The sequence below is a fragment of the Rhodamnia argentea genome, chromosome 6 (assembly GCF_020921035.1).
Source record: "Rhodamnia argentea isolate NSW1041297 chromosome 6, ASM2092103v1, whole genome shotgun sequence".
NCBI lineage: Eukaryota > Viridiplantae > Streptophyta > Magnoliopsida > Myrtales > Myrtaceae > Rhodamnia > Rhodamnia argentea.
Genome location: NC_063155.1, coordinates 17619970 through 17745856, shown reverse-complemented (window position 1 = coordinate 17745856; position 125887 = coordinate 17619970). Strand labels below are relative to the sequence as shown.

Genomic DNA, 125887 nt, shown 5'->3' with positions numbered 1-125887 from the left:
GTATGGTCGCGAGATCTGTCCTTAGAGAGAGTAGTCGGTGAGGGGGAGTATTGAAGATATCACCGCCTACTCTAGAATTCAATAGCGTGACTCTTCGATAGATTTTTTGGTTTCCGATGGACATCTATCAACGCGCTTGTTTAGTGTCATTATTGTTTTGTAGTTCTTTAAGAGTCATTATTTGTTGTGTGTCTCGAGAGTCTTTTAGTATTCCGATGTGTAATTATTGCTATGTATCTAGTCGGGTCTTTTCATGTACCTAGGGCATGTCGGGAGTCATGTTGTACGCCTATATATAGGCGAGTCTTGTAATCGTTTCGATAAGGTGAAAGTAAGGTGAATATAGAAAATCGTAGAGTCCATCTCCTCCCTTGAACACTTCTCTCGTGTGAAGAGAACCTTTCACCTTCGATAGTCTTCGATCATCTTGAGGATCGAGACGTGCTTCCCAACTCTGAGTTTCAACAGTCCCCGATAGACTTTTAGGATGGCGAAGGGAGCAAGAATGAACCGAACTGTCTACCGAACAGGAGGTGAGCGATATATATATAGCTCATAGAGGCTTCTTTTGACGTATCGGCAACGATTAGCTTTGGAACTCCAAAGTTAAGCGTGCTCAGGTGGGAGCACCGATAGGATGGGTAACCTCTTGGGAAAGACCATGAGGCTCAATATGAGATAGGCCAACGTGGACAATATCTCAATGAGTTAAATCCAGGGCGTCCCAAATGCCACCTTCTTTTATCTTCTGCTTCATTTCCTTCTTCCTTGGTCATCACCAATGGCTTCTATAGCGAAAAGTTGCTGTTCAGCCAGAAAGTGAGATAGGACTACAGAATTTCAGGAGCAAAGACTTTTGAACTACTTTATCAAACACGACCAGAAAGTTGTAAAGACTGGTCACAAAAAGATGGCACAGAGTGCTTCTCCTCTTCTTCTTCTCCCTCTTCCAGCTTTTATCGTTCCTTCGAGGCTAAGTCATGCTGAAGTTTTGAACAGCGTCATCAAATGTAAACCTTCGATTTGGGTCTCACACTCAATGGCTTTTCCAATTAGCTGATGTCACATGAGATTTTGAAAGTAACTAATAATTCTACTAGCAACATACGTACTTAGTAATAGATTCAGGAAAAGAATGTACGGTAAATGCAGGTCTTTTAATGGTATTTCATCAAAAGTTAGGACCACTAGCAAATTCAACCTTATGAGACTTGCAACTAATCTTCGCCCGAGCACTAGTTAAAAGATGGTCAGAAAATGAGATAGGCACGGCTGCATTGATCCTTAGTTTTGTCTAGTTTTAGATTTATTTGGTATGAAAAGTCCAAACTCTGCTGAAAATTGTAAGCATAGACTTTGAGAGTCCATACAATATAAACAAGATTCTGGTGATCTATGAGTCTCCTCTTCATTGAAACTCAGGTATCAACACCACAATCACTGGGGACACTATTTTGCCCCGCATTCCAGGTGTCTCTGATTAGTTCGCAGCTGGATAGCAACTGACAGAGACTTCATTACCAGCCAATGAAAAAGAAAACGACAGACTTAGGAGAAGAGAAGTAAGCAATTCGCACCACCTTCCTTGTTTGTGCTTAGGAACAGAACTGATGCGGAAAAGGCCAAGTGGCCAAACTACAGAACAGAAAGATGTACTTGTTACTTGGTTATTTTGAATCAGCAATACAGGATTGTTTTCTAGGAGGCTATTTTTAACTTTAGGAATTCATGGCCGCATACATGAGATCTAAGCTCGTCATACCAGAGACCTATATCACAACATTCGAAGGATATTATAAACTGACAGAAAAGAGGAGATTGTCATCACGCATCCTAGTCTACGGATTTTCCAGTGAAATTCCACAGCTCATATAGTGTAAGCACACAAGTTACTCTATCATAGTTGTGGTTTAACCAGCAGTGCATACCTCCCTCTGCAGAGCCTCATTGATATTTGAACGAGACCGCATCGAGCTCTGCATGGGGGTAAAATGCAGAAAAATCAGCAGGTACTTATTCGGTTAAGTATAAGCATTCAGTAAGCACATTCTATTGAGTGTAAGCACACAAGTTACTCTTTCATAGTTATGATACGACTGGCAGTGCATACCTCTATCTGCAGAGACTGACTGAGTTCAGGACTGATATCATTAGAATTGCAACCGCATCAAAGAACTCTGCATCGTAGCGTGCAGAAAAATCATCAGTTACATATTTGATTAATAGAGGTAGAATCTAATGAGCATCCAAAGAGCAGATTCAATTGAAAAATAGTACATTTGCAATCATTCAGTTACATGCTGTTGAGACCAGATCGAGTGCTTTGATCTTCACGGGCATCACAAACTTCCTCAGGACGCTCCAGTTAGCCCGTGAGCCTCTTCAAGGTCGGCAATAAAGCTAGCCCTCATCTGTTGCTGATGATTCCTCGGCCAAATCCCTCTTCTTCATTTTGATCGGTTTCTGATGTGGAATTTGAATTTCCTCATCCAAGTTGGCCAGACCCGGTTCAATCATGTGATGAACTGATTCCACAACAACAACAGGATCAATCGGCATGCAAACTACTTAGCAAAATCTTATGCTCCTCGCCCAGCTCATTTTACAGAACAGGCAAATGAATAATCCCAAATATGCAAAAGGTCATCGGTACAGCTCTTTGAATCGAAGTCCAAAAGTAAGCCTTGATCATTAAATAGACCAGCCAGACTTGTCCCAAAAGCAGCAATGGTTTTACCTCGCTTGATAATTCTTCATAACGGCAGTCTAACCATTGGTTATAGTATGAAACAGGAGGCTAAGCCAAAACTACTTTTCATTTTTATGATTACCCACCAGAAAAACTTGAATCCAGATTTTTATTTTAGCTCAGTTTCTCTTCCTTGCTTGGAATTGACCCTCGAGCGAACAAGGAGAACCTTGAGAGGCTTTCCTTCATCACGAAAAACTGAGGTGTTTGTTCTAAACAGGATATCTACCATCAGACAAATTTGACAAGTAAAAGAACTCACAAAAGGAGTTCAAAATGGCCAAGGACGTTTTATAGGAAAAATACTAGCTTGGGACAGAGAGAAAATATGGATCTGGGCGCAGTTTACAATATTGAATAGCAGAAGATCATCAGCCTCTAGGTGGGAAAGTTTCAAATCTTAGGTTCACAGAGAGGCAAACTATAAATCACTAGTGTCGAGCAAGTAATTCTTAAAAAACATATCCCTGAGAAAAGTATTACTCTAATGTACGAAGAATCTTACCAGATGAGCAACGCCTTCTAATGTACGAAGAACCACATGTGGATTTACATTTTGAAAGGGATCTACATATGGTTGGAGCGTCTGACAATTCACAATAATATTCTTTTGGCAGCCTAGTTCTGAGTGGTTGTGCCAAATAAGTTTTGCTTTTGAATGGGAAGGTTTCATCAGATATATATTTCAAGTTGTCGAGTGTAACAGGCAATCCCCAGCGAGACACTCCCAACAGAACAGTAGCTACTGATCGAAGACCATGAGAGAAAATGACTCAAGGACAAGTCAAACATGAGCATTAGTACATTAACTGGGTCATTGCCGGAGTTGAATCACTCTACACAAAATGGTGCGAACTTACAAATCCATGAAGTTCTGAATTAGAAACCATCACATGGCCCCAGTCTTCATTTTTTCTTCTGAGAAGAGATAAAGAAAGGCAGAACCTAAAGAGCATGCAGTAAACAGTTTCAATTGAAAAACCTACATTTACAATCATTCACGTATGTGCTGTTGAGAGCGGATCAAGCGTTTGAATCTTCACAAACATCAGAACTTCCTCAGGACACTCCAGTTGGCCCACGAGCATCTTCAAGGTTGGCACACAAAATGCCTCTAAGCTGTTGCAGAGGCTTCGCTCATGCTGGCCGTTGAATGATCAAGAATCTTATTTGAGACCAATGCCTACTATTGTAGGTAGACCCACATTTAGGTAGCTTCTACGACCAATCCCCCACTCCTTCGACTATGTAAGACTAGGAATTTAGGAAAGTACAGAACTCTGTCAAGGAAAACCTTCTTGTCAAAAGAAGATAGTCGTGAATCTCAGAAGGAAAAATGATAGTTTACTGCTATTTACCTCTGTTAAGGAAACATGACTCATTTGACTGTTGTAATATGGGTATAAGATTCATCGCGACATTATCACTGCAATACAATATATGCAACATAACCTTCATGTTGCCCACTTTCGTAGTTTCTAACGACACGTGTTCCAGGTAATTCAGGTATCGTTTCCATCGAGTAGCACCCAAAAATATCCAAATAATTTAAAGCCAACTTTTCAAGTCCCTGAAGCTGAGTAAGTTTCTTGCAATCTCGGACAACCAGAGATTTTAACTTCTCACATCCCGACAAATCTGGCAAAGTCTCCAATGATTCACATCCTCTGATATCCATGCGTGTTAAAGATCTCGATTCCCCAACCCCAGGAATCTCCGTAAGACGAAGTGAACTCCTTATTGTGAAATTCTCCAATTTCTCAAATTTCGACAGGTTTGGTAGTTTTTCTAGGGATTCGCACCCGGATATGTATATGCTTCGGCAAGACAAGAATCTCTCGAGGCTCTCAACACAACGTAGATTGCGACAGTCATTGATAAACAACTTTTTCAAGGTCGCCAAGCATGATAGGTCAGGTAATTTTTCAATGGACCCACAATAAGAGATATCCAATGCCTCTAAAAACTCCGCCCTATCAAGAGCTTGAATTTCAACTAGATTGTCACAAAAGCTGGCCTCTAATCGTTTGAGACAATTTAATCTTGAAATATCCAATCTTTCAATGGACTTACAGTGTTTTATTGACAACTCTTCCAAGTACCTGGATTCCTCAAGCTTATGCAACATCAGCGTACGACAGGATTCAAAATGAAGTTTCAAGAGTCTTGACGGAAGCTCCGTGATGCATTCATCTTGCAGATCGCACCCATGAATACTAAGTTCTTCTATGTGGATTAGGGAAGAAAGCTGTGGCAACCTGAGACTTTGACAAGAGATGGCCAAGTACGTTAAGCCGGAAGGAAGCTCTGGCAACGATTGGAGCTCAAAACAGCCCATTAAGTCAAGGCGTTTGAGAGAAGAAAGATTTCGAATGCTTTCTGGCAGGCTAGATATTGGCGCGAAAGTGATTTCAAGATTCTCAAGTGAACACAAGCTGCCAATTTCACTTGGAATTTCCCCTTTTAGACTAGTGCAACATGTGAGAATTAGCCTCTGCAGTTTTTTCAACCTTCCAATTGCAGTGGGCAACTTTTCAATGACAGACCGACTAATGTCCAAATGTTGCAAACTTTGTAAATCCCCAATTGAGCTAGGGACTTCGCTCAATGAGAAACAATAGTGTAGGTCAAGATGTTGGAGAGAAGAAAGATTCCCAATTGAGTTGGGGATTTTTCTCAATGAACGACAATTGCTGGCACTCAGTTTCTCCAACTTCTTCAGAGAACCGATGGACGAAGGAATGTTTCTAATACCAGCATCGTCTAAAACAAGTTCTTTTAGTTGTTCTAATTCGCCCACTTCTTCCGGTAGATCCCAGAGACCGACACAATAACGCAAGTCCAAAGAAACGAGGCTCCTGACTTTGCCAATAGAAGGGTGGACTTGCTTCAGTTCGCGGCACTCATACAAGATGAGACACTCCAATTCTACGAAAGCCGAGAGATCAGGAGTACATCTTAGATGCATGCTATGTGAAAGGTCGAGAACTTTCAGCCGTTTTGCTGCCTGTAAAAAGGAGAATAACCTGTCAAAAAATGAGTCAACCGCCGAAACAAAACAGACCAAAGTTCAAGGAGGATGTCCTTTTTTTCCTTCTTACCTCGATTGAATTCCATCCTTCCCAAGACGCTGTGAACTGGTTGTGTGACAACTCCAGCACCACTAATTCAGGAAGATGCAAATTGATTGCCGAAAAAGACACCATGGGATGAGCGTAAAACCACTGAAGCCATCTTAATTCAGAAAACAACCCGTTGAAGTCTCCCCTTAAAGCCGCCTGGCTTAATTGAAGGAACCTTGAGGTCGGTAAGTTCTTAAACTGATCACTTGTGCGTGTCTGGAGATTATGGGGCCAGTAATTCCATGTTTCCCAGTCAATGTAAATGAACGATGTAGCTATCTCCATGGTATACCTGTGCTGCATATCGAACGAGTGTTAAAATTGACTCTTAACTTTTTAATTCTTTCTTTTCTAATTCCGGGACTCGCACAATATGTCATCTTACCCTCGCCGTATACAAATGTTGATAGGTAAAACAATGTTTAATATTTTCACATGAAAATAGAAAGATGAGGGCTTTCTTGCTTTCAAAAAACTAAGACAAGCACACCTCAAAGTTTTACCTTTTGCTTATTTGGAACTCTGCGGTACACACCTCAAATTAAATGATGTAACTTTTTCATCTTTGGGATACTTATAAACCATAGCTGTCAAAATTCACCTACAATGGGCATGAATGGATGTTTAAAGATATTAATGCGGGTTTTTTTCCAATTTAATTTTTTTTAAAATATTTACAAAAATATTTTTTAAAAATAAATATTTACGGATTTGGGCCTCGCTCGGCGGCCCAAGCGCCGAGCAAGCCGATGTCTTTTTTTTTTTAATTTTCATTTTTTAAGTGTTTTAATTATTTATATTTGTAATATTTTCGTATTTCTTAACGTGTTTATATTTATTTTATTTATAATTTTTTTTTTAGCGAAGCTTATCTTTATAACATAATTAGTAATAATTAATACAAAAAATTATTAAGATCTATAATTCATAAATAATGTTGTAATTATGTAATTAATTGAAAATATTCACATAAGGAAAATCTTCAATACCAAACGAAAAGAAACCCTAGCCGCAGTATAAAAAATAGAGCCCAAAAAAAATTTTCTCGGGGGCGTTGCCCTTGAACGCCCACGCAGATCTGTTCGCACCGCAAAGGAGATTTGTTCGCTTGCTCCGAGTTGGAACTATCGGCCCAACTCTCCGCGTCACAAACTAAATCTCAAATTTTCCTCCACTTTTTGGGCTACATAAAAATATGTCGGGTTGGGTGATAAACCGAACTGGGTACATAAAATTCAACACATATTTAACAATATATGAAATTAATTGAAAATATTCATAATATAAAATTGGTAAAATATTCATATAAATAATGTTGTAATTATGCAATTCGGTCGGCTACAAAAATTGAAAGAGGAGGAAAGAGGGAAAGGAGGGTTCATTTAATATCGAGAAGTAACATCGAAGGGAAAAAAAATGCAAAATTGACAAGGAAAACGGCGTTTTTTTGGGAAAAAGCCGGGCTTTTCTTTTTGTGTGGGAAAACAGTCGTTTTCCTTGTCAATTTTGCATTTTTTTCCCTTCGATGTTACTTCTCAATATTAAATGAACCCTCATTTCCCTCTTTCCTCCTCTTTCAATCTTTTTAGCCGACCGAATTGCATAATTACAACATTATTTATATGAATATTTTATCAATTTTTTATTATGAATATTTTCAATTAATTTCATATATTGTTAAATATGTATTGAATTTTATGTACCCGGTCTGGTTTATCACCCGACCCGACATATTTTTGTGCGGCCCAAAAAGTAGAGGAAAAATTGAGATTTAGCTCGTGACGCAGAGAGTTGGGCCGATAGGCCCAACTCGGAGCAAGCGAACAAATCTCCTTTGCGATGCGAACAGATCTGCGCGGGGGTTCGGAGGCAACGCCCCCGAGAAAAATTTTTTTGGACTCTATTTTTTATACTGTGGCTAAGGTTTCTTTTCGTTTGGTATTGAGGATTTTCCTTATGTGAATATTTTCAATTAATTACATAATTACAACATTATTTATGAATTATAGATCTTAATAATTTTTTGTATTAATTATTACTAATTATGTTATAAAGATAAGCTTCGCAAAAAAAATTATAAATAAAATAAATATAAACATGTTAAAAAATACGAAAATATTATAAATATAAATAATTAAAACACTTAAAAATGAAAATTAAAAAAAAAAAAGACATAGGCTTGCTCGGCAGCCCAACCGCCAAGTGAGGCCCAAATCCGTAAATATTTATTTTTAAAAAATATTTTTATAAATATTTTTTTAAAAAAAATTAAATTGGAAAAAAACCCTATTAATGCAGGAGCATCTGCTCATACTGAATTAAAAGTTATCATAGGTCAGATTAGATATATGAAATTATGAGGTAGAGAAAGAGAGAGAAAGGAGTGTGATGTGTTACCATTTCATTGAATTGTTCTCTGAAGGCTTCTTCATCGTTCCATGGTCTCATACATCTCTCGGGCGGTTGTCCTCGGCAAAAAATACTCCTTCCAAGATCTTTCAGTTGATCATGCATCCTAAAATGACCATCATCTCCAAATTTTATTAAGCACCTTAACTTCAATTCTTCTATTCCTTGACTTGGATAAATCCTACAGTCCTCCCACATGTACATGGCAAATTTGATCTTTTTCCCCATAACGAAACAAGCAATATCGAGAAAAATCTGCTTATGTCCATCTTCTAATGCATCATAACTTATCTTCAATATCTCTTAGACATCTCTATGTGGTTGTTGCTTTAATTGCTTCAACACATCTTTCCATACATTTCGATTTGTTTTTCTAAACAAGTATGAACCAACAACCTCAAGAGCCAAGGGTAGACCACCCATGGTAGATATGATTTCACGAGAGATATCATCAAAGTCTGTTGGAGAATGGTCCATACGAAATGCATGTCTCTTAAACAAAAGCAAAGAATGCGTCTCATCCATTTCATTCAATTCATATGCGTAGTCTACCTCGAATTCAGGTTGATCAAGAATAGCTTTGTTTCTAGTTGTAACAATGATAATACTTCCTGTCATAAACCAATTACGCTCTCCAGCCAAAGCATCTAGTTGAATTTTGTGGTCTACATCATCCAGAATAATGAGAACCTTATTCAATTGTAATCTAGATCTGATCAAACTGATTCCACGATCAACTGTACGAATTTCACGTTCATTTGGCAATATTTCCTTAATTACTTGGTTTTGTAGATAAGGAATACCATCGCGGTGAGCTCTTTCTCGAATATTTGAAACGAAGCAACGATGCTTAAAGTCATTCGATAGCTTGTTGTAGACTACCTTGGCAAGAGTCGTTTTACCGATTCCGCCCATGCCATAGATTCCAATTATTCTAGCATCACGGGCAGGCGTGTCTACCCAATTCTTAATTTTGTTCACATGGTCATCAATTCCAACTAAGCGCTTAGTGACATCAAGCTGAAAATCATTTCCCAACTTGCTCGGAACAGTTTTGATAACTTCTTTAACTAATTCTCCTTCATGCCTGTCAAATGATAAAACTTGTGATAACTTCGTGGTTATGCTTAATATAATCAAAAGACATCCACATACATGTGAAGGATGGATGAGGCCAATTAACATGCAAAATGTTTTGGTATTACAAGTAACAATGGGAAAATTATGTATATAAAAAAAAGTCCTATATCAATTGCAATTGTGTCTATTCACAGTCCTAAACTTTTTTCCACTCGGGTCATAAATATTTTGCATTTGTACAAATTCAGTCCATTTAGCCAGCCGGCTCTAACGTGGATAAATTTTAATATTCTTTTCCTTTCCCCTTCCTTTCCAACAACAGATAAATCTTGTTGAAATAAAATAAGGTGCTGTACCTGGAGTATAATGTTTGTATTAAGGCTTTAGGGGTTGCCGCTAGTCGAACCATAGCAAGTCGATTTATTTATTTTTTTAACAAAAGGTTGTGGAGGAGGGGAGAAGGCCAGGACAACCTACAGGCTTAGATTGAGGACTTCTAGTTGACTTTCCAAACGCCCGCCAATGGGGGGATACTAGTACCAGGAATCGAATCTAGACATAATCAAATCGAAACGCCGGAGGTCAATTTGATCTGGTGGTGATCATGCTTTGGAAGACTGAGCATTGGAGTTATTTGTGAGAATGCTGTTTAGTGGTTGATACTATTGGCCGGAGGGGTTGTCGTTTCCTTGTGTTTTTAGCTCTGTGCCGGCGAGACTTGTAAAATTCTTGGGCAAAATTTGGGATAGTTTGGCTTTAGTTGTTGCTGGTTTAACTTTCGGGAGACATCTTAGGGAGTACTAGTGTTTGTTGTCTCTGGGGCATTACGAACGATCGTTGAGACATCTTGGAGATGTTTTTGTGAACTTGTAGTGGAAGTAATTCATCTACATCTCATGGGTTTTGCGTGAATTAGAAATCATAGTAATCAATAACAATAGTTCACAAAAAACAAAAAAAGTTAAGTGGAAGAGAAGTACCCGTTAGCAAATATCTCAGATTCCCATCCACTTAACTCGCTCACTTCTCTAAGCGCTCGTTGCCCTTCCTCGGTGTCCTTCCCCTCAAAACACTTCTTACTCAAATGGAAGGTGTTACGCCCCGATCCTCGAGCGCGCGACATCCCTGTCATCTCGTCCCTCGGGTTAAAAAGGATAGCGCCCCAGGCACGCTATCAACCCATGAGATTAACTATGCATGCGGAAACGTATAATATTCCCGGACAAAAATATAAAATACGGATAGGCAAGTAGGAAAACGCATTAATTCAAAAACATCATTTTATTGACAAACTTGTCTTATCCAATCAAGACAACACACCATTTAGCTCCATACTTCGAAGTGGGTAGGGTCAACTCACATCTACTCCGGGTAGAGGACTATATCAACATAGCCCTCAGCATCAATTCCAACAGAACCCTAAATTCCATTATTTCGGACTCGAAAAAGGTTAACTACAATAGGGTGAGAAATAAATCCCGGTGAGTCAACGCCTAAGCCCGGCTAAGGCGTTGATTCGTTCAGAGAGTCCTAACAATCAATCACATATAATATATATTTATTCCAATCACATGCAGCTCACTGCTTGGAAATCACGCATTATGCAATATTAGACATAATATACCACACATATCAATCATGATTGTCACGTCAATCACACACGTAGACACCACACGTGGTCCGATTATTAACGGACATCCGGCCCAATTGCACACGACCGGTGTGACTTTACACTACGACCGGCGGTGTCTACGGGCGGGACCAGGCTTCGTCCCTTACTTCCGGCGACGGCATCCGATAGCCCGTGTGACTCGTACGGCCGGCACGACACGGCACTATCGGGAATCCCTATAGGGGCTTCGGTCCGTCACAAGCTGCAACCGGCATCGGTCAATCCGTGTGATCCGTACGATCGGCACGGCACGAATTGACGTGCATCTGACAAGTCGTATGGTTCCGTACGACCGGCACGGTACGAACTTGATAGGAATAATCCATCGTGTGACCACTCAAGCATACTTAGCAAATAGCCAATTTATAATCCGCATTTAGTCAAATGCTCACACGATATGCTCACACAAAAAAACTCTTGAGTAATCACACAAATGCATATGTTGTCCATGTGACCTCGCATTCATAAATCGAGTGATCGAACTCCAACCAATCAATCAATTTGACTAGCCATTCGTTAAGGCATTTCATCAATTAGTCCATATAAATTATAATCGAACGTAGATCAATAATTCAATGACAACATTCAATCCAATCGCACGTAATTAAATCCAAATCATCAATCAGTCATATGCTCATTCTTGACCTATTATTCGATCACGATCAAGCAATGTCAATCAATTAATCACTCATTCTGTCCAAACTAGCCCCAATCGAATTAATCCAATTAATTAGGGCCATTTAACCTAAACCGAGTCTCCGGCCTAAACCGGCCCTAATTAATCTACCAAAAATACCCTAATAATCTAATTAAACTAATCCAAACGTAATTAACGACTTAGCCAAGGATTAGAGGTCGACTCACCATCGATTAGACGCGGCGGCGATCCTTGAAGATCTTCAAGCACAAACTTGGGACATGGCTCGAGCAATCGGCCTAATCCTCTCGGCCCATAAGCCAAAATTCTCGGCCAAATTGGCCCACGGAGCCGGCACATGGCCCAGGCCCTCGGCCAACTTGGCCGGCCACTCGGCCTAGAATCTCGGCCACGGCCCAGGTCGGTGGCCCACAAAACAGGGCACACCCGAGAGACGGGACAGGCGAGTAGGAGCTGTTTCGCGGCTGTGGGGATTGGATGGAAGCGGTGCAAGGCTGAGCGGTGGAGGTCAATGGTTGGGCAACGTCTGGGAATGGATATGGTGGTCGGACGTCGGCTGAGCTGGCCGGAAGGCGGCTGAACAGTAGGCGAACAGAAACTAGAACAGGGCAGGAAAAACAGGGGAACCGGGACTATGCAGGGCTGTTCGTGGCTGTTCCGGCATGCTATGGCGGCGGCTTAACTTGGTGATGGCTGGAAAACATCAAGGAAGGTCTGAGGATGGTCGGAGGTGGTTCGCGGTGGCCGGTGGGAGCTTGGGCAGCAGCGAACAGAAGCTGCAGCAAGCCAAAACAGGGGACTTGGTGCAGGGCAAGCTGATTGGGGCTGTTCTGGGGCTCCAGCAGTGGTGCAGCTTCGCGGGACTGATAGAGGAGGTCTTTGGGGGTGTGGGGGAGCATATGGTGGCCGCTGGTAGTGGAGGAAGGTGGCGGAAGGCGCTGCTCCACAGCAGAACAGAACCGGCATCAAAATAGGGGAAACATGGCAGGTTGGGGTTTACCGGCTGTTCGGGGTTCTTTGGCGGTTTCGTGGAAGCTGCAAGAGGAGGATCAGCATCAGAGGAGGTCAGAGTAGAGGTGTGGTGGTGGTTGAAGCGGTGCTGGTGGTTGGAAGCCGTTGCAGCTGCAGAAACCCAAGCAGGGCAGCAGCGAAAGATGTAGAACAGGGGAGGAAGCAGAGTAGCTTCAGGGCTGCTGTTCGGGCTTGCTTGCGGTATCAATAGCATACGGTTGTGGCTGGAGGTGGTCTACGGTGGTGGTGGTGTTCTGGTGGTGTTGCTTTTCCAAAGAAAACGAAAGAAAAGGAAGAAGAAAGGAGAAGAGAGAAGCGGTAAAAATAAGGGGGAAAGAATGGCGGTGGAAGGAGAAAGAGAGAGAGAGGAAGAGAATATCTAGTCCAAATTTTTGACTTGGAGGACTTAAGTGATAAAAGAGGGCCCACCTTAATTATTTCCCTTATCTAGTAGTTGACAAATCCTCGGGTGTCACAATAACAGACCCATATTTGTGGAATGAATGAGTCTTCGCAAGCTATATCAAGTTGATTTGTCTTTCAGATTTACTTATTTTATTTGATTTCCATCTTTATCTTAAAGTTATGTACTTCTCTCTCAACTGAAATGAAAATATTCCTACCAATAAAAAGAAGAAGAAGAAGAAGACAAAACTAGGGGAGCCAAACATCCCAAAAGCTGTCTAGATGAATAAACTTCAAGAAGGAAGAATTTCGTTGATGATGATTCGGCGTTCCAGATTAGCTCTCAATTGAAGTTGCACTGCTTCTATATTACGTTGCGTAGAGAAAAGAAGTTGTTTTCATCTCTGCCTTCTAGATCTGAATGTCCTCCATTGGTCCTAGAGAAAATAAGTTGCGGTACGGTCGGGCACCCACAATTGGGTCTATTATGTTTATGGTTGTCGCACTAAAATTATTATGTCTCAACAAGAAAGTTTGGTGTTAGAATTGGACCCGATCACTTGCATCAATCTTCTTCATTTCTTAAAATTAAAGAAACACAAGTAATCACAATGTCTTCTTCTTCTTCTTCTTGGCATATTCGGGTTTTTGGGATGTTGAAGGAATCCATATTTTTGCATTGTCATTCTTTCTATACATGGGTTGGGATAATTCTCAAATCAGCTGCACTAGTTGGCCAAGTGCGATTTTTAGTTGTTTTTTTCATTCGATGGTGCTATCGATATCTCTTCTGTTTAGTGGAAGAATCTATCTACGCTCCAACGTTCTTTCGTTAGTCCGGTAAATGATAGACCGTTTACGTTTGGAGCACCTGACAATTCACAATAATGTTCTCACGGCAGCCCAAGTGGTTGTATCAAAAAAGATTAAATTTTGAGAGGGGGCGTTTCTTGAGATATATTTTTCAAGTTGTCTCATTAAACAGGCAATCCCTAGTGAAACACTTCCAACATAATGCTAGCTGATCGAAGATCATAAGAGCAAAATGACACAAGGACCAGTCAAAATTGAGCATTAGTACATTAACGGGTCCATCGCCAAAGTGGAATGACTACTCTACGCAAAATGGTTCGAACTTACAAATCCATCAAGTTCTTGAATTAGAAACCATCCTCCATGGCCCAACTCTTCATCATTTTTTCTGAGAAAACTGAAATTAACTCCTGAAGTCTCTTGCAATTCCTAAAGTCCATGGAAATGAGGCTCTTCCTGTTTCCGATAAAAAGGAGAATCTGCTCTGGTCGATACAATCCTTAAGGATGAGAATCTCCAAGCTTCTGAAAGCTAAGAGGTCGGGTGCATGTGTCATTGGCTCAAAGATTCCTTGGCCGCGGAACAACCCGTGGGGTGCCTAGCGTGTCGCGGAAGACCAGGCCAGCCCTTTTTCTATAGTTATTCATGGAACACTCAGACGAATATCTCTCTCGTATCGGGTCATACCATGCCCAGCTTATCTTAGGCTTCCTTTGTATCGAGCGATAAAATACTACGTTAGGCACAACAATTGGTTTCGACCTGCCATGGCCTCGTCGGGAGAACGGCATCAGCTCCCGACCAGTTTGTACACGAGAGGCCAAACCCGCCTTTAGAGCTCCTAAGGAATGTATTCTATTTGATCCTAGAACTCTTAGCACAAACCGATCTAACACCACTCCTCCAGACCTAGTTGATTCTTACCTTTTGCATCTCTCATGAGTTATGTTTGACACCAACAAGCATCACTTCAAGGTTTTCGAGTGTGGGAGGACTCAACGGCACCAATCGTTTGATCCCCCGCATCGTTCGAGGGACACAAACTCCCGGCCCGTGTCACGTGTATATAACGCGCATTCCTCACTCTAAGCAACCTTTAGCTTGGTACATTTTCAAATTGTTCATTTGTCTATGTCTGCTCCTCTTTGTCAAGTCTTTCATATGAGCCTTTGTCGAGACAAATGCCCGAAGTAAGAGGGAAACAATAATCATAAGAATTTACTTCAGATCAACTATTGACTTTCCTCTCGGAAACAATTCACCAGTAGTTTTATTTTGCGTTAAGAGTAATTTCAAATGAGAAACTACTGTCTTCTTGGAAACCTTTTCATTAAGCTCTTGGCTGCAATTGACAGATTATTTGCTGATTCCCCGACATTCGGTTTTTCCACGAAAATAGTTTCTCTTCCAGTTGCAAAATTGGAGCTTGAAGTGCACATGTTAACGGTAATCTTGTTAACAAATTGGATTTGATACTTAAACTTCACGTACAAAGAGCACCTGCACATGCGGTCTTCCTGCGATCACGATGTCATATGATGAGCATTAACAACCGGGAGCACATGATAAGCGCCAATAGCGAAGAACCTTGGAACGCCTTTCCATAATGTCTCAAGACCTGCCTGCATCTCCGTCCTATGGTTTTTGGGGACTTTCTCCGAATTTCATGAAATGCAGGTTAAACCTACACAAGAAGGAGAGGTTTTACTAATCATCAAAACATCATTTGCACCAACACAAAAATCTGGGGACATATCTCGCCTCACATTCCACGTGTTTCTGATTAGTTCGCAGTTGGACCGCGATTAACAGAGACTTCATTCGCTGGCCGATGAAAAGGAAAACAACAGGCTTGGGTAAGCAATTAGCAACACTCTCCTCGTTTGTGCTTTGGAACCGAACTGGCGTTAATAAGGTTACGCTGAAAAGGCGATGTGCGTAAACTACAGAACAGAAAGATGTGCTTGTTACTTGGTTTGTTTCCCAATATCCAATCAGCAAAATCAGCAATACGGGATAGTTTGCTAGGAAGCAAATTTGGACTTTACAAATTCAAGACCGCATACACGAGGACTGAGCATTTCAGTCAGAAACGTATCTGATAATGTTCAAAGGATATTATCAAACCAATAAACTGATAGAAAGTGGAGGAGATTGTCATCATACCTCCTTGTATGCCGGTTTTCAGGTGACATTCCACAGCTCATAAGTAATAAGCATACATGAGGAATACTAGTTTTCTTGGAGTGTCCAGGACGAGCATCAACGGAACCAATCCACCTCGCCTAGCGTAAATTTCCAATGCTTCAGGGATCATAATGAAAGATTGGGGGGCAAAATTAGGTTCATAAACACTCTTTTCCAAAATTCCCCACTATTGATCGAGCTTTGCACCTCGGACTATTTGGAAGAATTGACGCTAAGAGCAACGATTGAACCTCCTCGCTTGGTTTGGTTCCGGCCTCAACGGGTACAGAGTCACGAGCATTGCCCGGGGAAGCTGTTCAATGCCCTGCCACTTCTATTACTATCTCCAATCGATGGCATGATTGTTTATATCCTCTTCACAGAGCAAGCACCCTAAGTTCTTTTCTTTCTTTTTTTGGTAAGGTGAGCAAGCACCCTAAGTTTGTCCCTCCAGAAAGCCAAGTTTGTCTTCAACTTTCTAACAACTTCGCCAGTTGTGTTACGAACATTACGTTGAAGTCATCTACTTTTCTAGCTAGCCATTCATAATTCGCACGTGTCTAGATCCAAACGGCCTTGTCTTTCCATTGGAACATCGAAGTTGATTCAATTGTACATTGGACGAAAACTAAAGAAACAGATGGAATCCCAGTGTTTTTTCTTCTTCTTCTACTAGGGCATATTCGGAATTTCGGGAGGTTAAAGTAGTCAATATCTTCACGTTGTCTCTCTTTCTTTGCATGGGTCGGCATAATTCTCAAACCAGATTGGCCAGATATGATTTCTATTTGCTTTTTCATTCGATGGTGCTGTTGAGACTCAAGAGTTGTTGCCATTCAATTTCATGTATATTGGACCTATCTCATCTGTTAAGCAAAAAAAAAAAAAAAAAAGTCAAATTTACGCTCGAACGTTATGTCGTGAGTTCGATATATAATAGACCTTTTACATTTTGAGCATCTAATAATTCACAGTATCTTCTCGTGGCGGTCTAGTTCTTGAGTGGTTCTGCCAAATATAGATTCGTTTTTGAAAGAAGGCATTTCATGAGATAGATTTTCAAGTCGCCTCGTTACACAGGCAATAATTCACAATATCTCAATTCAGATAACAGCTTCGAAAAATCTCCAATAAAATCCGCATTCCTCGCTCTAAGGAACCTTAGGCTTGTTGCATTTTGAGTTTCCTCATTTGTGTACGTCTGCTTCTCTTTGTCAAGTCTTTCATCTGAGCCTCTGCCAAGACGAATGCCCGAATCTTCGCAGATATCTGTTAAGAGGGGGAAAAAAAATAGTCATAAGAATCATTTAAGATCAACCATGAGCTACTATTAATATCATCTTGCAAAATGATGCACCAATGGTTCTATTTTGCATTAGAAAATCAGAAACTACTGTCTTCTTGGAAACCTTTCATTGGAAATCTGAGCTGCAATTGGCAGATTATTTGCTGATTCCACGACATTCGCTTTTTCCACGAAAAGAGTTTCTCTTCCGGTCATCAAGCTGTAGCTTGAGGTGGACATCTTAACCGCGATCTTGCTTCAACGTGCGGTCTTCCTGCAATTGCTTTGAGAATCGGCCTTCGCTAAAGAATGGCACGATGTCAAAGCTTGCAAAGGAGTACTACAACGCATGAGACGAGGTCGCTTTATATCAAGAATCCCATGAAGATTATTAGCAACCCCAGAGCGCATGATAAGCGCCAATAGGGAAGAACTTTGTAACGCCTTTCCAAAATGGCTCATGCCCTGCCTGCATCTCCATCCTGTGGCACTTGGGGACTTTCACCGGATTTCATGAAAATGCGGCTCAAATCTAAACAAGAAGGATAGGTTTAATTAATCATCAATGAATGAAGATGCTTGAGATCGTAGCATATCAGTTTACCCCATGAAAGATGAGGTGCAAATGCATAAATATCACTTACACCAACACCAATATCTGGGGACATATCTTTGCCATACATTCCAGGTGTCTCTCATTAGTGCTCGGTTGGACCGCAATCAGCGGAGGCTTAATTTAGCTGGCCGAGGAAAAAGAGAACACCAGATTTGAGAGAAGTAATTTGCAACACTTTCCTGATTTGTGCTTAGGAACAGAACCGATGTTAACGAGATAGTGCTAAAAAGGTGGAATGCCTAAACTACAGAACAGAAGGATGTACTTGGTTATGTCAAATATCCAGTTAGCAAAAACCAGCAATACTTGATAGATTGCTAGGAGGCCATCAACTTTAAAAGTTCAAAGCCACATACATGAGAGCTGAGCTTATCAAATCAGAAGCCTATATACATCGTTCGAAGGATATCACCAGACTAATGAACTGATGGAAAATGAAGGAGATAGTACGACTAGCGATGCATACCTCCCTCTGCAGAGCCTCATCAAGTTCTGGAGTGATATGATTAGAACACAACCGCGTCAAACAACTCTGGATCAAGGCAACATGCAGAAAAAGGAGTAGGTACATATTTGGTCAACAGAAAGGTAGAACTTAATGAGCATACAGTAAACAGTTTCAATTGAAAAATCTACATTCACAATCGTTCATGTATGTGCTGTTAAGACCAGATGAAGTGCTTAGATCTTCACAAGCATCAGAACTTCCTCAGGACACTCTAGTTGGCCCACAAGCGTCTTCGAAGTTGGCACACAACATGGCCCTCAGCTGTTGCAGATGCTTCCTCTGCAGAATCCCTCTTCTTCATCTTGATAGGTCTCTGCTATGGAATTTGAAGTTCCTCAGCCAAATTATTCAAAGCCAAATCATCATCTGATAAATTGATTCCATGACAACAATAGGATCAAACATGATGCAAACTAATTCGCAAATTCTTGAGCTCTTTGCTGCAGCTTTTTTTCACAGAACGGGCAAAATTTTGTCCCAATTATGCCACAAGTCATCGATACAGCTCATTGAATCGAAATCCAATGTAAGCTCGATCATTATATAGACCAACCAGACCTGTCGCAGAAGCAGCTCCAGTTTATCTAGCTTTCCAAAACAACAATTTGAATATTGGTTCTAAAAAGCTGGTCTCCAATCACAAATGACAGACTAGCCAAAACCACTTGTCATTTTTTTTTTTTTATCACCAACCAGGAAACTTGAAATTGTGATTTTTATTTTAGCTCAGTTTCTCATACTAGCTGGGAATTCATGCTTGTCTTGGAGAATTCAGGAGGAACATCAAGGGAACAATAAGAAACTTGACAGGGATTGATCACCACAGAAAATCGAAAGGTGTTTGTTCTAATCAGGTCATCTGCCATTAGTCAAATTTGACATACAAAAGAACTCACAAAGAAATTCAAAATGGCCAAGGCTTTATCCCAGCCAAAAAAAAAAAAAAAATTAGTTTGCGAACAGAGCCAAAAATGAATTACAGGCGAGGATTATAGTAGTGAGTAGTAGAACATCATCAGCCTCTAGATAAAAAAAAAATTAAATCCTGGGGTTTACTTAGAGGGGAAGTTTGAATCACTAAGCAATTCTTGTATGCCGTTGTTGATATTTTCCTTCGTTGCCTCGGAAGCCGCTAATCCCTTTGCAATCTACAGCAAGTATACGTAGGCAAATCCAGAGCTTCCAAATTCCATCATATAGAAACCCAGTGTGGAGCAAACCGTTCTTCCAAAAGACAGCCTCAAGAAAAGTATTACTCTATTCGCTTATGCTGGCCGTCGACAGATGAAGAATCTTATTAGATGACCGATGCCCTTCTATTGTACGTAGCCCACATTTGGGCAGCTTCTACGACCAATCCCCCACTCCTTCAATTAAGTAAGCCTAGGAATTTAGTAAAGTACAGAACTCTGTCCAGGAAAAATTTCTCGTCAAAAGAAGATAGTAAGGAAAGGTTGATCATGAATATCAGAAGAAAAACGATAGTTTACCGCTTATTTACCTCTGTTAAGGAAACATGATTCGGCTCACTGTTGTAATATGGGTATACATTGTCACTGCAATACAACATATGGATTCCAAACTTCATAAGGACTCTCATATTTCCTAAAGACGCCTGTTCCAGGTAATTCTGGTGTCCTTTCCAATGAGTCGCACCCAGAAATATCCAAATAATTTAAAGCCAACTTTTCCAATCCTTGAAGCCGAGTAAGTTTCTTGCGGTCTTGTACCACCAGAGATTTTAACTCCTCACATCCCGACAAATCTGGCAACGTCTCCATTGATTCACATCCTCTGATATCCATGTGTGTTAAAGATCTTGATTCCCCAACCCCAAGAATCTCCGTAAGACAAAGTGAACTTGTGATTGTGAATTTCTCCAAATTCTCAAATTTCGACAGGTTTGGCAGTTTTTCTAGGGATTCGCACCCCGATAAGTTTATGCATCGGCAAAACAAGAATCTCTCGATGCTCTCAACATCACGTAGACTACGACAGCCATCAACGTCCAACTTTCTCGGGGTCGGGAAGCATGATAGGTTAGGTAATTTTTCGACGGACCCACATTCATAGATCAATGCCTCGAATGACTCGGCCTTATCAATATCTTGAATTTCGACTAGATTGTCGCAAAAGTGAGCCGTTAATTGCTTCAGGCACTGTAAATCCGAAAGGATCAGCCTCCTAAAGGACTAGCAGTAAGATATAGATATCTCCTCCAAGAACTCCAAATTATCATGGCCCAGAATTTCAACTAGCTTATTGCAATGTCCAACGCCTAATTCTTTCAGATGATTTAATTGTCAAAGGTCCAATCTTTCAATTGAAACTTGTAGTTGCCTTGTCTTCAGTTCCTTCTAGTAGTTATAAGGATTGACAAATTGACGAAAGAATGTTATAAGATGCTTTTCTGCAGTTCCTTCTAGTAGTTGCCTTGCCTTCTTTATGACCACATCCTCTAGTCAAGTGAAACTTGTTGGCCCACTCGAGAACAACCTATACGTTCAGATTGCGCTGGGCATGAGTGACGGTGCGGTTCATGTGGTCGAGCCATCTGAAGTCGAAGCGCACTGGAATAGGGGAGGTACCTCGTCGCAGGGCAGTGAATCGCTTCCCTCGAATTCATCGAACCATTCACTTATTGCAGCCAACCATGGGGATTCCTTCGAGGTGACCCATAGATGAGCAAGTGTTTTGGAAGTGTATTTAGCGACTATCTTATGGAATTATTAGAGAAGCAGTTTAATTTGGACGATTCCGAATACAAAATGTTTATCTGGGTGGAGATCACATGCTGCTGAACGATTCCAAATACAAAATGTTCAATGAAGGAGTCTTCCAAAGCGGGTGTTTATCGATTAATCCATCAGCAAAGGTTGTTGAACAGCTCATATTGATTGGACTCTCCATATTCTTATTTTCATTTTTCCTTTACTTTTCTGTATTTTTTTTCCTTTCTCTTCGTTTCCCTGAGCCATTTTCCATTTTCCTTTTTTTATCTATCCTATCCATAACTTTCTTCTTTCTAACTTTTGTCCTGCCTCTTCGCACCAATGATACTAGCATCCTCACCCCTCAATCCCTTTCCCAGCAGAGCTACATGCTTATTGACCAGTACATGAGTCATTGACATCTTAAATATTAACCATTAAGGTCGGGATTGTTTTTGCGTCTGACATGAATTGGAACAAAAGGACCTTGATTAGTAGCTTTGTTCAATACCCATGCTGTTCCATCCTCAAGGATGGACTAGTGGGCTCATAACTTCGCCGAATAGTTTGAACTATTGCATAGCATTTCTCTTTCATTTGCCATTACAGAATTTCTAGTAAAATTTCTCAAGGCTAACATCATCAGGATGCGTGGCCTCTAGTCAAGGCTAATCTTTCATTGGAGAGCACATGCTTTATGGGTGGAAAACGCATGCTCCCTCAACTATTTCGAATCCAAAATGTTTAATAAACGAGTCTTCTTAGGCGGGTGTCTATGATTACCTAATGTTAGAAGTTATATTGACTTGGCGCAGTTCAATGCACATCTTCTCTTTTCACTGGAGCTCTCCCTCTAGATGCGTGCACCTTCCTAATCAGAGGAAATTTCCATCAATTGAGTACTTGATTGTTGGTTTCAAGTAATAAATGTCGTTTACATGCAAAATTAACAAGAGTTTTGTTTGCATATTGCTAGTTCAAACAAGTTTGAAGTGTTGTATTTTAAGAGACATAGTTCGTGAAGCTAATTAGCACCATTGGCAGAAACTAATCGCCTTAAAGAGATTATGTTAGTCATACCTCACCTCTTGTTTAATGCTTTTTCGAGTTTACAGCATCAACCGAGTTTGTATTTGAGTTGTAATCCAACAACTTTATGGGAAAGGATTATAAAACATTGGCTTGGTCGTTATTATATATGTTAGCGCTTTCTAAGAGTTTTTTATCCTTGTTTTTTTTTTTGTTTTTTTGGTAAGGTAAGTGTGTATTGGACTTATCAAAGGGCTAGGTACAAGAGAGAAACCCGGACACAAAAAACCAAGAACCATGGGTGACACCATGAGTGCCAGAGATGGTTCAAGGGTGAACCGGTTGCAAAATACATATGAACAAGAAGGCCGCATTAGCCTAAAGCAAACAACAAAAAAAGAAAGGAGAAGGCTAAACATGTAGCCCAAACAAAGGAGAAACCACGGAATAATGGAACAAAGTGCTTAGGTACAAAAGAGCTCAAGACACCTAGGAACGTGATGCGATGGTGAACGATGTGTCGAGCATCAGCAAAAAAGAGCCACCAATAGTGGAAGGTGGAGACGACTAGCAGGAATATATGATGGTAGCGTCAATTGGCCATGACTGGTCTGTGGAGAATCTCAGCGATCTTCAAAAATGGTGGTAGATAAACCCCAATTTATCTGTAGACTTCTATTGCAAGGGCTGTCACGAATATGGGCAATAGATACAGCTTTGTCTCTAATCATTCTGTTGAGATGCAGCATGATAGCCGGAGTAAAGAGTGGTTTATTACGGAAAATAATATTATTGCGCTCTGTCCGGATGATATGGCATAAGGCTCCAAAAGAGAACCTAGCATTGCGATGCCAAAAGGAACGAGTACCTATCTGCAGTTTAGCCCACCGAATGTGATCCAGCCATGGCCTGTTGCACCACGTCAAGTTACACCTGGATGCCCATTCCGCTGCAAGGTCGTGAGTAATGGGGCAAGCAAAGTAAAAATGGTTCACAGAGTCCGGTCTGCATCGACAAAAAGCACATGCACCCCTGTCAATCCTACGGTATTGGAGTAATAATACCTGAGTAGGTAGTCGATTGTGGGAAGCAAGCCACATTAGAAAGGCATGTCTTGGCGCAAATGCTTTGTCCCATATAAAGGAGTGCCAATGGGCGTGATGTCCTTGGATTCGAAGGAAGTCCCATGCGGAGGAAACCGTGAAATCCCCGGATGAGTGAGGTGTCCAGGAAATTTTATCCTCTTTATCCTCTACAAAGGTAGGTGAAGGCCCCAACCAATGAAGAATGCCGTCCAGTGTAGTAGAGGGAGATCACTCCACGCGGTAGAAATCCCGGACCGTCACCTCGCGAGGTATTCTAGAGCGGTAAATGTCACTAGCCGTGAAGTGTTTGTAAAGCGGTCCATTGCGGTGCCAATGATCAAACCAAAAGGATGTGGAATGACCATTACCTATTCTCCATCTGAATTGCAAGTAGAAATCCGACCGGAGATCTAAGATTTTCTTCCAAGCCCACGAACATATGGTAGGTCTGGTGGTTATCCAAAAATTGGAATTCTTGAGAAATGTGGAATGTATCCATTTGCACCATAACGATTCTTTGTCGGTGAAAAGGATCCATATGTGCTTGAGAGTGAGCGATGTGTTGCAATCCAGCAATCTACGAATGCCCAAGCCCCCCTCATCCTTGGGAAAGCAAACATCTCTCCAGGATACCTTAGCCCCTCCAACCCCCAAGTCCGGGCCCTTCCACAAGAATTGTCTGAGGATGGTCTCAATCCCATGCAGGATTGACTTTGGAAGGGTGAAAACCGAGGCCCAATATACATGTATAGAGTGCAAGACTAATTTTACTAATTGCAACCGCCCGGCGTAGGACAAATATCTTTGGGTCCAAGTCCGCACTCTAGACGTGACAGCATTTACTAGTGCAACACAATCAGTTTTTGCGAGCCTTGAAGAGATAACCGGGACTCCTAAGTATCGAAACGGTAGTTTACCTTCTTGGAAGTGAAGGCACTGCTGGATCTGTTCCCGAAGGGTACTAGTGCCTCCCGAAATGTAGATTTCACTCTTCAAGTGATTCGGCTGCAGACCCGACCAACTGGAAAAGAGCTGAAGTCCTTCCTTCAATAATCCGATGGTGTCGAGGTTTCCTTCAGCGAATAAAAGTACATCATCGGCGAAGAATAGGTGTGATACCCTAGAAGATTTACAATGCCAATAATACTTGAATCCCGGTAGGGTAGTCTTGGCATGAATGATGCCCGAGAGAACTTCCATGATCAAGGTGAATAGATAAGGAGATAAAGGGTCTCCTTGGCGAATACCTCGGTTGCTTGAGAAAAATCCATGAGGCTCTCCATTGATGGCGACCGAGAACTTTGGCGTAGAAACACATTCCATGATGAGTTTGATTAGAAAGTCCGGGAACCGAAAAGCTTGAAGAACCATCTCGAGAAAGGCCCAATCCACCGTGTCATAGGCTTTGCGGAAATCCACCTTGATAGCACATTTGGGAAGGTATGGAGTATGGTGAAAGTCCGCAAATAACTCTTGCGCCAACATAATATTGTCGCTGATTCTTCTACCTTGAACAAACGCCGTTTGCAATGGGGAAATAATGGACGGCAATATAGTCGCTATCCGGTTGGCTAGAATCTTGGTGATGCATTTGTATATGGTGTTGCAACAAGCAATAGGCCGAAATTGTTATGGTTGATTACAATGAAGTACTAAATGATGTCTAGAATGTTTCTAGAGAAGTTTCTTTGGTCGTTTCGACCACTGCTATTGGAGAAATTGAGACCTCGAGGCTTAGTATTGTGGCAGCTAAAGCTGCAAGCCTTCGGATTGAGACAATCTATGTTTGTATAGGTATACATCACTAGGCTATGCCTTCTTCGATAATACCATCTTCGGTTATACCAAATGAGAAGTCGGATAAATTCAACGATGTAGGCTTTAAGTAGAATAAACCATCCCAAAAATTCCAAGCGATGTGTTTTATTTGCAATTAACTAGGCCACCGTGCTAAGGATTGCAAGAAGCGCCCAAACCAAGGTAAGGCCAATGATGCAGCCAAGCAGCTGATTCTAACATAGCAAAAAAGATGACGAGAGACTTACTGTTGTGGTCATGTTTAAGGTATCATTCGTGTTGAGCAATATTGATTGGTGGTTGGACACAGCTGCCACAGATCACATTTGTGTGGGCAAACACATGTTCTCGTCTTGCGAGAAGGCTAAGGAAGAAGAGATTGTTTATATGGCTAACTCTACATTAGCAAGAATTGTCGGGAGAGGGAAAATGATCATGAAATTCACCTCCAATAAGGAGATCATCATGCAAAATGTCACGCCCCAAACCCGTCGAGCTCGTGAACATCCCATCTAGCCGTTTCTGTTTTAGATTGGCTTCTAGGATCCTTCGGCCCACAATTTCAAAAAAAATCCATAAAACAGGCGGAAGCGGGTAAACATCTCCATACATCAATTCAAATGAATGACTTAAGACAAAAGTGGTATACATCATACATCCGTATATTACACTTCAATTCATAGAGCGGTCAGATACCAATGGTTCAATCTTAATCCATAAAATCCAACATAATCCATAAGGTCACAAAATATCTTATATTCATTCGACCCACATATTTCTCAAATGCTAATCCTTAGTAGACTTGATGTTCCATCGCTCGATACCCGAAAAATAGGTCCCACGACGGGGTGAGATTTACATCTCAGCAAGCTCACCCTAAACCTAGACTAGGCCGTTAGTACCTCCAAACAACTTCTCAAATCAAAGACGCCTCAAGACGTCCGAAGACGTCCATAAAACCGGTGTAAACGGGATGCGGGCGCAAGCATAGGCATTGACAATCAAACAATTACAACAACCAGGCATTCAATATTTCAAACCAAGCTCCACATACTAGTACAATAATCCCATTTCTCGATACGAGGCCCGCGTAATAACGCATCGGGCTATATTATAACATTCCACGTTACTCCACCGACATCATACAAGTTCATAACATTGAGCCTCGGACCTTTATAGAATATGGCTCTATATAAATACTAGGGTCTCGGACACAAAGGAATACGACCCACAAATCTCGGTCTCGGACACATAGGAACACGACCGGATTAAGTCTCGGACAATTAGTCGAACACGACTCACTTTGGTCTCGGACGACTTAATTGAACACGACTTTCATACTTCTCGGTCTCAGACAATCAGACGAATACGACTCACTTTGGCCTCAGACGACTTGATTGAATACGACCCATAAATCTCGGTCTCGGACACATAGGAACACGACCGGATTAAGTCTCGGACAATTAGTCGAACACGACTCACTTTGGTCTCGGACGACTTAATTGAACACGACTTTCATACTTCTTGGTCTCGGACAATCAGACGAATGCGGCTCACTTTGGCCTCAGACGACTTGATTGAATACGACCCTCATACCGAACCCCGCGTAATAACGCCTCGGGGTAAAACACATCTCTTATACACATTGACCCCGCGTCATAACGCTTCAGGGTATAACTGCCATTCTCGGACCCGCATTAATACGCCTCAGGTCATTTAAAATCACATGGCACTCTAGCCATTCAAAAGCACAGGACACAACATGGCAGATTATCAAGCCGGTCAATCTCGTGCCAATACAAGTATAAATCATGCACAATGGCTAATCTTGATCCACACAATCACATAGTCAACCGAGGCTACATATACGTTGAATATCCATACCACAATTGCAGCCATATAAGTCACAAATTCATCTCAATTCAGCCAAGCATAAACTCGATTCCTACGATCACAATCGACGTTACTTCATATAAACACGATTTGACTAGCAAAAATCATCATTTGAAGCTCAAATTTGTCTCTTAGTACCCTAACTTCCTAGTAAAGGTTTAGAGGTCACTTACCTATCTAAACAAGCTAGCCACAACCTTCAATTCAAGCGTCCAAGTTTCGAATCAAATTTGTCCAAAACAAGGCAGATTACCATTTAGACTCAATCACGCCGTTTAGCCACAAAATTACCTCTAATCATCAATCCATTTCACACACTCCTCCATAACACATCAATATATGTCATAGTATGTCTAAAATGCAAATTCAAGACAAGGCGACACCCAATTCAGCCTTGAACAGAGCAGGTCAGTGCAGTCCACAAGCAGGGCAAAACCGGTTCTGCTCTAATCCATATCAATCAGTCCATAGCTTCACTCTAAGATTCAATTTAATGCAAAACCAACTTGCCACAGCCTTATTCTATATGTATAATATGTTCACCGAAAATTTGAAGCCAATATAACACCTCTAAGACCCCCAATCAATCCAATTCCCTCAGGTGCACAGGCGGTCAAAATCTGCCTCCCAGAATCACCAAATCAGCCATGAATACTCCTCAAATTTCATATAAAATTGCAACCCTAACCCATCCATCTCAAGTACTATGAGTCAAGAGAGTCTCACCGAAATTTTGGAGCCATTTGAAGTCTTGAAGCCCACGAAACAGCTCCTCCCTCAAAACCGGTCAGATTCTGCCTCAATCTGACCTTTTCCCATTCAAACAGACCTACCGAAAAATATACCGGGCCAAATCGAGCTTATAATATGTTCCTGGAAAGCTAAGACAATAAGTTTTCATATGGAGGTGACCTTACCTCAAATCGACATCGGACGAAGGAGATATGGCCGGAACAGTGAAGGGCATCGGGCTGGTCGGGCGAGCAGGTTCTGCTCGTGAAGAAAAAGGAAGAAGGGGAAGAAGGAAACGTGGAGAGGGAGAGAGAAAGTGGTCAGCTGATCCAAGGAGAGAGAGAGAGACTTGTCCTCCAATTTTTCTTGGTCAAGAAGTGAATAGTGGTCAAATGGGTCAAATGATGATAATTATCCAAAAATTAATATTGGCCTTATCTCCAAAAATATCTTTTAAATCATTGACCTCCATTGACCATCTTCTCCTCAAATTTTCAGTAGCCATGGAGGAGAGCTAAATGACCAAAATGCCCTTTTAAATAACTTAAGGTAAGGTTAAGGCTTGAGGGGCAAAATGGTACTTTTACACTTTTCGTCCGAAATTTCGATTTTCTTTCCAAATCAAATTACCATTGATGAGACGACGTCCAATTCATATCCAATGTTAGAATTTTTCATTTCCATGCTTCCAATTTTGAGATTCTATCGCAAGTCAATAGTCTCAAGGGGTCGGAATTGAGAATGTCACACAAAATGTGTTGCATGCACCGAAGATATGAAAAAATTTCATTTATGGCCCCATACTTGTCAAGACGGGTTTCTGAATTGTTTTTTAATCCGTTGAGTTTGTACTTTTCGGAGAGGGATGTATGTGGGAAATGGTACTTAATAATGACCTGTTCAAAGCCAATGTGGCTATCGATAATGTAAACTCTAAATCCTTGTACCCAACAACTATTAAGAAAGAGAAGTCTTTAGTTTACACCGTTGTGTCTCCTTTATCTGGAGCATGATAGATTGTGACATGTAAACTATGGCATAATAAAGAATATAGCAAACTTGGGGCTAATTCCAAGGCAAACTTGTGTTGATGCTGAATTTGCTAAGAAATCTTTCAAATTCGTTGAAAGGATTAGTGAACCTCTACAACTAATCCATATTGATCATGTGATTTAAAATTTGTAGAAAGTAGAGGTGGACAAAAGTATTTCATCACTTTTGTGGATGACTATACTAGACTTTGCTATTTTTATCTGTTGACTACCAAAAATGAGCCTATGAGCATGTTTATCAAGTATAAAAATGAGGTCAAGAACCAACTTAATAGACAAATCAAAGTGCTTAAGTTCTTCCAACTTAAAGGAGTTGTGTGCTAGTTTAGGAATAATTCTCCAAACAACTGCACCTTATATTCCTCAACAAACTGGAACGCTGAACGAAAGATCAGAACTCTAAAGGAGATGAGTAACGTCATGCTCTTGAGTTCTCGTTTACCCCATAACTTGTGTGGAAAACAGTTTTAATTGCGAACTATATTCTTAATAAAGTACCACACAAGAAAATGGGTAAGACGTCGTATGAGTTATGGAGTAGAAAATTACCATCCTACAAATTTTTGAAAGTGTGGGGGTAATCTGCCGAAGTTTATAGTTAATTTCTTTACCTATTGTCAGTAAATTACCTAATGGATGGTAACTTTCTTTTGGCATACCCAAAGGTCTTTACTGATAACATCATATTTTGAAAATATGCTTTCCTAAGTAATCTTTGGAGGTAGTAAATTCGTTGGAACCCGTGAATCGTAATATTCCGTTTCGTAAAGTTTTGAGATCGATGTCTTAGTAATTTTCCTTACTCATTTGTTACTTTTCCTAACTTTCCTTTTAAGGTCAATAATTTTGGAAAAGAAAGTCAATTTTGCAAAGCAGATTTGATGGACCACAAATTTTCCCTTTTTATCTAACAGTCCAGTTGAATTCCGGGCAGGTCCAGTAATTGATTTGAGCAAATTCCATCGTGAGGTTTTGGGCACATCTTCTTCCAAACAGTAAAGTAGTATTGGAAATTCTCTATTCCAAATTTTTTGAAGATAGTTCGAATGAAATGTAAATATAGAGTTAAAAATGTAAATTACGAAAAAAATTACTGCTTAATTTAATGAAAAAGAATTGCTATGTCAATTTTAATTAGCGAACGCCTATGCATTGATTCCGCAACAACCTAAATAAACTGTGCAGTCAATAACATTACCTTTAGTTTCTACGTTTCTGGTCTTGTGTTTAATCAGCATTCTGAAAATGAAAACATTTAATGTTAAGTATGGTTAACACTTACGTACGCTTTAGTACTTGTAGATTCAAACTTGGCTAAATTAGATGGCCCTTCACAGTTTTGGTTCAGACCAAAACTTTCTCTGACATGTTTTATCAGTCGTCAACTGTAGCCAGTGCCAAAGAGGAGTTGGTTTCAGGTATGAAAATGTACGGCTGTCTCTCTTTCGCTTTATATATTCATGTCTAAATGGATCAGAGTTTGAGCTCACACGATTAAGGTGATTGCAAAATACCGATATTTCCCGGCATAACCAGACCAGAGAGATGATTGTACACCGATGGACAAATTTATCTGCGTCCAAAATTATTCCAAATGAGAAGCTACTGAGTTCTTGGAATCCACTTCATTGAAACTCTTGACTGCAATTGACATATCATTTGGTATTTCCCCGACCTTCATCTTCTCCGAGAAAATAAATTTCTCTTCCGGTGACAAATTTTTGTAGCATGAAGGAGACAACTTCTTCTTGTTAACAAATTTGATTTTGTGCTCAACTTGACGTACGGTGCCACCTGGGCATGCTGTCTTCCTGCTACCATTTTGAGATCCGGCCTTTGCTAAAGAATTGCGTGATGTCAAAGCTTGCAGAATCCTGTGAAAAGTACTAGCAACACAGCACAAGGTAAATGCCAACGGCAAAGAGCTTTGGAACTCCTTTCCACAATGTCTCATGGCAGATCATTCCTTCCTGCATCTCCATCCTGTGGTGTTCGGGGAACTTTCTCCGAATTTCATGAAATGCAGCTTGAATCTACACAAGAAAGATAGGATAAAACTAATTATCACTCAAAGACCATACTTGAGATCGTAGCATCGCAATTTTCCCCATGAAAGATGAGGTACAAATGCATAAACTTCACTTGCATCAACACCAAAATCTAGGGACGCATCTTGCCACACATTCCAGTTGTCTCTAATTAATTCACAGTTGGACCGCAATTGACAGAGACTTCATTAGCTGGCCGACGAAAAATAAAATAATAGAGTCAGGAGAAGTGAGCAATTAGCAAAACTTTCCTTGTTTGGGTTTAGGAACAGAACTGATGTTAATAAGATCATGCTGAACAGATAGATGCGCTTGTTACCCATATATGGGAACTGAGCTAATCAAATCAGAAACATATATGACGACATTCAAAGGATATTATCACAGTAATAAACTGATAGAACAGAGGAGATCGTCATCATGCATCCTTTTATACTGATTTCTACGACTGGCAATGCATACCTCCCTCTGCAGAGCTTCATCGAGTTTTGGGAGTGACGCCATTAGAACGCAACTGCATCAAACAGCTCTGCATTATGGTGACATATAGAATAATTATCATATACGTATTTGATTAACAGAGAGGTAGAACCTAAGGAGCATACAGAAAGCGGATTCATTTGAAATTACATTCACGATCATTGTGGTGCGTGCTGTTGAGACCATATCAAGCGTTTGGATCTTGACAAGTATCAAAACTTCCTCAGGGCACTCGAGTTGGCCCACAAGCCTCTTCAAGGTTGGCACGCAAGATAAGCCCTCAGCTGTTGCTGGTGCTTCCTCTGCAAAATCCCTCTTTCTTCATTTTCATCGGTCTCTGGTATGAAATTGAAGTTCCTCAGCCAAGTTAGCCAGACCAGATCAATCATGTGACAAAACTATTCCGTGACAACAATAGGATCAAACAGGATGCAAAATAATTTGCAAATTTCTAGAGGTCCAATGAAAAGGTCATCAACACAGCTCATTGAACCGAAGTTCAAAAGTATGCCTTGATCATTGCATAGATCGACCAGCCTGTCACAAAAGCAGCACCAGTTTACCTTGCTTGAAAATATTTCAAAAATTAGTTTGACTACTGGTTATAAAAAGATGGTCCACAATGATACATCACAGACTAGCCAAAACTACTACTCTTTTTTATTAAATTTTAATCACCAACCAGGAAAACCTAGAACCTTTATTTTTATTTTAGCTCAGTTTCTCAAACTTACCGCGAATTCATGCTCGTTTTGGAAGGTTCAAGAGGAACATCAAGGGAATAATAAGAAACTTGACAGGATTTTCGATCATCATGCAAAATCGAAAGGTGTTCATTCTGAACAGGATATCTGCCATAGCCAAATTTGACATGCAAAGGGACTCACACTGGAATTCAAATTAGACAAGGAATTTTTCGAAGAAAATATTGATTTGAGACACACAGAAAGTGGATTCTGGGCGCAGTCATTGTATTGAGTAGCAGAAGATGATCAGACTCTACATGAAAAATTCAAATCCTCGGTTTCCCAACGGGGGAACTGTAAATCCATAAGCAATTCTTTTCTACCTATGTTGATTTTGACATTCCTTGCCTCGCAAGGCTCTAATTTATTTGCAGTCTGCAAAAACTCGCTATAAATCTGGAGTTTCCAAAATCAGACAAATAGATACACAGTGAGGAGCAAATCATTCTAAAAACATATATTGCTTCAAGAAAAGTATTACTCTATCCGCGCAAGCTCGTCGCTCAAGGATGAAGAATCTCACTAGATAACCAATGGCTTCTATTGACATTTGGGTCTACATTCTGATCTTGGCTGAAGCAACATGTCACCTTCTACGACCAACTCCCCCACTCCTTCATTCATACAAGAGGAGGAATTTAGGAAAGTACAGAACCCTGTCAAGGAAAACCTTCTTGTCAAGTGAAGCTAGTGATCAAAATTACGTCATGAATCTCAGAAGAATAAATGATAGCTGATGAGTCGCACCTTTTCAAGTCCCCGAAGCTGAGTAAGTTTCTGGCAGTCTCATACCACTAGAGATTGTAACTTCTCACATCCCGACAAATCCAGCAAAGTCTCCATCCATTCACATCCTGTGATATCTATGCATATTAGAGATCTTGATTCCCCAACCCTAGGAATCTTTCAAACACGGAGCAAATACCTTATCTTATAATTGTCAGATTTTCAAATTTCGACAGGTTTGGTAGTTCTTCCAGGGATTTGCACTCTGTTATGTTCAACTCTTTCAGGGTTGCAAAGCATGACAAGTCGGGTAATCTTTCAATGGACCCGCAATATTTGATATCCAACGTCTCCAAGAGCTCCGCCGTACCAAGACCTTGAATTTCAACTAGATTTTGGCAACAGATAGCCATTAAGCGCTTCAAACGCTGTAATTTTGGAAGGATCAGCCTTCGAATGGACTTGCAGTCAATTACAGATATCTCCTCCAACAACTCCAAATTATCGTGGCCCTGAATCTCAACTAGAGAATAGCAACCCTTCACGCGTAATCGTTTCAGACGATCTAACTGTGAAAGGTCCAATCTTTCTATGGAACGGCATGTTCCTATCGACAACTCTTCCAAATTCTTGAGTCCGTCAAGCTGACATTTACTAAGCTTGGGACACGTGACAAGAGAAAGTTTCAAGAGTTTTGACGGAAGCACTGGGAGGTCTTTAACTTCAAAGCATACATGAAGATTGAGTTGTTCTAGGTGGATCAGGCAAGAAAGCTGTGGCAACTTGGGACTCCAACCAGAGGCCGTCAAATATGTTAAGTTGGAAGGTAGCTCCGGCAGTGACTCGAGATCGTTACAGACTGATAGGTTAAGGTGTTGGAGAGAAGAAAGATTCCGGATGCTTTTTGGCAAGTAAGTTATAGGTGCGTTGCTGAAGTCGAGAATCTCGAGCGAAGACAAGTCACCGATTTCATTTGGAATTTCCCCTTTCAGACGTTTACATGATTGGAGTCTCAGCGTCCGCAGTTTCTTCAACCTTCCAATAGAAGTGGGTAGCTTTTCAATCGCAGAACAACCAAGGTCCAGATGTTGCAAACTCTGCAAATTCCCAATTGTGCTAGGGATTTCTCTCAATGACGAACAACTGCGGGCACTCAGTTTCTCTAGATTCTTCAAAGAACCAATTGATGGAGGAATCTTTGTAAGACCAGAGGCGTCTAAAATCAGTTCTTTTAGTTCTCCTAATTCGCCCACTTCTTCCGGTAGCTCCTTGAGACTTTCACAGTAACGCAAGTCCAAGGAAAAGAGGCTCGTGAACTTGCCAATAGAGGGGTGGATTTGCTCCAATTCATCACTGTACTTCGACTTTGGGATAGCTGAGAGACAAGACTTTTTCAAGCTTCCGAACTCTTCAATCGCAGAAAAATCAAACCACAAATGCTGCAAATTGTGTAAATTCCAAATTGAGCCAAGGACTTCTCTTAATGATGAACAATGCCTGGCACTCAGTTTCTCTAGCTTGCTTAGCGAACCAATTGACGTTGGAATTTTCGTAATACCAGAATAGTCTAAAATCAGTTCTTTTAGTTCTCCTAATTCGCCCACTTCTTCTGGTAGCTCCTTGAGACTTTTACAGTAACTCAAGTCCAAGGAAAAGAGGCTCGTGAACTTGCCAATAGAGGGGTGGATTTGCTCCAATTCATCACTGTACATCAACTTTGGGATAGCCGAGAGACGAGACTTTTTCAAGCTTCCGAACTCTTCAATCGCAGAATAATAAAAGCGCAAATGCTGCAAATTGTGTAAATTCCAAATTGAGCCAGGGACTTCTCTTAATGATGAACAATGCCTGGCACTCAGTTTCTCTAGCTTGCTTAGCGAACCGATTGACGTTGGAATTTTCGTAATACTAGAATAGTCTAAAATCAGTTCTCTTAGTTCTCCTAATTCGCCCACTTCTTCTGGTAGCTCCTTGAGACTTTTACAATAACTCAAGTCTAACGAAACGAGGCTCCTAACTTTGCCAATAGAAGGGTGGATTTGCTCCAATTCATCACTGTACATCAACTTTGGGATAGCCGAGAGACGAGACTTTTTCAAGCTTCCGAACTCTTCAATCGTAGAATAATCAAAGCGCAAATGCTGCAAATTGTGTAAATTCCAAATTGAGCCAGGGACTTCTCTTAATGATGAACAATGCCTGGCACTCAGTTTCTCTAGCTTGCTTAGCGAACCGATTGACGTTGGAATTTTCGTAATACCAGAATTGTCTAAAAGAAGTTCTCTTAGTTCTTCTAATCCGCTCACTTCCTCTGGTAGCTCCTTGAGACTGCCACAAACCCTCAAGTCTAACGAAATGAGGCTCTTGACTTTGCCAATAGAAGGGTGGATTTGCTCCAGTCCGAAACAGCAATTCAAGACAAGAATCTCCAACTCCGTGAAGGCCGAGAGATCAGGGATACATCTTAAATGCCCACAAGATGCAAGGTTGAGAACTTTCAACCGCTTTGCCACCTATACAAAGAAGAATAAGCCGTCAAAAAAACGAGTTGATCGACAAGACAGAACAAACGTAAAAGACCACCGAGGATGTCTTTTTTTTCCCATTTTACCATGATTGAACTCCATCCTCCCCAATGCTCTGTCACATCATTCCCTAGCAATTGCAGCACCGACAAATTTGGCAAATGCAAATTGGTTGCCGAAAAAGACCCACGTTCAATGCCAGACCACCGAAGCCATCTTAATTGTGAAAACAGTTGGTTAAAGTCTCCACTTAAAGCTGCCCACCCCAATTGAAGGAACCTCAAGCTCTGTAAGTTTTTGAACTGTTCGCTTGTGTATTGCTGGCGCGGCCCCCATTTGTGGAGAGAAATTGTCTCGACCCATTGAGTTCCCTGTACGTCAAATCAACCATGTGAGATTCTAGATTGGCCTTTAATCTTCCGTTTCGGTTATTTTAGATCTTGGACTCAACTGGCACAACTAAAATTCTGCACTGAATTGATACAATTATAATTTTTGTTATTTTTTTAAAATTTTTTCCTATAGTTTCTTGAAAATACTAAGAATATGCTGGACTGCCAAAATACAAGCTATTTATGCGAATTTCCTTTTTTTTTTTTTCTATTTAGATCAAACTTTATATTTTCTTTTTTTTGGTTTCGTTATTTCACTTTCATTGTTCGATTCATTTGTTGTGTCGTTATCTATACTTTATATAGGGAAAATTCAAATAAGGGCCTAAAGTGTATCATTTTCTTGAACAATGGCCTAAAATAGATCTTGTTTCTAATTAAGGGCTTGAAGTGCCATTTTGTTTCAAAGGTGGGCTTAGCCGTACAGCATTTTCTTCCTTTAATTTTGTTTATCTTTTTTTCCTATTTTTCTTTTTCCTCTCCTGTTTCTGGCCCTTGCCCAACGCCGGCGAGGGCAACCTCACCTGAGTTTGGAACTTGTGCTAGTGATCTAGGGAGAGAAGAGGGGAAGAAAAAAAGAAAAGATAGATTAAAAAAAAATGGGAAAAAATCGACAACACTATGCCCACAGTTAGTCCCTTCTTTGAAATAATAAAGGCACTTCAGACATTTATTCGAGAAAATGATGGTACCGATTTAGAATTTTTCCCTTTATATTTAACTAGTGAAAAACCTGCGGTGGTATAGCTTTTCTTAATTTGTTTGCAGGACAAATCCATAAATGTTGCTGCTAGTCATCATCTCACGTGATAATTCATTATTTTCACTTGTACATTCATCTCAAAATCTCTACTATATTGAAAGGGGAGTTCATACCTCAAAATTTCATCAAAAGTTTGCACGGAACGTGCGTATACTTTGCCCAAATGAATTGTAGAAATAGGAAATATTACGAAATAGACAAAATCATAACTACAATAGTTGAGATAATTGGAAGTTAGCTCTGTACATATTTCGTTTTCCAAAATTATTTAGATCTATCACATCTTACAATGGTTTAAATTTTTGGTAAACTAATTAGCATATTTTAACATTTGTCTTTGTCCAAACGTATTCGACTTATTTCACTTGTCAAACACCCAGATCTTGTGATCTTTATGCTAATGTTAAAAAAGAAAACAGCAATTGAATCAACAAAAGAGTGTGACACTGAATCGTGCGAACGAACTATTTCAAATCAAATCAAGAACATAAAGCGTTTTTCTTTGCCCAACATCTCTTAGCCTCCCTAAACGGACAATATAACATAGAAAAATATCATGAAGATCGACATTTTTTTTTTTTTTGGTGGAGAAGATCGACTGTTCACGTAAAAGATAAACTAGTTAAAACAAAAATTGGCTTCATGCTGAAAATTATATGCAACTGATGTACACGATAGAATAATAAGCACGGCATTTCCTCTAAACAGTCAGGTTTGTCTAGCGGTTTTTGACACAAACAGTAAATAATATCAAATAACTTGGAGAGGAAAGAAATTTTTCTTAAGAGAAGAGAAAAGGAAAAAACAATGGCAATGAAAGAAACAAAGAAAGAAAAATACGTTCATCCCTCTAACCTAATCCAGGACATGAACAAGGACAACGGGATACAACCTTACAAAAAACAGGATGATTTTCCTAATGTAATCCTTAAGGCGATTTTTGCTTTCGTATCTATTGAGAAGAAAGAAGAATGGAAAGAGATGGAGCACCACCCACCCAAAAAAAAAAAAAAACTTGATTTCCTAAATCATAGGAGCACCACAATACGTTCGATCTAACTATAAAGCAAGCACATGTAAGTATGTAACTATTTCATCCTTGGAATATTTATATTTCAATGGGTTGTCACAATTAGTCTATGATGGACATGAATGGGTGCTTAGATTCTTTCCTAAAAATAAGAGCCTCCGCTCATTCTAGAATAAATGATTTGAATAGATCAGATTAAATATACAGGAATATGAGAGAGAGGGGAAGATAAAGGAGTGCCATATGTTACCTTCCTTTCCAGTAGTACTTTGAAGGCTTCCTCATAGACCCATAATCTGCTACGTCTCTCCGGCGGTTGTCCTTGAGCAACAATGCTCCTTCCTAGATCCCTCAATTGATCATGCATCTTTAACCTGCCATCATCTCCTATTTTTATTAAGCACCTCAACTTCAACTCTTCAATTCCTTGGCTTGCATAAAACCCGCAATCGTCCCACATGTACATTGCGAATTTGCTCTTTTCTCCAATAAAAAAACAAGCAATATCGAGAAAAATCTCCTTATGTCCAGGCTTTAATGCCTCATAACTTATCATCAAACTCCCTTGGACATCTTCATGTGGTTGTTCTTTCAATTGTTTCAGCGTATCTGTCCATACTTTAGGATTTGTTTTTCCGAACAAATATGAGCCTACAACCACAAGAGCCAAGGGTAGTCCACCCATGGTGGATATGATTTCACGAGAGGTATCTTCAAAGTCCCTCAGAGAACAGTTCATACGAAATGCATGTCTATTAAATAAAAGCATAGAATGCACCCCATCCAATTCATTCATCAGATACTTCTCGATTGCCCCAAATTTAGCTTGATCAAGGACATCTTCATATCGAGTTGTAACAATGATTATACTTCCTACCATAAACCAGTCACATTTTCTAGCCAAAGCATGTAGTTGTTCCCCTCCTTTTTTCCCTCCATCTATATCATCCAAAAGAATGAGAACCTTTTTGCATTGGAATCTAGATTTTATCAAACTAATTCCACGATCAACATTCGAAACATCACGTTCATTTGGCAGTATGTCCTTAATCAGTTGATTTTGCACAAAATGAATACCATTGCGGTGAACTGTATCTCGAACATCTGGAATGTAACTGCAATCCGCAAAGTCCTTGGACAGCTCGTTGTAGACGGCCTTGGCAAGAGTAGTTTTTCCGATCCCGCCCATGCCATAAATTCCAATCATTCGAGCATGAGTGGCAGGAGAGTCTGCCCAATTCTTAATTTTTTTAACTTGATCATCAATTCCTACCACCTCCTCAGTAACATCAAGCTGAAAGTAATTTCGCAACTCGCCTAGAACAGTGTCGACAACTTTTTCCACTAATTCTCCTTCACGCCTGTCAAAAAAAAAAACTCATGATAACTTCGTGGCAATACTTAATCCCATCAAAATACACCCACATATATGTGGAGGATGATTTGGGGCCTATTAACAAGCGAGATGTTTTAGTTTCACAAATAACCATGGAGGATGATGGTGTGGCAGAATTTCAATTTTTTTCCCCCTTCCCTTGCTGCTGATGGACAGATCTTGTTCACGTAAAATAAGGTGGGGGCACCTCAATTATGAAAAGTGTTTAGAAGTATAAATGATCGTGATAAGGCTTAAGGTTGCTGCTAGTTGAAGGATAGGAGGCCGATTTTCCTTTCCTTTCGGCGGATGGAAGGTTACCCACTCGAAGGCTAAGGCATCCCATCAGCCTACTTTAAGAACATACAGCTGACTTACAAATCACCTACCAATGAGGGTTTACTAGCAGCTGGAAAGGAATGTAGACATGGTCAATCCGAAGTGTCCGATCCTCATCAACTGAGCCAACCCCAACTGGCAATAGGAGGTCCATCTTATTTGGTCAGGATCAAGCTTTGGAAGACAAGCATTGGACTCTTTGTAGGCATATTTTGCTTTTAGTTTTTTTTTTTTTGGGGGTCAAATTCGTAGACATATTGCTAATTGATACTATTGACAGGAGGGGTGGTCGTTTCTTTAGTGTTTTGCCCTGCATTGGAGGCAATTGTAAAATTCTTGGGGCTACGGGATACCTTGGTTTTAGTAGTTATTCGTCTAGTTTTCAGGGGACTTCTGGGGAAGTATTAGTGTTTGTTGTCTTTGGGGCATTGTGGTTGTTCATTGGGACCTTTTGGGGATACTATGTGGGCTTGTAGGGGAAATTGTTCATCTACATTTCGTCAGTTTTGATTCAATAAGAAAACGTACTGAACAAACAAACAGAAAATAAAGTTCAGGTGGAAGAGAAGTACCCGCTAGCAATTTTCTCAGAATCCCATACTTGTAAGTAACTCACATCTCTAAGCGCTTGCTCGAATTCACGGATATCTTTCTCTCCATAATCCTTCTTACTCAAATGGTAGGCGTCCCCAAACTCTCCTTTTAGATATCGCACATCCGATGGTTTCACTTCGTAAAAAATGGGCAACACTATGTGTGACATGCTCTTCCTGCGGTCCATCATACGAACGAGCTCCCAGAGGCACCATTTGCTCGTAGCATAATTTTTGGAGATGATGGGGATCGAAATCTTAGACCGTGAGATGGCACCAAAAATCTGCGAAGCAAATTCCTCACCAATTGGGATGCTCTTATCATCCTTGAACACGGAAATAGGTATGGCTCCTGCGTTGGCTAGACCATGGAAGAGGTGATCGGTGAATTTCCCGCGGGTATCTGGGCCTCTAAAGCTCAAGAATACGTGGTGTGAATCGTTGCCTCGTCCAGTGGGCATGGGACACTGGGACGAAGAAGCAGATGCGTTGTCCATGGCAATCTCAGGGGAAAGTGGAAAGGGAAGATGAAGGATTGATGAATAACGAAAGAAGCTTTTCTGCTACTTGTGAGGATTGATAAATTGCCTTGTATTCTTTATTAACAGGCAAGTGGCATCCACTTAAAATTGAAAGATTCTTAATGAAGTTGGAAACACAAGGTACAGATCAACATGCGCGTTGTTCTCTCCCTTTCATCTATTCCACGCTGGCGCCACATGCCACATGCTAATAGAGTTATAAAGTGATCGCCTTATTTTTTTTCAAACTTTTAAAACTTTTTAAAAAAAATCATTGATACATTGTCTGTAAAATAGAGTTATAATTTGTTAGAAGACCCAATGAGCATAATGCGAGCTCCTTTCAGGTTTTATTTTCAATCACAACTTTGTTGGCATCCCACTCAACTCTTAAAGTTGAGTATGCCAATGAATGAGAAGATAAAAAAAGTACAAGGAAAATGCCAGACATTCAATGATGACAAAGGGTCAAAAATCAATGAGCCCTCCTCCCCCACCTTTCCACTTTTCAATTGTAGGATGCCAAGTTTGAACCAAAAGAAAAAAGTAAAAAACTAAACCTTTTAATTTTCTAATTTATTCATGAATTTCTAAATTTTTTATTCCTTTATTTTCTTTCTTTCCCTTTTTTTGTCTTCCAAGCTAGGCGAGGGTCGCGGCTCGTTCAGACTTAGTGAGGGCTGTGAAGCCCTTGCCGGCTTCAGCGATGGTCACGGCCCTCACCTACTGGCCATCCGGGTGAGGATCGGCGAACGACCATTGCTGGACTTGGTAGAAAAAAAATAAAATAAAAAATTATATAAAATTTAAAAATATCAACGTCGGCGTTGACCATCCTAAATTGCAGTACCGACGTCCACGTCATCAATTTTTTGTTAAAATTGACCGGATAGACTCAATTGGCAAAACGTAAAAATGCTTGGGAGTTGGTAAAATTGAAAGATTTAAGATTGAATTGACACAAATACAATAGATTATGACTTATTTGTAATTCTCTCGTAAAAAATCCATTGCTTCACTTAGAGTGCCTTCACCTCAAACCTTTTGCTCCAAATCGATTTCTTAAAGAACCGATTGCCAAGAATCATTCAAAAGATTTCTCATTTAACGACGCACATAAGAAGAAATGAATTAAAAGTTATGTCGACCACGACATATGTGTTAATATGGACAACTAATCGATTAAAACAAAATTATGGGGCAACTTACGAGGCACAATTACTTTCATTGCAACTCTTGCATTTTCATTTGGGCTATTACCACAAAATTCCAAACTAGTATATTTGGCCATATTTACAACAAACTAGTTTGCGAAAAAAAAAAAAATCTTCAATTGGTACTCCTGTGTCAATTCACTGCCAACTAGTTTTGTGTCACAAAAATTCCTACTACCACATTTAACCGAAAGGTTAATACCATGAAAAATCTCAAATTGGTATACACCTTTAACAAATTTATCCCAAACTAATTTTTTATCAACCAAAAATTCAAAACTGGTACACCTGTAAAAAATTTATCCTCTGTTAGTTTTCGTTAAATTTTACCATCAAATTGTTGAATTAGACGACAAGTGGCAATTGATGGGTCCTAGTTTAGGGATTTTACCCTCCGTTAGTCACATGTGTATTAGTTTAGGATTTTCCGGGGTACTAACGCAATTTAACGGGAACTAACGAAGGGCAAATTTGTTATAGGTGTAACAAGTTAAGACTTTTGATAGTTAAAAATTAGTTTGAGATAAATATGTCACATGTGTACCAACTTAATATTTCTAAAGGTCAAAAAATTAGCTTGGGGTCAATTTATCGCAGGTGTACTAATTTGGAGTTTTTTTTTTGTTAACCCTTACCCTAAATATAAGATTTCACGGGACAAAAAATTTCAAATTTCAAAACCTTAGATTGGTAAATTTGATAAAATATGATAATTTTTCCTTGGGAATATTTTGGGTAAATGGGGCATGAGTGCATTAGTTTGGGAATTTTTGTGACACGCAAACTGATTTGCAAGAAATATTGCATGGGTAAATCAGTTTGACATTTTTTTTTCCCAGTATTAATCCTTTCTATATTAGATCTAGATTGAATACGTCCAAAAATTTGAAGCACTGTGCCTTGTAAAAGCCAAAGTATCATTTTGTGAAAATCACATATAGGTTATAATTTACTTTCAAAATAAGCCAGACATAGTAGATCAACCGTAATTTAAAAGAACATCTGCGAAAATGTCCTCTAAAATGCTTCAAATGATCATCAAAAGTTGAGTGCCATAGCAATTTCGTGCTCCCCAAATGGGGTTGGAAAGATAAGTGGATGATCATCTCATTGGCAAGTCTAAGGTTGGGATTTGAATAGCCATGATAATGGGAAAAGCTATTAGTTGGCATAAGGAAATTCATGGTGCATTCATGGCCGCTGGCGAGGGCTCACAAAATGGCAGGCGGAGGTTGCCGGCCATAAATTAAAAAAAAAAAAAGAAAAAATGATAAAAAATAACTAAAAAAATGAAAGTATTAAAATACTATTAAAAATTGTCCATATCAGCATTAGCCGTGCCATGTCAATGATGGCCAGTTAAATGAACCGAATTGACGTAATTGTAAAAGGTTTAGGACTTAATTGAGGGAAAAAAAAGTTTATGACTGAATTCACACAAGTATAATAGATTTAGGATTTTTTTGGTAATCTTCCCAAAGGATTTTGAATGATGAATTCATGATACATAGAAACATTCATGAGCATGAAATCTTTCAAAAGCAAAAAGGGAATGGAATGTGATCAATTGTTCTCTTTCTATGACTCTATCCTTTGTGCATGAAAATCTGAGGAGGAAAGTCGGAACGGAAGATGCTTTTCTGCTGCACAGAAGGAGTGATAACTCGTCTCTATCGACACCTATGAACCTGATATCTTTTACGAAGCAAACAAAGATTAACATTAAATGTCCAATTAATTAGTAATTGATTGACAAGGAGCAATTGCAAATGCTTTATAGTACTTGTCTTATCCTGTTAATTTTCGACCTCACCCCCTAGTCAATTCAAATTAGTTGGCTTGGTCTTTTCACGACTAACGTGTACAGCAATTTCTTGATTTCTTAATTGCTTAACAGGACAAGCATATTGCATTCACTTAAAATTGTCGTACCCTTAATGAAGTCGGAAATGTAAGGTAGAGATGAACAAATGGTCGTTGTTCTTCCCCTTTTATCTATTCCACACTGGCCCCACATGCTAATAATGCGTTAGTATCAAGTTATTAATGATAAATAAAGCATTTGCATACCTTCCTCGAGTTCTTTTTCAGGTTTTTTTTTAATAACAACTTTGTTGACATCACATTCCACTCTTCAAAATTGACTAAGCCAATGAAAAAGTACCTCAAAATGCCAAACATCCAATGATCACAAAGGGTCAGAAATCACTGAACCATCCCCAACATTTCCATATTTCAATTGCAGCACGCCAAGTTTGAAAAACACAAAAGAAAGTAAACTTAAATTATGAAGACAAACTAGATTAGTTGCTACGTCACATCAGTATAAACGCGTAATTTTACTCAAGAAGTGTATTCGGAGACATCTGAAATGGGATGAACTCTAGTGAAGAACCACACTTAAAAAACATGGATTTGAATGCGCATTGTACCTTACATAGTTCAGTAGAGCTTTATCTAATAAGCATATTGGAGAAAAGAAGGAATAAAACATGAAGTGGGTATTAAAGCTGCAACGGAGTAAATCAATGAAATGATAAACCGTGTGCCCCTCTAGTCAAGGCTAATCTTTAATGGAGATCACATGCGTTCTAAAACGACTGTGAATACCAAAATATTTAATGAAGAGAAAATCGCCATCTTCTTTATAGTAAAAAATAAGAAAAATTACCAAAAAAAAGTCTTAAACCTATTGTACTTATGCTAATTTCAATCCTAAACTTTTTAATTGTGCCAATTGAGTTATAAACCTTTTAACGTTTTGCTCATCTAGTCAAGTGAAACTTGTTGGCCCACTCACGAACAACATATACGTTCAGATTGCGCTCGGCATGAGTGACGGTGTGGTTCATGTGGTCGAGCCATCTGCAGTTGAAGCCAAGTGGGTTGGGGGAGGGGCCTCCTCGCAGGGCAATAGGTCGCTTCCCCCGAATTCATCGAACCATTCAGTTATAGCGGCCAACCATCGGAGACTCCTTCGAGGCGACCCATAGATGAGCAAGTCTTTTGGAAGTGTATTTAGGGACTATCTTATGGAATTATCGGAGAAGCAGTATAATTTGGACGATTCCGAATACAAAATGTTTATCTGGGTGGAGAGCACATGCTGCTGAACGATTCCGAATACAAAATGTTCAATGAAGGAGTCTTCCCAGGCGGGTGTTTATCGATTAATCCAACATTAAAGGTTGATGACTCGGTGCTGTGCAATGCGCATTTCCCTTTCCAATGGGTCGCTCCCGTAAGTCAAGGCAATATCATTGAGACGCGTGCCCCTCTAGTCAAGGCTAATCTTTGATGGAGATCACATGCATTCTTAAACGACTGCGAATACCAAAATGTTTAATGAAGAGAAGATGCCTTCCTGCTGCACAAGAAAATGCAGATAAACAAATGAAAATGTTGGATGGGGAGCACGTGCTTTCTGAACAATTCCGAATACAAGATGTTCAATGAACGAGTCTTCCTAGGCGGGTGTCTACTGATTTGTCCAATATTAAAAGTTATTGACTTGGAGCAATGACTTGCACATCATTCAATACCCAAGTTATACTACCCTCAGGAAGGACTATTGGACTCATAACTTCACCCAATAATTTGAAATTGGAAAATGCTTACTATCATGGACTATATAGTCTCAACCGTAAATTCACACACCATCATTGCGTATTTTGCATAAAACACCAATTGATTGGGAAATCGTGTGGTCAGAAGTAATTGACAGTACAATCGGACTGTTAGACTAGCAGCTTCTTTTGAAATTATTGGGTGGCATTTTTATTATTTGCCAATGCAGAATCTTCAGTATATGGATGTACCACGCGAAGCAAGATTCCTTTTTTGTTAGAGTTTCGATAGGTAAATCTACCAAAGGAATCATCTATTTTGTTATGGCATCTGTTCGTAAGATTCTCTGGACATCACTGATCAACGGTCTAGATGCATTCTTCATCTAAATTCGTGTTGACAATGTTAACTTACGCTCCCGCTAAAATATACCACCGGTTCACTTGTCATAAACAATTCTTGAAATGGTTTAATCGAGAAATCTTGCGAAGAAAAAAAATGCGAACCTCCGTTCAATTAGGTAAAATAATTTAATGTCACCGGTTCGCTCGCAATGATTGAAAAAGGCCCTACCGAAAATGACCCGCAACTTCAGGAAATTGCGGGTAAGCCGGATCCGAATCCGGTAAGATTCACGAGGGGAACTTGATGATCCGACGCGGCCGTGCACGTGTACCCGCAAGGCTCGTCCGCAACTCTGGAGCATTTGGGCATTCTCTTGAACATTTCCATTCGATTTGAAGTTCGCGGGTCGCTGTCGAACTTCGAATTCAATCGCCTACGAGATCCAAAAACATTTCTTTTCTTGTCTTTTCCGCAATTGCTGCATTTGGGCTGGAATCCTGAAGATCGACCATGTGTTATCTCTATGCTATGTGGTGAGTTGCGCTCTCTTTGCCTGTGTGGTCAGACATCACGTTAATGATTGTCTTGGTTGTTCGAGGCGCCGGCTGATGTTTGTCTTGGGCGATTGTTGGGGAAGCAAGTATCACGTCATGCCAAAAGTGAGGACTTAATCTTGCCATGCCAATGACTGCCGAGATGTCGAAAATTTGGAGATAACGCCATTTTACTTGGAGCAGTGCCATTTCCTAGGGAAGCCCAACAATCTTTCTGGGTGGAAAACACATGCTCAGTCAACGATTCCGAATCCAAAACGTTTAATGAACGAGTCTTCCTAGGCGGGTGTCTACTGATTGTCCAATGTTAGAAGTTATTGACTTGGAGTAGTTCCATGCACATCTTCTCTTCCCAACGGAGCTCGCGCGCTAGAGGCGTGCACCTTCCTAATCAGAGGAAATTTCCATTAATTGAGGGCTCGATTGTTGGTTACAAGTTATAAATATCGCTTACATATGGAAATTAACTAAAGTTAAATTGGAAATTTCCATTAATTGACCATGCCTTATTCTAGTTGGAGATGACGGTGAAATGTTGGCGAGACAAATCGAGGTAGATATAAACATGTGTGGAACCATAGTGAGGGATTGTGCAGAACCGGCAGTCCTAGGAAAGCAGGTCGATTGCTGAAGAATTGGAAGACTCAGGCGGGAAAGAAGAGAAAACAACCTTCATTTGCTGGGGAATTGGAAGACCAGACTTTGTGACGCTGCTGCTGATATGAGAGCAAGAAAATTGAACTCGTTGCTAGCTTATCCTATTGAATAAATAGATTGGAGTTGGAAATTAGCACTTTGGCATTATATCAAATATTTGATTAATTAGTCATCATACCACAGAGGAGGCGGCACGGAAGTTCACACGAGAAGGTCCCGGTAGCAGCAGTAGCTTCAATCCTCACCAATCCTTCTGTTATGTTCGAACTTTGAAGTCATTCTCTTCCAATTTTTCTGAGATTTTCAGCACATTCTGTTGTCAACTCAGTGGAGGCAAATGGCATATTGATTGCATTACTAACTAGGAAATAAGGAAAAATGGCGCGAATACCACCTTCTTCATCTTCCGCTTCATTTCCTTCTTCCTTGGTCTTCACCAATGGCTTCTATAGTGAAAAGTGGCTGTTCGGCCAGAAAGTGATAAGACTATAGAATTTCAAGAGCAAAGACTTTTGAACTCCTTTATCTAACACGACCAGAGAGTTGTAAAGACTGATCTCAAAAAGATGGCACAGAGTTTCAGTTTTTATCATTCCTTGGTGAGATTTTGTTGCCTTCTTCTTTCAGCTTTTATCATTCCTTGGTGAGATTTTGTTGCCTTCTCTTGGTTGTGTCCTTCCAGAATTTTGAACAGAATCATCAAATGTAAACCTTGGATTTGGGTCTCAAACTAGATGGCTTTTCCAATTAGCTGTCGTCACATGAGATTTTGAAAGTAAATAACAATTCTTAATAGCAACATATGTACTTGGTACTAGATTCAGGAAAAGAATGTACGATAAATTCAGGTTTTTTATTATATTTCATCCAATGTTACGAACACTAGAAAATTCAACCTTATGAGACTAGCACCTAATCTTCGCCCCAGCACTAGTTAAAAGATGGTCAGAAGAAAATCAGGGCGATGCATGTGTTACACGAGATGGTTGAGAGTAAACTGTGTTACACTCTCCAATCATACCGAAGGGAGATATTGGCGCGGCTGCATTGATCCTTAGTTCTGTCTAGTTTAAGATGTATGAAAGTTTAAACTTAGTTGAAAGTTGGAAGCTTAGACTTTGAGAGCCCATCAATATAAACAAGATTAATTTGACCCGGTACAGATTCCGGTGATGTATGAGTCTCCTCTTCAATGATACTCATGTATCAACAGCAAAATCCTGGGGACATTATTTTGCCACAAAAGCCAGGTGTCTCTGATTAGTTCGCAGTTGGATCGCAATCAACAGAGACTTCATTATCAGCAAAAGAAAAGGAAAACAACAGACTTAGGAGAAGAGAAGTAAGTAATGAGCACCACTAACCTTGTTTGTGTTCAGGAACAGAACTGTTGCCGAAAAGGTGAAATGCCCAAACTACAGAACAGAAAAGATGTACTTTTTGGTTATTTAAATCTGCAATACGGGATTGTTTATTGATAGGAGGCTACTTTTAACCTTACAAATTCAATGCCGTATGCATGAGATCTAAGCTCGTCATATCAGAGACCTATATCACAACATTCCAAGGATATTATCAACCGACAGGAACGATGAGATTGTCATCATGCATCCTACTATAGAGATTTTCAGGTGAAATTCCACAGCTCATACAGGATAAGCACACAAGTTACTCTTTTGTAGTTCGGGAGTGATATCGTTAGAGTGACATCGCATCAAACAACTCTGCATCGGGGTAACATGCAGAAAAATCAGCACGTAAGAATTTGATTAATAGAGGGGTACAACCTAATGAGCATACAAAAAGTAGATTCAATTGCAAAACAAAATAATCGCAGTCATTCAGTTATGTGCTGTTGAGACCAGATCAAGTGCTTCGATCTTCACAGGCAAAAAAGACTGCCTCAGGTCCTCAGGACACTCCAGTAGGGCCGTGAGCCTCTTCAAGGTCGTCACAAAAGCTGGCCCTCAGCTGTTGCTCATGATTCCTCGGCAAAATCCCTCTTCTTCATTTTGATCAGTCTCTGGCATGGAACTTGAATTTCCTCATCCAAGTTAGCCAGACCCAGATCAATCATGTGGTAAAATGATTCCACGACAACAACACGATCAAAGGGATAGCATAATCTTAAGCTTCTCGCCCAGCTTGTTCTACTGAACAGGCAAAAAATTGTCCCAGTTATGCAAATGTCATCGGTACAGCTCTTTGAATCGAAGTCCAAAAGTAAGACCCCATCAGTACATAGACCAGCCAGACCTGTCACAAAAGCAGCACGAGTTTACCTCGCGCGGTAATCTTTCAAAACGACAGTCTAACAATTGGTTATAGAAAGCTTGTCTACAATCACCTACTAAACAGATTAGCCAAGGCTAACTTCCATTTTTTTAATCACCCACCAGAAAAAACGTGAGCCTTGATTTTAACTTTAGCTCAGTTTCTCTTCCTTACAGGGAATTCATGCTCGAATGAACAATAAGAAACTTGACAGGCTTTCCTATCATCACAAAAAACCGAGAGGTGTCTGTTCTAACAGGATATGCACCATTAGTCGAATTTGACACATAAAATAGCTCATAAAAGGAGTTCAAAATGGCCAAGGATTTCTTAAAAGGAAAATACTAGTTTGAGACGCAGAGAAGAAAGGGATCAGGGCGCAGTTTACAATATTGAGTAGCAAAAGATCATCAGCCTCTTGATGAAAAATTCACATCCTGGGTTTATTGAGAGGAATCGCTAGGCTATCCTTGTTTACCTGCATCGATGTTTTCATTCGTTGCCTCACAAGCCGCCAATCTGTCTGCAAAAGCTGCCAATGGAAGGACGGCTAAAAAAACATTGCCAATTATGTATTAGGCAAATCCAAATTAGAGTAGATATCTGGTGTCGAGCAAATAATTCTTAGAAGATCAATCCTCGAGAAAAGTATTTACTCTATTTGCTCATGCTAGTTATTAAAGGATGAAGAATCTTACCAGATGGTGAACGCCTTCTAATGTACGTGGAACCACATTTGGATCTACATCTTCATCTTGGCTGAAGCATCATGTCAGCTTCTACGACCGACTCCCCCTCTCTTGCAATTATGTAAGACTGGAAATTGAGGTAAGTACAGAACCTGTCAAGCAAGCCCTTCTTGTTAAAAGAAGATAGCGCTGAAAAGTAGGTTAATCTCATAAAAAAATGCTAGTTCACTTGCTTACCTCTTTTAATAAATGGTCTCGCCGGCAATTTCATTAAACCACATTCGACAATCAATGACCGTTGTTCCAGGTAATTTCGGTAGCCTTTCCAATGAGTGGCACCCAAAAATGTCCAGATACACTAATTCCAATTTTTCAAGTCCCTGAAGCTGAGTAAGATTCTTGCACTCTCGTACCACTAGAGATCGCAACTTCTCACATCCAGACAAATCTGGCAAAATCTGAATTGATTCGCATCTTGTGACATTAAAGTGTATTAAAGATCTTGATTTCTCAATCCCAGGAATCTCCTTGACAACAGGCGAATACTCCAATGTGAACTTCTCTAAATTTTCAAATTTTGATAGGTTTGGTAGTTTTTCTAGAAATTGGCACCTCCTGATATCTATGCTTCGGCAAGACCAGAGTCTCTCGAGGCTCTCAAAGCCACGTAGATTGCAACAGTCACATATTTCCAAATCTTTCAGTACGAAACATGGTAAGTCAGGTAATCTTTCAATGGACCCACAGTTATAGATAGTAAGAAACTCTAATGACTTCAGCTTATCAAGACCTTCAATTTTGACTAGATTGTTGCAAGAGTTGGCCACTAATTGCTTCAAACACTGTAATTCTGAAAGGATCAGCCTCTTAACGGAAGTGCACTCTTCTATAACTATCATCTCCAAGTACTTGAAGCCGTCAAGCTTAAGTGATGTCAGTTTATGACAGGAATGAAGTTTAAGTACTCTGAGTCTTGAGGGAAGCTCCGGGATGTACTCAAGTAGAGGGTTAAAAACATGGAGTTCTTTTAGGTGGATTAGGCAAGAAAGTTGGGGCAACCTGATACTCGAACAAAAGGCCCTCAGTTTCATTAAGCCAGAAGGAAGCTCTGGCAATGATTGAAGCCCTTGACAGTGCCATACGTCAAGGCTTTGGAGAGAAGAAAGATTATGAATGCTTTCTGGCAGGTCAGATATGGGTGCTTCAGAGATTTCGAGAATTTCGAGCCGAGACAAGTTACCGATTTCACTTGGAATTTCCCCTTTCAGATTATTGCAGCCAATCAGACTCAGAGACCGCAGATTCTTCAACCTTCCAATAGCAATGGGAAGCTTTTCAATTCTAGAATAACTAATGTCCAGATGTTGCAAATTCTATAAATCCCCAATTGAGCTAGGGATTTCTCTCAACAACTGACACTCCCTTAGGTCAAGGTGTTGGAGAGAAGAAAGATTCCCTATTGAGCTAGGGATTTCTATCAATGAATCACAACCACTTAGGTTAAGGTGTTGGAGAGAAGAAAGATTCCTCATTGAGCTAGGGATTTTTATCAATGACCGACAGTTGTAGGCACTCAGTTTTTGAAGATTTTTTAATTTGCCCACTTCTGTTGGTAGCTCCTCGAGATTGTCACAGTTACTCAAGTCCAAGGAAACAAGAATTTTGGCTTTGCCAATAGAAGGGTGGACTTGCTTCAGCAAGGGACAATCCATCAAGATGAGAATCTCCAAATTTTTTGAAGCAGAGAGATCAGGAGTATATCTTAAATTATGGCTGTACGAAAGGTTGAGAATTTTAGCCGCTTTGCTGCCTGTAGAAAGGGGAATAAACTGTCAAAAAAGGAGTTCAATCGGCAAAACAAAACAAAGCAAAGATCACAGAATGTTTTTTTCCTTTCTATCTTACCATGATTGAACTTCATCCTCCCCAATCGTTTGTGAGCCGGTTATTTGACAATTCCAGCACCACTAATTCAGGTAGATGCAAATTGATTGCCGAAGAACACATCTTGGGTCTAATGTAAAACCACCTAAGCCATCTTAACTCAGAAAACTATTGGTTGAAGTCTCCCCTTAAAGTCGTCCAGCACAGTTGAAGAAACCTTGGGCTCGGTAACTCTTTAAACAGTTCACTTGTGAATGCGGAGGGTTTATAGCCACGAGGCCAATGGACGCCATATATCTCTCGCGGATAAATGCGCCTCTGCATATCGAATCAATCAATTGAGTGTTTGAATTTGACTAATAATTTTTATTTTTATTTTTATTTTTATTTTTATTTTTATTTTTGCTATTCTTAATCCTAGACTTACAATTTGTCATCTTTTTACCCCTTTGCCATATGTAAATATTGACAGGTAAATCCACATATATAATTTTCTAATAATCTTTGGAAATATAGACAATACTTTAAATAAAAAGAGCGATGATTCCTGCTTTAAAATATTTAAGACGAAACACCTCAATGTTTTACCTTTTTTTTTTTCGAATTTTGTAGTGCATGCGCTTAGAATTTTATCCAAGGTGAAGTACATGAAACCTTTTAAAACATACAAATATTAAAAAGTGCCCATGGGTCACTTGTTGAGTAGCTAAGGAAGCACTCGATTCTCAATTCTTTAACTATCCTTATGAAGTGTTTAATCATTGCTTTAAAAAATGAAATTTTTTTCTGTAATGTACGTTTAAAAGTGACGTGGTGACATATATATGAACTAATTAACTTCCTTTCATGGTGTTATAGTTAGATTAAGGTCTCTAACATATGGAACAATAGGTTGTCGATGCTGGGCAACATCTTTTGGCAAATTCTGCCATATGAAAGTTTCTGGAGAAATCAACTTATGTGTATTTACCAAAACAGAAAAGTGAAGATTCGTATGTCCGTTTCCTAAAACTGGCATCGTTTCTTTTTGCATCTTATAAGTCAAACTTAACTTTCCTGCTAAAAAGTCTGACAAACAAAAAAAACTTTCTTGCCAAAAGAGACATTTAAATAGTAGAGGTTGATTTGACCAAAAAAAAAAAGTAGAAGAGGATGGTGACAAAATCCCAGACGACTTGATTGACATAAGAACAATATTTATTATTTTTATCTAATCCGTGAATTTGTTAAAACAGGTCATAAAACCATGTTTTAACTCGTATTGATGGGTTGAGTTGTTATATAGATTAATTATATTTAGTAAATGAATTATAAATAGATTTAAACGTTATATGAGTATTAAGTGGGCCATAAATGGATTCACAACACAAAGTTTAAAATTGTGCTGTTAATGTCACAAAATTCCACTTAAAATTTTCATTGGATTAGCATCTTCAGATGGACCACAAGTAAATCAAGCTGCGACTTTTAAGGAACATGTTGGTTTATGTAGATTAGAAGCATGATATGAGTTTGATTCCTTGCACTATTAAGTACAAATAATTCCCCATTTGAACTGTCGAGTCGGACTTAGTTAACCTTGTGTCCCACTTTGCCCCTCCCTCGAGTTATTCAAGATAATGCATTTGTGACACAAAAAAGCAAAATTCGACCTAGAAATGGTATTATTTTTGTAATTGGAGTTTGCTTGATGTCAACACTATGCTATACACATGCTATGTTTGTATTCTGTTAACATTATGCTTATTTTTATGGGAACTTTGTAACTTAACTCTTAAAAATAAGAAGAGAATGATGATAAGAATGGGGAATGATACGTAGTGTTGATGAAGAAAATATAGGATAACCGTTAAAGGTGTGGGATGTGTTGGTTAGGGAAAAGGTACTCTACAAAAGTGAGACTCTACTCTTTTGCCATATTTTCTATTAGTAGGAGAAACCTTATATACAATAGTAAAATTGGAAGGGACCTAAAGTGGGACCAATCTCAATTTTTATAATTATAGTATTATGTTACATTAGATATAGACTAGAATGACACGCGATAAGAAGCATTCGTAATCTAGTATAAAAGGGGTGTCAAGATACAAAATCAGACACGCACAACACGACAAAGTCCATCTTTTACTTTCCTTGTAATTTCATTTCATATCTTTTCATTTCCTTATAATTCGATTTTTAATGGAGTTTACTTTTTCTTGTGCACTCCATCCAAGAGAAGTATGTGCATTTTTGTGGAAGAAAGGAGTGTGTCTTTCGAATGCGGTTTTGTACCTGAATTTTTACTATAATAAAACATTAACAAGTGTCAATTTCTAAAATTATAACCATCTTTCCAAAGAACATGATATGTCCTTCTATATGTGCATAAATACAGAGAATAGGACACTATAATTCTATCTTTGCACTTTATTTATTCATGTTAGTATCACAGGGGCTCACGACTAGTTGATCCATAGTTCACAACACTTGACTCCTTTTTCCTCTCCCAACTTTTGTTAGGACGGGTATTTCCTCCAAAGTTTTTCTTGGTCGAATATTTCCTCCGAATTGAAAGCATCATCTTTTCGACCCAATAAAAAAAAAGCATCATCATGCCTTTTTTTTGCTTTTGGAATGCTATTTATGGCCGAGTGCAATCATAGAAGAGAAGATACAAAAGTGCAGAGATATATAGTAAGCATAAAAAAAAAAAAAAAAAACAACAACAACTAAAATTATCGACTCATCAACATAACTTTGTTTTTTTTGTTGGGTCGAAACATCAACATAACTTGAAAGTGCATTTTTTTTCATTTGTTTGTTGAAATACTACGGATAAACTGAACACAAGTTTATGAACTTTCACGAACACTATGAGATCAAATATAGAATTCTTTCTTTCTTTTTTTGGTTTTCTTCAGTTTTATGGTCTGACTCGTTTGTCATTATCTGTGCCTTTGTATATTAACTACTGCAAAACCTGCGGTGAATATAATTTATCTTGAGTTTGTTTGCAGGAAAAGTCACTAAATCTTGTTGAAATTATCATCTCATGTGATCTTTCACAATTTACATTCGTACATTTTAATTCTACCGAATAATACATCTGAAAAAGATGAACAGATATTTAACAAAATGAATTGTGGAAATAGGATGTAATAATTTTTTTTAATAATTTAAGTAGTCAAGATAATTGGAAATTAGTACCATGAATATTTAATTTTCCAAAGTAAATTAACGTCCCTCACATCTTACGATCATTTAAATTTTTCGCTGAACTAATTAGATCTTTCAAACTTATCTTTGTTAAAACAGATTGGACTTCTTCTTATTTCCATTTTTTAAGCACCAATATGGTGTGCTCTTTTTGCTAATGTTAAGTTTAGCGTCATTAAATCAACAAAAGAGTGTACTCTTTTTAATGGCATGAGCGAACTATTTCAAATTAAATCAAGAATATAAAGCTTTTTCCTTTGCCCAGCTTCTCTTGGTTAACTGCTAAGGTTAATTACCCGCCATTGATCAGTCATGAAACTACTAGGCTTCCCCCAATGGACAATAAAAAATAATGGAATGACATGAACATGACAATCTAATTAACAAAATAAGGAAGTATGGACGTAAAAACAAAGAGAAAGGTATCGATATAATAATAAGCACGACATTTTCTCTAGATTGTCAAGTTTATCTTGCGGCTATCATCCCAAAAATATAAATAATATAAAAAAAATTGGAGAGGAAAGAATTATTTATTAAGAAAAGTGAAGGAATAGACAACGGAAATGAAAAAAACAAAGAAAGGAGATTAATAAAATCCACTCATTGTCAAACATCTATACCTAATCCATGAGATGAACAAGGTCAACGTGATACAACCTTAAAAACATAGTAAGTTTTTCCCAATATATTTCTAAGGAGATTTTTACCATCATGGCTATTAAGACGAAAGAAGAATACATTCGACCGTACTGGAAAGCAAGCACCCGTGATATGTGTGAAATTTTTCTTTAATGTAATTGGCACATATTGTCCATTATTGTTTTATACCAAAAGAATCTTCATTTATTTGATCTATGATGTATATGCTGCATCTTTATTAATTATTGCAGTCTTTCAGATTACCAATATTTTCAACTAGATATAAAATTACATGCTTTTGGCGAATAAATTTTTTTACTGTAGAATCGTCATTAAAGAATCTTAAATTAATTGTGAATTAAATCGGTGATATTATTCATATCAGTGAATTTGAATTAAATAATTCAACCTTTTCATCCTGAGGTACTTATAATCCAATTACTGTCCCAATTGATTATAAATATATTTTTTCCCTAAAAAGTAGCAGTATCTGTTCATACTAGATTAAAGATTAAAACAGATGAGATTAAATATATGACTTTATGAGAGACAGGGAAAGAAAAAAGGAGGCCCATATGTTACCTCATTTTGCATTCTCTCGCTGAAGGCTTGTTGGTCGGCAAATAGTTTTAGATATCTCTTAGCTCTCGGTTGTCCTTGGCAAAAAATGCTCCTTCCAAGATCTCTTAATTGATCATGCATCCTAAACTCACCATGATCTCCAATTTTTACTAAGCACCTTAGCTTCAACTCTTCAATTCCTTGATTTGGATAAAACTCACAGTCCTCCCACATGTAAATGGCGAATTTGCTGTTTTCGTTAATAAAGAAGCAAGCAATATAGAGAAAAATCTCCTTATGTCCAGGTTCCAATGCATCAAAACTTATCATCAATATCTTTTGGACATCTCGATGCGGTTCACTTCTCAATTTCTTTAGCGTATCTTGCCATACTTTCTCATCTGTTTTTCCATATAAGTATGAACCTATGACCTTGATAGCTAGGGGAAGCCCACCCATGGTAGATAAGATGTTGCGAGAGAAACCTTCAAATTGCCTTGAATAATGGCCCATGCGAAATGCATGTCTATTAAACAAAAGCAAAGAATGCTCCTCATCTAATTCGTTCAATTCATACTTGTAGTCTACCTGGAATTCAGACTGATCAAGAACAGCCTCATACCTAGTTGTAATAATGATGATACTTCCTATCATAAACCAATCGCATTCTCTAGCCAAAGCATTTAGTTGATCTTGGTTATCAACATCATCTAGAAGAATGAGAACTTTTTTTCCTTTAAATCTAGACTTGATCAAACTAATTCCGTCATCAACTTTACAAACTTGATGTTCAGTTGGTTGTATTTCCTTAATTAGTAGATTCTGTATATGAGGAATACCGTTGCCATGAGCCGCTTCTCGTATATCTGGAAGGAAGCTCCGATACACGAAGTCATTCGACAACTCATTGTAGATGACCTTGGCAAGAGTCGTTTTTCCGATCCCGTCCATGCCATATATTCCAATCATCCGAGCATGACTAGCTGGAGTGACTACCCAATTCCTAATTTTGTTCACATGATCGTCAACTCCAACTAAGTACTTAGGAACATCAAGCTGAAAATCATGTCTCAACTTGCTCAGAATAGTTTTGACAACTTCTTCCACTAGTTCTCCTTCACGCCTGTCAAACAACAAAACTCATTATAACTTCGTGCATGACTAGCAGGAGTTTCTCCTTCTTTTTTCTGCCAATAGATACTAGATAGATCTCGTTGAAATAATAAAAAGTGGTGCACCTAGCAAATTAAGAATCTTTAGCAGTAAAATGTTTGTTGTAAGGCTTATGGTCGCTGCTAGTTGAAGGATAGGAGGGAGGTTGACTGTTTTGGTTAGAAAAAGTTTAGGAGGAGGAGAGGTTACCCCCTCCAAGCCCAGCGTATCCCACTGGCCTAAATGGAGAACTTGTAACTAACTTATTGATCGCCTACCAAATGGGGGTTACTGGCAGTTGCGGGTATTGAACCCAGTCATAGTCAATGTGCAGTGTCCCATTCTTATCGACTGAGCCAACCCCTCTTGACGATAGGAGGTCGATTTATCCGGCAGTGATCAAGCTTTGGAAGACTGAGTATGGGATCCTAAAGTTTTAGTTGTTGGTGGTGTAGTTTTCAGGGAAAATCCTGCGGAGTACTAGAGTTTGTAGTCTTTGGGCCATTATGGTCCGTTATTCATCGGGACATTTTGGGATGTTTTGTGAGCTTGTAGCGGATGTAGTTCATCCATATCACATCGGTTTTGCTGAATAAGAAAACTTACGAAAGAAAAAATAAAGTGTAGGTGGAGGAGGAAGTACCCATTAGCAAATTTCTCAGATTCCCATCCATTTAAGTAACTCACTTCTGCAAGGGCTTGTTTCCCTTCCTGGATATCCTTCTTATCAAAACGCTTCTCACGAAAATGGAAGGCCTCCCCAAAATTTCCTTTTAGAAACCGCACATCCGATGGGTCCACTTTGTAAAAAATGGGCAACACCATGTGCGACATGCTCTTCTTGCAGTCCATCATACAAACTAGCTCACGGAGACACCACTTGCTCGAAGCATAATTTTCGGAGATGATCGGAATCAAAATCTTAGACCGAGTGATAGCCTCGAGAATCTCCGAATTAAAATCCTCGCCAATTTTGAGGCTGTTGTCGTCCCTGAACACTGAAATCGGTACGGTCCCTGCATTGACCAAACTGCGGTAGAGATAATCGGTGAATCCTTTTCGGGTATCTGAGCCTCTAAAGCTCAAGAACACGTCGTATTGATCGCTATCTCCTCCCGTGAGTATCGGAGGGAAGGACGAAGGAGCGGATGGTCCCTCAGTGCTCTCTTTCTCTGCACTCTTTTCCTTTTTCTCCCTCAGTGCTCTCTTTCTCTGCGCTCTTTTGCTCATAATTTGCCCTTTCTCCATGGAAATCTGATAGGCAAAAACGAAGAGAGGATGCTGCTGCACAAAAAGAAGTAGTCAAGCAAATGAAAAGGTTGGATGGAGAGCACGTGCTTTTTCGGACAAGAAGAAAATGGCTATTCTTCGTCTCAAGATGCGTGCCCTATTAGTCAAGGCTAATCTTCGGTAGAGAGTACATGCATTCTGAACGTTTATGGATACCAAAATGTTTAATGGAGAGAAGATGCCTGCCTGATGTTGCAGATAAACAAGTGAAAAGGCTGAGCACATGCTTTCTGAACGATTCCCAATACACAATGTTTAGTGAACGAGTCTTCCTAGCAGGTGTCTCTTTATTAATCCAATATTAAAAGTTATCGATTTGAAGCAGTGTAATGCACATCTTCTCTTTGCCATGACCTCGTCCTCTAGATGCGTGCGCTTTCCTAATCGATGTGATTACAATCAATCGTGTGCTTGATTGGTTGGTTAAACGTTACGTATATCGCTCACTTATAAAATTAACCAAAGTTAAAATGGTGATGCCTATATTTTGTGAGACGTTCTTAAGTGTACATGTTTCCTAATACATCCCAACCCTTAAAAGAAAAATCATTATTAATGGTCCAAGGCCGTACATATTGATAGATATGTGGGTTTCACATCAGGCCCACTAATAATATAGATTCAGATACATTGAGCTCACATGGACTCAGGTCCCCTAAGGAATTTTCCATATTTGCTCCATACATGCCTTTGATCAGTGGTTCAATCTAAGCATCTATCTGAAAGCACATTCATATGCGTTTATCTCTGGCTTCATCAAGCGTGATTACTGATATTCATAAAATCTAATATCTGTAACAACTAAAAAGGAAACACATTAATTGAAAACAGCAATTGAATTTGCAAGTCGTTAACTAAGAAATTGTTGGGTTCTCACCGACGCAATCGCTCCTCTACCACTCTACCTAGCTAGTGAATATGAATGTGATTTCTTGTTGTAATCTTGTTTCAAATTGTCATGTTCTAAGCGAAGTTGGAATGCGATCTCTTTTTCTGCACTCGTTTTCTTCTTCTTGAGATGATCGAATACAAGCATAGAGAAAAGAAACGGTCAATGAGCACAGAAAAGGAAGGATCTTAGACCTTCGGAGACAGAGAAACCTCCTGATTCCTAAAAAGATGATCCCTGGATTCAGGCGAATACTGGCAATTTTGCGCGCAAATAGAATCAAGCGAATTCTAGCTTAACAAAAAGGATCAACACTGAATTGCGATGCAAACGAACAATCAGACAGAGAGGCAATATGATTAGCCACATCTAAAGACGAAAGCAAAGGCTTTCCTTTTCTACGGAAGTCACTAGTTCGGCCGATCATTCCGATTTTAAAGCGAAGAATCAATAGAAACGACCTGCTAAAGAGAGAAGAGAAAGAGATTACCTTCCACAAGCCAAGATGCCAAGAGAGGCGCCGGATTGGAGATAGTCTCAAAAGTTGTTCCCAGAGAGAGGCCGAACGTGAGAGGCGGAGAATGAGAAACGAGAGATGGAGAGGCGGCAATTTATATTAGATTGACTGGCACCCCCCGTTGCGGATAGGCTGGTAGAAATTAAATTGTTTACGTTATATTATTTTGATAGATGGCAAGCGAAGTCAACCGTCTCATTTTGGACCAGAATGCAGAATGAGCAATCATATTGTTAAACAGGTAAATGTGGCTCTAACCTCCTGGTGAATCATTCATTATGATGTTATTCAAATTGTGGAAATCTAGTCAATGCTCTTTCAGTCATAGATCAATGGAAGACAGAAAATGCAGATCATCACATTTGTTCTTCATGTTTGTTCAGAATCATCAAATCACTGGTGTCTACGATAGGAGAGCACATGATTCCTGGGTGAAGCGCACATCTTTCTGAACGATTCCGAGTACAAAATGTTTAATGAACGATTCCAGAGAGGATGCCTTCCTGCCGCACAAAAAGATCTAACATAAACAAATGCAGAGGCACTGCAGGATGGAGAGAACATGCTTTTTAGGTGGAGAGCACATGGTTTCTGAACAATTCCGAATTCAAAATGTTTGATGATCGAGTCTTTCTAGGCAGATGTCTATAGATTAATCCCAATGATTAAAAATTGATGACTTCGAGCAGTTCAATGCACATCTTCTCTTTCCAACAAACCAGTACAGGGTGCCCAAAATTGACCCAATAATAAAAGTTATTGACTTGGAGCGGTACAATACACATATTCTCCTTCCAATAAACGAGTAGAAGGTGCCTATTCAATCTTAAATGTCAATGACTTGGAGCGGTGCGATGCACATGTTCTCTTTCCAATAAACGAGTTCATGATGCCTATTGATTAATCCAATAATAAAAGTCAATGGTGCAATGCACATATTCTCTTTTCAATAAAAGAGTACATGGTATCGATTGATTAACCTAATCATAAAAGTCAATGACTTGGAGTGGTGCAATGCTCATCTTCTCTTTCCAATGAACATTTCCCTCTAGTCAAGGAAATGGTTAATTTCATCTCTACATGTGCGCAGCTTCTTGACTGAAGGAAATTTCTATCAACCATTTCTCTCATTATTGGGGATGCTCCAATCTTGCGAGATATTTTTGGAGGGCGCACGTGCATATAAGCCTAATGCATCCCCATCTCGGACCGACTTCATGCGGGACCCACCAATATCAAGGGCTCATATGCATTGGGCTCACATGCACCTAGATCCTTCCGAATATTTCGATATTTGCTGCAATTCAACTCCGCCTTTTTCTATTCGACCGAAAAAAAAAAAACTATGCCTTTTTCTATCAAAAGTTCAAATGAAACCAACTTTTTGAAAGCATGTGCATACATTTTACCTATCTCCATGGAGCGCCGATCACTAACATTCATAGAATCCAGCACCTAACATCCGTAGTCAATGGGAAAGGGAAAATTTTAATAGAGACAGACGATCAAACCTGTAAGTCATTAAAGTAACAAATTTATTTAGGAAATAGAAATAACTTTCTGAATATGACGTCCATGTCTCGTTCTTTTTCCCCGTTACGGAGGGGCTTTCTCTATTTTTCTTCTTCTTCTCTTCATTTGGCCCAGCCAACTTTTTAAAGTTATGCTTAGGTCCAATTATTTTTAAAAAAAAATTCACATGTCATTTTCCAATCTTTTTACATTCCGAAGTTTTAAGGAACTGCTGTTACAAATAGCAAAAACAGTGCTCCAAATTGAAAAACTACCATTTGCAGCAATGATGCTTCCGATTATGGAGTGTGGTGAATCACGAGCAATTATTTCCGAACCCGAGAAATATTGCTTTGGTATAGATGGTTGAGAAATAATCATATGGTATAGATGGACTTGTTGAATTTCACTATGAGGTCTATTTCTATTTCGACAACATTAACTAACCACGAAAAGCATTTAAGAAAGAATTCGAATGGGTTAACAATCCAGAATATTTGCAACAGTAGAAATGGAGGAACAACTGTGGTTGTGGATTATCCCTCAAAGTTAACACTGATGCAGCTTGGACCCATGAATTTGTTGTGGTGTGGTTTATACTTTCTCGCAATAGGAAAATATATGGATCCCGCTCCATGCTGAGTGGGCGGAGATATGGGGTAGCCGCCCTAGCGATGGTCTCAAGAGAGCAACGTCCTCGAATACTAAGAGGCTTTTACGATTTAAGCTAGTAATTTTTCATTAGTAGTTTGGGCTTGGGTTCAAAAATAACAATTGCTATATATATTTTTTTCGCTTGTAATTGAGTGATATAATGAAAGGTGCACGGTGCTAATTATAATGGAATCATCTACTAAATGTAATCAGGTAAACCATGATAAATCCTCGTGTCTCAATTTCTTTTTTTCACTCATTTTACTTCGATATAATTATGTGTGGATCCTAACAGAATCTTTCTCTAGGTTGAAATATCACAATAACGAAAGCCCTAATTCTTTAGACAGATTTGCAAGTGCTTTTCAACTCGTTGACTCGGAGGTTAGTGCCCCAATGGTAGATCTCAGATCTGGTTAAAGATTGCTGGCAGCTGGCTCAAGAATGTGCAGTTCAGGTTCTCTCCAGTGCCTGCATCATTGACCTACGGTCTAGATGGATTCTTCATCAGAATACGTGTTGACCACGTTAGCTTAAGCTCCTGCTAAAATTTGCTACCCATTCACATGTCATAACCAATTCTTTAAATGGAGAAATAAAAAATCTTGCATGGAGGGAGAACCTTCATTCAATTAGGGAAAATAAGTGAATGGCGGCGCTGTGTTGATCACTAATGCTACTAACTAGAACAATAGAGAAATTAAAATATTTTACCAATGGAGAAGACTAAATCTGTACACAAAAATTGAGTCCACTAATTTGTACATCAAATTAGAGGGGAAATTGTCCCTTTCTCTTCGTTTCCCCGAACATGAGTCACTTAGTCTCTAAAAACTAATCATTACGATCGGCCTGGGCTAGGGGTGCCCTTGTCGGGGTGAGGGTTGCCCTCATTGAATTTGGCAAGAGCTCGAGCCTCAAGGCTAGGAGAGGGCTTGGCGACCCTCACTCGTGGCTGACGATGGCCTGGGTGCAGCAGTAGGTGAGGGCTCATAGGCCCTCGTCCAATGGCTGGCGAGGGTCACCGATGGCCACAATTAAAAGATAAAAGTAAAATAACAAAAATTATAAAATATTAAAATTTGTGAAACTTGTCCACATTAGGGTTGGCTGAATGGACTCAACTGGCGCAAAAGCAAAAGGTTTAGGATTAAATTGGTCAAATTAAAGGTTTAAGACTGAATTAATACAAATGCAATAAGTTTAAAACTTTTTTGGTATTTTTCCTAATGAACAAATGGCCGTTCTTTACCCACCCATGGGTGGTTCAGTTGGTTAGGACGCACTTGAAATTATGTTGTTAGGCACACTGGTCTCGGGTTCAATTCTCCAGCTAAGTACCTGTGATTTAAGTGGGAGGTCATGGCGGTGGGTTGCTGTGCTAGTCTCCTTCGAGGAATAGTCGAGGTGCACACAAGCTGAACCGGACACCTCGGTTATAAAAAAAAAACAAATGGTGAGTCTTCTTTCTCTTTTATTTATTCCGTGCTAGCCCCACATGCCAACATTTTCACGTAAAAGGAATCTACTTTAGAGCGATGTGACATCACCGAGTTATTAATTGATTCCTTGTCTCTAGAACAGAGTTAATTTGCTAGATGACCCCAAACGAGCATAATGTGTCAATGGTATCTTATTATTGATGCATGAAATACTCGGGTACCATTCTTCAGTTCTTTTCTGGGTCATTTATCTTTATCACAACTTTGTTGGCATATAATTCAACTCTTGAAAAGTCCGTAAGCCGATGAAAATAGAGGAATGTAAAAATGTAAGACGACCATTTTTTGCAAAGGGTCAGAAATCACCTAAAATAGGAGGCGAACTCCAATTGCGAAATTGGTCGGAGGGATTATTTGTGATATATTCCAAAAGCGAAATATATTCTTAGGAAACAAAAAAGAATAAAAATGGAATGAAGTGTCTAGACTTAGTTTTTCAGAAGCAACAAGCGATATCGAGAGGTAACGTACAAAAGGATTTTGAATGGTGAATTCTCGACGCATCGAAACATCCATGGACATGAATAAAAAAAAGGGACGGAAGTTTTATCAATTCCTCGCTTTTCTCTGACTCTGCCCTTCGTCCATGGCAGTGTGAGGGGGCAGTTGAAATTAAAGATACTTTTCGTCGCAACGGTAGTTGCAGTCCGCACCGTTCCGTTGTCATGTTCGTGTTGGAAAAATATGGGAGAAATAGAGTAACAATATAGTCGGATTTTGAGGCGTGTAATTACTCTCTTTTATAGTCAATTTGCCCCACGAAGTTACTATAAGTTTCTAGCAAATTCCCTTCAAAATACAACAAAATCACAATGAAAATATTGGCTAGCAATATCAGTAAATCTCCTAAAACTCTTTGTGAAACAATGAAAGATGGATATCTCTCTTTTGAAGGAAAACAAAAAAATGAAAGTAACTTTTGAAAATGAGCAGAATTGTCCATTATATAATGATAATACAGCACATCTTTTGGTGTCCGAACTTCTCATACGAACGCACCTATTCGTGTCCGAAAAGTCACAATTCGGACATGACTGTCTGTGTGTGAAAACCGACGTTTGTCGCGACCTAAAAAAAATAGACAGGTTGATTTTCGGGCTAATGGATTATCAGGTTAATTAATTAACTAACCTAACTCGGACTCTCCCAAGTCCATATCAAATCGCAACTTAAGGTTCAAATAATTAACATGCAATGTGTTTTGAATTTGGAGTCGCCACTAATCATTTTCTGTAGGTTGATTAGAAACCTAAATAAAATAGCGGGAGAAAACTATCTTATTTCCGCGAACCAGAGATTTTGAATTCGGGGATTTGGTTACGTCAGATTTCTCTAACGCCCTTTCGGTACCATTTTCATGAAAAATATTTGATTTGGCAATTTTGATGGATTTTACTTGAAATTCAAAGATGCAATTTTTTTGTTTTTTTATCTTCTTTTTTATGAGAATGTAAAATATTGAACTTTGTGCGATATACACCATGGATGATTTAGAAAGAAAGAAAGCGCAACCAAGCACGAGTATTTACAGAAATAAATTAACATGTAATAATGCTAAAATTTGGAACACGTGGCATGTCTAAAATAAACAAACAAATGTTCAAACCAGACGATTACATTTTTGTAGATTGAGATGGAAATGATTACCTTCTATTACACAAAATCTTACTCACATACACGTTATAGCTCCCTTCAAGATCTCGGAGCTGGAAGAACGCGGTTGTCGTCGAAAATGGCAAGCAATGGCGTTGTTGGGTTGCGAGGGGCGAAATATGTGTCGGGACTCGTCGAAGATGATGCTCGACTAAAACTCTTTTCTTCACTCTCGAATTTTCTCTTCTGATTTTTCTCAAGAACTCTCTTTTTCCTCTCTAAAAATTCCTCTCAAAAACTCTCTCAAAACTCTCTCAATTCTCTTCCACTCCCCCTTTTCTCAAATTTTCTCTCTAAAACTCCTCTCAAGAGCTCTCTAAATTCTCTTCCACAAAAATTCTCCTCCCCAATTCTCAAGAACTCTCCCTCTTTTATAGCCAAATTTCTCCATCATCTTTTCATCATCTTCCCTTCTTCATCTTCTCTTCATCATCTTCTCTTCATCACCTTCCATTCATTATCTTCCCTTCATTATCTTCCCTTCATCATCTTCTCTTCATCACCTTCCCTTCATCATCTTCCCTTCTTCATCTTCTCTTCATCACCTTCTCTTCATCACCTTCCCTTCATCATCTTCCCTTCTTCACCTTCTCTTCATCATCTTCCCTTCTTCATCTTCTTTTGGTATTTGCAATGCAGTCCCCGAAGTTTCAAGTATTTGCAATACGATCCCTGAAGTTTCAAGTATTTGCAATACATTCCCCGAAGTTTTAAGTATTTGCAATACAGTCCTTGAGAAAATATTTCTTTCAAGTCCAAATATTCTTGCTACATTTTTCACCCCATGTCAAGTCCGGATGCCCATTAAATTAAGCTCAAATGTTCTCGCCGTCCAATTATATGCCAATGCAATGCATGCTAACAAATAAATATGTGAGATGATTTTTATAATTTTTATGCAAAAAAAAATATATTAGTCAAAATTTAGGCGTCAATAGCTGCCCCTCTTTGAGTGGAGGCTCGTAGAGGTTCCGCTCAAAGACAAAATTGAATCCTAAATTTTGACAGTGCAAATTATGGATGAACTTTTTGGCGGGAGTTTTAATCCCATTTTTCATGTAATGAAGTGATGCATGATATGCAAGACTGTAAATAACATGTGTCATAATTCCTCTTTTCCATGTTAGAGAAACATGCACATGGATCGCATACAAGAATACCTGTTTTACCAAATTTCTCGTAAGCTAATGGTTCTCTTAATTTCCAAGTTTCTTTTGCGAGATGCAAGGATTTTAAGGTATCGATGCCTTATCCGCTACCGCAGGCTTCTTTCCAGTGCGAGACAGCGCAAAATATGTGTGTCGTTTGAGATCACAAGAGCTACGTCGTTGTGAGTCGAAAGGAAAGAGATCAAGTTCACAAGAGCTACGTCGTTGTGAGTTGATTAAATGTTGAAATCGCCAGTGCATATGTCTTCACGATTCGACAAAGGGGAAACAAAATCATAAGAGCTACGTCATTATGATTTGGTTTGGATCAAAACCATGGGTGCTTATGTCTTCATGATTTGATAAAGGAGCCGAAAATCATAAGAGCTATGTCATTATAAGCCGACTAAAGGTCAAGATCACCGGTGCATACGTCTTCGTGATTCGAAACCGAAATCATAAGAGCTACGTCGTTATGATTTGATAAGATGTCAAGATCGCCAATGCATATGTCTTCACGACCTGACAGAAGAGGCATATTGCCCGAATTGAACAATATTTGATAGGAGCACCATCGAATGGAATCGATAAGTACAAAAGGGGCATATTGCCTGAATTGAATCATAACAACTATCATCAGAAGAGTTGTTAATTTGAAAATGGGTTCGGAAAACTTACCTGGGTTCTCCAAACGATTAATCAAGGAACGAAACAGATTGCTCGTATCGTGCACGATAGGCATTTGCCAGCAAAACTTGCTCATTCAATAATCCTTGGATGAATTTCAAGACCTTGGGAGAGAACTCGAACATCGGGAATGTATTACCTATAATAGAATGTCAGAGGTAACACACACAAACATATTCAACAATGAGTATAATGCAATCACTCATACTATGGTTCATGCATAACCATTCCGTCAAGTTTGCATTACCAATTTTGTCCAGGGGAGGTTCTCACATTACGAATACCTCGAATGTGAGCTGAATGGGGGGACTTCAGTCCAAAAGGGCTTTCTCTCACTCTCGAGAAAAGCTATTTATCTTGTCTGCAGGATTCAAGAGACATCACTTAATCTTTCCATCATCGCATTCGATAAGGATCCAAGTAATCTCGCAATTGATACGACCGAGCTGATCCGGAGGTCTTGATTAGGACCGTAATGAGGGCTAGGTCAAAGGTTTACAAAGGGGACTCTAGTTGAGTCAAGGCTGCTGAAATGAATTTCTTCGTTATCTGCTCCGGGTTTACAAGTCAAGAACCCCGCAAAAAATGAGAGAGAAATAATCTTTCTCGAACTTCTTCGAGCGATGCTTAAAATAATTAAGCCCTACATTAACTCAAGTGCCCTAGTCAGAAAAGACTTTTGAAGGGTTGCACGGTGAGTTATGATTCGGGGACTTGGAAAAGAAAGGATTTGTTTTGGCTCGGAAAATGTATGAGAAGCGGCTTGATGTTGGTGACCATCGCAATCTTGTCACCGACCTTGGCCTTCTGGAAATGTCTTGAGAAAGAATACCATCATTGAATGAGGGATGGTAGATTTCTACTGAAAATTGCACTTTGCAAACCGATTTCTTGGGGAGTCTTCTTCACAACAAGTGTCTGTCAAGGATTTGCAAGAGACACAATGCAAACATGTACATGGAATTTACAACTTAACATGCAAAAATGTACATTCAAAATTCAGAAGTACTTTACAAATGAATGTGCATTGGCCTTACTTTTGGTAGGCACTTTGCTTTTCCTATGCTTGAAATTTTCATATGAGATCGGCCTTTGCGTTTCTTACTCCCGACTCTCATTTTTCTTTTTTTTCTTCTTTTTTTCGAGAAGAAATTTCTTTTCCTTTTTCTTTGAGAGCTCTTCGACATCTTTTTATTTTGCTTTTTTTTTTTTTTTTTTTTTTTGTTTTCGAGAGCGGGCCCTTCTCCTTTAAGCTGGGTTTGCCTCTCCTTTTTTTTTATAATCCCATGATTTTGAACCAGGAATTACAACAAACATAAACATTTACAAAGAAAAATTATGTAAACATAAAAAATCTAGCATACAAGAAATGAGTCCATTCGGGAATTCTCTGTTGACCCGACCATCTCCAATTCTAATCCTTGGGAAAATGCTATATTCGTCTTTGGAATGAGCAAATGATCACCAACGGGGGTTTAAGAAATGAATTTGCAGGCTCAAGTGGGCTATGCAAAGAATGAAGTGTATAGGATAGAGAAGTGAATGCTCTTCATCATCCTAAGGCACTTGAATTAAAATTCGAGTATAAATGCAAAGAAACACCCGAAGATTAATGTTAGTCCGAGCAAGAAAATTTCTAACCATTTACCTCGTGTTGCTGCTGGAATTAACCCGTCTGGACCCCGACGTGGGGTGGTTCTTCACGGGGGTAAAGAAATGAAACCACCGCTCAAAAGGGGTAATCAATGGATCACCCGTAGTGTTTGGGATAGAGAACTGAATGCCTCTGTCATTTCGGCTATCGTACCTTTTGCGAGAAAACCTTTTACCTTGTGAAATGCGGAACTTAGCCACCGTTCAACTCTCCCGAAAAAATGGGACGTGTTTGGGAAAGGATTGCCTTTCATCATCCTGCCCTGCCCCATTCCATACATTTGATGTATCTTATGTAGTTCATGTTCCTTATTCAGAGTTGGTAAATTAAACATGAGGAACAGTCATGCGCAAACTATGCAATGTATGAGTGTTTTTGAGCATATAAAATGCAGCAACTTTTTATCTTGATGGACAGAATTCGCAAGCACATAAGAAACTTCTTAGGGGCGTGGATTGGGAGTTGCCCTCGCTCATGCAAATGAGTTGCAAAACTTCATTATCCGGTTCGAGACATGAGATTGTCAAAGGCTCCAGGAATTTCTTATTTCATTAATTTTTCAGGGAGAATGGATACTTCCCTATCCGGAAAGGCAGTGACCCCTGTAAAAATCAAAATGGAAAGCATCAATGTACGTTCTCATGTTCTAAACGAGTTGAAACGATACCGCTTTACCCTTGTACATATTCCTTGCGAACTTTGAATTTGAAAAGATCAACTCATCTGAATCGGATTGTATGTCCGGGATGTTATCTCTCCGGTCTTGTAACCATCTGGGTTGAGTTTCAATCGGCATTGAACTGCGAAGCAAAAAGGTTTTTATTATTTGTACATTGATGCCAAATCCCGGGATCGAACCTGGGACGCCTCGGACCACTGTCATTCCCCCAACCACTAGGTCGTGGTGATGTTGGCGTCCACGGTTGGTTCGCTTTTTGCTATATTGTTCTCAAAACAATTGGCAATCCCCTGTCGAGAATGAAATAAGCTTAAATCAGAGTTTGAAATGATCGAGAGCCAATTGGGACGATACGGAGTTACCCATCTTTGAGCCCGCTTGGTCTTTTACTCGTATTCTCCCAAGTAAGGCTATTCGGAATCTCTCTTTACGGGCGTTCAGGGGCGTCGTCCACAAATTGATTTGCTACGGGCCTAGCTTAACAAGGAACTTACGCATTTGATAAGATAGGAGAAAATTCGCCCTTTAACTCTAGACAAATTCTAGACAGCTAGAAAGTAAAAAATATCTCACGCAGGGGAACTATACATGGAATTAAAGGAGTATTCATGCGAGATTGGTTCCACCTCTTTTGCTGGCCATTCCAATGATCGATCGATTTTGTCTTGGATCATACACCCACGATTGTTGTTTGAGGATCCATAATCACTTGCTTCGGATCACAACTCGGGAGGTCCTTCAGCTCCGAACCGGCTTATCAAGGTGGTGAGCTCATCATTAAAGTAATCTTCTGATTGATTCGAGCAATTGATACTCGAATTGGGCATTGTTACTTGCTAACACGGGCGACAGATTTCCCACTTTGTTTTCGCCGTGAGCGATCTGACTCCTTGAGCTTGAGCTTCCGCCGTTGCTCGGGAACTTGTAGGGATGATCAACTGGTCTGCTGCTAGAACCACCAGGGGAAGGTTGGTATGGCTCGTATTCTTGATTGGGAAGTGGCCGGGTACCTTTTGCTCGGTAGGTTTTTCCAAGTATTGATCTTCCAACCAACTTTGGTCCGGTCGCCTTGATTCCAAGTCGCATCGTGCTTCCTCGGCTTATCTTTGAACCTTTGAAGGTGATTCGTGACACTTTGCATGGTGAGTCCGTCTATATTCATTATTTTGAGTACAGCCGTTGGTCGTGCTGAATTGGGTTGGAAGTCCCATCATACTCCTCGAAGTCGGGCATCTTGAACTTCTCCGGCATTGTGATCTTTGAAAAGACAGACAGGTCAATCCGGGGTATGTTGTGAGTCCCCTCAACCTCTCGGATCCTCTGTTCCATTTGGATCAACAGCTTGGCCGCATCACCATTCAATCCGGGGGCCACGGGACCGGCTTGAGGGATTGGGACTACGGGCGGCGTGCTCGAGTTTACACCTGTGATGATCACATCCTCTAGCGGCATTGTCGGATAGGGAGTAGCTTCCGGGGCTTTACCGAAGTTGTCCGTAGGAGGAACTAAAGCGAGAAGCGGCGGGCTGGCGGCGGATGATTGAAGTTTGGCGGTGAAGGCGGCCATCATTTCTTCCATCTTTCGGGACATCATCCCTTCAAAGCGCTCGATCAAGAAGCCAAGTTTCTCGTCTAGGGCAGCACTAACGGCGGCGTTAATGTCGGCCATCCTCTTTGCGACCGATCGAGTAATATGTGGAGGATCCGTGATAAATTACCTGTACGCAGTAACAAACCCAAAATGAGTACAGGGAGCAAGAATAGCGAGCCGGCCCATGACATCCCTCTAAACTCAAATGAACAAAGTGATTATGACCAAAGGATTGAAACATGTAATTTTCAGTTTGTCCGCTTTTACGAAACAATTCGTATTAATTCGTACGTTGATCAAAACATGTCCAAATTTTACGAACTTGTAGTTGAGAAGGTGATGAACAACTTTTATGTTGGCCAATCAGACTAGAAATGCACGGATCAAATCAGTTTAATGTGTCTTTCCAAAAAAATCACGTTCAGAAAACTGTTATAACCGCATGTTGTTGAAAAAACGAAGGGCCATCTTAAATTATGAATTTAATTCTGAAATTTTGCAAGATATTAGTTGAAACATAGGTCTACAACTTTCGTGTTTGGCACTTACTCAAAGCTCGATCGTAGAATTTAGTGAAAATCGTACAACAGGAATAAGCCAAATCAGAATTGAGGACAACCGATGAAATTGTAAACGCTACGGAAGCAAAGTACGAAATTGGAAATAAGACAATGAAACTTCTAAACAATCAACCTAAACCATGGACCGGCCCAAAATAAAAATGAGATAACAGGGTACAAGAGATAAGAAATTACCTCTCATACGAAGAAAATGCCAATCACAAAGACATGCGCATGAATTGTGAGTTTAAATCTTATTCTATCTATCCAAAAGGCTTTTGCAAAGTGAAATGATGAACGAAATGACATGTCGCAGCCTCGCGCGCAATCATCATGACTAGTCGCTACCTCGCGTACAATAGTCATGACTAGTCGGGTCCAATCACTTCGGCTTGGTTCGGTCGACAAGGGCAATTCTCATGCATCGTAGCCTCACGTGTATGAGAACGACCCTTGAGCCATTTTTTGGAAAAAATTTCGGGATCCGGATGGGATAACCTTTAGCGAAACCTTACCACCAAGGTTAAAGAACCATCTAAATACCATCTTAAAACTATTACTGTGACCCGGGTCCGGTCACGGGTTATGTGCGGTGTAGTGCAAATACGATAAATCATGCACAACAATTAAAGGCAAACACCGCTTCAATGATTCAAAAGTTAAATCACAATTCCAATTCACCAAACCCGCAAAACAAAGGGTTAGCCGATCACTCCTCCCCTTATAACTCCCAATCTGCAAAAACATTTAACACCTAAGAATGAGAATTCAACCAAAGTTTACCAAATCAAGTGATTTCTTTTTCATGAAATTATCTGGCCTAAGTCCTCTTTGGATCCCCAGTGGAGTCGCCAAGCTGTCGCGACCTAAAAAAAAATAAACGGGTTGATTTTCGGGCTAATGGATTATCAGGTTAATTAATTAACTAACCTAACTCGGACTCTCCCAAGTCCATACCAAATCGCAACTTAAGGTTCAAATAATTAACATGCAATGAGTTTTGAATTTGGAGTCGCCACTAATCATTTTCGGTAGGTTGATTAGAAACCTAAATAAAATAGCGGGAGAAAACTATCTTATTTCCGCGAACCGGAGATTTTGAATTCGGGGATTTGGTTACGTCAGATTTCTCTAACGCCCTTTCGGTACCATTTTCATGAAAAATATTTGATTTGGCAATTTTGATGGATTTTACTTGAAATTCAAAGATGCAATTTTTTTGTTTTTTTATCTTCTTTTTTATGAGAATGTAAAATATTGAACTTTGTGCGATATACACCATGGATGATTTAGAAAGAAAGAAAGCGCAACCAAGCACGAGTATTTACAGAAATAAATTAACATGTAATAATGCTAAAATTTGGAACACGTGGCATGTCTAAAATAAACAAACAAATGTTCAAACCAGACGATTACATTTTTGTAGATTGAGATGGAAATGATTACCTTCTATTACACAAAATCTTACTCACATACACGTTATAGCTCCCTTCAAGATCTCGGAGTGGAAGAACGCGGTTGTCGTCGAAAATGGCAAGCAATGGCGTTGTTGGGTTGCGAGGGGCGAAATATGTGTCGGGACTCGTCGAAGATGATGCTCGACTAAAACTCTTTTCTTCACTCTCGAATTTTCTCTTCTGATTTTTCTCAAGAACTCTTTTTTTCCTCTCTAAAAATTCCTCTCAAAAACTCTCTCAAAACTCTCTCAATTCTCTTCCACTCCCCCTTTTCTCAAATTTTCTCTCTAAAACTCCTCTCAAGAGCTCTCTAAATTCTCTTCCACAAAAATTCTCCTCCCCAATTCTCAAGAACTCTCCCTCTTTTATAGCCAAATTTCTCCATCATCTTTTCATCATCTTCCCTTCTTCATCTTCTCTTCATCATCTTCTCTTCATCACCTTCCATTCATTATCTTCCCTTCTTCATCTTCTCTTCATCACCTTCCCTTCATCATCTTCCCTTCATCAACTTCTCTTCATCACCTTCTCTTCATCATCTTCCCTTCTTCATCTTCTCTTCATCATCTTCCCTTCTTCATCTTCTTTTGGTATTTGCAATGCAGTCCCCGAAGTTTCAAGTATTTGCAATACAGTCCACGAAGTTTCAAGTATTTGCAATACATTCCCCGAAGTTTTAAGTATTTGCAATACAGTCCTTGAGAAAATATTTCTTTCAAGTCCAAATATTCTTGCTACATTTTTCACCCCATATCAAGTCCAGATGCCCATTAAATTAAGCTCAAATGTTACGCCAAACCAATTATATGCCAATGCAATGCATGCTAACAAATAAATATGTGAGATGATTTTTATAATTTTTATGCAAAAAAAAATATATTAGTCAAAATTTAGGCGTCAACAACGTTTGGATACAATTGTTCATGTCTGAAAAATCACAATTCGGACACACCTATTCGTGTTCAAAATTGCTAATTCGGACGGACACAACCTTTCATTGTCCGAAAATTGTCGCGTCTAAAAAATTATAACTCTTCATTGTATAAAAATTCGAAATTAAATAATAATAATAATAATAATAATAATAATAATAATAATAATAAATAGAAATTAAATTTAAGTCCTATGTGAACAATCGCACTGTTTAGGTAAAGTTCAACAGTCAATTATTATTATTATTTCGAAAAATAAAATATAAAAATAGTTGCTGAATAGTGTGAAATCCAGACCGCGACCGCGCAAGTGTGTAAAGTGCGTTTAATAATTGCGCAATCATACGCGCACCCGCACACGAGTATAGTGGGGTCTAACCACTTGCCCATTTCTTTATTTTGAAAGACTATAACAGCTTTCTAACTAATAAAGAAATTTGCACCGTTCTTTTTATCATATGTGGGATTAGAAAGGTAACTTTTTATTTTGTTTGTTTTACGAGCAAACTTCAACGGTTCGAACTTCGAAGACATTCTGTTCCATTTCCTTTAAGATTTTCAGCGCATTATGTCATGAACTCAGTTCGGGCAAAGCGCGGATAGCATTACAAACTCTACAAGCTTTTAAGCACAATCCTTTGTGGCTAGTTCGTTGCTCCTTCCCGACTTCTCGGACTTGTTTGGACTGCGGCAGCTAATTCCTTAGACTGGGTTTTCAGCGAAATTGGAGTAGTAGTTTGCCTGATTGATTTTACTCTTAAGCTCGCATCAAAACCACCGGCGTATATGGTATAGCATGGTAGATTAACTTTGCCTAGTTGGAATGTCCGGGACGAGCATCAACGGAACAAATCCACCTTGCGTAGCATGAAATTCCAATGCTTCGGGGATGACAACGAAAGACTGGGGGCAAAATTAAGTTTGTAAATACTCTTTTGCAAAATTCCCCACGATTGATGGAGCTTTGCACCTTGGACTATTTGGAAGAATCGACGCTAAGAACAACCATTAAACCCTCCTCGCTGAATTTGTTTCAGGCCTTGACGTGTACAGAATCTCGAGCAATGCCCTGCTGAAGCTGGGGCTTTTTTTTTTTTTTTTTTTTGGTGGGGGAAGAGAGGGGGAGGGCTTTTCTTCGATAGGCTTTCGCGATCCGGTCCGCAGCTTAACTTACTTCACGAGGATTATAAATTAGAGCAGTGAAGACGAACCGAGCCAGCCTATCTTTGCATTCATCAACAACCGACCGCAACTCCCATGGGCTTGGGTCAAGGCCCAGCACCATATAACATGATTGATTTTCTCTTTTTTTTCTTTGGGTCATAATATAACATTATTGTTTAGGTCCTCCTCAAAGAGCAAGAACCCTTGTCCCCCCGGAAGGCTACGTTTGCCCCCGCTATCGACGGCACTCGCCAAAAGTGACGTGAGGTGCAAAGTTTACATCCGTCGTTAACTCAGTTTTCTAACGCTGGATTCTGACGGCAGCTTCAAGCTGCCAGGTTTGAATGGGTGAAAGTATTGTCAACTAAGCACACTTAAGTTTGGAGTTCCAAAGCTAAGTATTATCAATGTATCAAAGTGTCTCTCCTGTGAGTTAATTTCAATTATCACACACACACACACACACACACACACACACACATATCTAAGAGTCGCTCCTCCTTATTTGGTGCGTAACTCAGTTTATTCCTGCCACATTATAATCCTAAAAACCTATCAAAAGCCTCTTATTGTCCAAGCTCTCCGACCTCAATGGCCACTCTCCGCCCCTATCGAATCAGGTCATTACAAGCCCACCAACTTCCGCATTATTCGTCCCGAACCACACACTTCTTGGAGGGATCCCCGCTCCGATATCATATTGTGACAACTTGGATTTAACTCATTGAGATATTGCTTTCTTTGGCCCATTCCACACCAAGCCTCACGATTTTATCCTTTTGGTGTATGGGTGAGCGCCTTCCTAATAAATCACCCATCCCGGAAATGTTCCCACCTGAGCATGCTAAAGCTTGATGTTCCAAAGTTAAGTATTGTCGATATATCAAAAAGCGACTCTCCGTGAAGTAATTTCAATTTTCACGTGTGTGCACGTGTATGTACACACACATGTCAAAAGGCGACTCTCGAAATCGCTCTCCCTCTGTTCATTGCATAATTCAATTCAATCATGCCTCCTTTGTCGACCTAGACCCCTGCTAGGGCCGCTCATTGTTTAGGCTCTTTGGCCTCGGCGATCACTCCCCACTTTATATTGGATTGGGTCGTTACATGTAAGATCCAAATTTGACACTAATTGACATTTAGTAAAACTCAAGTTAGAAATAAAAGGATTGCGTTGTCGTCGGGGCAAGGAAAGGGAATGGGACAGGCCCCTTCATCTTGATATATATAACACGAATGCAATATCAGTTAATATTATCACTGCATGCATGGTCGCACCCTTCACCGACACTACTCTTTTATTTCTCTTTTTTTTTTTTTGTGAGTTCACGGACACTATTGAAGCAGTCTAATTTATTTTAATAATTTGCAATGTCGAATATGAACCTATAACAATATTCTTATGCCTCCAACTTTCTAACAAATAGATAAAAAAAAAATTTCTAACAAATTCGCTAGTTGTGCTATGAATATTACGTTGAAAGTCGTTCTACTTTTCTAGTTAGCCATTCATAATTCACACGTGTCTAGATTTAAACGGCCTTGCTCATCGAATTTGATTCAATCATACATTGGACGAAACTAAAGAAACAGATGTAATCACAGTGTTTCCTTCTTCTGCTGCTGTTAGGACATACTCGGATTTTCGGGAGGTTAAAGGAGGGAATATCTTCATGTTGTCACTCTTTCTATACATGGGTTGGCATAACTCTCAAATCAGATTGGCCAAATGTGATTTTTAATTGTTTTTTCATTCGATGGTGCTGTTGAGACAAAGAGTTGTTCCCGTTCAATTATATGTATATAAGAAGTGGAGATTAACTCCCGAGGCATCTTGCAATTCCTCAAAGTCCAAGGAAATGAGGCTCTTAACGTCACTGATAGAACGGCGAATCTGCTCCGGTCCGGTACAATCCTTAAGGATGAGAAGCTCTAAATGTTTGATAGCTGAGAGGTCGAGCGTACTTCGCGAAAATAGCGATCTGCAAGTCACAGGACTCTCAGCTGCTTTGCCATCTACAAGAACGAAAGATGTTGCAGTATTTAGCGATTGCAGATGATTCGACTGATAAAAATTAATATGAAAAGAAAAAGTGGACGTGCTTTATTTTTTTCTTCCATCTTACCATGATTGAACTCCATGCTTCCCATGATCTCTGATTTTGCTCGACATCAACACCTGCACCAGCACATGTAATTTCTCCCAATGCAAATCCGTCGTCTCAAAGCCGTAGGACATCCCCAACACTCAAGCTATTTTAATTCAGATAATAGCTTCGATAAATCTCCAATAAAATTGGCATTCCTCACTCTAACATCCTCTCGCGAACGATGCGACAATGGTTTAATTTTCCGTTAAAAAACCTTTCAAATGAGAAACTACTGTCTTCTTTCATTGAAACTCTCGGCCGCAATTGGCAGATGATTTGCCGATTCCACGACATTCGCTTTTTCCACAAAAATAGTTTTTCGACAGTAATCGTGTTAACAAATTTGATTCACTACCTAAACTTCACACACAGAGCCACCTGCACATGTGGTCTTCCTGCAAGCAAATTTCAGATTCGGCCTTTGCTAAAGAATAACACGATGTCAAAGCTTGCAAAGGACCGGTACACCACCATGAGAAGTGGTCGCTTTATTTTGAGAATCCTATCAAGAGCATTAACAACTCGGGGCACACGATAATCGTCAATAGCGAAGAACCTCGGAGCGCCTTTCCATAATGCCTCATGACCTGCCCGCATCTCCATCCTACGGTGTTTGGGGACTTCCTCCGAATTTCATGAAAAGCATGCAGGTTAAACCTACACAAGAAGGAGAGGATTAAAATTCACTAGGATAATCGGTATTAATGAACCAGTGGGAACAAACTCAGAATCCAAGAGGTACCCACCTAGAAAAAAAAAAAAAAGAAGGAAAGCATGAAGATAATAAATTTGGTCGTTATGGTCGGACTCACATAATCATCAATAAAAGAAGATATTCGAGATCGTAGCAAATGCATAGACATTATTTGCACCAACTCCATAATCTGGGGACATATCTTGCCCAACATTTCAGGTGCTTCTGATTAGTTCGCAGTTGGACCGCAACTAAAAGAACTGGTGCTAATAAGATTATGCTGAAAAACTGATGTGCCTAAACTGCAGAACATAAAGATGAAGTTCGTTTCAGGTATGAAAATGTACGGCTGTCTCTCTTTCGCTTTCTAGATTCATGTGTAAATGGATCAGAGTTTGAGATTACACGATTATGGTGATTGCGAAATACCGATTTTTCCCGACATAACCGGACCAGAGAGATGATTGTACACCGATGGACACTTATCTGCTTCCAAAATTGTTCGAAATGAAAAGCTACTGAGTTCTTGGAATCCACTTCGTTCTTGGAATCCACTTCATTGAAACTCTTGGCTGCAATTGACATATCGTTTGGTATTTCCCCGACCTTCGTCTTCTCCGAGAAAATAAATTTCCCTTCCAGAGACAAATTTTTGTAGCATGAAGGAGACAACTTCTTCTTGTTAACAAATTTTATTTTGTGCTCAACTTCACGTATGATGCCACCTGCACATGCTGTCTTCCTGCTACCATTTTGAGATTTGGCCTTTGCTAAAGAATTGCGTGATGTCAAAGCTTGCAGAATCCTATGAAAAGTATTAGCAACACAGCACAAGGTAAATGCCAAAGGCGAAGAACTTTGGAACTCCTTTCCACAATGTCTCATGGCAGATCATTCCTTCCTGCATCTCCATCCTGTGGTGTTTGGGGGACTTTCTCCGAATTTCATGAAATGCAGCTTGAATCTACACAAGAAGGATAGGATAAAACTAATTATCACTCAAAGACCATACTTGAGATCGTAGCATCACAATTTTCCCCGTGAAAGATGAGGTACAAATGCATAAACTTCACTCGCATCAACACCAAAATCTAGGGACGTATCTTGCCACACATTCCAGTTGTCTCTAATTAATTCGCAGTTGGACCGCTATTGACAGAGACTTCATTAGCTGGCCGATGAAAAATAAAATAACAGAGTCAGGAGAAGTGAGCAATTAGCAAAACTTTCCTTGTTTGAGTTTAGGAACAGAACTGATGTTAATAAGATCATGCTGAAAAGCGGAAGTGCCTAAACTACAGAACAGATATGTGTGCTTGTTACCCATATATGGGAACTGAGCTAATCAAATCAGAAACATATATGACGACATTCAAAGGATATTATCACAGTAATAAACTGATAGAACGGAGGAGATCGTCATCATGCATCCTTTTACACTGATTTCTACGACTGGCAATGCATACCTCCCTCTGCAGAGCTTCATTGAGTTTTGGGAGTGACGCCATTAGAACGCAACCGCATCAAACAGCTCTGCATTAGGGTGACATATAGAATAATTATCATATACGTATTTGATTAACAGAGAGGTAGAACCTAAGGAACATACAGAAAGCAGATTCATTTGAAATTACATTCACGATCATTGTGGTGCGTGCTGTTGAGACCATATCAAGCGTTTGGATCTTGATAAGCACCGAAACTTCCTCAGGGCACTCGAGTTGGCCCACGAGCCACTTCAAGGTTGGCGCGCAAGATAAGCCCCCAGCTGTTGCTGATGCTTCCTTTGGAAAACCCCTCGTTCTTCATTTTGATCGGTCTCTGGTATGAAATTGAAGTTCCTCAGCCAAGTTCGCCAGACTAGATCAATCATGTGATAAAACTATTCTGTGACGACAATAGGATCAAACAGGATGCAGAATAATTTGCAAATTTCTAGAGGTCCAATGAAAAGGTCATCCACACAGCTCATTGAACCGAAGCTCAAAAGTATGCCTTGATCATTACATAGATCAACCAGCCTGTCACAAAAGCAGCACCAGTTTACCTTGCTTGAAAATATTTCAAAAATTAGTTTGACTACTGGTTATAAAAGGATGGTCCACATTCATACATGACAGACTAGCCAAAAGTACTACTCTTTTTTATTAAATTTTAATCACCAACCAGGAAAACCTAGAACCTTCATTTTTATTTCAGCTCAGTTTCTCAAGCTTACCGCGAATTCATGCTTGTTTTGGAAGGTTCAAGAGGAACATCAAGGGAATAATAAGAAACTTGACAGGGTTTTCGATCACCATGCAAAATCGAAAGGTGTTTGTTCTGAGCAGGATATCTGCCATAGCCAAATTTGACATGCAAAGGGACTCACACAGGAATTCAAATTAGACAAGGAATTTTTCGAAGAAAATATTGATTTCAGACACAGAGAAAGTGGATTGTGGGCGCGGTTAGTGTATTGAGTAGCAGAAGATGATCAGACTCTACATGAAAATTTCAAATCCTCGGTTTACCGAGGGGGGAACTGTAAATCCATAAGCAATTCTTTTCTACCTATGTTGATTTTGGCATTCCTTGCCTCGCAAGGCTCTAATTTATTTGCAGTCTGCAAAAACTCGCTATAAATCTGGAGTTTCCAAAATCAGACAAATAGATACCCCGTGAGGAGCAAATCATTCTGAAATAAGGTATAGCTTCGAGAAAAGTTTTACTCCGTTCGCGCAAGCTCGTCGCTCAAGGATGAAGGATCTCACTAGATAACAAATGGCTTCTACGACCAACTCCCCCACTCCTTCATTCATGCAAGAGGAGGAATTTGGGAAAGTACAGAATCCTGCCAAGGAAAACCTTCTTGTCAAGTGAAGCTAGTGATCAAAATTATGTCATGAATCTCAGAAGAATAAATGATAGCTGATGAGTCGCACCTTTACAAGTCGCCGAAGCTGAATAAGTTTCTGGCAATCTCATGCCACTAGAGATTGTAACTTCTCACATCCCGACAAATCCAGCAAAGTCTCCATTCATTCACATCCTTTGATATCTATGCATATTAGAGATCTTGATTCCCCAACCCTAGGAATCTTTGAAACACCGAGCAAATACCTTATCTTATAATTGTGAGATTTTCAAATTTTGACAGGTTTGGTAGTTCTTCCAAGGATTTGCACTCTGTTATGTTCAACACTTTCAGGGTCACAAAGCATGACAAGTCGGGTAACCTTTCAATTGACCCGCAATTTTTGATATCCAACATCTCCAAGTGCTCCGCCATACCAAGACCTTGAATTTCAACTAGATTTTTGCAATAGATAGCCATTAAGTGCTTCAAATGCTGTAATTTTGGAAGGATCAGCCTTTGAATGGACTTGCAGTCCATTACAGATATCTCCTCCAACAACTCCAAATTATCGAGGCCCTGAATCTCAACTAGAAAATAGCAACTCTTCACGCGTAATCGTTTCAGTCGATCTAACAGTGAAAGGTCCAATCTTTCTATTGAACAGCATATTTCTATCGACAACTCTTCCAAATTCTTGAGTCCGTCAAGCTGACATTTACTAAGCTCAGGACACGTGACAAGAGAAAGTTTCAAGAGTTTTGACGGAAGCACCGGGAGGTCTTTAACTTCAAAGCATACATGAAGATGGAGTTGTTCTAGGTGGATCAGGCAAGAAAGCTGTGGCAACTTGGGACTCCAACCAGAGGCCGTCAAATATGTTAAGTTGGAAGGTAGCTCCGGCAGTGACTGGAGCTTGTTACAGGCTGATAGGTTAAGGTGTTGGAGAGAAGAAAGATTCCGGATGCTTTTTGGCAGGTAAGTTATAGCTGCTTTGCTGAAGTCGAGAATCTCGAGCGAAGACAAGTCATCAATTTCACTTGGAATTTCCCCTTTCAGACATTTACATGATTGGAGTCTCAGCGTCCACAGTTTCTTCAACCTTCCAATAGAAGTGGGTAGCTTTTCGATCGTAGAATGACCAAGGTCCAGATGTTGCAGACTCTGCAGATTCCCAATTGTGCTAGGGATTTCTCTCAATGACGAACAGTAGCGGGCACTCAGTTTCTCTAGATTCTTCAAAGAACCAATTGATGTCGGAATCTTTGTAAGACCAGAGAAGTCTAAAATCATTTCTTTTAGTTCTTCTAATTCGCCCACTTCTTCCGGTAGTTCCTTGAGCCTGCAACAACCCGTCAAGTCTAACGAAACGAGGCTCTTGACCTCGCCAATAGAATGGTGGATTTGCTCTAGTTCGTAACAGTCATTCAAGATAAGAATCTCCAACTCCGTGAAAGCCGAGAGATCAGGGGTACATCTTAATTGTCTACAATATGCAACGTTGAGAACTTTCAACCGCTTTGCCACCTATACAAAGAAGAATAAGCCGTAAAAAAAAATGAGTTGATCAACAAAACAGAACAAACGTAAAAACTGCGTAGGATGTCTTTTTTCCATTTTACCATGATTGAACTCCATCCTCCCCAATGATCTGTCATATCATTCCATGGCAAATGCAGCACCAATAAATTTGGCAAATGCAAATTGGTTGCCGAAAAAGATCCAGGTTCAATGCCACACCACCGAAGCCATCTTAATTGTGAAAACAGTTGGTTAAAGTCTCCACTTAAAGCTGCCGCCCTCAATTCAAGGAACCTCAAGCTCTGTAAGTTTTTGAACTGTTCGCTTGTGTATTGCTGGAGCGGCCCCCATTTGTGGAGAGAAATTGCCTCGACCCAGTGAGTTCCCTGTATGTCAAATCAACCATGTGAGTTTCTAGATTGGCTTTTAATCTTCCGTTTCAATTATTTTAGATCTTGGACTCAACTGGCACAACTAAAATTCTATACTGAATTGATACAATTATAATTTTTGTTATTTTTTTAAAAATGTTTTCCTATAGTTTCTTGAAAATACTAAGAATATGCTGGACTGCCAAATAACAAGCTATTTATGCAAATTTCCTTTTTTTTTTCTAATTTGATCAAACTATTTTTTTTTTTTTTTTGGTTTCGTTATTTCACTTTCATTGTTCGACTCATTTGTTTTGTCGTTATCTATTCTTTATATAGGGAAAATTCAAATAAGGGCTTAAAGTGTATCATTTTCTCGAACAATGGCCTAAAGTAGATCTTGTTTCTAATTAAGGGCTTGAAGAACGGCATTTTCTTCCTTTAATTTTTTTTTTCCTATTTTTCTTTTTCGTCTCCCTTCTCCGGCCCTTGCCTAACGCCGGCGAGGGTGACCTCGCCTGAGGCAACTTGTGCCGGTGATCCGGGGAGGGAAGAGGGGAGAAAGAATGAAAAGATAGATAAAAAAATAATGGGAAAAAATCGACGACAATATGCCCTCGGTTAGTCCCTTCTTTGAAATAATAAAGGCACTTCAGGCCCTTATTTGAGAAAATGATGGTACCTATTTGGCATTTTCCCCTTTATATTTTAACTAGTGAAAAACCTGCGGTGGTATAGCTTTTCTTAATTTGTTTGCAGGACAAATCCATAAATGTTTCCAGTAGTCATCATCTCACGTGATAATTCATTATTTTCACTTGTACATTCATCTCCAAATCTCTACTATATTGAAAGGGGAGTTCATACCTCAAAATTTCATCAAAAGTTTGCACGGAACGTGCATCTACTTTGCCCAAATGCATTGTAGAAATAGGAAATATTACGAAATAGACAAAATCATAACTACAATAGTCGAGATAATTGGAAGTTAGCCCGGTACATATTTCGTTTTCCAAAATTATTTAGATCTGTCACATCTTACAATGGTTTAAATTTTTGGTAAACTTATTAGCATATTTTAACATTTGTCTCTATTCAAACGTATTTGACTTATTTCATTTGTCAAACACCCAGATCCTGTGATCTTTTTGGTAATATTAAAAAAAAAACAGCAATTGAATCAACAAAAGAGTGTGACACTGAATCATGCGAACGAACTATTTCAAATCAAATCAAGAACATAAAGCATTTTTCTTTGCCCAACATCGCTTAGCCTCCCTAAACGGACAATATAACTTAGTAAAATATCATGAAGATCGACAGTTTTTTTTTTTTTTTTTTTGGTGGAGAAGATAGACTGTTCAAGTAAAAGATAAACTAGTTGAAAAAAATTGACTTCATGCTGAAAATTATATGCAACTGATGTGCACGATAGAATAATAAGGACGGCATTTCCTCAAAACAGTCAGGTTTGTCTAGCGGTCTTTGGCACAAACAGTAAATAATATAAAATAACTTGGAGAGGAAAGAAATGTTTATTAAGAAAAGAGAAAAGGAAAAGACAATGGCAATGAAAGAAACAAAGAAAGAACAATACGTTCATCCCTCTAACCTAGTCCAGGACTTGAACAAGCACAACGGGAGACAACCTTACAAAAAAAGAGGACGATTTTCCTAATGTAATCCTTAAGCCGATTTTTGCTTTCGTATCTATTGAGAGGAATGAAGAATGGAAAGAGATGGAGCACCACTCACAAAAAAAGAAAAAAAGCCCTGGTTTCCTAAATCATAGGAGCACCACAATACGTTCGATCAAACTATAAAGCAAGCACATGTAAGTACGTAACTATTTCATCCTTGGAATATTTATATTTCAATGAGTTCTCACAATTAGTCTATGAAGGACATGAATGGGTGCTTAGATTCTTTCCTAAAAATAGGAGCCTCCGCTCATTCTAGACAAATGATTTGAATAGATCAGATTAAATATACAGGAATATGAGAGAGAGGGAAAGATAAAGGAGTGCCATATGTTACCTTCTTTTCCATTAGTACTTTGAAGGCTTCCTCATAGACCCATAATCTACGTCTCTCCGGCAGTTGTCCTTGAGCAACAATGCTCCTTCCTAGATCCCTTAATTGATCATGCATCTTTAACTCGCCATCATCTCCTATTTTTATTAGGCACCTCAACTTCAACTCTTCAATTCCTTGGCTTGGATAAAACCCGCAATCGTCCCACATGTACATTGCAAATTTGCTTGTTTCTCCAATAAAAAAACAAGCAATATCGAGAAAAATCTCCTTATGTCCACCTTCTAATGCCTCATAACTTATCATCAAACTCTTTCGGACATCTTCATGTGGTTGTTCTTTCAATTGTTTCAGCACATCCTCCCATACTTTAGGATTTGTTTTTCCAAACAAATATGAGCCTACAACCTCAAGAGCCAAGGGTAGCCCACCCATGTTGGATATGATTTCACGAGAGGTATCTTCAAAGTCCCTCAGAGAACAGTTCATACGAAATGCATGTCTGTTAAATAAAAGCATAGAATGCACCCCAGCCAATTCATTCATCGGATACTTCTTGACTGCCTCGAATTTAGCTTGATCAAGGACATCTTCATATCGAGTTGTAACAATGATTATACTTCCTGCCATAAACCAGTCACATTTTCTAGCCAAAGCATGTAGTTGTTCCCCTCCTTTTTTCCCTCCATCTATATCATCCAAAAGAATGAGAACCTTTTTGCATTGGAATCTAGATTTTATCAAACTAATTCCACGATCAACATTCGAAACTTCACGTTCATTTGGCAGTATGTCCTTAATCAGTTGATTTTGCACAAAATGAATACCATTGCGGTGAACTGTTTCTCGAATATCTGGAATGTAACTGCAATCCACAAAGTCTTTGGACAGCTCGTTGTAGATGGCCTTGGCAAGAGTAGTTTTTCCGATCCCGCCCATGCCATAGATTCCAATCATTCGAGCATGAGTGGCAGAAGAGTTTGCCCAATTCTTAATATTGTTAACATGATCATCAATTCCAACCACATTCTCAGTAACATCAAGCTGAAAATCACGTCGCAACTCGCCTAGAACAGTGTCAACAATTTTTTGCACTAATTCTCCTTCACGCCTGTCAAAAAGCAAAACTCATGATAACTTCGTGGCAATACTTAATCCCATCAAAAGACAACCACATATATGTGAAGGATGATTAGGGGCCTATTAACGAGCAAGATGTTTTAGTTTCACAAATAACAACGGAGGATGATGGTATGGCAGAAATTTCATATTTTTCCCCCTTCCCTTGCTGCTGATAGACAGACCTTGTTCACGTAAAATTAGGTGGGGATGAAGAGTGTTCAGAAGTATAAATGATAGTTATAAGGCTTAAGGTTGCTGCTAGTTGAAGGATAGGAGGCCGATTTTCCTTTCCTTTCTGTTTTAGTAGTTGTTCGTCTAGTTTTCAGGGGACATCTGGGGAAGTATTAATGTTTGTAGTCTTCGGGGCATTATGGTTGTTCATTGGGACCTTTTGGGGATATTATGTGGGCTTCTAGGGGAAATTGTTCATCCACACATCGTCAGTTTTGATTGAATAAGAAAACGTACTAAACAAACAAACAGAAAATAAAGTTCAGGTGGAAGAGAAGTACCCGCTAGCAATTTTCTCAGAATCCCATACTTGCAAGTAACTCACGTCATTAAGTGCTCGTTCAAATTCAAGGGTATCTTTCTCTTCATAATCCTTCTTACTCAAATGGTAGGCATTCCCAAACTCTCCTGTTAGATATCGCACATCCGATGGTTTCACTTCGTAAAAAATGGGCAACACTATGTGTGACTTGCTCTTCCTGCGGTCCATCATACGAACGAGCTCCCAGAGGCACCATTTGCTCGTAGCATAATTTTTGGAGATAATGGGGATCGAAATCTTAGACCGTGAGATGGCATCAAAAATCTGCGAAGCAAATTCCTCACCAATTGGGATGCTCTTATCGTCCTTGAACACGGAAATAGGTATGGTTCCTGCGTTGGCTAGACTATGGAAGAGGTAATCAGTGAATTTCTTGCGAGTATCTGGGCCTCTAAAGCTCAAGAACACGTGGTGTGAATCGTTGCATCGTCCAGTGGGTATGGAACGCTGGGACGAAGAAGCAGATGCGTTGTCCATGGCAATCTCAGGGGAAAGTGGAAAGGGAAGAAGGATTGATGAATAACGAAAGAAGCTTTTCTGCTGCTTGTAAGGATTGATAAATTGCCTTGTCTTCTTTATTAACAGGCAAGTTGCATTCATTTAAAATTGAAAGATTCTTAATGAAGTTGGAAACACGAGGTACAGATCAACAAACGCGTTGTTCTCTCTCTTTCATCTATTCCACACTGGCGCCACATGCTAATAATTCCATGTAAAAGGAATCTATTATAAAAAATAAAATAAAAAACACTACAAAGAAATTGCCAGACATTCAATGACGACAAAGGGTCAAAAGTCACTGCGCCCTCGTCCCCCATACCTTTCCACTTTTAAATTGTTGCGCGCCAAGTTTGAACGGAAAAAAATAAAATAAAAAACTAAACCTTTTAATTTTATAATTTATTCATGAACTTCTAAAAAAATTTATTCCTTTATTTTCTTTCTTTTCCTTTTTTTGTCTTCCAAGCTAGGCGGGGGTCGCGGCTCGTTCAGACTTGTTGAGGGCTGTCAAGCCCTTGCCAGCTTCGGTGATGGTCACGGCCCTCACCTACTGGCCATCTGGATGAGGATCGGCCAGCGACCCTTGCCGGACTTGGTAGGAAAAAAAACACAAAAAGAAAGAAAAAATAAAAAAATTAAATGTCCAATTAATTAGTAATTGATTGACAAGGAGCAATTGCAAATGCTTTATAGTACTTGTCATATCCTATTTTCGACCTCACCCTCTAGTCAATTCAAATTAGTTGGCTTGGTCCTTTCACGACTAACGTGGAAAGTAATTTCTTGATTTCTTAATTGCTTAACAGGACAAGCATATTGCATTCACTTAAAATTGTCGTACCCTTAATGAAGTTGGAAATGTAAGGTAGAGATGAACAAATGGTCGTTGTTCTTCCTCTTTTATCTATTCCACACTGGCCCCACATGCTAATAATGCGTTAGTATCAAGTTATTAATGATAAATAAAGCATTTGCATACCTTCATCGAGTTCTTTTTCAGGGTTTTTTTTTTTAATAACAACTTTGTTGACATCACATTCCACTCTTAAAAATTGACTAAGCCAATGAAAAAAGTATCTCAAAATGGCAAACATCCAATGATCACAAAGGGTCAGAAATCACTGAACCATTCCCAACATTCCCATATTTCAATTGTAGCACGCCAAGTTTGAAAAACACAAAAGAAAGTAAACTTAAATTATGCGGTCAAACTAGAGTTGTTGCAACATCACATCAGTATAAACGCGTAATTTTACTCAAGAAGTCTATTCGGAGACATCTGACACGGGATGAACTCTAGTAAAGAACTATACTTAAAAACATGGATTTGAATGCGCATTGTACCTTACATAGTTCAGTAGAGCTTTATCTAATAAGCACATTGGAGAAAAGACGGAATAAAACATGAAGTGGGTATTAAAGCTGCAACGGAGTAAATCAATGAAATGATAAACCGTGTGCCCCTCTAGTCAAGGCTAATCTTTAATGGAGATCACATGCGTTCTAAAAAGACTGTGAATACCAAAATATTTAATGAAGAGAAAATCACAATCTTCTTTATAGTAAAAAATTAGGAAAGTTACCAAAAAAAAGTCTTAAACCTATTGTACTTATGCTAATTTCAATCCTAAACTTTTTAATTGTGCCAATTGAGTTATAAACCTTTTAACGTTTTGCTCATCTAGTCAAGTGAAACTTGTTGGCCCACTCACGAACAACATATACGTTCAGATTGCGCTCAGCATGAGTGACGGTGTGGTTCATGTGGTCGAGCCATCTGCAGTTGAAGCCAAGTGGGTTGGGGGAGGGGCCTCCTCGCGGGGCGATAGGTCGCTTCCCCGGAATTCATCGAACCATTCAGTTATAGCGGCCAACCATCGGAGACTCCTTCGAGGCGACCCATAGATGAGCAAGTATTTTGGAAGTGTATTTAGGGACTATCTTATGGAATTATCGGAGAAGCAGTATAATTTGGACGATTCCGAATACAAAATGTTTATCTGGGTGGAGCGCACATGCTGCTGAACGATTCCGAATACAAAATGTTCAATGAAGGAGTCTTCCCAGGCGGGTGTTTATCGATTAATCCAACATTAAAAGGTTGATGACTCGGTGCTGTGCAATGCGCATTTCCCTTTCCAATGGGTCGCTCCCGTAAGTCAAGGCAATATCATTGAGACGCGTGTCCCTCTAGTCAAGGCTAATCTTTGATGGAGATCACATGCATTCTTAAACGACTGCGCATACCAAAATGTTTAATGAAGAGAAGATGCCTTCCTGCTGCACAAGAAGATGCAGATAAACAAATGAAAATGTTGGATGGGGAGCACGTGCTTTCTGAACAATTCCGAATACAAGATGTTCAATGAACGAGTCTTCCTAGGCGGGTGTCTACTGATTTGTCCAATATTAAAAGTTATTGACTTGGAGCAATGACTTGCACATCATTCAATACCCAAGTTATACTACCCTCAGGAAGGACTATTGGACTCATAACTTCACCCAATAATTTGAAATTGAAAAATGCTTACTATCATGGACTATATAGTCTCAACCGTAAATTTACATACCATCATTGCGTATTTTGCATAAAACACCAATTGATTGGGAAATCGTGTGGTCAGAAGTAATTGACAGTACAATCGGACTGTTAGGCAAGCAGCTTCTTTTGAAATTATTGGGTGGCACTTTTATTATTTGCCAATGCAGAATCTTCAGTAGATGGATGTACCACGCGAAGCAAGATTCCTTTTTCGTCAGAGTTTCGACAGGTAAATCTACCAAAGAAATCATCTATTTTGTTATGGCATCTGTTCGTAAGATTCTCCGGACATCACCGATCAACGGTCTAGATGCATTCTTCATCTAAATTCGTGTTGACAACATTAACTTAAGCTCTTGCTAAAATATACTACTGGTTCACATGTCATAACCAATTCTTGAAATGGTTTAATCGAGAAATCTTGCAAAGAAAAAAAATGCGAACCTCCGTTCAATTAGGAAAAATAATTTAATCTCACTGGTTCGCTCGCAAATGCTAACTAGAAGATAGAACAATTAAAATATTTTACCAATGGAGAAGATTAAAACTGAGATTGTGAAATCGGTCCTAAACACATTGTACATATGTCAATTCACTCTTGAACTTTTCAACTTTACCGATTGAATCCTAAATCTCTATGCGAGATATCGTCGTTCTGGCCAATCTATGTATTATCTCTAGATGCGTGCCCTCTTAGGCAAGGCTAATTTTCGATGGAGAGCACATGCCTTCTGGGTGGAAAACACATGCTCAGTCAACGATTCTGAATCCAAAACGTTTAATGAACGAGTCTTCCTAGGCGGGTGTCTACTGATTGTCCAATGTTAGAAGTTATTGACTTGGAGTAGTTCCATGCACATCTTCTCTTCCCAACGGAGCTCGCCCGCCAGAGGCGTGCACCTTCCTAATCAGAGGAAATTTCCATTAATTGAGGGCTCGATTGTTGGTTACAAGTTATAAATATCGCTTACATATGGAAATTAACTAAAGTTAAATTGGAAATTTCCATTAATTGACCATGCCTTATTCTAGTTGGAGATGACGGTGAAATGTTGGCGAGATGAATCGAGGTAGATATAAACACGTGCGGAGCCATAGCGAGGGATTGTGCAGAACCGGCAGTCCTAGGAAAGCAGTTCGATCGCTGACGAACTTGGAAGACTCAGGCTGGGAGCTAGATGTGATCATGTACACCACGATCATCGATGGTTATTGCGAGGAGTATCGACAATTTATTGGTACAAACCTCTGCAAAGAAAGAAGAGAAAACAACCTTCATTTCCTGGGGAATTGGAAGACCAGACTTTGTGATGCTGCTGCTGATATGAGAGCAATAAAAATGAACTTGTTGCCAGCTTATCCTATTGAATAAATAGATTGGAGTTGGAAATTAGCACTTTGGCATTATATCAAATATTTGATTAATTAGTCATCATACCACAGAGGAGGCGGCAACGAAGTTCACACGAGAAGGTCCCGGTAGCAGCAGTAGCTTCAATCCTCACCAGTCCTTCTGTTATGTTCGAACTTTGAAGTCATTCTCTTCCAATTTTTCTGAGATTTTCAGCACATTCTGTTGTCAACTCAGTGGAGGCAAATGGCACATTGATTGCATTACTAACTAGGAAATAAGGAAAAATGGCGCGAATACCACCTTCTTCATCTTCCGCTTCATTTCCTTCTTCCTTGGTCATCACCAATAGCTTCTATAGTGAAAAGTGGCTGTTCGGCCAGAAAGTGATAGGACTATAGAATTTCAAGAGCAAAGACTTTTGAACTCCTTTATCTAACACGACCAGAGAGTTGTAAAGACTGATCACAAAAAGATGGCACAGAGTTTCAGGTTTTATCTTTCCTTGGTGAGATTTTATTGCCTTCTTCTTTCAGCTTTTATCATTCCTTGGCGAGATTTTGTTGCCTTCTCTTGGTTGTGTCCTTCCAGAATTTTGAACAGAATCATCAAATGTAAACCTTGGATTTGGGTCTCAAACTAGATGGCTTTTCCAATTAGCTGTTGTCACATGAGATTTTGAAAGTAAATAACAATTCTTAATAGCAACATATGTACTTGGTACTAGATTCAGGAAAAGAATGTACGATAAATTCAGGTTTTTTATTATATTTCATCAAATGTTACGAACACTAGAAAATTCAACCTTATGAGACTAGCAACTAATCTTCGCCCGAGCACTAGTTAAAAGATGGTCAGAAGAAAATGAGGGCGATGCATGTGTTACACGAGATGGTTGAGAGTAAACTGTGTTACACTCTCCAATCATATAGAAGAGAGATATTGGCGTGGCTGCATTTATCCTTAGTTCTGTCTAGTTTTAGATGTATGAAAATTTAAACTTAGTTGAAAGTTGTAAGCATAGACTTTGAGAGCCCATCAATATAAACAAGATTAATTTGACCCGGTACAGATTCCGGTGATGTATGAGTCTCCTCTTCAATGATACTCATGTATCAACAGCAAAATCCTGGGGACATTATTTTGCCACAAAAGCCAGGTGTCTCTGATTAGTTCGCAGTTGGATCGCAATCAACAGAGACTTCATTATCAGCAAAAGAAAAAGAAAACAACGGACTTAGGAGAAGAGAAGTAAGTAATGAGCACCACTAACCTTGTTTGTGTTCAGGAACAGAACTGTTGCTGAAAAGGTGAAATGCCCAAACTACAGAACAGAAAAGATGTACTTTTTGGTTATTTAAATCTGGAATACGGGATTGTTTATTGATAGGAGGCTACTTTTAACCTTACAAATTCAATGCCGTATGCATCAGATCTAAGCTCATCATATCAGACCTATGTCACAACATTCCAAGGATATTATCAACCGACAGGAAAGATGAGATTGTCATCATGCATCCTACTATAGAGATTTTCAGGTGAAATTCCACAGCTCATACAGGATAAGCACACAAGTTACTGTTTCGTAGTTCAGGAGTGATATCGTTAGAGTGACATCGCATCAAACAACTCTGCATAGGGGTAACATGAGAAAAATCAGCACGTAAGAATTTGATTAATAGAGGGGTACAACCTAATGAGCATACAAAAAGTCGATTCAATTGCAAAACAAAATAATCGCAGTCATTCAGTTATGTGCTGTTGAGACCAGATCAAGTGCTTCGATCTTCACAGGCAAAAAAGACTGCCTCAGGTCCTCAGGACACTCCAGTATGGCCGTGAGCCTCTTCAAGGTCGTCACAAAAGCTGGCCCTCAGCTGTTGCTCATGATTCCTCAGCAAAATCCCTCTTCTTCATTTTGATCAGTCTCTGGCATGGAACTTGAATTTCCTCATCCAAGTTAGCCAGACCCAGATCAATCATGTGGTAAAATGATTCCACGACAACAACACGATCAAAGGGATAGCATAATCTTAAGCTTCTCGCCCAGCTTGTTCTACTGAACAGGCAAAAAATTGTCCCAGTTATGCAAAATGTGATCGGTACAGCTCTTTGAATCGAAGTCCAAAAGTAAGACTCCATCAGTACATAGACCAGCCAGACCTGTCACAAAAGCAGCACGAGTTTACCTCGCTTGGTAATCTTTCAAAACAACAGTCTAACAATTGGTTATAGAAAGCTTGTCTACAATCACCTACGAAACAGATTAGCCAAGGCTAACTTCCATTTTTTTAATCACCCACCAGAAAAAACGTGAGCCTTGATTTTAACTTTAGCTCAGTTTCTCTTCCTTACAGGGAATTCATGCTCGAATGAACAATAAGAAACTTGACAGGCTTTCCTATCATCACAAAAAACCGAGAGGTGTCTGTTCTAACAGGATATGCACCATTAGTCGAATTTGACACATAAAATAGCTCATAAAAGGAGTTCAAAATGGCCAAGGATTTCTTAAAAGGAAAATACTAGTTTAAGATGCAGAGAAGAAAGGGATCAGGACGCAGTTTACAATATTGAGTAGCAAAAGATCATCAGCCTCTTGATGAAAAATTCACATCCTGGGTTTATTGAGAGGAATCGCTAGGCTATTCTTGTTTACCTGCGTCACAAGCCGCCAATCTGTCTGCAAAAGCTGCCAATGGAAGGACGGCTAAAAAAACATTGCCAATTATGTATTAGGCAAATCCAAATTAGAGTAGATATCTGGTGTCGAGCAAATAATTCTTAGAAGATCAATCCTAGAGAAAAGTATTTACTCTATTTGCTCATGCTAGTTATTAAAGGATAAGAATCTTACCAGATGGCGAACGCCTTCTAATTTACGTAGAACCACATTTGGATCTACATCTTCATCTTGGCTGAAGCATCATGTCAGCTTCTACGACCAACTCCCCCTCTCTTGCAATTATGTAAAACTGGAAATTGAGGTAAGTACAGAACCTGTCAAGGAAGCCCTTCTTGTTAAAAGAAGATAGCGCTGAAAAGTAGGTTAATCTCATAAAAAAATGCTAGTTCACTTGCTTACCTCTTTTAATAAATGGTCTCGCCGGCAATTTCATTAAACCACATTCGACAATCAATGACCATTGTTCCAGGTAATTTCGGTAGCCTTTTCAATGAGTGGCACCCAAAAATGTCCAGATACACTAATTCCAATTTTTCAAGTCCCTGAAGCTGAGTAAGATTCTTGCACTCTCGTACCACTAGAGATCGCAACCTCTCACATCCAGACGAATCTGTCAAAATCTGAATTGATTCGCATCTTGTGATATTGAAGTGCATTAAAGATCTTGATTTCTCAATCCCAGGAATCTCCTTGACAACAGGCGAATACTCCAATGTGAACTTCTCTAAATTTTCAAATTTTGATAGGTTTGGTATTTTTTCTAGAAATTGGCACCTCCTGATATCTATGCTTCGGCAAGACCAGTCTCTCGAGGCTCTCAAAGCCACGTAGATTGCAACAGTCACATATTTCCAAATCTTTCAGTACGAAACATGCTAAGTCAGGTAATCTTTCAATGGACCCACGATTACAGATAGTAAGAAACTCGGCTTAAGTACACCACAAGTGCCATAAGTTGTGTACGGCGCTCACTTTAGTGCCAAAACTTTCAAATCGATCACTTTAGTGCTAAGTTTTTGTAACTTCGATCACTTAAGTGCCAACTTCCTTTAAAACGATCACTTTAGTGCCAAAGCCGACGTAGCTTGCCGAAAATTCAACACGTGTTATTTTTTATTAATATTTGAGATGACGTGGCTCGGTGAATTTGACACTAAAGTGATCGTTTTTAAAAGAAGTTGGCACTTAAGTGATCGAAGTTACAAAAACTTAGCACTAAAGTAATCGTTTTAAAAGTTTTGGCACCGAAGTGATCGAAGTTACAAAAACTTAGCACTAAAGTGATCGATTTGAAAGTTTTGGCACTAAAGTGAGCGCCGTACACAACTTATGGCACTTGGGGTGTACTTAAGCCTAAGAAACTCTAATGACTTCAACTTATCAAGACCTTCAATTTTGACTAGATTGTTGCAAGAGTTGGCCACTAATTGCTTCAAACACTGTAATTCTTAAATTATGGCTGTACGAAAGGTTGAGAACTTTTAGCCACTTTACCGCCTGTAGAAAGGGGAATAAACTGTCAAAAAAGGAGTTCAATCGGCAAAACAAAACAAAGCAAAGATCACAGAATGTTTTTTTCCTTTCAATCTTACCATGATTGAACTCCATCCTCCCCAATAGTTTGTGAGCCGGTTATTTGACAATTCCAGCACCACTAATTCAGGTAGATGCAAATTGATTGCCGAAGAGCACATCTTGGGTCTAATGTAAGACCACCTAAGCCATATTAACTCAGAAAACAATTGATTGAAGTCTCCCCTTAAAGTTGTCCATCTTGGGCCCAAACAGTTCACTTGTGTGTGCAGAGGGTTTATAGCCACGAGGCCAATGGACGCCATATATCTCTCGCCGATAAATGCGCCTCTGCCTATCGAATCAATCAATTGAGTGTTTGAATTTCACTAATAATTTTTATTTTTATTTTTTCTATTCTTTATCCTAGACTTACAATTTGTCATCTTTTTACCCCTTTGCCATATGTAAATATTGACAGGTAAATCCACATATATAATTTTCTAATAATCTTTGGAAATTTAGGCAATACTTTAAATAAAAAGAGCAATGATTCCTGCTTTAAAATATTTAAGACGAAACACCTCAATTTTTTACCTTTGTTTTTTCGAATTTTGTAGTGCATGCACTTAGAATTTTATCCAAGGTGAAGTACATGAAACCTTTTAAAACATACAATAATTAAAAAGTGCCCATGGGTCACTTGTTGAGTAGCTAAGGAAGCACTCGATTCTCAATTCTTTAACTATCCTTATGAAGTGTTTAATCATTGCTTTTAAAAATGAAACTTTTTCTATAATGTACGTTTAAAAGTGACGTGGTGACACATATATGAACTAATTAACTTCCTTTCATGGTGTTATAGTTAGATTAAGGTCTCTAACATATGGAACAATAGGTTGTCGATGCTGGCCAACATCTTTTGGCAAATTCTGCCATATGAAAGTTTCTGGAGAAATCAACTTATGTCTATTTACCAAAACAGAAAAGTGAAGATTCGTATGTCCGTTTCCTAAAACTGGCATCGTTTCTTTTTACATCTTATAAGTCAAACTTAACTTTCCTGCTAAAAAGTCTGACAAACCAAAAAACTTTCTTGCCAAAAGAGATCATCTCAATAGTAGAGGTTGATTTGACCAAAAAAAAAAAAAAGTGGAAGAGGATGGTGACAAAATCCCAGACGGCTTGATTGACATAAGAACAATAGATATTATTTTTATCTAATCCGTGAATTTGTTAAAACAGGTCATAAAATCATGTTTTAACTCGTATTGATGGGCTGAGTTGTTATATAGATTAATTATATTCAGTAAATGAATTATAAATAGATTTAAACATTATATGAGTATTAAGTGAGCCATAAATGGATTCACAACACAAAGTTTGAAATTGTGCTGTTAATGTCACAAAATTTCACTTAAAATTTTCACTGGATTAGCATCTTGAGACTGACCACAAGTGAATCAAGCTGCGACTTTTAAGGAACATGTTGGTTTATGTAGATTAGAAGCATGATATGAGTTTGATTCCTTGCACTATTAAGTACAAATAATTCCCCATTTGAACTGTCGAGTCGGACTTAGTTAACCTTGTGTCCCACTTTGCCCCTCCCTTGAGTTATTCAAGATAATGCATTTGTGACACATAAAAGCAAAAATCGACCTAGAAATGGTATTATTTTTGTAATTGGAGTTTGCTTGATGTCAACATTACGCTATACACATGCTTTGTGTGTATTCTGTTAACATTATGCTTATTTTTATGTGAGCTTTGTAACTTAACTCTTAAAAATAAGAAGAGAATGATGATAAGAATGGGGAATGATACGTAGTGTCGATGAAGAAAATATTGGATAACCGTTAAAGGTGTGGGATGTGTTGGTTAGGGAAAAGGTACTCTACAAAAATGAGATTCTACTCTTTTGCCATATTTTCTATTAGTAGGAGAAACCTTATATACAATAGTAAAATTGGAAGGGACCTAAAGTGGGACCAATCTCAATTTTTATAATTATAGTATTATGTTACATTAGCTATAGACTAGAATGACACGCGATAAGAAGCATTAGTAATCTAGTATAAAAGGGGTGTCAAGATGCAAAATCAGACACGCACAACACGACAAAGTCCATCTTTTACTTTCCTTGTAATTTAATTTCATATCTTTTCAATCCCTTATAATTCGATTTTTAATGGAGCTAGCTTTTTCTTGTGCACTCCATCCAAGAGAAGTATGTGCATTGTTGTGGAAGAAAGGAGTGTGTCTTTCGAATGCGGTTTTGTACCTGAATTTTTATTATAATAAAACATTAACAAGTGTCAATTTATAAAATTATAACCATCTTTCCAAAGAACATGATATGTCCTTCTATATATGCATAAATACAGAGAATAGGACACTATAATTCTATCTTTACACTTTATTTATTCATGTTAGCATCGCAGCGGCTCACGACTAGTTGATCCATATTTCATAACACTTGACTCCTTTTTCCTTTCCCAACTTTTGTTTGAACGTGTATTTCCTCCAAATTTTTTCTTGGTTGAATATTTCCTCCGAATTGAAAGAATCATCTTTTCGACCAAAAAAACAAAAAGCATCATCATGCCTTGTTTTTGTTTTTGGAATGCTATTTATCGGCCAAGGGCAATCATAGAAGAGAAGATACAAAAGTGCAGAGATATATAGTAAGCATAAAAAAAAAAACAACAACTAAAATTATCGACTCATCAACATAACTTTATTTATTTTTTTATTTTTTTTGGTCGAAACATCAACATAACTTGAAAGTGCATTTTGGTGACGCCCGGGAAATTCCGACTTTGTAAATTTGCCCGAATTCAATAAAAAGGAAGATAATTGAATTTTAGTCGGTGCAAATTTTTGGATCGAAAGGATGAAAGTGATGAATTTGGACGAGTCCCAAAATTTTGTTCGGTTTCGATTGGGTCTCTAAACCGTGGTCGCCGCAACTTAGGATTTTTAATCCTCGCGCCTAAAATTTTCCGGACCGAACCTAGCCCGTGAAATTCCTAATTTTATCCCCAATCGGTTGAGCCAAAAATCCAACCAGTCCCGATTTGTCGAATTACGGAACCGCCCTTGAATATTATACGTATAAGCCAAAAATCATTAATTTTGAGTGACCCGTGGGCCCACCCAGTCAAATCTGGTCAGCCCCTCAATCAACCAGTCAAAGCCCACGTGGGTCTTCTCTCTCTCCTCCCATTTTCTCTCTCTCCCCGTCTGCTCCCTCTCTTCTCCTCTGCTCGCGCGAAGACCAGCCCCACCACCACCGAACACCTCCTCCTTCTTCAGTCTTCTTTGCGCGACCTCGACCCCAAACCACCACAGACCACCAGCCACCTCCGCGTGCCGCTCCACCTCCCCCCGACCGCCGCGCGCCGCCACAGGCCACCGGAAACAGCCCCTGAAGACTTGGACGCCGGACTGCCCTGTTTCGCGTCCGTGGGCATTTTGGGCTGCACCGGCCGCCCCGAGCCGCTTCCGGCCGCCACCCACCACCACTCCACCTCCCCCTCAACCCCCAGAAGCCGCCCTACCTCCGTGTGCCGCCGCGGAGCCGCCGATCAGCCCCGAAACAGAACCGAAGCTCCTCCTGCCCTGTTTTCACGTCGCCGGTTCGCGCCGCTGTTTCGGCCTCCTCCGCCGTGACCCACTGCCCGCCGACCACCCTAAACGGTCACCCTCGACTTCTCACAGCTCCATGAAGTCGTTGGGAGCCGATCGCCACCTGTAGAGCTCGGATTGAGCTCGGTTTCGCCCTCCCCTCTTTTGACCCGAGTGCCCTGTTTTCTGCGGGATTCTGTGCTGCTGCTGTTCGGCCTCCTCCGGCCGTCCACCGGCGCCGTCACCGCCACCCACAGCTTCCCCAGACACCCCCTGACCTTGGCCAACTTTCCCCCAAGCTTTGCACAGCCCGAAACCCCCAAAAACAGCCCCGAACACCTCTGTTTTTCTGCTGCCCCTGCTCTGGCCGAGCACTGTTCACGCCGGCCGGTCACTTTTCCGGCCAGCTCCGGCCACCGGAAACCACCCTCGAGCCCCGTGCCACCTTCCCGAATTGTCGCCAAGTCTTTGGCCCGCCTTTGACAAAATTAGAAGCCCGGAGTTAAGTGGATCGGGCCGTGTTTGGTCGTCGCCGTCGAGCCGGGCCAAGTTCGCGTCGCCGCCGCTCGAGTTGAGACCGCCCGAGCAATTAAATTTGTGAGTTAGCCCCTAACTCTTGGTTAGGACGCTAATTGCGTTCGAATTAGTTTAATTAGATTATTAGGTATTTAGGTAGCTCGATTAGGGCCGGTTTATGTTAGAAATTTGGTTTAGGTTCAATAGCCCTAATTGGTTAAGTTAGTCTAATTAGTTAGGATTTTATACCTAATTAGATTTGATTGATTGATTGATTTGATTGTTTGCATTGATTGATCGCGAGCGAGTGATAGGTCAGAGATGAGTGCGCAATTGGAATTGAAATTGGGATTAATAATCGACGGGTTGCAATTGATTAATTGAATTATTGAATTATTGGCCGTGAGTGCCGGTTTGGCTGTTGATTGCCGTGGGGTCCAATTAGAGGATAATCGTCCCAAATTGCCCGGTGTGTCGGGCGATTTAATTGCGCATTCATGTGACCACGTATGAGATAAAATTGCATATTTTTGCACGAAAACGGCCTTGGGCCAAGTATTTGAACATGCGAGCGTGAGCATTCGACCTAAATCCAAGAAAAGAACTGGCTGGTTGTCGAAGTGCCCGAGTGGTCACATAATGGGATAATTCCGACGATCATTGTCTTCCGGTCGTTCGGTCCCGGCAATCATTGTCTTCGTTGCTGGATGCGCGTCGATCATTATCTTACGGTTGTACGTTTGCCGGTCGCAGCTTGTGATGGGCCGAAGCCTTTTTAGGATTCATGTTAGCTCAGTGCCGTGTTGACAATCATTGTCTTCCGGTTAGTCGAGCGGAGTCACATGGACTATCAGACGCCGTCGCCGGAAGTAAGGGACGATGCATGGTCCCGCTCGGAGAGCACCAACCGACTAGTGTCTTGGACTTACGGGTCGGATCTGATAATAAATGGACTACGTGTGGTGTCCTGTGCATGCAAGTGTTGTGATGCTTTGCAGTGGTGAATTGATTTGGTTGATTAACTGTTGAGTCGAGTCCGCATTGCATTACGTGTGGCTTGGAGGGTAAGTTGCCTGTGATTGAAATATCTGTTCTATGCCGATGTGATTGCTTTTTAGGGTGTCCGAGCGAATCAATGTCCTAACCGGGCTTAGGCGTTGGCTCACCGAGATTAATTTCTCACCCCGTCATGGTTAACAATTTTCAGGCGGTGATGGACCCCGCGGACGTTGAAGTTGGAGGATTATGGTAGGATTTTTGGGAGTAGACGAAGGTTTAACCTTAACCGACCCCGTGTCTTTTTGAGGTCCTAGTGAGCCGCCCCGAAGTATGGGGTTGTACATATCTACTGTAGCTCGAGAGGGTTAACATTCGTTTGCTTTGATTGTTTAATGAAATTGTCTTTTCTTGATTTAACCGTGGTGTTTTTCCCGCTTTACTATCCCCGCTGATCTTGTTGTTTGGGAGTTGCACGTTCCGCATGCGCCGTAAATTCATAGGTCGATAGCCTACCCGGGACGCTATCATTCATGACCCGAGGCGAGTAAGGTAGAGATGTCGCGAGCTCGAGAGTCGGGCGTAACAATTTTGGTCGTTTGTTTGTTGAAATACTACGGATAAACTGAACACAAGTTTTTTTTTTGTGAAATATGAACTTTCACGAACACTATGAGATCAAATATAGAATTCTTTCTTTCTATTTTTTGGTTTTCTTCAGTTTTACGGTCTGACTCGTTTGTCATTATCTGTACTTTTGTCTATTAACTACTGCAAAATCTGCGGTGAATATAATTTCTCTTAAGTTTGTTTGTAGGAAAAGTCACTAAATCTTGTTGAAATTATCATCTCATGTTATCTTTCACAATTTACATTCGTACATTTTAACTCTACCGAATAAGACATCTGAAAAAGATGAACAGATATTTAACAAAATGAATTGTGGAAATATGATGTAATAAATTTTTTTAATAATTTAAGTAGTCAACATAATTGGAAATTAGTACCAAGAATATTTCATTTTCCAAAGTAAATTAACGTCCCTCACATCTTATGATCATTTAAATTTTTCGCTGAACTAATTAGATCTTTCAAACTTATCTTTGTTAAAACAGATTAGACTTCTTCTTATTTCCATTTTTTTAAGCACCAATATGGTGTGCTCTTTTTGCTAATGCTAAGTTTAGCGTCATTAAATCAACAAAAGAGTGTACTCTTTATAATGGCATGAGCGAACTATTTCAAATTAAATCAAGAATATAAAGCTTTTTCCTTTGCCCAGCTTCTCTTGGTTAACTGCTAAGGTTAATTACCCGCCATTGATCAGTCATGAAACTACTAGGCTTCCCCCAATGGACAATATAAAATAATGGAATGACATGAACATGACAATCTAATTAACAAAATAAGGAAGTACGGACGTAAAAACAAAGAGAAAGGTATCGATATAATAATAAGCACAACATTTTCTCTAGATTGTCAAGTTTATCTTGCGGCTATCGTCCCAAAAATATATATAATATAAAACAAATTGGAGAGGAAAGAATTATTTATTAAGAAAAGTGAAGGAACAGACAACGGAAATGAAAAAAACAAAGAAAGGAGATTAATAAAATCCACTCATTGTCAAACATCTATACCTAATCCATGAGATGAACAAGGTCAACGTGATACAACCTTAAAAACATTGTAAGTTTTTCCCAATATATTTCTAAGGAGATTTTTACCATCATAGCTATTAAGACGAAAGAAGAATACATTCCGACCGTACTGGTCAGCAAGCACCCATTGTAGGTGTGAAATTTTTCTTTAATGTAATTGGCACATATTGTCCATTATTGTTTTGAACCAAAAGAATCTTCATTTATTTGATCTATGATGTATATGCTGCATCTTTATTAATTATTGTAGTCTTTCAGATTACCAATATTTTCAACTGGATATAAAATTACATGCTTTTGGTGAATAAAAACTTTCACTGTAGAATCGTCATTAAAGAATCTTAAATTAATTGTAAATTAAATCGGTGATGTTATTCATATCAGTGAATTTGAATTAAATAATTCAACCTTTTCATCCTGAGGCACTTATAATCCAATTACTGTCCCAATTGATTATAAATATATTTTTTCCCTAAAAAGTAGCAGTATCTGTTCATACTAGATTAAAGGTTAAAACAGATGAGAATAAATATATGACTTTATGAGAGATAGGGAAAGAAAAAAGGAGGCCCATATGTTACCTCGTTTTGCATTCTCTCGCTGAAGGCTTGTTGGTTGGCAAATAGTTTTAGATATCTCTTAGCTCTTGGTTGTCCTTGGCAAAAAATGCTCCTTCCAAGATCTCTTCATGCATCCTAAACTCACCATGATCTCTAATTTCTACTAAGCACCTCAGCTTCAACTCTTCAATTCCTTGATTTGGATAAAACTCATAGTCCTCCCACATGTAAATGGCGAATTTGCTGTTTTCGTTAATAAAGAAGCAAGCAATATCGAGAAAAATCTCCTTATGTCCAGGTTCCAATGCATCAAAACTTATCATCAATGTCTTTTGGACATCTCGATGCGGTTCACTTCTCAATTTCTTTAGCGTATCTTGCCATACTTTCTCATTTGTTTTTCCATATAAGTATGAACCTATGACCTTGATAGCTAGGGGAAGCCCACCCATGGTAGATAAGATGTTGTGAGAGATACCTTCAAATTGCCTTGAACAATGGCCCATGCGAAATGCATGTCTATTAAACAAAAGCAAAGAATGCTCCTCGTCTAATTCGTTCAATTCATACTTGTAGTCTACCTGGAATTCAGACCGATCAAGAACAGCTTCATACCTCGTTGTAACAATGATGATATTTCCTATCATAAACCAATCGCATTCTCTAGCCAAAGCATTTAGTTGATCTTGGTTATCAACATCATCTAGAAGAATGAGAACTTTTTTTCCTTTAAATTTAGACTTGATCAAACTAATTCCGTCATCAACTTTACTAACTTGATGTTCAATTGGTTGTATTTCCTTAATTAGTAGATTCTGTATATGAGGAATACCGTTGCGGTGAGCCGTTTCTCGTATATCCGGAAGGAAGCTCCGATACTCGAAGTCATTCGACAGCTCATTGTAGATGACCTTGGCAAGAGTCGTTTTTCCGATCCCGCCCATGCCATATATTCCAATCATCCGAGCATGACTAGCTGGAGTGACTACCCAATTCCTAATTTTGTTGACATGATCGTCAACTCCAACTAAGTGCTTAGGAACATCAAGCTGAAAATCATGTCTCAACTTGCTCAGAATAGTTTTGACAACTTCTTCCACTAGTTCTCCTTCACGCCCGTCAAACAACAAAACTCATTATAACTTCGTGCATGACTAGCGGGAGTTTCTCCTTCTTTTTTCTGCCAATAGATAGATCTTGTTGAAATAATAAAAAGTGGTGCACCTAGCAAATTAAGAATCTTTAGCAGCAAAATGTTTATTGTAAGGCTTATGGCCGCTGCTAGTTGAAGGACAGGAGGGAGGTTGACTGTTTTGGTTAGAAAAAGTTTAGGAGGAGGAGAGGTTACACCCTCCAAGCCCAGCATATGTCACGCCTCGACTTTCGAGCTTGCGACATCCCTACCTTACTCACCTCAAGTCATGAATAATAGCGTCCCAAGTAAGCTATCGACCTACGAAATTGCGGCGCATGCGAAACATGCATTTCTCCCAGACAATCAAAATCAGCAGGATAGTACAAGAGGAAAATTAACACAATCAATTCACAAAAATAATTTCATTAAATAGCCAGAGTAGATGAATGTTAACGCTACCGAGCTACAGCAAATATATACAACCCCATACTTCGAGGCGGCTCACTAGGATCTCAAAAATACATACGGTCGGGTAGAGTTAAACCCTCATCTACTCCCAAAAATCCTACAACGATCCTCTCCTTAACGTCCACAGCCTCCATTACTACTTGAAAATTACTAACCACGACGGGGTGAGAAATTAATCTCGGTGTGCCAACGCCTAAACCTGGTTAGGACGTTGATTCGCTTAGACACCTAACAAGCAATCACCTCAACACGAAACGGATATTTCAAACACATGCAAGTTTACCCTCCAGGCCACACATAATGCAATGCAGACTCTACTCAACAATTAACGAACCAAACCAATTCAACCCACTGCAAAGCGTCACAACACTTGCATGTACAGGACACCACACATAGTCCATTTATTATCGGAACCGACCCGTATGTCTAGTACACTAGTCGGTTGGTGCTCTCATGGCGGGACCAAGTATCGTCCCTTACTTCCGGCGACGACTTCTGATAGTCCATGTGACTCCGCTCGACCAACCGTAAGACAATGATTGTCGACACGGCACGGTACTAACATGAATCCTTAAAAGGCTTCGGCCCATCACAAGTTGCGACCAGCAAACGTACGACCAGAAGACAATGATCGACGCGCATCCAAGAACCAAAAGACAATGATTGCCGGGACCGATCGACCGGAAGACAATGATCGTCGAAATTATCCCATTATGTGACCACTCAAGCACTTCGACAACCAGCCAATTCATTTCTTGGAGTTAGGTCGAATGCTCACGCTCGCATGTTCAAATACTTGGCCCAAGGTCGTTTTCGTGCAAAATCATGCAATTTGATCTCATACGTGGTGATATGAATGAGCAATTATATCGACCGACAGACCAAGTAATTTGGGGCGATTAACCTATAATCGGACCCCCACAGCAATAACAGCCAATCTGGCATTCACAGCCAACACTTCATAAATCAATTAGTCAATTGCAGCCAATCAATTATTAATTCCTATTTCAATTTCAATTGCGCACTCGTCTACGATTTATCGCTCGCTCGCGATCAACCACCGCAATCAATCAAATCATCCAATTCTACTCACCAATTAGTCACAGACAACCGAGCTAATTGACTAATCTTAACTAATTACGGTCATTTAGCTTAAATCACATTTTTATCTAGCCCGACCATAATTAATCTACCCAAACACCATAATTAGCTAATTAAACTAAATCCGAACACAATTAGCGTCCTAACCAAGAGTTTGGGGCTAACTCACAATTTTAATTAGCTCGGGCGGTATCAACTCGGGCGGTGACGACACGAACTCGGCCCGGCCCGACGACGACGACGACAACTCGTGGCCCGACTTAAACTTCGGGCTTCCAACTCGGTCAAAGTTGGTCCACGGGACTTAGCGACACTCCGGGACAGCGGCACGGGACTCGGGGTAGCGTCTGGCGATCGTCGATGGCCGAACTAGTGGCGGCCGGCAGTGAACGATAACCGGCAAAAACAGGGCAGCAACAACAATAGGGGAAACGGGCGGTGTCGAGGTGGTTTCGGGCATCCAAAGGCTAGGGGAAGGGTTGGGCCACGGTCGGGGGTCTTCGGGGTGGCCGGAGGTAGCGCTGGAGGTGGTGGCGGATGGCCGGGGGCGGCCGAACAGCGGCGGTCAGAACCGGCGCCCAAAGCAATGCGGCGGTTTCAAAACAGGGGAGGTTGGCCGAGGCTCAAATTGGGCTCTACAGCCAGCGGCCGACTTTCGGTGGCTTCGTGGGACATCAAGGGGTCGAGGGCAACGGCTTGGGTTGGTCGGCGGGCGGTGGGCGTGGCTAAATCGTGGCGAAGGATGACGGACAGCAGACTAGCACGAAATAGGGGAAGTTGGGAGTCGGGTCTATTCCGGGGCTGTTAAGCGGCTCCGCGACGGCGCACGGCGGTGGGACGGCGTGCGGGGTCGAGGGGAAGATGGTGTGGTGGTGGGTGGTGGTCGGGAGTGGCGGTAAGGGCTGGCGCGGCTTAGGCGACCTACGGATGACGAAACAGGGCAGGGGGGTCGCCGGGGCTTCAGTCAGCTGTTCCGGGTCTTACGGGAGTGAACGGCGGTCGGGGAGGTAGCGACGAGGTGGGCGACCGACGGTGGTGATCAGAGGTGGTGGTGTCGCTCAAAAATGGTCGGAGGAGGAGGATGAGGTGTGTTCGGTGAGGGAGGGGGGGGGAGGCTTCGCGCGGTACAGGGGAGGGGAGGGTAGACGGGGGAGAGAGAGAGACTTTGATTGGTTTGACCGGTTGGTGAGATTTGACTGAGGTGGGGCCCACAGGTCTTATCATGTTTAATTTCTTTTGTCTCACATGCATAATATCCAAGGACGAAACGGTCTTTTGATAAATCGGGACCGATCGGATTTTTGGCTCAACCGATTGGAAATAAAATTTGGATTTTCATAGGCTAGGCTTGGTCCGGAAAGTCTTAGGCGCGAGGATTAAAAATCCTAAGTTGCGGCGACCACAATTTTGAGACCCAATAGAAATCGAACGACATTTCGGGAATCGTTCAAAATTCGTCACTTTCGTCCTTGCGATCCGAAATTTGCACCGACTAAAATTCAATTTTCTTCCTTTTTATTGAATTCGGGCAATTTACAAAATTCGAATTTTCCAGGCGTCACAACGTATCCCCCTAGCCTAAATGGAGAACTTGTAACTAACTTATCGATCGCCTACCAAATGGGGATACTGGCAATTGCGGGTATTGAACCCAGTCATAGTCAATGTGAAGTGCCCTATTCTTATCGACTGAGCCAACCCCTCTTGACAATAGGAGGTCGATTTATCCGGCAGTGATCAAGCTTTGGAAGACTGAGTATGGGATCCTAAGTTTTTAGTTGTTGGTGGTGTCGTTTTCAGGGAAAATCCTGCGGAGTACTAGAGTTTGTAGTCTTTGGGCCATTATGGTACGTTATTCATTGGGACATTTTGGGATGTTTTGTGAGCTTGTAGTGGATGTAGTTCATCCATATCACATCGGTTTTGCTGAATAAGAAAACTTATGAAAGAAAAAATGAAGTGTAGGTGGACGAGGAAGTACCCATTAACAAATTTCTCAGATTCCCATCCATTTAAGTAACTCACTTCTGCAAGGGCTTGTTTCCCTTCCTAGATATCCTTCGTATCAAAACGCTTCTCACGAAAACGGAAGGCCTCCCCAAAATTTCCTTTTAGAAACCGCACATATGATGGGTCCACTTTGTAAAAAATGGGCAACACCATGTGCGACATGCTCTTCTTGCAGTCCATCATACGAACTAACTCGCGGAGACACCACTTGCTCAAAGCATAATTTTCGGAGATGATCGGAATCAAAATCTTAGACCGAGTGATAGCCTCAAGAATCTCCGAATTAAAATCCTCGCCAATTTCGAGGCTGATGTCGTCCTTGAACACTGAAATCGATACAGTCCCTGCATTGACCAAACTGCGGTAGAGATAATCGGTGAATCCTTTGCGGGTGTCTGAGCCTCTAAAGTTCAAGAACACATCGTATTGATCGCTATCTCCTCCCGTGAGTATCGGAGGGAAGGACGAAGGAGCGGATGGTCCCTCAGTGCTCTCTTTCTCTGCACTCTTTTCCTTTTTCTCCCTCAGTGCTCTCTTTCTCTGCGCTCTTTTGCTCATAATTTGCCCTTTCTCCATGGAAATCTCTTAGGCAAAAATGAAGAGAGGATGCTGCTGCACAAAAAGAAGTAGTTAAGCAAATGAAAAGGTTGGATGGAGAGCACGTGCTTTTTCGGACAAGAAGAAAATTGCTATTCTTCATCTCAAGATGCGTGCCCTATTAGTCAAGGCTAATCTTCGGTAGAGAGTCCATGCATTCTGAACGTTTATGGATACCAAAATGTTTAATGGAGAGAAGATGCCTGCCTGATGTTGCAGATAAACAAGTGAAAAGGCTGAGCACATGCTTTCTGAACGATTCCCAATACACAATGTTTAGTGAACCAGTCTTCCTAGCAGGTGTCTATTTATTAATCCAATATTAAAAGTTATCGATTTGGAGCAGTGTAATGCACATCTTCTCTTTGCCATGACCTCGTCCTCTATATGCGTGCATTTTCCTAATCGATGAGATTACAATCAATCGTGTGCTTGATTGGTTGGTTAAACGTTACGTATATCGCTCACTTATAAAATTAACCAAAGTTAATATGGTGATGCCTATATTTTGTGAGACGTTCTTAAGTGTATATGTTTTCTAATGCATCCCAGCCCTTAAAAGAAAAATCATTATTAGTGGTCCAAGGCCATACATATTGATAGATATGTGGGTTTCACATCAGGCCCACTAATAATATAGATTCACATACATTGAGCTCACATGGACCCAGTTCCCCTAAGGAATTTTCCATATTTGCTCCATGCATGCCTTTGATCAGTGGTTCAATCTAAGCATCTATCTGAAAGCAGATTCATATAAGTTTATCTGTGACTTCATCAAGCGTGATTACTGATATTCATAAAATCTAATATCTGTAACAACTAAAAAGGAAACACATTAATTGAAAACGGCAATTGAATTTGCAAGTCGTTAACTAAGAAATTGTTGGGTTCTCACCGACGCAATCGCTCCTCTACCACTCTACCTAGATAGTGAATATGAATGTGATTTCTTGTTGTAATCTTGTTTCAAATTGTCATGTTCTAAGCGAAGTTGGAATGCGATCTCTTTTTCTGCACTCGTTTTCTTCTTCTTGAGATGATCGAATACAAGCATAGAGAAAAGAATCGGTCAATGAGCACAGCAAGGAAGGACCTTAGACCTTCGGAGACAGAGAAACCTCCTGATTCCTAAAAAGATGGTCCCTGGATTCAGGCGAATACTGGCAATTTTGCGCGCAAATAGAATCAAGCGAATTCTAGCTTAACAAAAAGGATCAACACTGAATTGCGATGCAAACGAACAATCAGACAGAGAGGCAATATGATTAGCCACATCTAAAGACGAAAGCAAAGGCTTTCCTTTTCTACGGAAGTCACTAGTTTGGCCGATCATTCCGATTTTAAAGCGAAGAATCAATGGAAACGACCTGCTAAAGAGAGAAGAGAAAGAGATTACCTTCCACGAGCCAAGATGCCCAGAGAGGCGCCGGATTGGAGATAGTCTCAAAAGTTGTTCCCAGAGAGAGGCCGAACGTGAGAGGCGGAGAATGAGAAACGAGAGATGGAGAGGCGGCAATTTATATTAGATTGACTGGCAGCCCCCGTTGCGGATAGGCTGGCGGAAATTAAATTGTTTACGTTATATTATTTTGATAGATGGCAAGCGAAGTCAACCCTCTCATTTTGCACCAGAATGCAGAATGAGCAATCATCTTGTTAAACAGGTAAATGTGGCTCTAACCACCTGGTGAATCATTCATTATGATGTTATTCAAATTGTGGAAATCTAGTCATTGTTCTTTCAGTCATAGATCAATGGAAGACAGAAAATGCAGATCATCACATTTGTTCTTCATGCTTGTTCAGAATCATCAAATCACTGGTGTCTACGATAGGAGAGCACATGATTCCTGGGTGAAGCGCACATTTTTCTGAACGATTCCGAGCACAAAATGTTTAATGAACGATTCCAGAGAGGATGCCTTCCTGCCGCACAAAAAGATCTAACATAAACAAATGCAGAGGCACTGCAGGATGGAGAGAACATGCTTTTTAGGTGGAGAGCACATGGTTTCTGAACAATTCCGAATTCAAAATGTTTGATGATCGAGTCTTTCTAGGCAGATGTCTATAGATTAATCCCAATGATTAAAAATTGATGACTTCGAGCAGTTTAATGCACATCTTCTCTTTCCAATAAACCAGTACAGGGTGCCCAAAATTGACCCAATAATGAAAGTTATTGACTTGGAGCGGTACAATACACATATTCTCCTTCCAATAAACGAGTAGAAGGTGCCTATTCAATCTTAAATGTCAATGACTTGGAGCGGTGCGATGCACATGTTCTCTTTCCAATAAACGAGTTCATGGTGCCTATTGGTTAATCCAATAATAAAAGTCAATAGTGCAATGCACATATTCTCTTTTCAATAAAAGAGGACATGGTGTCTATTGATTAACCCAATCATAAAAGTCAATGACTTGGAGTGGTGCAATGCTCATCTTCTCTTTCCAATGAACATTTCCCTCTAGTCAAGGAAATGGTTAATTTCATCTCTACATGTGCGCAGCTTCTTGACTGAAGAAAATTTCTATCAACCATTTCTCTCATTATTGGGGATGCTCCAATCTTGCGCGATATTTTTAGAGGGCACACGTGCATATAAGCCCAATGCATCCCCATCTCGGACCGACTTCATTCGAGGCCCACCAATATCAAGGGCTCAGATGCGTTGGGCTCACATGCATCTAGATCATTCCGAATATTTCGATATTTGCTGCAATTCAATTATGTCTTTTTCTATCAAAAGTTCAAATGAAACCATCTTTTTGAAAGCATGTGCATACATTTTATCTGTCTCCATGGAGCGCGGATCACTAACATTCATAGAATCTAGCACCTAACATCCGTAGTCAATGGAAAAGGGAAAAAAATTAATAGAGACAGACGATCAAACCTGTAAGTCATTAAAGTAATAAATTTATTTAGGAAATAGAAATAATTTTCTGAATATGACGTCCATGTCTCGTTCTTGTTCCCCATTACGGAGGGGCTTTCTCTATTTTCCTTCTTCTTCTCTTCATTTGGCCCAGCCAACTTTTTAAAGTTATGTTTAGGTCCAATTATTTTAAAAAAAAATTCACATGTCATTTTCCAATCTTTTTACATTCCGAAGTTTTAAGGAACTGCTGTTACAAATAGCAAAAACAATGCTCCAAGTTGAAGAACTACCATTTGCAACAATGATGCTTCCAACTATGGAATATGGTGAATCACGAGCAATTATTTCCGAACCCGAGAAATATTGCTTTGGTATAGATGGTTGAGAAATAATTATATGGTATAGATGGGCCTGTTGAATTTCACTATCAGGTCTATTTCTATTTCGACAACATTAACTAACCACGAAAAACATTTAAGAAAGAATTCGAACGGGTTAACAATCCAAAATATTTGCAACAGTAGAAATGGAGGAACAACTGTGGGTGTGGGTTATCCCTCCAAGTTAACACCGATGCAATTTGGACCCATGAATTTGTTGTGGTGTGGTTCATACTTTCTTGCAATAGGAAAATACATGGATCCCGCTCAATGCTGAGCAGGCGGGGATATGAGGGAGCCGCCCCAGCGATGGTCTCAAGAGAGCAACGTCCCCGAATGCTAAGAGGCTTTTACAATTTAAGCTCGTAATTTTTCATTAGTAATTTGGGCTTGGGCTAAAGAATATCAATTGCTATATATAATTTTTTTCGCTTATAATTGAGTAATGTAACGAAAGGTGCAAGATGTCAATTATAATAGAATCGTCTATTGAATGTAATCAGGTGAACCATGATAAATTCTCGTGTCTCGATTTTTTTTTCACTCATTTTACTTCGATGTAATTATGCATGGATCCTAACAGAATCTTTCTCTAGGTTGAAATATCACAATAACGAAAGCCCCAATTCTTTAGACAGATTTGCAAGTGCTTTTCGACTGGTTGACTCGGAGGTTAGTGCCCCAATGGTAGATCTCAGATCTGGTTAAGGATTGCTAGCAGCTGGCTCAAGAATGTCCAGTTAAGATTCTCTCCAGCTTCTAAATCATTGATCTACGGTCTAGATGGATTCTTCATCAAAATACGTGTTGACCACGTTAGCTTGAGCTCCTGCTAAAATTTGCTACCCATTCACATGTCATAACCAATTCTCTAAATGGCAAAATAAAAAATATTGCATAGGGGGAGAACCTTCATTCAATTAGGGAAAATAAGTGCATGGCGCTGTGTTGATCACTAATGCTACTAACTAGAACAATAGAGAAATTAAAATATTTTTACCAATGGAGAAGATTAAATCTGAACATAAAAATTGAGTCTACTAATTTGTACATCAAATTAGAGGGGAAATTGTCCCTTTCTCTTCGTTTCCCCGAACATGAGTCACTTAGTCTCTAAAAACTAACCATTACGATCGGCCTGGGCTAGGGGCGCCCTTATCTAGGTGAGGGCTGCCCTCATTGAATCTGGCGAGAGGTCGAGCGTCAAGGCTAGGAGAGGGCTTGGCGACCCTCACTTGTGGTTGATGATGGCCTGGGTGCAGCGGTAGGTGAGGGCTCACGGGCCCTTGTCCAATGGCCGGCGAGGGTCGCCGATGGCCACAATGAAAAGATAAAAGTAAAATAAAAAAAATTATAAAATATTAAAATTTGTAAAACTTGTCCACATTAGGGTTGGCTGAATGAACTCGACTAGCACAAAAGCAAAAGATTTAAGATTAAATTGGTCAAATTAAAAGGTTTAAGACTGAATTAATACCAATGCAATAGGTTTAAAACTTTTTTGGTATTTTTCCTAATGAACAAATGGTCGTTTTTTACCTACTCATGGGTAGCTCAATTGGTTAGAGCGCACTTGGAATTATGTGGTTAGGCACACTGGTCCCGGGTTCAATTCCCCTACTTAGCACTCGTGATTTAAGTGGGAGGTCATGGCAGTGGGTTGATGTGCTAGTCTCCTTTGAGGAATAGTCCGGGTTATTAAAAAAAAAAAAACAAATAGTCGTTCTTCTTTCTCTTTTATTTATTCCGCGCTAGTCCCACATGCCAACATTTTCATGTAAATGGAATTTACTTTGGAGCGACGTGATATCACCGAGTTATTAATTGATACCTAGTCTCTAGAACGGAGTTAATTTGCTAGATGACCCCAAACGAGCATAATGTGTCAATAGTATATTATTATTGACACATGAAATACTCGGGTGCCATTCTTCAGTTCTTTTCTAGGTCATTTATCTTTATCACAACTTTGTTGGCATACAATTCAACTCTTGAAAAGTCCGTAAGCCGATGAAAATAGAGGTATGTAAAAATGTAAGACGACCAGTTTTTACAAAGGGTCAGAAATCACCTAAAATAGGAGGCGAACTCCAATTGCGAAATTGGTAAGAGGGATTATTTGTGATATATTCCAAAAGCGAAAGATATTCTTAGGAAACAAAAAAGAATAAAAATGGAATGAAGTGTCTAGACTTAGTTTTTCAGAAGCAACAAGCGATATCGAGAGGTAACGTCCAAAAGGATTTTGAATGATGAATTCTCGACGCTTCGAAACATCCATGGACATGAATAAATAAATAAAAAAAAAAAAAGGGACGGAAGTTTTATCAATTCCTCGCTTTTCTCTGACTCTGCCCTTCGTCTATGGCAGTGTGAGGGGGCAGTTGAAATTAAAGATACTTTTCGTAGCAACGGTAGTTGCAGTCCGCACCGTTCCGTTTGTCATGTTCGTGTTGGAAAAATATGAGAGAAATAGAGTAACAATCTAGTCGGATTTTGAGGCGTGTAATCACTCTCTTTTAGAGTCAATTTGCCCCACGAAATTGCTATAAGTTTCTGACAAATTCCCTTCAAGATACAACAAAACCACAATGAGAATATTGGATAGCACTATCAGTAAATCTCCTATAACTTTTTGTGAAACAATGAAAGATGTATGTCTCTCTTTTGAAGGAAAACGAAAAAATGAAAGTAACTTTTGAAAATGAGCAAAATTGTCTATGCATTATATAATGATAATACAGCACATCTCTTGGTGTTCGAACTTCTCATACGAACGCACCTATTTGTGTCCGAAAAGTCGCAATTCGGACATGACTGTTTGTGTGTGAAAACCGACATTTGGATACAATTGTTCATGTCTGAAAAATCACAATTCGGACACACCTATTCGTGTTCAAAATTGCTAATTTGGACGGACACAACCTTTCATTGTCTGAAAATTGTCGCGTCTAAAAAATTATAACTCTTCATTGTATAAAAAATTCGAAATTAAATAATAATAATAAATAGAAATTAAATTTAAGTCCTCCATGAACAATCGCCTTGTTTAGGTAGAGTTCAACAGTCAATTATTATTATTATTTCGAAAAATAAAATATAAAAATAATTGCTGAATAGTGTGAAATCCAGATCGCGACCATGCGAGTGTGCAAAGTGGGTTTAATAATTGCGCAATCATATGTGCACCCGCACACGAGTATAGCGGGGTCTAGCCTACTTGCCCATTTCTTTATTTTGAAAGACTATAACAGCTTTCTAACTAATAAAGAAGCTTGCACTGTTCTTTCTATCATATGTGGGATTAGAAAGGTAACTTTTTATTTTGTTTGTTTTACAAGCAAACTTCAACGGTTCGAACTTCGAAGACATTCTGTTCCATTTAAGATTTTCAGCGCATTTTGTCATGAACTCAGTTCGGGCAAAGCGCTGATAGCATTACTAACTCTACAAGGTTTTAAGCACAATCCCTTTTGGCTAGTTCGTTGCTCCTTTCCGACTTCTCGGACTTGTCTGGACTGCGGCAGCTAATACTTAGACTGGGTTTTCAGCGAAATTGGAATAGTAGTTTGCCTGATTGATTTTACTCTTAAGCTCGCATCAAAACCACCGGCGTATGTGGTATAGCATGGTAGATTAACTTTGCCTAGTTGGAATGTCCAGGACGAGCATCAACGGAACAAATCCACCTTGCGTAGCATGAAATTCCAATGCTTCGGGGATGACAACGAAAGACTGGGGGCAAAATTAAGTTTGTAAATAACGAAAGACTGGGGGGAAAATTAAGTTTGTAAATACTATTTGCAAAATTCCCCACGATTGATGGAGCTTTGCACCTTGGACTATTTGGAAGAATCGACGCTAAGAACAACCATTAAACCCTCCTCGCTGAATTTGTTTCAGGCCTTGACGTGTACAGAATCTAGAGCAATGCCCTGGTGAAGCTGGGGGTTTTTTTTTTTTTTTTTTGGGGGGGGAAGAGAGGGGGAGGGAGTCAGAACATCATATTTCATTAACTAACTAAGAAAAGGATAACATAAGAGTTTGAGCTTCACAACATAAAAGACTCCATTATGAGTGAATGGATTCAAAATCCGGCTCGAGGGAAGAACTTTTCTTTGATGGGCCTTCGCGATCCAGTCCGCAGCTTAACTTACTTCACGCGGATTATAAATTAGAGCAGTGAAGACGAACCGAGCCAGCCTATCTTTGTATTCATCAACAACCGACGGTAACTCCCATGGGCTTGGGTCAAGGCCCAGCACCATATAACGTGATTGTTTTTTTTTTTCTTTGGGTCATAATGTAACATGATTGTTTAGGTCCTCCTCAAAGAGCAAGAACCCTTGTCCCCCCCGGAACGATACGTTTGCCCCCGCCATCGACGGCACTTGCCAAAAGTGACGTGAGGTGCAAAGTTCACATCCGTCGTTAACTCAGCTTTTTAACGCTGGATTCAGACGGCAGTTTCAACCAGTCAGGTTTGAATGGGTGAAAGTGTTATCATCTGAGCACACTTCAGTTTGTATTTCGAAAGCTAAGTATTATCATTATATCAAAGTGTGCCTCCTGTGAGTTAATTTTAATTATCACACATTCGCACTCGCACACACATCTAAGAGTCGCTCTTCCTTGTTTGGTGCACAATTCAGTTTATTACCGCCACATTGTAATCCTAAAAACCTATCAAGAGCCTCTCATTGTCCAAGCCCTCTGGCCTCAATGACCACTCTCCACCCCTATTGAATCAGGTCATTACAAGCCCATCAACTTCCGCATTATTCGTCCCGAACCACACACTTATTAGAGGGATCCGCTCCGATATCATATTGTGACAACTTGGATTTAACTCATTGAGGTATTGCTTACTTTGGCCCATCCCACACCAAGCCTCACGATTTTATCATTTTGGCGTATAGGTGAGTGCCTTCCTAATAAATCACCCATCCGAGAAGTGTTCCCACCTAAGCATGCTTAAACTTGAAGTTCCAAAGTTAAGTATTGTCGATATGTCAAAAAACGACTCTGCTTGAAGTAATTTCAATTTTCATGTGCATGTGTATGTGTATGTACACACACATGTCAAAAGGTGACTCTTGAAATTGTTCTCCCTCTGTTCACTGCATAATTCAATTCAATCATGCCTCCTTTGTCGACCTAGAAGCTTGTTAGGGCTGCTCATTGTTTAGGCTCTTTGGCCTCGGCAATCACTCCTCACTTTTATTGGATTAGGTCGTTACATGTAAGATCCAAATTTGACCCTAATTGACATTTAGTAAAACTCAAGTTAGAAATAAAAGGATTGCGTTGTCGTCGGGGCAAGGAAAGGGAATGGGACAGGCCCCTTCATCTTGATATCTATAACACGAATGCATGGTCGCACCCTTCACCGACACTACTCTTTTATTTCTCTTTTTTTTTTTTTTTGTGAGTTCACGGACACTATTGAAGCAGTCTAACTTATTTTAATAATTTGCAATGTCGAATATGAACCTATAACAATATTCTTATGCCTCCAACATTCTAACAAATAGACCAAAAAAAAAAAATCTAACAAATTCGCTAGTTGTGCTATGACTATTACGTTGAAAGTCGTTCTACTTTTCTAGTTAGCCATTCATAATTCACACGTGTCTAGATTTAAACGGCCTTGCTCTTTCCATTGGAACATCGAATTTGATTCAATCATACATTGGACCAAACTAAAGAAACAGATGTAATCACAGTGTTTTCTTCTTCTGCTGCTGTTAGGACATACTCGGATTTTCGGGAGGTTAAAGGAGTGAATATCTTCATGTTGTCACTCTTTCTATACATGGGTTGGCATAACTCTCAAATCAGATTGGCCAAATGTGATTTTTAATTGTTTTTGTTAAATATGTCTCGAGTTTAAAATTGTTATTGGCACCACAAGACAAAATATGGGGACCACATTTGATCATTACTCAAGATTTTGGTCCGACACTTCTTTCTTGAGTAATGGTAGATCAAGAGATCACGGTGGGTCCCAGAGAGTTCAAAAAAAGAAAGAAGAGCACATGGCTTCTTCATGCAATTGTCGTTCACAAAAGAGAAGGAAATTTTGTGGGCCCAACGGTGGTGGATGAAAGGAATAAAAGAAGAAAAAGGTAGGGTTTGCTTCCCCCCTTTTTTATGTTGAACCTGCAGAAGCCTTCGCACAAGAGAAGAAGGAAGGGGTTTTCTCATATATAATAATGAGCACCCAAAAGAAGAGTGAAAGTGAGCCGCACAAAGAAGAGAAGAACAAGCAGAGAAGTAGCCGCGCGAGAAAGAAAGCAAGAGACGTTTTGGTTTCTTGGCCGTGCGCGAGCCGTTGCTTGGGCTTGAACACGCGGACGGATTTGTGCTTCGTGAGTTATATTTTGTTATATCCAATTAAGTTGTTTATTTGTGAACACTTTGGGTTTGGGTATAATCTAGGTGCGGGAAACACAAGCGTATTGAGCGATTGTAATTCTGATTCTCCGATTATAGTGGATTGTTCTTGCTGGCTCTCCCGTGGACGTAGGTACCGATATTCGGACCGAACCACGTAATCCTTGGTGTCATTTATCGTTCCTCGTTATTTCTCGTGGCTTTTCGCATTGATTTATTTCCAAGATCCGGGTTAGTTTCCGCACGTTATATTTACAACAATTGGTATCAGAGCACCAGGTTCGGATATTCTAGATTGTGATTTGGGGCTTTTGCTTGTCCGATTATTATCTGGATATTTTGTGATTGCAATTATGTCTGGAGTGAAAGCTGAAATTGAGAAGTTTAACGGGAGGAACAACTTTGGGTTATGGAGTCTCAAGATGGAGGCGATATTGACAACTCAAGGTTTAGCAGAAGCATTGGAGGGCAAGGCCGAGTTGCCCGAAACGATGACAGATGCTGAAAAGGATGTGGTAATGAGGAAAGCTAGAAGTTTAATCCTGTTGAATTTATCGGATGAAGTGTTAATAGAGGTTGGTGAGGAGAAGGATACCGCAGCAATGTGGGCAAAACTTCGGGCGCTCTATGTAACGAAGGGTTTGAACAATCGCTTATACATGTTGAAAAGGATGTTCCGGTTCGGATATATCGAAGGTACGTCTATCAGAACCCATCTAGATGAATTTAATAAACTCATGATGGATTTGAAGAACGTCGGTAAGACACTTGATGATGAAGAGCGGGGCATGATGTTGTTAGCTTCCCTACCAGAGTCATGGGAGCACTTTACTGATTCATCATTGCGGGGGCGTACTACGATTACCTCGGAAGAGGTAAAGTCCGCCTTATTTTCTAAAGAGTGGCAGAGAAAGTTGCAAGATGACAGTCTAGCGCAGGATGTAGCGCGAGGACTAGTGATTCGGGGTAGAGAGCAACAACGAGGGTCCAAGAGCGAGAGGTAAAAGCAGATCTAAGTCACGCCATAGAAAGTCCAAGGGACGCGTGAAGTGCTTTGAGTGTCACGAGGAAGGGCACATCGGGAGAGATTGTCCTAAGTTGAGAAACAGAGGTGATAAGCAGAAAGCCACAACTAGTGTGGCGAACGTTCTTGAAGAGAGCACTAGTGATGCGGAGGCTGTCTTGTGTGTGACCGCGGGTTCATCGGGAGATGAATGGGTGCTAGATTCGGGGTGTTCTTATCATATGACGCCTCATAAGAACCGGTTTACTACTTACCGGACTGCAGATGGTGGTAGAGTTCTGTTGGGGAATAACGCAGCCTGCAAGGTTGTGGGGATAGGGACAGTTCGGATTCGGATGCACGATGGCGTGGTGCGCACATTGACAGAAGTGAGGCATGTACCGGAGCTCAAGAAGAACCTTATTTCTCTGGGGACACTCGATGATATCGGGTGTAAGTACACCGCTGAAGGTGGAGTGCTCAAGATCTCTCGAGGTGCTATGACAGTGATGAAAGGGAAGAAAGTGAGTTCTCTCTATCATCTACTGGGAGAAACCGTGACAGGAGCCGCTGCAGTTTCATCGGGTGAGTCAGATTCTGATCTAACTCGTTTATGGCATATGCGTCTAGGGCACATGAGTGAGGCGGGTATGACGATGCTGAGTGATAGAGGGTTGTTAAAGGGTCAGAAGACAAGTAAGTTAGACTTATGTGAGCACTGTATCTTTGGGAAGCAGCGCAGGATTAAGTTTGCTACGTGTATTCATTCGACCAAGCAACCGGTAGAATATATTCATTCAGACGTCTGGGGCCCGTCTCCGGTTCCTTCGAAAGGAGGTGCTCGTTATATGCTGACATTTATCGACGACTATTCCAGGAAGGTATGGGTATACTTTCCGAAGCACAAATCTGACGTGTTTGATCGGTTCAAGAAATTTAAGGCATTGATTGAGAAGCGATCGGATAAACGGATCAAGTGCCCGAGAACCGATAACGGCATGGAGTTACGTGGTAAAGATTTTACCGAGTTCTGCGAGAGAGAAGGGATTGTGAGACACCGCACAAGCACTGGGACACCACAGCAGAATGGCGTGGCAGAACGGAAGAACAGAACTTTACTTGAGCGGGCTCGGAGCATGCTTTCGCATGCTGGAATAGGCAAGGAATTTTGGGCCGAAGCGGTGAACATGGCATGTTACCCGATTAATCGATCTCCATCATCTGTTATCGAGTGGAAGACTCCGGAGGAAGTATGGTCGGGGAAACCCGTTGATTACTCCGGATTACGAATATTCGGATGTCTCGCGTATGCTCATGCGAGTGATGGTAAGCTTGAGCCGAGGTCGAAGAAGTGCATATTTCCGGGTTATGCACATGGGGTGAAAGGCTACCGGCTGTGGTGCACCGATCCCGGATCACCCGATTTTCTAATCAGCAGAGATGTGATCTTCGACGAGACCGCAATGCTTCGACGGAGGAGTTACGAGACACAACCAGCCAGAGGCACGCATCATGGTGTTAGTAGTGAGGTGGAGCTTCAGGTGGAGACTCCGGAGACCTCGGAGATAACAGATGTTCAGGCTGCAGAAGTAGCCGCAGTTCCCGAAGTCGGTGATAGTGAACAACCCAGATGCACGGCCGCAGCATAGTATAGCCGCGCATGAACAGAGCGAGAAGGCAAATTAAACCACCGGTACGTTATGCTTATACGGATTTTGCTTATGCTTTGACCGTAGGTGATGAGGTGGAGACAGATGAGCCTTCGTCTTACTCTGAGGCGATGGCTAGTTCCGAGTCGTCGCAGTGGCTAGGGGCTATGAGTGAAGAGATGGAATCACTCCATCGAAATCAGACATGGGAGCTAGTTAAAGTACCCAAGAGCCAGAAGATTGTCGGAAGTAAATGGGTCTACAAACGGAAAGAGGGCATTCCTAGTGTCGAGGCAACGAGATATAAGGCGAGACTTGTTGCGAAGGGGTATACCTAGCGGGAAGGCATTGACTACAATGAGGTGTTTTCTCCCGTGGTAAGGCATACTTCTATTCGTGTTTTACTTGCCTTAGTTGCTGCACAGGATCTCGAGTTGGAGCGACTTGATGTGAAAACGGCGTTTCTTCACGGTGAGTTGGAGGAGCAGATTTACATGAGGCAGCCAGAGGGATTTGCTATTCCGGGTAAGGAAGATCATGTTTGCTTGTTAAAGAAATCTTTATATGGGCTGAAACAATCTCCTAGACAGTGGTATAAGCGGTTTGACGCTTTCATGGCTAGTCGGGACTATTCAAAGAGTCAGATGGATAGCTGTGTTTATTTCGGGAGATTGGAGGACGGGTCTTTGATATATCTACCATTATATGTTGATGATATGTTGATAGCAACGAAAAATATGTCCGATATTGATGTGTTGAAGAGGCGATTGAGTGCTGAGTTTGAGATGAAAGATTTAGGTGCTGCGAAGAAAATATTGGGTATGGAGATTTTGCGTGACAGACCTGCAGGATTATTACGTCTGTCTCAAAAGAAATATATTGAGAAAATTGTTGCACGTTTTAATATGCAATCGCCGAAGTCCGTGAGTACGCCATTAGCGAAGCATTTTAAACTTTCGGTTAAGTTATCGCCGCAGACCGAGGAGGAAGAGGAACATATGTCTCGTGTTCCTTATTCTAGTGCCGTGGGTAGTATTATGTATGCTATGGTATGCACTAGGCCCGATATTTCACAAGCTGTCGGTGTAGTTAGTCGTTATATGAAACGTCCAGGTAAAACTCATTGGGAAGCTGTGAAATGGATCCTCAGATATTTAAAGGGGACATCAGACGTTGGTATAGTATACCGGAGGGACAATGATGACAGTGAGACCACGGAGTATGTGGATTCCGATCATGCGGGTGACTTGGATGAGTGCATGTCTTTAGCCGGGTACGTGTTTACGCTTGCAGGTGGTGCGGTTAGTTGGAAGGCGTCCTTACAGGACCACGTAGCCTTGTCGTCGACCGAGGCGGAGTACATGGCACCGACCTTTGTAGCGAAAGAGGCGATATGGTTGCAAGGTTTGCTCATGGACTTTGGGTTAGAACAGAAAAGTGTTTATATACACCGTGATAACCAAGGTGCGATTTATCCGACATATAATCCGGTTTATCACGAGCGAACGAAGCATATCAATATCGGGTACCACTTCATCCGAGATGTCTTAGCGAAGGGTAAGGTTGTTGTGAAAAAAATTGCTACAACAGAGAACCCCGCGGACATGATGACTAAGCCTGTTCCTTTAGCGAAGCTCAAGCTTTGCTTGAGCACTATTGGCGTCTCTAGAGAGTGAGCGCCCGTGGGGGCGTTGGGAGAGCAACATGGATGATGAGCATTATTAACTTGGCTTCAAACATCGAGCCAAGGTGGAGAATTGTTAAATATGTCTCGAGTTTAAAATTGTTATTGGCACCACAAGATAAAATATGGGGACCACATTTGATCATTACTCAAGATTTTGGTCCGACACTTCTTTCTTGAGTAATGGTAGATCAAGAGATCACGGTGGGTCCCAGAGAGTTCAAAAAAAGAAAGAAGAGCACATGGCTTCTTCATGCAATTGTCGTTCACAAAAGAGAAGGAAATTTTGTGGGCCCAGCGATGGTGGATGAAAGGAATAAAAGAAGAAAAAGGTAGGGTTTGCTTCCCCCCTTTTTTATGTTGAACCTGCAGAAGCCTTCGCACAAGAGAAGAAGGAAGGGGTTTTCTCATATATAATAATGAGCACCCAAAAGAAGAGTGAAAGTGAGCCGCACAAAGAAGAGAAGAACAAGCAGAGAAGTAGCCGCGCGAGAAAGAAAGCAAGAGACGTTTTGGTTTCTTGGTCGTGCGCGAGCTGTTGCTTGGGCTTGAACACGCGGACGGATTTGTGCTTCGTGAGTTATATTTTGTTATATCCAATTAAGTTGTTTATTTGTGAACACTTTGGGTTTGGGTATAATCTAGGTGCGGGAAACACGAGCGTATTGAGCGATTGTAATTCTGATTCTCCGATTATAGTGGATTGTTCTTGCTGGCTCTCCCGTGGACGTAGGTACCGATATTCGGACCGAACCACGTAATCCTTGGTGTCATTTATCGTTCCTCGTTATTTCTCGTGGCTTTTCGCATTGATTTATTTCCAAGATCTGGGTTAGTTTCCGCACGTTATATTTACAACAGTTTTTCATTCGATGGTGCTGTTGAGACTCAAAGAGTTGTTCATATATATATTTATGTAAGAACTGGAGATTAACTCCCGAGGCATCTTGCAATTCCTCAAAGTCCAAGGAAATGAGGCTCTTAACGTCACTGATAGAACGGCGAATCTGCTCCAGTCCGGTACAATCCTTAAGGATGAGAAGCTCTAAATGTTTGATAGCTGAGAGGTCGAGCGTACTTCGCGAAAAATAGCGATCTGCAAGTCGCAGGACTTTCAGCTGCTTTGTCGTCTACAAGAACGAAAGATGTTGCAGTATTTAGCGATTGCAGATGATTCCTCTGATAAAAATTACTATGAAAAGAAAAAGTGGATGTGCTTTATTTTTTTCTTCCATCTTACCATATGATTGAACTCCATGCTTCCCATGATCTCTGATTTTGCTCGACATCAACACCTGCACCAGCACATGTAATTTCTCCCAATGCAAATCCGTCGTCTCAAAGCCGTAGGACATCCCCAACACTCAAGCTATTTTAATTCAGATAATAGCTTCGATAAATCTCCAATAAAATTGGCATTCCTCACTCTAACATCCTCTCGCGAACGATGCGACAATGGTTTAATTTTCCGTTAAAAAACCTTTCAAATGAGAAACTACTGTCTTCTTTCATTGAAACTCTCGGCCGCAATTGGCAGATGATTTGCCGATTCCACGACATTCGCTTTTTCCACAAAAATAGTTTTTCGACAGTAATCGTGTTAACAAATTTGATTCACTACCTAAACTTCACACACAGAGCCACCTGCACATGTGGTCTTCCTGCAAGCAAATTTCAGATTCGGCCTTTGCTAAAGAATAACACGATGTCAAAGCTTGCAAAGGACCGGTACACCACCATGAGAAGTGGTCGCTTTATTTTGAGAATCCTATCAAGAGCATTAACAACTCGGGGCACACGATAATCGTCAATAGCGAAGAACCTCGGAGCGCCTTTCCATAATGCCTCATGACCTGCCCGCATCTCCATCCTACGGTGTTTGGGGACTTCCTCCGAATTTCATGAAAAGCATGCAGGTTAAACCTACACAAGAAGGAGAGGATTAAAATTCACTAGGATAATCGGTATTATTGAACCAGTGGGAACAAACTCAGAATCCAAGAGGTACCCACCCCGAAAAAAAAAAAAAGAAGGAAAGCATGAAGATAATAAATTCGGTCGTTATGGTCGGACTCACATAATCATCAATAAAAGAAGATATTCGAGATCGTAGCAAATGCATAGACATTGTTTGCACCCACTCCATAATCTGGGGACATATCTTGCCCAACATTTCAGGTGCTTCTGATTAGTTCGCAGTTGGACCGCAACTAAAAGAACTGGTGCTAATAAGATTATGCTGAAAAACTGATGTGCCTAAACTGCAGAACATAAAGATGAAGTTCGTTTCAGGTATGAAAATGTACGGCTGTCTCTGTCACGCCCCGACTCTCAACCTTGCGACATCTTTATCTTACTCACCTCAGGTTATGAATGATAGCGTCCCAAATAGGCTGTCGACCTACGAAATTACGGCGCATGCGGAACGTGCAATTCTCCCGGACAATCAATAACAACGGGATAGTACAATAGGAAAATCAACACAGTCAATTTACAAAAACAATTTCATTCAAAAGCCGGAAGCATTTAATATTAACACTACCGAGCTACAGTAAATATATACAACCCCATTCTTCGGAGCGGCTCACTAGTACCTCAAAAAGACACAAGGTCGGGGTAATGTTAATTCCTCGTCTATTCTCAAAAATCCTACCACAATCCTCCCGGTTTAACGTCCACGGCCTCCATCACTGCCCGAAAATGGTTAAAAACGATGGGGTGAGAAATTAATCTTAGTGAGCCAACGCCTAAGCCCGGTTAGGATGTTGATTCGCTCGAACATCTTAAAAAGCAATCACCTCAACACGTAACGGATATTTCAAATATATGCAAGCTTACCCTCCAGGTCACACATAATGCAATGCGGACTCGACTCAACAATCAACCAACCAAACCAATTCAACCCACTGCAAAGCATCACAGCACTTGCATGCACAGGACACCACACGTAGTCCATTTATTATCATATCTAACCCGTAGGTCCAGCATACTAATCGGTTGGTGCTCTCCCGGCAGGACTAGGCATCGTCCCTTACTTCCGGCGACGACTTCTGATAGTCCATGTGACTCCGCTTGACCAACCAGAAGACAATGATTGTCGACACGGCACGACACTAATAGGAATCCTTAAAAGGCTTCGGCCCATCACAAGTCACGACCGATAAACGTACACCCAGAAGACAATGATCGACTCGCATCCAGCAACCGTAAGACAATGATTGCTAGGACCGATCGACCAGAAGACAATGATCGTCGGAATTATCCCATTATGTGACCACTCGGGCACTTCGACAACTAGCCAGTTCATTTCTTGGAATTAGGTCGAATGCTCATACTTGCATGTTCAAATACTTGGCCCAAGGCCGTTTTCGTGCAAAACATGCAATTTTGATTTCATACGTGATCACATGAATGCACAATTATATCGATTGACCAATTAATCAATTTGGGGCGATTAACCTCTAATCGGACCCCCGCGGCAATCAACAATCAATCTGGCATTCACAGCCAACAATTCATAAATTATTTAGTCAATTGCGGACAGTAGATTATTAATTCTAATTTCAATTACAATTGCGCACTCGTCTTCGACCTATCGCTCGCTCGCGATCAACCAATGCAATCAGTCAAATCAATCAATTCTACTCACCAATTAGCCACAAACAACCTAGCTAATTGATTGATTTTAATTAATTACGATCATTTAGCATGAACTATGTTTCTATCTAGCCCGACCGTAATTAATCTACATAAACACCATAATTAGCTAATTAAACTAAATTCAAATGCAATTACCGTCCTAACCAAGAGTTAGGGGCTAACTCACAATTTTAACAAGCTCGGGCAGTCTCAACTCGAGCGGCGACGACACGAACTCGGCCCGGCCCGCGGCGATTTTTGGCGACCCGCGATCCAACTTAAGCTCTGGGCTTCCAACTTGAACAAAGATGGCCCGAAGACTTGGCGACACCTCGGGACAGCGTCATGGGACTTGGAGGTGGTGGCCGGAGCTGGCCGGAACAGTGGCTGCCGGCGGTGAACAGTAACGGGCAAAGGAAAAATAGGGGAAACAGTGGCTTTGGGGGCTGTTTTGGGTGGTCTCAGGCTGTGCAAGGCCGGGGGCAAGGTCGGCCAACGTCGGGGGGTCTCTGGGGAAGCTTCAAGTGGCGACGACGACGCCGGTAGATGGTCGGAGGCGGCGGTTCAAAGCTGGAACAGAACCGGCATAGCAAAACAGGGGGTTCGGGTCAAAACAGGGGAGGTCGGCCGGGGCTGAATCGGGGCTCTACGGGCGGCGGCCGGCTTCCAGCTACTTCGTGGGACAACTAGAGGTGGAGGACGATGGCTTGTGGTGGTCGGC

General features: G+C 40.2%; 7 protein-coding genes and 1 long non-coding RNA gene across 8 annotated transcripts; all 8 read right to left on the bottom strand.

Annotated features, from left to right (window-relative positions):
* Positions 1-4371: 4371 nt before the first annotated feature.
* On the bottom strand, positions 4372-6156 carry LOC115751719 (disease resistance protein TAO1-like). Its single transcript, XM_048280705.1, has 3 exons — positions 5851-6156; positions 4852-5756; positions 4372-4387 (listed from the first exon to the last, which is right to left on the bottom strand). The coding sequence occupies exons 1-3, from the start codon at positions 6154-6156 to the stop codon at positions 4372-4374; spliced, it is 1227 nt and encodes a 408-aa protein (XP_048136662.1).
* Positions 6157-8583: 2427 nt separating this feature from the next.
* Positions 8584-40255, bottom strand: LOC125315525 (disease resistance protein RUN1-like). The gene is made up of 2 exons (XM_048280704.1): positions 39811-40255; positions 8584-9367 (listed from the first exon to the last, which is right to left on the bottom strand). Exons 1-2 carry the CDS (start codon positions 40020-40022, stop codon positions 8584-8586), a joined length of 996 nt encoding a protein of 331 aa, XP_048136661.1. The 5' UTR covers positions 40023-40255.
* An 8419-nt stretch (positions 40256-48674) lies between these two features.
* Positions 48675-53011, bottom strand: LOC115732757. The gene is made up of 3 exons (XR_007198713.1): positions 53002-53011; positions 49662-49821; positions 48675-48710 (listed from the first exon to the last, which is right to left on the bottom strand). It is a non-coding gene; the product is annotated as an uncharacterized LOC115732757 (long non-coding RNA).
* Positions 53012-55849: 2838 nt separating this feature from the next.
* On the bottom strand, positions 55850-58337 carry LOC115751697 (disease resistance protein RUN1-like). The gene is made up of 3 exons (XM_048280702.1): positions 57733-58337; positions 56090-57060; positions 55850-55866 (listed from the first exon to the last, which is right to left on the bottom strand). The coding sequence occupies exons 1-3, from the start codon at positions 58335-58337 to the stop codon at positions 55850-55852; spliced, it is 1593 nt and encodes a 530-aa protein (XP_048136659.1).
* Positions 58338-80927: 22590 nt separating this feature from the next.
* LOC125315524 (disease resistance protein RPV1-like) lies at positions 80928-81953 on the bottom strand. Its single transcript, XM_048280701.1, has one exon. The coding sequence runs from the start codon at positions 81951-81953 to the stop codon at positions 80928-80930; it is 1026 nt and encodes a 341-aa protein (XP_048136658.1).
* Positions 81954-84447: 2494 nt separating this feature from the next.
* LOC125315523 (disease resistance protein L6-like) lies at positions 84448-86665 on the bottom strand. The gene is made up of 3 exons (XM_048280700.1): positions 86221-86665; positions 84590-85697; positions 84448-84507 (listed from the first exon to the last, which is right to left on the bottom strand). Exons 1-3 carry the CDS (start codon positions 86430-86432, stop codon positions 84448-84450), a joined length of 1380 nt encoding a protein of 459 aa, XP_048136657.1. The 5' UTR covers positions 86433-86665.
* Positions 86666-102284: 15619 nt separating this feature from the next.
* On the bottom strand, positions 102285-103953 carry LOC115751696 (disease resistance protein RUN1-like). Its single transcript, XM_030689659.2, has 2 exons — positions 103878-103953; positions 102285-103324 (listed from the first exon to the last, which is right to left on the bottom strand). Exons 1-2 carry the CDS (start codon positions 103951-103953, stop codon positions 102285-102287), a joined length of 1116 nt encoding a protein of 371 aa, XP_030545519.2.
* A 3016-nt stretch (positions 103954-106969) lies between these two features.
* LOC125315522 (toll/interleukin-1 receptor-like protein) lies at positions 106970-107506 on the bottom strand. Its single transcript, XM_048280699.1, has one exon. The coding sequence runs from the start codon at positions 107504-107506 to the stop codon at positions 106970-106972; it is 537 nt and encodes a 178-aa protein (XP_048136656.1).
* Positions 107507-125887: the final 18381 nt, after the last annotated feature.

Bases quoted from the DNA above. Each gene is read 5' to 3' on its own strand.
- LOC125315524 (XM_048280701.1), bottom strand. From the start codon at position 81,953: ATGATTTTAGACTTCTCTGGTCTTACAAAGATTCCGACATCAATTGGT.
- LOC125315522 (XM_048280699.1), bottom strand. From the start codon at position 107,506: ATGGAGAAAGGGCAAATTATGAGCAAAAGAGCGCAGAGAAAGAGAGCA.
- LOC115751696 (XM_030689659.2), bottom strand. From the start codon at position 103,953: ATGGAGGCTGTGGACGTTAAGGAGAGGATCGTTGTAGGATTTTTGGGA. The intron at 103,325-103,877 runs GTATGTATTTTT...ACGGGCGTGAAG, and splicing joins GGGTTTAACTCTACCCGACC to GAGAACTAGTGGAAGAAGTT.
- LOC115751719 (XM_048280705.1), bottom strand. From the start codon at position 6,156: ATGGAGATAGCTACATCGTTCATTTACATTGACTGGGAAACATGGAAT. The intron at 5,757-5,850 runs GTAAGAAGGAAA...TCCTTTTTACAG, and splicing joins AAGGATGGAATTCAATCGAG to GCAGCAAAACGGCTGAAAGT.
- LOC115751697 (XM_048280702.1), bottom strand. From the start codon at position 58,337: ATGGAGAAAGGGCAAATTATGAGCAAAAGAGCGCAGAGAAAGAGAGCA. The intron at 57,061-57,732 runs GTACTTCCTCCT...GTTGTTTGACAG, and splicing joins TCTGAGAAATTTGCTAATGG to GCGTGAAGGAGAACTAGTGG.
- LOC125315525 (XM_048280704.1), bottom strand. From the start codon at position 40,022: ATGATGGACCGCAGGAAGAGCATGTCACACATAGTGTTGCCCATTTTT. The intron at 9,368-39,810 runs GTACTTCTCTTC...ATCATTTGACAG, and splicing joins TCTGAGAAAATTGCTAGCGG to GCATGAAGGAGAATTAGTTA.
- LOC125315523 (XM_048280700.1), bottom strand. From the start codon at position 86,432: ATGATGGACCGCAGGAAGAGCAAGTCACACATAGTGTTGCCCATTTTT. The intron at 85,698-86,220 runs GTACTTCTCTTC...GCTTTTTGACAG, and splicing joins TCTGAGAAAATTGCTAGCGG to GCGTGAAGGAGAATTAGTGC. The intron at 84,508-84,589 runs GTAACATATGGC...TCATTTGTCTAG, and splicing joins AAGTACTAATGGAAAAGAAG to AATGAGCGGAGGCTCCTATT.